The 140,370-nt window shown below is 32.8% G+C and overlaps 1 protein-coding gene across 1 annotated transcript; it reads right to left on the bottom strand.

Moving 5' to 3' along the window:
• Positions 1 to 24,267: 24,267 nt before the first annotated feature.
• On the bottom strand, positions 24,268 to 123,579 carry LOC142334063 (fibroblast growth factor receptor 1-like). Its single transcript, XM_075381731.1, has 12 exons — positions 123,435 to 123,579; positions 121,400 to 121,564; positions 109,673 to 109,719; positions 98,790 to 98,971; positions 92,549 to 92,621; positions 88,130 to 88,295; positions 79,186 to 79,426; positions 70,861 to 70,949; positions 53,863 to 53,965; positions 51,508 to 51,719; positions 47,591 to 47,687; positions 24,268 to 24,491 (listed from the first exon to the last, which is right to left on the bottom strand). The coding sequence occupies exons 1-12, from the start codon at positions 123,577 to 123,579 to the stop codon at positions 24,290 to 24,292; spliced, it is 1,722 nt and encodes a 573-aa protein (XP_075237846.1). The 3' UTR covers positions 24,268 to 24,289.
• Positions 123,580 to 140,370: the final 16,791 nt, after the last annotated feature.

Below are 140,370 nucleotides of genomic sequence, written 5' to 3'. Positions count from 1 at the left end.
TAAGATCAGCAGGCATAGGGGGTTCGATCTTTAACGAAATTCCACAAGAAAAATCTAGTAGGGTCACATCTGGGGAAGAAGTTGGCCATGCAATTGGACCTTCATGACCGATCCACCAACCTGGGAATCGAGTATCAAGAAAATATTGGACTTCTGGGCAGTAATGAGGTGGTGCCCCTGTCTTGCTGATAGATTGGTCATCATCTAACATCGTCTAACTGAGGAATTAGAAGCAAGTCCAGGTAATGATAGAATTTATGGTTGGGTTCTGGAAGAAGAACAGGCCATATAATCTTTGTTTGCTTAGAGCACAAAAAAAACTGACATTAGGGCTATCATGAATGAGCTGCAAAGTTTCATGAGGGTTTCTGCTACCTCATATTTGGCATGTTCACCTTGCCACTGATGTGAAACATTGACTCATCACTAAAATATACATTGTCTAAAAAGTATTGTCTATATTTCTATCATTATTTCCACACAAAACTGCAGCCGAGCAACTTTGTCATCATTTGTAATGTGTTAAATCATAGTTAGTTTATATGGCTTCAGGTACAAACATTTACAAAATATGTGCCAAACAGTTGTTTGTGGAATCAAAACTCAAGTGACACAATCGAGTTGATTTTTTCAAACTACATTGAAAGTTTTCTCCAAGTTATTCCACAGCAGCTTCAGGGACACGTGGGCGTACTGGTGATTTTGTATGTTTAACAGAACAACTTGACTTAACAAAGGTTTGGTGCCAAGAGTTAATTGTATGCCTTTTAAGAGGCTTACTATCATAGTCTCTACAAAAATTAGATACATATGTATCTGAATCGGCCTGCATTTTGATTACCTCTGAACTGGTTCATCATAAATTGTTTGAAAATGGCTCCAAAATTTTTATATATGAGTAATGTTGGCATTAAATTTTGGACAAAATTGAAAAAGGAGAGAGTTAGTTTTCACTATTTTGAATTTTTTATTTTTTTTTATAATAATACTACAAAACTGAGCTTTAGTATAAAATACTAAGTTATTCCAAATTCTAAATCATATTTAGTAAGGATGTATGGAAATTCAACATTATTTTTAAACAGTTTTTCCTCGCATCTCTAAAACTTGTTGATAAAATAAGTTGAAAATTAGCAAAAATATTTTTCCAAAATATATACATATCCCCAGCTTTGATCTGATTTTCATGTATTCTTGAAGACAATTTTTTTAATAACAAACATTTTTAAATAGGTTTGATTTTTATTCGAATGAATGTACCCTTTACTGAAACTAATATTTTACCTTTTCAATAAACAGTATTTCTGGATCCTCAACACTTATAAAATAAGCCCATGAAGGATTTTATAATATTATGAGGGTGAATCAAATTTAAACAGTAATTTTGCTATTCTGCACAGCAAGTAGTTCCGAGCTTGATGGCAGTGAGGGGTAGTTAATGTTTGGTGTGTTACAAAGGGGGAACCAGCTTGGTTAGTAGCTCCTCCACTCAGTTTTTCTTCAGTACAGCTATGAGTGAGCAGGAGGTTCCATCATCTGTTGCACAACGCATAATCATAATGTTTTTAACTAATGAGGGTATAACCCACGGAAATTTTAACTTGTTTAAAGGTACAGTTTGGGGACGTTACACTGCCTCAGAACCAAGTTTATATATGGGCTAGACAATTTAAGGGCAGGCAAGAAAGTGTAGAAAATGAAAGTGATGATCGACGCCCAAGGTCAAGTCTCACAGCTGAAAATATCTGTGCTGTTCGAGAGATTATTGAAGGTAATTACGTGGTTCATTGTTGAAGAAATTGTATCAGAAGTGGGTATCAGCTATAGGGGTGCTCAATCCATCATCACTTGGCTTTAGAAAAATTAGTGCTCAATGGGTTCTGAGGTTGTTGACCAAAAATCATAAACAGGTCAGGTTGGAGATATGTGAGACTTCTGAATTGATTTCGGCAAGAAGGGTAGAATTTTTTGAGGTGCATCATTACATGTAATGAGACATGGGTTCATCATTACAATCCGGAATCAAAATTGGGGAGTAAGGAGTGACAAAGGAAGAATGAGAGCTGCCCAGTGAAGGCTAAAACACATCTGCCAGCCGGAAAAGTTCTTGCAATTATTTTTTTTGATTTAACGAGGGTTTTACGCATTGATTTTCTCCACAATCAATGAACAGTAAATGCGGCTTACTATTGCCTGCTGCTGCAGTCAACAAAAGCTGTCTACCAAAACAAAAGAGGGCGTATGCCCATCAGAGATGTCATCCTTCTCCACTGACAATGCCAGGCACAATTTTGACATGGGATAAATTGGAAAACCCTTGTTACTTGCCAATTTAATAACTCTACTTACTTAATACTACTACTATTATAGTAGTATTTTTAATACTTACTATAATAACAATGTTACTTACAATACTATATATAATATTAAATTTAGTGTAACTTAAATAACATGATGTTATCTATAACTTCTAATAATTTCTTAAACCAAAAATCCCTCAGAAGGCAGAAATGAAATGTCCTCTAACTAGGCTTACCATATTTTTTGGGTCCAACCCAGGACATATTTTTGAAATTACTTAAAAGTCTTAACAGTTTACTGAAACATTAAACTTTACTTATTCAGTTATATTTTTCCCTAAACATAACTTTTTTCAGAAATGATTTATTTGTTTTAATTACATCATAAAATTCATAACAAGAAAGTTCTAAATTAATTTTAACATTTAGCAAATTTTTAATTGTAGATAGTGAAAGTTTATTCCTTTCTGCAGACCAAATGTTTCCCGCAATTAAAAAAACTATCTCAACTGGAGCAGATATACCAGGCAAAGACATCGCAAACTCAACCATTTTAGAAATAATGCAACATGAAATATCAATCTTTTGAAACACCTTAAAAGTTGATTTCCACTTCTCTTCAGTAGTATCGGGTACTTTTTCAGAACTTGAACCACAACCTACAGTTTGGTTTTGAATTACCTAGTTCAACAGTTCATCAAATATGTTATCAATATTTATGGAATTTTTTATAATCTCATTAACAGCTTGTGCCCTCTCTTTAAATCAGACCAGGCAATTTCAGTTTGTAAATTTATCCACTGAAACTTACTAACTTTATCAGAACTTCTCCACAACTCTAAGTATTGGATACTAGCATTATAAAAATTGTATACGCTTGAAAAGAATTTTTGTTCCTGAACAAAATTATTATTTTCTTTTAGAGTGCATAGCAATTCTTTGGCAGAAGATGGTATAAATTTGTGGGTTTTTCTTTCCTGAAGTTGACAAATTAATTTAGAATGTATCTGAAATGCTTCTCTTGCTGTGATAGAATTTAGCTTCCAAATTCAGAACTACATTATTAAATAGCTGTAAAGTATCATATAAAAATGTCAAAAACAGTTCACTTTCTAGATTTTCAAAAGAATCAAATAATAATTTTGGACATTTGTCACAAGATAAGAAGTATGATTTTAGGCCATAAAAAATGGAAAGAATTATTTCTATTGCAGGTAACAAACTAAAGAACCTTGTGCTGCTATGAGATAATACTTTTTTGTAATCTCTTCCCACAAATTCACAGAACTCTTTAAGTTTCGTTACTCTTACTGTATATATGTGAAAATATTTATAAATTTTTATAACAATAATTTTTATGTCCAGGGCTGGAGAATCATATGCAGTTTGTACTAAACTGTTTAGCATCATGTCAGTATTTTGGTTAAGTTGCCAAACGAATACTAAAATAAATAAAAACTTACAAGAAAATTACTGAAATTCAATACTAACAGACCAAAAACGACGACAATGCGATTCCCAAGAAACTTTAGCTGCCTCAGATTGTAAAATCATGAACACCACAAAATTTTCTCGGGCAGCAATCACAATTCGTTAATTACAGCATTTAAACTATGTATGTAAATTACAAATAAAAATGGTCTATTTTAAGTAATCATGAATGAAGAGAATAAAATAATATTACCTCAACTTTTTTTCAACATTTCTTTATCATTTTTTGAAGTTGATAACCTCTTCTTATCTTTTAATGGACCAACTTGAAAAAAGATGTTATGAAATAAAGAAAAAGATCTTTTGATTTTTTGAAGAAAAAAGATATTCATTACGTAATTGCAGTTATAATTAATGCCACTATTTTTTAAAAAATAATTATATTACAAAGAATTGTAATTATTACGCAAAGGTAAAACACCTTAAATAAAAATAAACGGACCACATTTTGATTGGTGGGTTTCAAGTTACTCGGTTATATCCATTTTTTTAACCTTCGGGAGCAACGTTAGGTATAACTTCATACGATGACATGAATGACAATTTTTGTAGCGTGTAAAAATGCCATGCCTGACCGTGATTCGAACCCGGCACCTCTGAATGAAAGGCGAGATGCTACCACTCGCGCCACGGAGGCCGGCACTCTGTTATAACCGATTGCAGGATATGTATACGTGATTTTGACGCTAACTCATTACTTTTGTCATGTAAAAATAATGGAGTTTTGCACTAAGTTTGAAATATACATTAGGTCAAAATATAGAAGAATTAATTGGTGTTTGGCTTTCTATCCTTCAAGTCAGTCATAGTCATTTAACAGATCTATTTGTTGTTCCAAAGAAACAGATTGTAAATGATATTTTTGTAAAAAAAAATTGTATAATAAAACCAACAATAATCTTCCTTAATTACTTCTAATTAAGTAATGACAAATATTTAAAGACATTTTATATGCAATTTCTTTTTATCATGAAGTTCTAAAAACTGTATTATATATATAAAAAAACTAGTGTTCGGTAAACTTTCAAATATATATCAATAGAGATAATTTTAAAAAAATAATTCTTTTCATCTCACAGAATTATTCCAGAAAAATTTCCTTTTTTAAGAACTTTGTTAAAAAGAGTAGAAACATTTAAATGTTATGTAAATATGATTGTAAAAAGAAACACAGATACAAGTTACATAAAAAATATATATCTAAAAAACACCACACAAGTTGTTTGCTAAGTGAAAACTTTCCAAATGATAACAATGATAAGCAACCAAAAATTAAATAATTAATTCACCTAAATACAAAACATTTAATCACAAAATTTAATCGTTAAATAATAAATGTAAACACTTTAACTACTGGTTTCATACACTTCATTCATAAGAACCTGATGAACCCATGAGTGTTTTGATATGTATTTAGTAAACAAATATTTTTTGTTCATCCATTTTTCTCATTAACTTATATTAATTTTTAATGATTGTCAAATTGTCAACAATCAAATTTTTGCTAAAAATTAGTTAATAATATGACATAATAAAATTAGTTGTTTAATATGATGATCATATAAAAGGTATTTTATATTATTAATGATAAAGAACAATTTAGATCCAAAGTAACAGTACAAGGTGAAAAAATAATGATGCTACGATTTTCTGATGATATAGTAATTTTAGCTGAGAGTAAATATATTCAGAAGAAACAATGAATGGCATTCCTGAAGTGCTACGCAAGAATTACTGCGTGAAAATAAGAACAAAATAAAGGTAATGAAATGTAGTAGAAATAATGTAGATGGACCACTGAATATAAAATAGGAAGAGAAAAGATTACAGAGGTAGAAGAATTTTTTTATTTGGGAAGTAGAATTACTAAAGATGGACGAAGAAAGAGCGATATAAAATGCCGAATAGCACAGACGAAATGAGCTTTCAGTCAGAAATATAATTTGCTCACATCAAAAATTAATTTATACGTCGGGAAAACATTTTTGAAAGTATATGTATGAAGCATAGCTTTATATGGAAGTGAAACTTGGACGATCGGAGTACCTTAGAAGAAAATATTAGAAGCTTATGAAATATGGTGCTATGTTAAAAATCAGATGGGTGGATAAAGTGACAAATGAAGAGGTATTGCGGCAAATAGATGAAGAAAGAAGCATTTGGAAAAATATAGTTAAAAGAAGAGACAGACTTATAGGTCAAATATTAAGGCATCCTGGAATAGGTGCTTTAATATTGGAGGGACAGGTAGAAGAGAAAAATTGTGCAGGAAGGCAATGTTTGGAATATGTAAAATGGATTGTTAGGGATGTAGGATGTAGGGGGTGTACCGAAATTAAATGACTAGCACTAGATAGGGAATCTTGGAGAGCTGCATCAAACCAGTTAAATGGCCGAAGACAAAAAACAATTATTATTAATTGTTCCACCTCAAAATTTATGCTGAACTCTTAAATAGATTTAATAAAAAAACCTTAGGATGAAATTTTCTAAAATATTTTCCTGAAAAAATTAATTAAAATTTTATTTTATTGAAATTTTTGGCTGAATACATCCTCAGTAAATTAATTGAAGAAAAAATTTTGAATAGTAGCTGGGATTCTCTTCAAAATGTAAAAATCTTGTTCATAGTACGTAAATGTTTAATTTTATTGTTGCAAATTTCTTTGTTTTATTTAGTATTGTTTGTAATATTTATTTTCTATAATGAGTCCTAAATGACTAAACTGAAAAGAAATATTTTTCATTAAGGGCACCTGGTACCTAGTATTTTTTTTAAAATTAGAATTTTTTTTACATTTTTTACTTATTTCAAATATAATTTTATAAAGTAATAAAATAATCAAAAATAGTTTTTTTAATGCCAAAATTGATTTTTTTGTTAAGCCCTACACATTGAAAAATCCAGTTTGAAGTTTTTTAAAAATTGTTTTTTGTTGACACTGTCTAGTTATTATGAAAAGGAAATTTAGTATTTATATAAGGAAATTTTATAAGGTCATATTCAGAAGCAGATGGGCTTACGATTGCAAAATTTCAGGGGAAACTTGAAGAATGTTTTGTTAGAAAATAGTAAAAAATTTTAGGAAAGGGTCAACTGACATATAAACTTATCAATGAAATTCGAGGCTACTGTGGTGTTGCTATAAGAAAAAATACACATAGTATAAAAGACATGAACTGTGCAATACGGGCTATTTATTTTCATAAAATCTTGACAGATGAGAACCCTTCAGTTGGGCTTTTTCCATGGAATATCATGGACTATCATCGAATAAAAACTGCTGCTGATAAGGAAGCAGAAATAGCTTATTAACATGAAACTAAGAAAAACATAAAATGTACTCAGCCAGAATATAAGGATGATGAGGAAAAAAACCCAGACGATGCAGAATATGGTGCTGGGACACATTGATCTGTAGTAAATAATGTTTTTAATCGTTTTCTGAAAATTGCATGTTTTTTAAATAAAAGACTCGTTATCTCATGAACTACTTTAAGTAGGAAAATTAAACTTTTTACATTGTCTTTGTGTACGTAAGACACAGCTACTGAGTTTTTTTTTTAAGACCTAATGATTAATATTTTCTAAGATACATAACTTTTTGTGCAAAAAATTACCAAAAAAATAGTAAAATTGAATAAAAATTATAAGTAAATAAATGTTTGAAGTAAATATATGAAAAAACTCAATAGCTAAAATAAAGACCTTGCAAAATTTCCCTGCTTTATTCTTATTTTATCCTTAGACAATGGGTCTTAAAGTTAAAAAAAAAAAAAAACATTACCGAGATACAAGCTACCAGGTTTTCTTAACAGAGGATAGCACCTACATCCTAACCCACGGGTCAGTCTAGTGGTGAACACATCTTCTCAAAACAGCTGATTCGGAAGTCGAGAGTTTCAATGTCCTAGTAAAGAAAGTTACTTTCATACGGATTTGAATACTAGATTGTGGAAACCTGTGTTCTTTGGTGGTTGGGATTTAATTAACCACATATCTCAGGAATGGTTGATTGAACTGAGACTGTACAAGACTACACATCAGTTACACTCATACATTTCATCGTCATTCATTCTCTGAAGTAATACCTGAATGATAGATAATTCCCGGAGGCTAAACAGGAAAAAGAAAGAAAAAGCACATACATCCTTTTTTAATTTTTTTTTTCATAAACAGATACAATTCAAATTGTATATACTCTTAAACCAAATTTAAAAAAAAATTTTAACCAACTCAAAAACAGGCAGCCCATAGCTGATACCAGGGTTAGAACAACAATCATGGTATTGCATCGCTTGCATAAGATCGAACTATTCAAGTAGCGCTACTGTCTCATACACCATGTGATACAAAATATTAGTTTTTTTCTTTTTTACGTATGTTGAAATATTAGTTTTACTTCTTTTTTTTTACATAATGTTTTTCTTTCTATTTTTATTCATTAATTGTTAGTGCACTAAAAAAGCAATTACACATGGCCAAGTCGCCAAACTATTATGTATCAATATTCTTTTGTTAAAAGTGTTAGTATCATTTCTTGTTAATAAAGTTATGTTCAATTCATTCAGTGTTTATTCTACAGTCCATTAATCAAATTAAATTTCAATTATCAATACAATACACATGGAATATTGACAAAAGTGATATGAAAATGTTATATTTATTAAATTCAGTTTATTTTGTTATTTAAAGTTTTAAACAATATTTGAAGTTAAAGATAAAATGAAATAACATATTTAATAAATAAATATTTTTGATAGAATAAATTCTATACTTTATTTCCAAAATCATTTTAGAATGTTTGTTGTTGCATAACTAAGAAAAAGATAATCTTTAAATTTCTCCAATTTTTTTTTCAAATGCAAATTGATGAAAAATACATCCATGTTTTTTCTGAAAACTATATTAACAAAACTTTAACTTCATAGACCAAACAACAAAAATATATATATACAGAATATAATCTATAACCATAAATTTCAGTTTCAATGATTTCAATTCAGAGTGAGAGAATCAGTATAAATGGTAATATTTATTTTAAAATGATGCACTGCTCAAATTTTTGAAAAAGAAAAAATATTATGCCTTGTGTAAAAGATACAATAACAAACTTACCTTACATACTCCATTTATCATTGTCAATATTTTGACAATATTCTTCAATTTCTTTCATTTTTAGTAACCCTGTAAATTTAATGTTTCACCCCTCTAGTTACCAATAAGAAAAATAATAGAGGTTTAGAGAAAGGAAGAAGAAAGGAGTTTAGAGGTTTTCAGTGATTTTATTGTAATTAGTGACTTGGTATTCATGTAACATTAAATTAAATTAACGTAACATTACAGAAAGTAAAAATAAATTAAACAATTTTTCGCACTTAAATAGAAATGTTATATTAGTATTAACATAATGTATTACTTCTCTACGTGTGAATTAAGGAAAATACATAAAGAGAGATCTGGATACACTTCATTGGCCTGTAAACAACCAATATGGTCTTAATTTTATGATAAAGCAATAAATTTAATATTATGGAGGTTGATGTAATCTGATTTTGTAGAGGCAGTAAAATAATTGATAGTTAAATGTAATCTTAGGCACCTGGTACGTTGTTTTTTTTTTAATTTTTGCTTATTTCAAATGTTATTTTACACGTATAAAACAACAAAATAAGCAAAAATAATATTTTTAGTGGCAAAACTGATTTTTTTTATTAAGAATCATTCACTGAAACATCCAAAGTTTGAAGTTTTTTTTTATAGATTATTTTTTGTTGGCACTGTCTAGTTATTATGAAAGGGAAATTTTGTCAATTTTAGTAAAATTTGAAATTTTGGTCATATTCTCAAGTGGATGGATTCATGATTGCAAAAAACTATGCAGGGACTTAAATAATGTTTTGTTAAAAGATAGTAAAAAAATTTCAGGAAAGAGTCAACTGAAGATAAATTTATCAATTAAATTCATGGCTACTATGGTGTTGCTATAAGAAAAAATTCATGCAATATAAAAGACATGAAGCGTACAATATGGGATATTTATTTTTATAAAATCTTGATAGATGAAAACCCTCCATATGGGCTTTGTACATGTGAAGCATTTTCATAAGCTAAGTTGTATTATGACCTAACCTAAAAATATAACCTAACTAAAATAAATAAAAAACAGTTTTCACATAAAACATTTATACCTAAACCAACTGCCACAGTAATAAAACCAATTTTCCAAAGGCTTGCTGATATTACTCTTTTAAGAAAATGTTTCCATGGTCTCAAGTAGAACCCCAGTAAATCTTATAACAATGTTTTATGGTCCATAGCACCGAATAGTGTTTTTATTGGTTTGAAAGCTTTAAATTGTTGTGCTTATGATGCTGTCTTAATATACAATGATGGGAATGCAGGATGTGTTAAAGTTATTCAACAGTTTGGAATGGAACCAGATGAAAACATTTTGTGTGTGTTAAAAACAATGGACTATCATTGAATAAAAAGTGCTGATAAGTAAGCAAAAATAGTTTATTTATATGGAACTAAGAAAAATAGAAAAAGTACTCAACTAGATTTATTTAGCACATGGCACTAAAACATAACACCAATTACAGTCAAAATTATAAACGAAGATTTAACAAACTAATATATGGTATCGATTCTGGAGTCGCCATCAGGAAATCTTCAGGATCCCCATCATAAGCTGTCCTAGGGCAAACTTCTGTGATGTGTCTGATAGTTTGATTTTCAACACACTCACAAAGGGGCGTCGATGTTTTATCCCATTTATACAGGAAATCGGCGCACCTACCATGCTGAGTCTGTATTCTGTTTAGCGGTGACCATGTCTTACGTGGCAAATCAAAATCTGGCGGCCTTTGAGTAATACTTGGGATTTGGTTATTCTGCTCTTTGTGGTCCATTCTCGATGCCAAGCGTCAGTTAGGTCAAATCCGTCCTCTGTGGCAGCAAGTGCCATTTTGATAGGTGGCTTTCTAGACCGAAAGCGACCACGATTGGCATCCTCAATGTCCTCATGTATTGGCAGGTTTCGATTGCCTATAATCTTCTTGTACATTCTTATATGAGCATTCATACGGCGCAGGTTCAGGGGTGGTATGTGGCTCAATACCAGGAGCCATTCCACGGGAGTAGACCTGATAACCCTGGCAATCACTCTCATAGTGTAATTAACTCAACAAGAATATAAGGATGATGAGGAAGAAGACACAGAGACAATGCAAGATATGATGCTGGGACACATTGACCTACAGTAAATGATGTTTTTAATTATTTTCCAAAAATTGTATGTTTTTTAAATAAAAGATCCCTTATCTCATGAACCGTTTAAAGTAGGAAAATTAAATTTTCACAGCGTGTTTGTGTATACCAGACACACCTAATGAGTTTTTTAAGATCTAATGATCTATATTTTCTAAGACACATAACTTTTTGTGCAAAAAATGAGCTTTAAAAAATTGGAAAATTGAATGAAAATTCAGTTAGTGAAGTATGTAAAGCTAAAAGAAAGATACTAAAGTAACTACGCACAATTTTCCTGCTGATTTTCTATTGTGTACTGAGATAATGCATCTTAAAGTTAGAAAAAACAAAATTACCAAGATACAAGGTAACGTTAACTTTAAGGTGCTCTTAAAGAAAAATGTATCTGAGGTATTAGGATCAATTTTATATTTTAATTACTAGTAATATCTATTACAAATTCACACAATATCACTAGAAGAATCTCTTACAGAAGCTCTCAAAAAATTATCCCATTACTATGATATATATTATTTTAAAACCAAGATGAGTAAAATTATGATTTGTAGATGCCATCCATGAATTCAGATTTAAAATTAAGTCCTTAATGTAGTTTTTCTACAAGCACAAAGTAGAGGAGTACAACCTACATGAATCCTAACAAATATGCAGCTGCCCTGTTGATTACGAGAAGTTGGAACCATGGCACCACCATAAACAGAATGAAGTCTATGAATGACCTGATTATTTTAGTACTCATCTGAGGAATAAAAAAATAAGAGAAAAGAAGGAAAAGGAGTGTTCTCAAAAAAGGAGTAACTGCTTCTTGTCCAGTTCTACTGTTTACCCAGCATCTGGAGAATAACTTTTCATATTATATCTGGAGATCATTGAATTGTTTAAGAATCGGAGTTCTAAGTTGGAAGAATAGCTTTAAAACATGGAACTTTTTAAATATAGAATTTAGTGTTGAGTAAAAATGTGGAAACATCCAAAGTCTAGTGGATTTTAAACTGGAAATAAAATTGTAGCTACTGTAATCAATAAGTTTTGAAAGAATCAAGTTTACTGGAATACATAAATAAATAAAGTACTGATAGATAACTAGAATTCAAAATAAAGGTTTTTATAAAAAAAAAATTAATCCACAAATAAATCATCTTTAATAGTAGTCAAGAATATTCACAGTAACAATTAATTTACAGTTAATAACAATTTATTTAAATTTAATAATATTACAGATATAAAATTGTTGCTGGTAAAAATAAAAAGAATGAACAAAGATTGTAATTTTATTATTATAATACATAATAAAAATAGAAAATAAATAAATATTACAGACAACGAGTATATGGAATGCTATTAGAACATTTATATAGAATTTGAATCGTACAAACATTTTATATCAAAATTTAAAAACAAATCAATCTGTTTTATAAAACTAAGCATTTGATTTAAATCTATTTTATTTATTTTTTGACAGTTGCTAAAATCATGAACAAAAAAAGATATCAGCAGTATTATTCAATCACTCAGCCAGTTGGAAAATTTACAAAATTTCCATGATAAATAATGTTAAACATTATTTATCTATCGAAATTAGTTTACTTAAATTCTCGTAATAGTTTTTCATTGAATTGCTGAACATTCTCCTTTTTGTTTTTGATTGTATAAAACAATTATTATTTAAAGAAATTTAATTTAATGCTTGATTAATTCATCATAATTTAATTTCATCTGATATCTAGGCTAAATTTTAGGTTATGTTTTGACTATAATAATATTTTAATAGTAGCAAATTTACTGAAATTATATCTGCTCAGAGATGTTTAAAACACATTAATATGGATCATTAGCTCAAATCAATAAAATATTTGAGGTCAATAAAACAGTTTTTTAAAACAATTCCATGATTATTTTAATTTTTATAAAATCAATAAAATTCAAGTTATAAAAGAAATTTAAATTATAATAAGTTTCTTTTATGATGGATGATATTAATTTTGTAGTACATGAAAAATGCTTATCAAGATTCAAACCATGAATCTTCTAGATGAAAGTAAAAAATAATGCAATAAACTTTTATAAAATTAAACCGATAATTTAAAACAAATTTGGCAAAGGAGTGGTTATATTATTTCAGCTCAGAGAAAATGAAGTTATATTTTGAAAACTGGTTTCTTTAAATTCAGTTAAACTCGGTTTAAATTCAGCGGGATTATCAAAGTCAAGAGTTCTAAGGTTTGATTCCTTGTAAAGGCAGTTGCTTTTATATGGATTTGAATACTAGACCATGGATACCGGTGTTCTTTGGTGGTTGTGTTTCAATTGACCACATTGGAAACACAATGGGAAACCACCTGTAAAAACTGCCAGGAAAATTTCAAGGAATTGGAATCGCCAAGAGTCAAACATAACTATGGCTAAAATATTTTTATTTAATGAGTACATTGGAATCTGTTCAACTAGAGAATAATAGGCAACCCCTCATAGACAGCCCTGAGATGAGAATAATAAGTATGTCATGTAAATAATGTGTAATCTTGTACAGATTCAGACCGACCATTCCTGAGACAGTGATTAATTGAACCTCAACCACCAAATTTCACCAATCCACTGTCTAATATTAAAATCCATATAAAAGAAACTAGCTTTTACTAAGATTTGAACATCAGAACTTTCAACTTTGAAAATATATTTTTTTAGTTGTTAAATAACTGAATTCCAACGATAAATTAACCACTAGACTAGTCCAACTAGTATTAAACTATTATTTGAAGAAAATAAATTACGAAATTACTTTAAAAAAATTAATATTTTATTTTGAAATAAAATTATAAGTTACATTATAAAATTAAAAAAACTTCAAGATCAAAAAACTCTGCAAAGTACAGAATTAGAGAATACTAACCTTTACTTTTGTATGTTCAAAATATTTTCGGGCCTAAGCCCAGCTTCAGTGATATTTTTTAATAATTCTTCATCTGTTAACATTTACACATTAAATTTTATCTTTTTACTTTTATTTCGTAAAAATTTAAAAACATTTAAAAAATTCAGAAAAATATTTGTTCAGTCAAGAGAATGAAAACGTATTTGTGCATACTTTTTCATTCTCTTGACTGAAAAAATAATTTGTTCTGAATTTTTAAAATGTTTGTAAATTTTATTAATCACAATTTTTACGAAATAAAAGTAAAAAGATAAAATTTAACGTGTTAATGTAAGATGAAGAATTATTAAAAAATATCACTGAAGATGTATTTAGACCTGAAAATGTTTAGAACATAAAAAAGTAAAGGTAAGAGTGTTCTCTAATTCTGTACTTTGCAGAGGCTGAAACAATATTATATTATATATAGTTATTTAAAGTACAGAGGAAAAAAAATGGAATACAAAAAATTTAATCTAAATAAATTAATATATTACTCTGTTTTTCTGCTGCTGTGAGCTTGTGTATAAACAAAGATATCTCTTTGGCTGTTTTCTCTTTTCCCAGTCTATTTTTATTCTTTAACATTGTTCTCTACTTTACTCTGTATATTTTATTCTGTTATTTCTTGTTGTTTCACTCTGAAATTCTGTCAGTGTTTTTATTTTTGTTCTGAGAAGTCTCCATTGTGCATTTCTTCTTTATTAATTTCTTGTTAAAATAATTTTTTTTAAATTTAACCAATTTATTTTTGTTTTCCTATTTTCAAAAAAGTCAAGGAAAATGTTTGCACTTAATCATTATTCTTTCTGTACATATCATCATAAAATTTTAGTCTTTTTATTTATATTGCGATTTGTAATTTTTCAAATTTTTTTTAAAGTTCTTTGTTTGATCTAAAATGAAATTCAAAATTATTGTTTTACCTTTTTTTTCTTAATTTTTTGTTTCTCATCATCGATCACTATAGGACCACATTTAATTTATAATTCCTGGCTGATTTCTAGCTTGATATTGAATTCTTTCTAAGATATTTGTTTCAAATATTATTTTTATCTGTTGAAAGTTTTTATTCAAATGCAGCCTTATTATGTAAAAAAAAAAAAAACAAAACCAAAAACCTAAGATTTAGTTTTTTGCGCTATTACTTTTTTTTTTTTTAAAAAGCAACCGTTTTACAAATTGTTCACTTGTATTTTTCAAGTAAAATAAACTATTTTACTTGAAAAAGTCTTACGACAAACAAAAATAAAAATTATTCTATTTTATGATACATTGCTGAAGTGAAATGACAAGTTGTAACTCAATGATAAATATCATTGTTTATTTTATATAATGTAAGATTATAGTTATATTAACAATTAGATTAAAAGAAATAATTACATTGAAAATTTAACTGACATTTTTTTTAATAATAAAATTTATTTTCAATTTATCTTAAATTGTTAAACCCTTTTATTGTAACTGTATTGTCCACTTATAACTTGTCCACTTATGTGATTATTGTGTTAAGTTTTAAGTAGTTTATTTAAGCAAAAATTCATGTAATTATTAGGCTTGATTTAGATTTAGAAATTTTTTTCTCCCCATCTACTTATACATTGACGTAATTAACTGTTATATAACAGTACTGTATTTTAAGTTAAGGATTTTGACAAGAGGATTTTATAACAAGTAATAAAATCATTTACGTCATGAAGTAGAGTTATTTATTAGTTATAATAATTTAACTGGATGTGTTTTATTTTATAGCACATCAAATGTAATTGAATATACCCAATTACAACTTGCATTTCAAAGGATAAAATATTGAATGTCCATCTAGTTATTTGGAAAACAGCAAAAAACCCAACCTTAATATCCTCAATCGAAGATGAAATTTAACAGATCACCAATTCTCTTAAAAAGTACAAACCATCAGGAGAGGTCTCAATAACTTTTGAGATATTGAAACGTGCTAATGATAAAATAATAAAAAAATTAATAGAAATTTTACGAAACATATGGAAATATTTCATCTGACTAGAAAACAGCCTAATCAACCATTATACAAAAAAAAACAATAAAACACGTTAGCAATTTATAGGGGGATCCCATTTCTTCCAGTAACATTCAAAATTCTCTTAAAAGCACAATTAAACAGAACAGAAAAACAACTGGATCTACAGCTAGAAGGATATTCAGAAGGCTGTAGAATAAGTTGCTCCTGCACAGAACAGATTCTTAATTTAAAATCCATAATTGTATACCTTAAATTGAAAGCCAAGAACCATGTAGTAACCTTTGTTGACTTTAAAAAAACTGTAAGATTCAACTGATAGACTATTTCAAATTATGGAGGAATTCGGCTGAGATAATAAACATTATCAAATACTTACTCCAAAAAGTTTCAAGGAGAAATTTCAAAACTGTTTGAGATAAAGACAAGTTGAGGTAAGACAAAGTGATAGGGTCTTACTTCTCCTTTTTAATTGTATACTTCCTTTTTTCCTGTTTAGCCGCCGGGAATTACCAATGGGTATTACTTCAGAGGATGAATGAGGATGGTATGAGTGTAAGTGAAGTGTAGTTTCCGGTCGACCATTTCTGAGATGTGTGGTTAATTGAAACTCAACCACCAAAGAACGTCGGACTCCGCGTTGCGAGTTGTAGCGTCTCGGCCTTTCATCTGGTGGTCCCAGGTTCAAATCCCGGTCAGGCATGGCATTTTCATTCATGCTATAAAACCATTCATCTCATCCTTTGAAGCAATACCTAATGGTGGTCCTGAAGGTTAAACAGGAAAAAACCACCAAAGAACACCGGTATCCACAATCAAGTATTCAAATTCGTATAAAAGTAACTGACTAGGACTTGAATGCTGGAACTCTTTACTTCTAAATTTGCTGATTTGTGAAGAAGCGTTCACTACTAGACCAACCGTGTGGGTTTTAATTGTATACTTTTTTTTCCTGTTTAGCCTCCAGTAACTACCGTTTCGATAATACTTCAGAGGATGAATGAGGATGATATGTATGAGTGTGAATGAAGTGTAGTCTTGTACATTCTCAGTTTTCGACCATACCTGAGATGTGTGGTTAATTGAAACCCAACCACCAAAGAACACCGGTATCCACGATCTAGTATTCAAGTCCGTGTAAAAATAGCTGGCTTTACTAGGACTTGAACGCAGGAACTCTTGAATTCCAAATCAGCTGATTTGGGAAGACGCGTTCACCACTAGACCAACCCGGTGGGTTTTTAATTGTATACTGGAAAAAGTTATCGGAGAATAGAGAAAAAAGTGAAAGTACTCAAGATTTGTGACAAAACTCAGATTGAGGTACAAGGAAAATGACTTAGCAATAATAAATAGACTGTGTAGTATTCACAGATGATCTGGCAATCCTATCAGAATTAATAATCAGCAACAAAACAAATAACCTTACTAACAAGCAGAGAAGATAGAACGGTAGATTTTCTTTGAGAACATCAAAAACTAATAATAGATAAATGATAAAAGTAACTAATAAAATAATTGAAGTTAATCTCTTTGAAAAGGAAGCCGTTTGTCAAGAATCAATAAAATGGAACTAGCCTATTTCAATTAAATAAGAATATCAACGAATGCTAAATTAATATGCTAAGCTACAGACAATAATCTAGAAGCTCTATATGTAACTGAATGTCTGACATTTAACAAGAAAGTTCTAATTGATAAACTACAAACAAAAGAATAAAAAGAATACTTAAAAAAGACATATGACTTAGAAAACTAACCTAAATTTTGGATGCTGGAATATTGAAGTTCTTTATAATAAGAGATATGAAATTTTTAGTAGTTTATAGGAATCTAAAATAAAGTTGGTCAAAAGACAAGAGAAGAACCTGTAAGTGTGAAAGAAAATGAATAAATGAATTTAAGTATCTGGGAGTTATGCTAACATCAGAAAGAATAGAGAAAAATACAGAACACACGATCATGAACTGTACATGAAGAGAAAATATCGTATATAATCAGAGAAAGAAGAATCACCGCCTTCTATGGCAACCTACAAAGAAAGAATCCCAATATGCTAGCAAACAGACTATTTACACACTTGAAAAATCTAAATATCAATTATAAGTGGATTAGTTAAACTGAAAGAGATGTGGAAGAACTGAAAATAACGTGAAAAGATATATGTTCACCAATAGGAAAGAAGTTATAAAACATCGCAGATTTTTAGGAAAAATAAAAGTAATGGAATAAAGTATATCTGAACAAAAGAAATAAAGAATATCAATAATACTGAAGGAGATATGGAAGAAAAAAAAACTAAAAGTGAATTAGTTAAAATAGCACAGTTCATAGTGGCTACGACATAAACTTATCATCTAAGTTGGTTATTAAGAATTATAATGTTACAAGTAACATAATTTTCTTTTGATATGTAATAATTATGTTTATTACTGTCATAATTTATTAAAAAATAAGTAACTGTGCCGCTTGACTTAATCAAATTTATTACTAAATGCGAAATTAAAAAAAAAAAAACGTATAATATTTCTTCCAATTGCTCTTACTGCAATCTTCAGTGACTGGTGCTCCTCATCCTAGCATCAGTTGCTATTATTACTAACACTTTTTTTAATTACATAAACTCATATTTAGAATATAGTCAAAATGTGTGTTGCATGTTTTAGTTAACATGGTAAGAATCAAAGTAACAGATATGATTGATTTTGGAGATACTGTCAGAGGACTCTTATGAATTGTACAAGTAACCAAAGGGATAGGTTAGAAATGGGAATAGACTCATCATTAGAGCATACCATTGAAACGAAACAACTTGTATAATATCGGCATATGCACAATAAAAGATAGTCAACTACCACAAAAGATTTGGCAATGAATCTTGCATTAAAGAAGGAAAAGAGAAAGACCAAGAAGGAGATGGCTAGGGTGAGTGCATGAAGCAATTCAGAAGAGACAAATAAATGATAAGGATATTTTTTATAAAGGAAAATCGAGATCGGATTGGAATTATACTGGATAAGTAAGTAAGATGGTACAAAGATGTTATGAAAGAATTAAAAATATTCATTGTATCTTTACTTGAAGTTGTTTTTGAATTTACTGATGTAGACTATTATTTAGTATGTTCAGTTCAGCTTATTTACAAGCAACTATTAGTGTTCTTTGAGTAATTTTTATTATGTTTAAAGGCCAAGTAATAAACATAAAATTTGTTAGCTATTTCTTAGTCTGTGTACTCACATATAAGCATCCTTTTTCAAAACATCTATGTGCAACATTTCTTTATTATATAAGTGCCTCCTTAATTTTGAGTAGAAATTTAAATAGTGCTCCTCTGTTATATATGTCATTGTAAATATTTTTGTCTTTATTAATATTATAAAAAAATTTGTCATTAAATTTGTTGTATATGTATTTTTTCAAATAAAATGTATTGTGTTGAATGTTTCTTTGTTGTTTTCAGGTTATATGGATGTGTAGAGTAGTATGCTTTTAAATGTAGATAAGTATAAGATCGAATAGTTCGAGATGGTTATCTGTCATCGTTGGTTCACTAAGTATTTTGAAAGTCCTCGCTGTTTTGAAATATGTATTTTGAAATGCAGTGTCTTTCCTGTTGCTTGCATGGACATGCACCTGGGGGTAGGGAATGCATGGTTTCGCCTGCAATATGAAGATGCATAAGGCCCTTTTTGGGGTCCTCTCATGAGACGTGGGGCTCATTAGAGGTGTGGTAAATACCACGTCTCTTATGAGTCCCAGCTACCTGGGTGGGACCTTTTGTTCTGCTGAGGTAGTTTGAGGTGAAGGCACTCTCCTGGAACTGAGTTGGATCTAGAGGGAGGGGTAAATGAAGGTGAACAAAAAAATGAAAATCTATACCAAAAACATGTCTACCTAACCCCAAAAAAAGCAATAACATCAACAGTTGTCTGGAGGAGATAGCATCATAGTAATTTGAAGATTGCGGAAAGAATAACTAAAAATATTATAATTTTTTTGAAATGTAGTAAATAAAATTTATTCATTTTGTGTTTTAAAAAGATCACAGTTTAAAAAGAAAAAAAAATTTAATTTGGAATTTTAGTAAACCATATTAAACTTAATTCACATTATTTTGAATTAGAAATAATTTAATTTTTGGGCATTTACAATATTATTCTATTTATTAAGTTGATATAACAAATAAATAAAAATATTTAAAGCATTAAAAATTAATTTTTTAATGTAAGAATGTTAACTTAGTCTACAAAGCATATTAGTAAATTTGATCTCACTTCACAAGTTAAGGCTTTAATTTCAATTCAAATATTTTTTTTTTAATTGATGGATGGCTTATTATATTAACAAAAACCTTGTTTAGTTATCTCCAGAGAAAATCTGGGGCTGTAAAATCCAGTGAACGAGGAGGCAACTTGATTGTAGAGTTCCTTGAAATTATCCATTTGCCAAAAATATCTCTTAAGAACTACATACTAAGTCTGGCAGTGTGTGGAGTGGCTTTTTCTTGTTGGAACTAAATCATTTGATTGTTAGCAACAGCAGGTTACAGAAAGATTTGAATCATATGCTGGTATTTCTCATCAGTTACCATTACAGCATTACTATCAACATCTTAAAAAAAATGTGGCCCGATAATCCTTTGAGTTGTAATACTGCAGCAGCCTGCACATTTAAGTGGATGTAATCTCTCCAGTAAATAACCCTTGGATTTTCAGTGTCCCATATTCAGCATTTTTGTTTGCTGACAAAGCCATTCAGATAAAATCGGCTTCATTGCTCATCATCAAATTATGCATGAAATTTTTATTTTCTTGCACCAATTATTAAAACAGTATGACATGATTTAGGTATTGTTCAAGATCTTCCATTCTTGCAAAAGTTGAATTTTATATGGGAACTGTCTTAACTCCTTTACTGGTATTTACTGCAATGATCTCTGAATAATGTTTAACTGAACATCTTCAAATTAACGTTTCTGGATTCTCCTTAATATTCTCTTGTACTCATTGAATATTTTTCAAATTATTTGGCTTCTTTTGCACCATTCTATATACACAGAATGTGCAACTTAGAAAAGCCCACATCACTCAGTAGTTTATACTAAATGTATATTTTTGTTAAAATGCTACTATTGATTAGAGATGGGTAAAACAATGTGGAAGATGTTGGTACGACTTGGAGTGGGGAGGACTGTTTATTGCCTGCACATTTGAGTCTGTGTAGAGAACAAAGTTGTATAATCATGTGTTGTTGTTTATTAAAATACACTTAACTGTTGAATAATGTGAAATTGTGATGGAAACTTAGTTAAAGAGGAAATCTCTTATTTTATGTCTGCAAATGTTCTGGGAGAAATTTGAAAAAAGTACCAGTAAAAGTGTTATTTAGAAGTTTGTTAAAACATTTTGTGAAACAGATATGTTGTTAGACCAGAAATGTACCTGACACAGGTCAGTTTTAACAACACAAGTCATACAGGACATTAAAGCAGTAGCATATTGTAAAAGCAGTAGCACATGTTGAATATGCTGAAAGGGTTCACTAATGTCAATGGTTCAATAACTTCATTAGAGGCAACATTGGTGTTTTAGATGTAGTGTGATTTTATGTTGATGGACATATTAAAAGTCAGAACTCTGGTAGTTATGGCTTTCTAGGGTACTTAAAATTTGACACATATTTTCTTTATATCTCCCCTACACCCACAAAAAATAGGCTTATGGTGTGTGGTTTCAAGGCAACGAATAGCAGGACCCTTGTTTTTTGAAAAAAATTGTGGATGCACCATCTAACAAGAAATTACTCAACAGTTCATAGCCTTACTGCAAGAGGATGAGCACGAATGCTGGTTTAAACAAGACAAAGCCGCTTGCCATACATCTCATTCTATTTTGGAGATTCTACAGGATTTTTCCACTGAAAGAATCATTTCTAAAGGACTGTGGCCACCACGATCTCCTGATTTGACTACTCCAGACTTCTTTCTGTGGGATTACATAAAACAAAAAATTTCTTTTATGTAATCCCAAAGTGTGTGGTTACTCTTAAAAACAATTTCTAACCACACATTTTGAAAGAATTTAAGACAAACATTATCGATGCTATCCTGAAAATAGACACGATACAGTTAACAAATGTAACCAGGAACATGATCAAACATGTTGACATGGCATAGAAAGTAGATGGAAATAATTTATAACACATTCTGTACATTATTATGTAAGTGTTTACCAGTAAACTATTATTTATAGATTAAACAAGTGATGGGTCCACTTGTATGTTGAACACTACATACTCGTATATATGTCTTTTTTTTATTATTTATTTATCATAAAATAGAAATAATATTTTAGTATCAATTGTTGATGCAATTTCTGAATTGTGGTGCATTATTTAAAATAATATGTTATCCTTCTATTAAAGTTTTTTTAAGGTGTCCCTGATAAGGACTTGGGGGAGTGGCAAGTCTCTTACTGTAAAATATATTCGTTTGAGGTTATGCTAAATTTAATTTTTCTTTGTTTAACTGTTGAAAAGTTATTTAAATACTTCATTAACACACGCACACACATTATAATGACTGAAAATGATGAGATTATTTTCTAAATGTTACAATTAAAATAAACTGAGAATCTTCTTAGTGTTTCATGGTGGAAAATATTTAAATTATTTAAATATACAATTTTATAACCTATATTGATTGAAAACGTTAAAAAAATTATGTATACGTATATTGTTATAAAAATATAAAATGTTTAAAAGAAATAAAAACTCTTATTGGAAAACAAAACAACAAAAAAATTATAGTAATATGGTTATTTATAAAAATATAAGCCAAAAATGCTCACTGACATTTTGGTCCGAAAATCCTTATTTAGTTACTTGTTTAAGTACGAAGTTCGTTAGGAAAGTAAGTTCAACATTTTACAAAAATCGAAAAATGCACATTTATTAACGAAACTTATACGACATATTACACAAGTCTATCGTTATTTTTCTAAGATTCGTTATTCAGTTCCAAGTATTTGGTTATCAACTTTCGTAATCCCGTGTCACAACGTCCCTGCCGCCATCTCCTTTGATCATTCACAAACGGTACATGCTTAGTTCCTTGTCCAACTCCTCGGGGAGGGGCAAGGTAAACAAAACAAAAAAATTAAGCTACGGATCGCTTATCTTGACGAAAAGAGAACTCCCAAGTGGACCCTAACCACCCGGTTAATTCGAACTGCCCATCCTACACGCCATTCGCAACTCGCTGAAGAACTAAATATTTCATGCAGTTCTCCACAATTACCCATTCGGCCCGGCTTTTCCAGTTAACATTTAAATCTAAACTAAATCCGATATTTCCGAGCTGCGTTAGTACCTCTAATCGGCTTTCATAATATCGATAACAGACGTATGAAATATGAAAGACTTCTATGTCATACCAAGGACACAGACTCGAATCAATCAAACAGAAACGAGCCAACCTTTCCCTGAAAGAATCATGAGCTGCGCTTGTGCGGGAAGGTCCAATCGAACGAACACACATAATGTTTGACTGTCCAGTTCAGTTTTTATGTCTACCAATGCAGACTTAAAAAAAAACTTTGAATTCTTTCAATTGTGGGGACAATTTTGACCTTATATTAGCTGAGACACTTCTGGGATTCTTCAGAAATGCCATCATCTGCTCAAACTGATCACTAAATCTTTCACCAAAGGCACGGAGGTAAAAGGCTTGTTTTGATTTCAGAAAATCAGCCGCAACATCTTTTTTTACCCGGATGGAAGTCCCTGCCTGATTTTCTTCATTACCAGAGGAAGCTGACGAATCATTAGTTCTTACCTCAGCGATCTCAACAGCTCTAACCCGTTTCGGCTGTTTCTTAGAATTTCCTTCCGAAATTGTGGCCTGAAGAAATAAAATACTTATGAAGCTCACTGTTTACCTACTAACTCAAGTGAAAGTTTTTTTTTTATTTTTAGCAATGCGAGATATCGGATGACGTGATGACGAGAATGGCCGGGTTCGTAAAACGATATGATTCTGACGTAACCAATCACGTTACTGATCTCATCCAACTAGGCTTGTTCTCTCTTTACTTGGATCTTTTCCTTTCACGCAGGAGTGCCAATTTTGAAAATAAAAATTTCCCTCGGAGCTATAGACACGTTGTAACTTTACTTTCTGAATATATCTCATACTTACTTTTAGAGACAATAATATTAAAAACTAATAAAAACATGTACATCTTAAAAAAAATACAAACATTCAAATAATAATTACAGATGTATATAAACATTAAATAATTAAGTAGAACTTATGTTTTAGTTTCACTTGGTGATGTAATTTTTGGAACTGGCTGTTGTTCGGTAGGTGGTAATATTATATAGTTTTGCAAATCGTCAAAATTAACGTATACTCTTTTATTTGATATAGAAGTATCAAGACATGTTACGAGTTGTTGGAATGTAGGACGTGCATCTGCAGAATGAGACCAACAGTGAATCATTAGGCTGTACCTATAAAACAAATAAAAAATTTCATTATAAATAAAACAAATTTTTAGTTAATAAATCTTCTATTTTATTTGATTTGATGTATTTTTTTTTATTAAACACCCTAGGAGCAACAGGAATCCTCCGTAAGTTAGGCAGAGAACCCTTCCCGGCCTCCTTCATTACCATCCGTTAGGGCCGGGAAGGGTTCCCGGCCTTAACCTTTTTTTTTTTCTTTTTTTTTAAGAGTTGGAATAACCCCATTTACGGGCGCCTGAGCGGTGTCGGGCTCGCTAACAGGTTCCATAAGATGTTATTAAATGCGTATGTGTTCCTGTGCACTACCGACTAAACTTCCACCCACCATTCCTGGTACAGCTGGTATGGATTACTTCTGGAAGGAGGAATACGCTCTCACACACATTCAGACACCACAGTCAACAGACACGGACCGCACACCCATAAAATACCAAACATCAGACTAAATCTCACCACACACTCCGCAACAACCAATCATCACTCAGAAAACATACCTCACGCCGTATACTCCACACATCACATCCAACCACATGAACAAACACCACACAGACAATCAAACACTATAGTATACTTATCTCACGGGTCACCATCGGATGCGGGAGCTGAGTGCCCACGATTTCATTGCACCCAAGCAATCCCCATACGTACAGGGAACCCCCTAGGTTCTCACCCACATACCTGTCCGCCCCCGCACCCTCCGACGACCCCTTCTTCTACTTCTGCGAGACTCCTTCCAGATGTACAGCTCCTCCATGATCTTCCTAGCAAATCTTACTACAGCCGTCCAATTTTCCGCGCTTTCTAACATGATCTGCTGTAGTTTCTCTGAGAGGAACATTTTCTTTTTATCTATAGTGTCCAATATTTTCCTCCTTGCATCCTCTGGATGGGGGAGCCAAAGAAGACGTGATATTCTGTCTCTTCCTCGTCTACACACACCGGACAACTAGCGGACTGATCAAACTTAAACCTAAAAAGGTATTCTCAGACCCCCACCCTTTCATGGCCCGCTAGAAACTGTGTGAGATAGTAATCCAGCGAGTCATGTCCCGACCCTAACCTAACCGGGGTCCAGGCATGCGTTGCACACACCCGTCTACCACTACGCGCCTCTCAAATACCATGAGGGATGATTTGAATGTATTTGTACTCAGTAAATGTATGTTATATATACAGAATGAAAAGGTTTATGCTGAACATTTTTAGTTCTGAAGGCCGAGGAAGAATAGAATGTAAGAGGGGAGAGAAATAGTTCAGAATGATGATACATAGAAATAGGAAAACTGAAAGTAATGAAAACTGATAAGAAATAAGGCTTCATTAATTTACCAACAACAGAAAAATAAAAAAAACCATGATGAAGTTATTTCAGATTTTTGGTTATTTTGATTACTTAGAATGAAAATGTACACGAAAGAAATAAGGAATATAATGTATATTAAGAAGATATTTTTTTGGAAATTTGGAAGAATTATCTTATTTGCTTGAATCTTATCCGCTAATTTTAATATCCAAAAATTCGGGTGCGGCTTAGATTCAAAATATTTTTTTAATTCCAAAAAAGTTTTTATATATTTTTTAAAACGCCTCTTAATTTTTTGTTTTCCAATTCCTTAAGTATTGTACATTGTTACGATTTAAAATTAACATTTAAAAAGCAATTTACAATTGAAAATACGAGACAGAAAATCGTGTGCACTGTATTTTGAGATAAAAAGGGTCTTGCTAGTTGATTTTTTACGCTCTCTCTCTCTCTTTTTCTGTTTTAGCCACCGGAACCACTGTAAGGTATTACTTCAGAGGATGATATGTATGAGTGTAAATGAAATGTAATCTTGTACAGTCTCAGATCGACCGTTCCTGAGATGTGTGGTTAATTGAAACCCAACCACCAAAGAACACCGGTATCCACGATCTAGTACGATTTTTTACCCTGGGATAAAAAATAAGAACTTGAATAAACTTATTCGTGTAATTCAAAACAAAAGGCGCTTAGTACAGCAATCGTGCTGTTTCTCAATACAATTCTCGGCCACACACGATTCATTGTATCAAAGATTTCATCGTGCCTTTTGGCTGGGAACAAATTGATCATCCACCACATAGTACTGACTTCGTGCCCAGTGATTACCACTTGTTACTGCATTTAAATCAACAACACCTCGGCAGTCAGGCCACGACAACCATAAAGTTGTTGAAACAGTTGTTCAGCAATGGTTATCATCTAAGGCGCCTAATTTCTTATATAAAGCTGGAATGCATGAGCTGATCTCACTATACTAAAAGTGATTAATTTATGAGAAAATGATATCCAATTGTAGATTAAGATGAATATAAATCTTTTCAACAAAAAAAAAATTGCTGGTTATTTTATATACTCGTATTAAAACGGTACTTAAAAAAAATGAAAACTGTCAACACAGTTGTAGATAAAATTTTCCCATCACGCAGCTGAAGCCTCGTTCCAGGAATTCCAACTACGGGTTGTTTCTGATGCACGGCTTACCCATATAACTTAATTTAAGATATTTATCATTTTATTAATTGAGAGGAGAGTGGAAGAAGTGTTAGGAGAAGACCAATTTGGTTTCAGGAAAAGTATGGGGACAAGGGAAGCAATTTTAGGTCTCAGATTAATAGTAGAAGGAAGATTAAAGAAAAACAAACCAACATACTTTGCATTTATAGATCTAGAAAAGGCATTCGATAACGTAGACTGGAATAAAATGTTCAGCATTTAAAAAAAAATTAAGGTTCAAATACAGAGATAGAAGAACAATTGCTAACATGTACCGGAACCAAACAGCAACAGTAATAATTTAAGAACATAAGAAAGAAGCCGTAATAAGAAAGGGAGTCCGACAAGGATATTCCCTATCTCCGTTACTTTTTAATCTTTACATGGAACTAGCAGTTAATGATGTTAAAGAACAATTTAGATTCGGAGTAACAGTACAAGGCGAAAAGGTAAGGATGCTACGATTTGCTGAAGATATAGTAATTCTAGCCGAGAGTAAAAAGGATCTAGAAGAAACAGTGAACGGCATAGATGAAGTCCTACGCAAGAACTACCGCATGAAAATAAACAAGAACAAAACCAAAGTAATGAAATGTAGTAGAATTAACAAAGATGGACCACTGAATGTGAAAATAGGAGGAGAAAAGATTATAGAGGTAGAAGAATTTTGTTATTTGGGAAATTGAATTACTAAAGATGGACGAAACAGGAGCGATATAAAATGTCAAATAGCACAGGCGAAACGAGCCTTCAATCAGAAATATAATTTGTTTACATCAAAAATTAATTTAAACGTCAGGAAAAGATTTTTGAAAGTATATGTTTGGAGTGTCGCTTTATATGGAAGTGAAACTTGGACGATCGGAGTATCTGAGAAGAAAAGATTAGAAGTTTTTGAAATATGGTACTATAGGTAAATGTTAAAAATGAGATGGGTGGATAAAGTGATAAATGAGGAGGTATTGCGGCAAATAGATGAAGAAAGAAGCATTTGGAAAAATATAGTTAAAAGAAGAGATAGACTTATAGGCCACATATTAAGGCATCCTGGAATAGTCGCTTTAGTATTGGAAAGACAGGTAGAAGGAAAAAAATGTGTAGGCAGGCCACGTTTGGAATATGTAGAATAAATTGTTAGGGATGTAGGGGGTATACTGAAATGAAACGGCTAGCACTAGATAGGGAATCTTGGAGAGCTACATTAAACCAGTCAAATGACTGAAGACAAAAAAAAAATCATTTTATTTAAATATAATACTTTTTCGTTCATTTAATTGGATGATTCTAAATAAAGCCCACGCGTATACCGTATTTAATTTACACGTGTGTGGCGGTAGTAATGGTTCTAACTAAACTAATATAATTTCACAATTTACATTGAAAAAATATCGCTTGTATGGTCAGCAGACTGTGTAGCCGAGCGGCTTACCGCAACAGGTACCGTGTCAGCGGGGCTATCCATTTCGAAATCCGGCCTGACCGAGTTATTTTTTCTGCTAAAGGAGGACATATTTCATACTAATACGTGTATTTATCAATGTATATAAAGGCATAGAATTAATAAAAGCATATTTTTTTGGGAAAGTATTTTTTTTTTACTTTGTCCCTATTAGTTTACACAGTATAGTACTTTGTTAATGAGCTTCTGAAGTAATTCTAATTGAATAAATTTGAATTTTTAATAAAAAAAAAAAAAATAAATAAACAACAATACACTTATTTATTATATTGTTATGTATCAAGAGATAAATATTTTAAATACATATCAGTACTTATATACATAAATATATTTCAATTAACTCCTTTAAAATTATTATTTCAACCAGTTATTTTATCTTTACACGTTTACATGTCACATTTCATGTCACGTATCTTAACATGAATAACCAATTTTACTTTCCCGTATAGATAGCGTTATAGTAGAGCTATAACACCAGAAGGGAAAATATTGTAATCATTCCAATTTAGGCAAATGCGATTTTCACCGGACCTTGACGTTTTAACATCTAAGAAACCCAAAAAAACTGGATGGAAATTTTCCGAATATGTGTTCGATATCGGCCTCTACATTACCTTATATCTCCAGAACTACTGAACCGATTTTGACCAGACTTGGTCAGATTACTTGTATACATGGGGCATTAATTCCATTAAATTTTCAATTTAAAAGGTCAAGGGGGTGAACGATGTAGAGCAAGGTTTTCCTCAGTATCTTAAGGTTTCGCCTTATTAAGGTCATATTTTTCTTATGTACATTTGTTAACTATTAAAAAATAACAATATTTGCAAGAAAATGTTTTTTTTGTAAAATCTTACTCCCATCCCAAAATATGCTATTGTAGTCGTCTGCTATTTTATGACGTCACATGTGAACGAAATAATTAAATAAATGTGTAATATTTAAAGTGTAAAAAAGTAACTTGGTCTGGCTAAGTCTTGAACTCGATCGGTAAGGTACTTGGTGCGTTAAGCCTAGACACCGGTCTACCGACCGTACAAGAGAAATTAATTCAATGTAAATTGTGAAATTACATAAACAGTTATTTTAAAATATATACTAGCAGCCCTAAAAATGTTCTTTTAACGAGTCGATATTCTGTGAAGTCAGCAGTAGTGGTCGAGACAAGTTGTCATTAACAAGTTTACACTGTTAAAAGAAGTAACGGCTAAGTTATTTTATTTAGGAACAGTTCATAAGTAAACCATTTAAATGGGTAGAATATGAATAAAAAAGACTTGTAATACATTATGTTGATCTCCATGGTAGAGTGGCTTTTCATCCAGAGATTCTACGTTCGAGTCCAGATCAAGGATGGGATTTTTTCACGAGTTAAAAAAAAATAATTTCATTGACATCCATCGGCGGATGCAAACCAGAATAAGTGGAATATAGAGAAGTAAATTGTTATCAGGATTTTTTCCTTCAAGTCAGTTATCAATATTAAACAATTATATTCGTTATACAGAGTGATTCAAAGAAACGGGAAATTAAAAAAATTAATTAACGTTAATGAAAATTTTATTTTAGAAAATAAATTTTATTCCACAACAAAGGTTTCAAGCACGGCTGCGTAACGAGCCGACGTCGCTGTAATCGCAAGACCGTTGTCATCCTCAAAAAAATAAAAGCCTATAACACCGTAAGATGACATAGCACACCACACGGTCACTTTCTGGCTGTGCAACGGACGCTGGTGTAGCTGCGTAGGATTTTCTTGTGCCCAGTATCTGAAATTTCGCTCGATAACAAATCCACTGAGGTGGAAATGCGCTTCGTCTGACATCCACAGTTCGTGAACAAACTCTTCGTTATCGTTTATCTTCTGAAGCATTACATTACAGAATTTTTCTCGCACAACTACATCGTTCGGTTTCAGTTCCTGGACGATCTGCAACTTGTATGGTTAGAATTGCAAGTCCTTCACTAACATTCTTCGAACACTTAAACTATGCGATTGTAAAGATGCTGAGAGGCGACGGATTGACCGATGTGGACTTCGTGTGACAGCATCTTGTAAAGCTTGAACATTCTGTGGTGTACGGACGGTTCGCTCACGGCCTGGAGGTTTCTTTTTCATTGCCGAACCGATTTCCTCAAAATTAGATATCCATGTTTTAATTGCACGTGCCGATGGGACACGGTCGTGCCGTCCCAGATTAAAATGACGACGAAGTTCTCTACGCGCTCCCTCCACACTATCATTGTTTTTGTAAAACGCTTTGATAGCAAATGCACGTTGCGCACCACTCTAAGGATCCATGACAACTAAATGGCAGGTTAGGTTAGAGAGGCTGGCGCCAGTTATCAAATAGTACCAATCGCCCACGGCTACCAACACAACTTTCAAAATTTCCCGTTTCTTTGAACCATCCTGTACTAAGGAAAAAACAGATTTTATATATTTATTAAACTGTATATTATAAAGAGTATACCCTATTTGATATCCATACAAACATAGTAATAAAAACCCCAACAGAATATATACAAACACCAACAAAAGAAGAATTAAAAAGTGCAATTAAACAACTAAAAAAACAACAAATCAAGCGGTGAAGACCAATTGCAGATGAAAAAAACGCAGGAGAAAATGCAATAATAAGTCTACAGGGAGGGATCCAAAAAAAATGGGAAAATAAAGAAATCCCAGAAAAATGGACAATAGCAATAATATGCCCAATCCACAAAAAAGGAGAAAAAACAAACCCGGATAATTATAGAGGGATATCCTTATTAGATTGCACGTATAAAGTATTATCTAGACTAATCTATAACAGAATAAAGACCAACTAGAAAATTAATTAGGGGAATACCAAGGAGGGTTTAGACCCGGAAGAAGCTGCCCGGAACAGATACTAAACCTAAAACTTCGACAAAAACTAAAACTAAATAATCGATTATTACAAATCGAGAGACAAACAACTGGTAATCTTCTTTATAGATTTAAAACAAATACATACATAGGGAATCCCTATTAAAAATAGTAAGGAATTTTGGTTTGCATCCAAAACTAATCAAAATGATTAGCCTAACTTTAAAAAATGCAATGTCAAAGGTTAAATTCAGAGGAGATACATCAGATACTTTTGAAGTAAAAACGGGATTGAGACAGGGAGATGGATTTAACTGTGCACTAGAATATATAATTAGAGAATGGAGAAGATTAAATCCGGAAAGAATAAAAATTGGAACAAAAAGTAAAGAAAACTGTCTGGGTTTCGCAGACGATCTAGCCCTCCTCTCAAAAAACATAAAAGAAGCTAGTACTCAAATAGAAACACTAGAACAACTTGCTGAAAAAAAAAGTTTGAAAATATCATACTATAAAAACTAAAATTACGGTCAGGAATGCACTATACATTAAACAAAGTGGAACTAGTGGAAAAATTTAAATACCTAGGAGGAGATATCATAACACATAACATCAATGAGAAAATAAACTGGCAAGAAAGAACTGAGAAACTTAAAAAATCATTAATAACTACCCAAAACATATACAGAGTGTCACATATAAAACGCAACCCAACCTTATATTGGTAGGTATTGAAATAATAAAAAGGCATGTGTAAATGTAAATGTAATTTTTATTATTACCATCCATTAACTTACATTTAGAGTAAATGTTGGAAGTGGCCGCCATATTCTTGAATACAAGCTTCAATTCTTTTTACAGCGTTTCTTGCAACTTTTTTCAAAGTTTGTGGCTGGATATTTAATACAACATCATGTTGTTCAACATTGCCTTTCAATTGTTCAAGTGTTTGTGTGGTTTGTTGCTGTAGGCTTTTTCTTTGAGGTAACCCCGTAGAAAAAAATCCGCCACAGTCAAATCTGGAGATCTTGGTGGCCACAAGCCTCAACCGACAACACGATTACCAAAGAATTCCTCGACGAAATCAGAAGTTGAACCTGCGTAGTGCGATGTCGCACCGTCATGTTGTAACCGGCAGTCTTCCTCTTCCAAGAGTGCGATGTACTGAAATAAAATATCCTGATATCGTTCTGCATTAATGATGTACTCGAAAAAAATAGGACCGATTATTTTCTTCCGCGATATCGCGCACCACACGCCCGACTTCTGCGGGTGTAATTGTTTTTCGTGATAAACGTGGGGATTTTAGGAGCTCCAAATTCTACTGTTTTGGCTGTTTACTTAACCGTCCAAATGATACCGTTCTTTATCTGTGAAAAATAATGAATCCATAACGTTAATTCCCTCACGCAAAAAATCGACGGAACCGTTGACAATATTGTAGCCGTTTTTCTTTGTCGGGCTCAAGAAGTCGATGAAACGTTTGAATGCGATAAGGTCGTAATCGTAATCGTTTGGTCGCTTGATGAACGGTCGATTTAGACAAATTAATTTCAGCAGACAAACGTCTGATCGATTTATTTGGCGAGTAATCGGTCTTTGATTTCAGTGATTGTATCTGTATTCAACACTGACGCAGATCTTTTGTATTCCTTGTTATTAACAGAATCGGTCTCTCTAAATTTTGCGACTAACCTTAATACTGATGTTTTGTTAGGAGCCGGTTTATCTGGGTACTTATGGCGAAACAAATCTTGCACTGCAACCGCTGATTTCGTACTGAATTACGACTCAACAATGAAAACACGTTCATATAGCGAAAACACCATCTTGTCTATATCAATACACTTAACGTTATGATTGCATTATTGTTATCGGTAGTGTTCTACTGCGTCGCCGCAATGTTCAGATGTTGGACGAGTCCATTTCAGTAACGAGTAGAGGAGTAACCTTGACTTTTTGAAATTTCATGGATGAGTGATTGATGGGTTGCGTTTTATACGGGACATCCTGTATAATAAAAATTCATATCGACAAAAAATAAAATCAGACATTACCAAACAGTAATTCATCTAGAAATACAATACGCCAGCGAGATTCTCTTCGGGCCATACAAAATTGGAGAAAAAGAATCGAAAAGATAGAAAGGAATATAATCAGAAAACGTATAAAGAAGAAAAACATAGTAGAAGGATGGCGGAGGATAATCCCAAATGAAGAAGTATATAAAATAATAACCCCACTAACAAATTTCTTCAAGAAAAAAGAATTTCATTCTTGGGGCAGTTTATTAACAAAAAAGACCAGACTTGCAAACCAAATAAGTAATTTATACTGGGAAAGAACAACAAAACCGAAATAGACAAAGGAAGTCCGAAAAGATATGGAAGAGTTGAGAGAATCTCCAAAGAAGATCTAATCACAAAATCTGGAAAACACGACAAACTAATATGATAAAATTTGAACCTAAACTCAAAAAGAAATCCAACAGGGTGTATTCAGAGGTGGACAGACGCCAAAGATCAGAACGCCTCAAAAATTTGTTGGAAAAAAGAAAACAAACAAGAATAAAACAACTCACACGATTCGAAAAGAAGAAGAACCGATTACGAAATGGACGGCCGAGAAATTGAACGAAAGTTATCCTATGTGATCGTTAAAGCAACAAAAAAAAAAAAAACAGCAAGACTTATTCATGTAATATGACTTTAAGGTTACTTAAATTTAACTTTTGATTTGTGAAGTTATCAATTAGAAGGGAAGTCATTATTATTTTTATATTTTTAATAAAAAAATTTTTCAAATTTAAAGTTTTTTTCTTTTTTTACTTTTAAAACCATAATGGATCACTTTAGTTCATTTTTTTTGGCAAGTTCTTTCTTTTCTTGCTGATTTGTTGTTTTTCAGCTTTTCTTTTTTGCCAGTAATTTCTAAGGGTTTCAGATCTTCTTGTTCAGAGTACACCCGGCTTATTGTTTTCTTGGGTTTTGATAGGAATCTTGTTTCTTTATTTTTTAATTTCTCATAGTTTCCGATTTTCGTTTTTAGGTTTTCACCGGTTATGTCTAATTCCTTCACGTCTTTCTGTACTTCGTATAACCAGTTCGGTCTCCTTTTCTTGTTCCAGAAAAGTTCGATTATCCGTCTGATAAGTCTGGTCTCTTCCGTTCTGAAAATATGTCCTAGAAAGGAAATTCTCTTCTTTATAAATTTATTAGTTATCGGGATGATCGTTTTGTAAATCTCTTCGTTTAGAATACTTCTCCAAATCCCGTCTTGTTTAATGTTTTTCCCGACGCATCGTCGTAGAATCTGTCTTTCAATCTTTTCCAGTTTGTCGGTAAACCTTGTCTGGTACGGTCCAAATATGGTTTCGCATCCGTAAAGTATTTCTGGTCGGATAACTGAGTTATAATGTCTTATTTTTGTGTTTATGGACGTGCATTTTTTGTTACAGATGTTTTGCGTTTTTATTGTGGCTTTGATGAGTTTATTTATTCTTTCATTCCAGTTTGGATTTTCTTGGAGGTTGTGTGTGATGTTTTCCCCCAAATATTTAAAGTTTTCTACTAGTTCTATGTCATTATTGTTTATTTTTACTTTGCTAATACATAGTGGGTCTCTCACCATAATATTGGTTATTTCGTATGAAATTTTTAGACCAATTTCTCCTGCAATCTCTTCCAGTGTTGACAGTTGGTATCTGGCCTCTTCTATATTTTGGGATAGTAGGGCTAAATCGTCCGCAAAGCCTAGGCAATTTACTGAGATACCTTTTCCTATTTTAACGTTGTCTTTATTTAATTTTTTCCAATCCCGTATTATAAATTCAAGGGCACAGTTGAATAAAAGCGGTGACAGTCCATCTCCTTGTCTCAGTCCTGTTTTGATGTCGAATGGATCAGATATTTCTCCCCCGAATTTAACCATGGATTTGGTATCCGTTAATGTTAGTCCGATGATTTTGACTAGTTTTGGGTGAAGCCCTAAACTTCTCAGGATTTTTAGCAGGGATTCTCGATGTACACAATCATATGCTTTCTTGAAATCAATAAAAGTCACTACCAGTTGTTTATTCCTTAGTTTATGATACCTTATAATTAATTGTAAATTTAGAATTTGCTCTGGGCAGCCTTGCCATGGTTTAAATCCCCCTTGGTATTCCCCTAGTTCTTGTTCCAGTTGGTCTTTGATTCTGTTGTAAATTATTCTCGATAGAATTTTGTAAGTGCAATCTAGTAAGGAAATTCCCCTATAGTTGTCAGGGTTGGTTTTATCACCTTTTTTATGTAAAGGGTTGATTATTGCGGTTTTCCATTCTTCTGGAAATTCCTCTTTGTGCCATATTTTTACCATTTCTTTGTGGAGATTTCTGTGTATTTTTTCTGACGCGTTCTTTTTTAATATAGATTTATATTTTTATATCCGTTGTTTTAAATCACTGTCAAATAAATTATTTTATTTGAATGGTATCTCAAGTCACCTTTAAACTGGTTCTTAAGATTTCATAAAAAATGGGAATGACGTTGGTAATTTCAATGGTACTTGAGAAGGATATTAAAGTAAAAAAACAAATTAAGTGCTCTATTAGAGATAACATAAATTATTCAAGTCATAATACAAATACTAAAAATTGTTTTAATATCACCTTTTTACCCTTTTCAATGACAATTTTGATTTTTTTTTTAAATTTATTTTGCATAATAACTATTTTATTTTTACTTTTATAATATATTTTAGTTTTAAGATTGTTTTTTAGTTCCTTTTACGAAATAAAGGAAGTATTTTGATCGTGAAAAATTTCGGTTTTCAGATTTCAACGGAAATATCCATTTTGACCATCCCTGAATCCTTTTTGACTAGTTTCAGCGTGACGTCTTTATCACGGATAACTCAAAAGTGATTAGCCGTAGAATGTTGAAATTATGGATTTTAGGACTGTTGTAACATCTAGTTGTGTGCCTCCGCTTTGGATTATAATTGACTGGACCAAAAGTGTCCAAAAAAGCCAAAAGAGGTTTTTCTTAATTGCGGTAATAATCCCTCATTGAGAGCATTTCAATTTATATCATAAGTGGTTCTTATTTTCATTGGTTCCAAAGTTATATTCAAATAAAAGTTTAATTAATGAAATATTTGGATATTACAAGAAGAAGACATATCTGTTCAAATCCGACTTATCTCCTTTTTTAACTTTTTTTTTTAAATTTAAATATATTGATTTATTAATAATTATTAACTTCTGATTGTAAAAACGGTTTTAGGATAAATAATAATTCAAAAATAACAATAAAAAATCAGATGTTATCAGAAAAATGAAATTTTATGTACTTTTCATTTTAATTCAAAAATATTTACGAGGTTAATGATTATTATTAATAAATTAGTATATTTAAATTTAAAAAAACACATAAAAATTTGTATTGTTACCACATTATTCCTAAATTAATACCCATAAATTAATGGATGGTAATAATAAAAATTACATTTACATTTACACATGCCTTTTTATTATTTCAATACCTACCAATATAAGGTTGGTTTGTGTTTTATGGGACACTCTGTATCTTCTCTAAAACGCAATTCAATAATAACGTTGATAAGCTCTTGTCTTACTCCTGTTTTAATTTTAAACAGCTCTGAGAGTTCTGCCATGAATTTAACTTTGGAGGTGTTTGTTAATGTGGCTTTGATCAACTCTGTAGTTTTACTGTCCAGTCCCAGTTCTGTTAAAATGTTGATTAATTCTTTCTCTGTCTATGGAATCATAGGCCTTCTTAAAATCAATGAAAGTTATGACGTACTTTAAATTTCTGATTCTTTTAATACCCATCATGCTTCTAAGGTTTAGTATTTGTTCTACGCTTGACCTGTCTCCCTCTCTTTTTCCTGTTTAGCCTCCGGTAACTACCGTTAAGATAATTCTTCAGGGGATGAATGAGGATGATCTGTATGAGTGTAGTCTTGTACATTCTCAGTTCGACCATTCCTGAGATGTGTGGTTAATTGAAACCCAACCACCAAAGAACACCGGTATCCACGATCTAGTATTCAAATCCGTGTAAATATATTTGGCTTTACTAGGACTTGAACGTTGGAACTCTCGACTTCCAAATCAGCTGATTTGGGAAGACGCGTTCACCACTAGAACAACCCGGTGGGTAACACACGCAATACTAAATATTTTATGATTCCATTTCATTCTTTCCGATATGTGTGTTCTCTACAGATTAAACAACTACTGAACGGATATATTGACTAGTTTCGGCGTGACGTTAGTACGTACGTATGTATCTCGCATAACTTAAAAACGATTTTAAATTTATACGTATAAAAAAATGTTAATGTTTGTTTGTTCAAAATCTTAAATTTCCGACAGTTCTTTACTGACTGGTTTGAAATTTTGACAGAACGTTGCATTCGGATACGCACGTGTTTTTATAAACCTAATATTTATATACCTAAGACGTCACACCCCTGACACGTAAAAAACATGTTTTTTTTTTTTTTAAATAGCGCTATCTGTTGGATGTAAAAGCAACACACGCTATACTTTCTTTTCCTGTTTAGCCTCCGGTAACTACCGTTTAGATAATTCTTCAGAGGATGATATGTATGAGTGTAAATGAAGTGTAGTCTTGTACATTCTCAGTTCGACCATTCCTGAGATGTGTAGTTAATTGAAACCCAACCACCAAAGAACACCGGTATCCACGAGCTAGTATTCAAATCCGTGTAAATATATCTGGCTTTACTAGGACTTGAACATTGGAACTCTTGACTTTCAAATCAGCTGATTTGGAAAGACGCGTTCACCACTAGACCAACCCGGTGGATTCTACGCTTAAACCCTTCCTAAACCCTCCCTGATATTCATCCAGTTGTGGGTGAAGTGTTGTCTCAGCCCTGTTTAAGAGTGATTTGGAAAAGATTTTATAAGTTAGGGGTACTAACTATTATTAGTTTAAATTAATAATTAAACTAATTATTAATTTAATATTAACAAAGTAAAAAAAAAAAAATAAATAAATAAATTTACACGAGATTTAATTATTTTTATCTCTTACTTACGAATAGTCATACTTTTACTTAAGGTAAGGAAAACTTTAATTGTAAAATGGCGCTGCAACTCAGAAAAGTTTGGGAAGCACTGATTTCAACGATTTAACTTTCTTTAAAGGTTTTTTTAATTCCGATTACAACTTTTACTTTAATTTTCATGTAATTATAGCGTTTAAAAAGTTTAATTCTAATCGAATTTTCTAAGTTTCTGTTTCTATTTAATGAAGTAAATTTGTCTGTTAAAATAATGTATTTAGTTTAAAAAGTATTATAATTAAAAACAAATTTATTAATTCTTAATTAATAAATATATTTTCTTGATTATAAAATTTGACGTCATTAATTATCTATCACAAGATAGATATATATACTTGTATATACATAAAGAAAAATTTAAATGATAAAATTTTAAGAATTAATTTTAATCTCAACAATTATTGACATTTACTTATCAAAACAACTTGTATAAAAGTTATATTTCTATACTTCAAAGAAATTTAAGTGTTTTTGTGAATTCCCATGCATTAGCTACTGATACTTAGAAATTTTTTTTTTCTTAATTTATTAGTGTTAATAAAATAATACCAAAGAAATAAATCATAAATTAATCTATCAATTAATTAATTTTAAATTAGTAAATAATAAATAAAAATTATTTTATTACAAGACACGCGCCAGTAAAACTTTTTTATATATGTGGATTAAGAAAAATAAATAATAAAATTATATACCTAATTTTTAAAATAAAAAAACAGGAAATAAAAACAAGTTAAAAAATAGAAAAAAAACTCGTTAATTTAATTCAAGTATATTATAAAAAATCTGATGTGAACAATGACTTTGTTATACGCGTGTTAAATTACATTTACACATTTTTTTTTTTAAATGAATAGTACATAAAATTATATTTCATTAAAAACTTCTGATATTTTTTCATATTTTTTGTTATTATTGAATTATTATTCATCGTAAAACTTTTTACAATGAGAGGTTAATAATTATTAATAAATCAATATATTTTAATTAAAAAAAAGTTAAAAAAAAATAGAGATGAAGTCGGATTCGAACCAATGTGCCTTAGCCTTATAAAATCCAAATATTTGATTAATTAAATTTTTATTAAAAGATTTAAATGGCAGAAAGGCTCCTGGAATAGACGGAATACCTGTAGAATTACTGCGCAATGCAGGTGAGGAAGCGATTGATAGATTATACAAACTGGTGTGTAATATTTATGAAAAAGGGGAATTTCCGTCAGACTTCAAAAAAAGTGTTATAGTCATGATACCAAAGAAAGCAGGGGCAGATAAATGTGAAGAATACAGAACAATTAGTTTATCTAGAATGCATCAAAAATCTTAACTAGAATTCTATACAGAAGAATTGAGAGGAGAGTGGAAGAAGTGTTAGGAGAAGACCAATTTGGTTTCAGGAAAAGTATAGGGACAAGGGAAGCAATTTTAGGCCTCAGATTAATAGTAGAAGGAAGATTAAAGAAAAACAAACCAACATACTTGGTGTTTATAGACCTAAATAAGACTTTTGATAACGTAGACTGGAATAAAATGTTCAGCATATTAAAAAAATTAGGGTTCAAATACAGAGATAGAAGAACAATTGCTAACATGTACAGGAACCAAACAGCAACAGTAACAATTGAAGAATATAAGAAAGGGAAGAATATAAGAAATATAAGAATAATCGAGGTTTCGATTTTTTAGTGTGCAGTCAAACTGTTTTTTTTCCATTAGATTCTTATGTAAAATGGATAAAATTGTAAAAAAGCTAAGTGAGCCATTTAAATCCAGTGAATAGATTGGTAAAAAGACAACATTGTAAACTGATAGTTATTTTAATTGTGGTTTTACCTCATTAGACGGAAAACCACAGCACGTTGTTTGCTTTCAAGCAGTGGCGATTCGAGTATAGGCACTGTGAAACTGCAGCACCCCCTATTTTTACTTGATATTATCGATAAAATTTAATATAATGATTCCTTTTTTCTTCAATTATTTCTTTATACAGAGTCATTCACGGGAACCGGATGTTTTTGAAGTGGGTTGTACTCGGGCGTTCGTGGTGGGTGGGGCACGGGGCTGGTGTCTGACGTTTCCTTTGTTCATAGCATTTACATTTGAGACGTTGAGATGGAGCCGTGGACGCTAAACCAACGCCTGTACGCGTATGACAGTTTTGTGCGAAATGACGAATCCGTAACTGCTGTTCAGCGAGATTTCCGCTGTCAGTTTAATATCTATCGTAAAGCAAGTGTCCCTTCTCGTAACACAATATTGCGACGGGTAAACAACCTTCGAACAAGCGGTTCAATATTGAAGAAAAAACCAACGGGTCCCCGACGAACTGCTAGCACTCCGGAGAACATCGAACGAATAAGGGAAGCCGTTGTCAGAAGCCCACGCCGCTCTATTCAGAGGCATTCAGCAGCGCTTCAAATGGGCACAAGTACGGTAAGACGAATTCTGCATACAGACCTGCATTTCCATCCTTACAAGATAGCCGTCATGCGGCAGTTAAACGAGCAAGATTTCACGCAGCGATTACAATTTTGTCGACAAACGCTTACCGTTTTTGAAGAAAATGAAAATTTGTTATCGTTAATGAGTGACGAAGCCCGTTTTCATCTGAATGGCTTCGTCAACAAACAGAATTGCCGGTATCGGACAGAAAGAAACCCCCATCGGCTTCACGAGAGACCACTTCGTAGCCCAAAGGTGACGAATGTCTGGTGTGCAATAGGAAAGGTCGGTGTTATTGGACTTTTTTTTTTTTTTTAAGAAAATGACGCTGCCGTAACTGTAACAGCTGATCGTTACATTGCGATGTTGAATACGTTATTCATCCCTGAGTTACGAAACCGGGGAATCGATTTTCAAAATGTGTTATTCCAGCAGGATGGAGCTACAGCGCACAGCGAGGGCAACGATGGCTGTTCTCTGTAACTTGTTTCCGGGACGGATCGTTTCCAGATTCGGCGACATTCCTTGGCCCCCTCGGTCCCCCGACTTGGGTAATTGTGATTTTATTCTGCGGGGGTTTCTGAAATGGCGTGTGTACGGCGATAAACCGCGTACATTGGAGGACCTAAAGATCGCAATTCGTCATCACGTCACCCAGATTGATATAGACATGCTGCAAAGAATTGAGGCCGGTTACCGTGAAAGGCTACAACAATGTATTGCCCAAAATGGACATCACTTGCCGGACATAATTTTTCGTTCGTGAGTAAGTAACAAATGTTTTGATTTAACAAGTGTTTCAGTACCAATAAAACTTTTTTAAAGTAAATATTCAATTTTTTATGATTATTTTAAAAACATCCGGTTCCTGTGAATGACCCTGTACTTATGCAATATATAATTCTTAAGCTTATTATCAGTAACCATTCCCCAATTTATGAAAAAAATGGAACTGTGCGCTTCACAGTTCCAACTGTGTGGTATTTGGTTGTTGCGCATGCATACATAGGATGCTGCACGCAAGGTTGTGAGGGAGAGAGAGAGAGAGAGTGATTGAAAGGGAGCACTGTCGCTTCCGCAGTGTCGACCCTGGCGTGCTCGTGGAAAGTAGTTTTTTTTTTACTCCGCGTGTATATAAAACGTCCCTTGTTCGTTTCCTTTTTCTAGTTTAGTCGGTGGAAGGAATATGAAAGCGATTTAGTTGTTTTTTCAGTAGCGATCAAAATATGGCGGATAACAATGGCTCTTTGATCGTCAAATCTGTCCTAAAACAAGCTGGAAGGGCGAAAGAGAGGGTTATAGAAGATTTACGAAACAAAATTGATAATATAAAAATACTAAAAGAAGCAAATTTCAGATTTAATATTAAAGAAAAAAAAACAACAACGATGATTTCTTCAGAAGAACTCAAAAAAGCAAAATCTGACAGATCTGAAGATGTTTTGGGAAGTAATCAAGAAGAAAAAGAAAAAGATAAGACAAACTGTGACCACTGTGACCTCAAAATCCTAAAAAAAAAAACAAATTATTTTTTTCTCATGAATTGATTTCATTATTGTTTATTTGTAAAGGCTGATTTCCCGATCCCACTTTCGTATCTCGCTGCTCTAGAGTTATGATTCCAGGAAAGGAAAAAAAAAGTTTTTTTTTTTTTTTTTTTGTAAATATAACTCAATTTTTATCACATTTAACTTTCACGTTACATTTAATTTAGCTATTGGCCACGGCTTCTATTATCTGTAATATTCATTCGCATAAGGACTTTGTATGGTATCATTTTACCATTGTTATTTGAATTAATAATTATTTCCGAAGAAGAAGAAGAAATGAAAATAAATTTCATTAAAGATAGGAATATAATTTGAAATGAAGAACAGAAATATATAACTGTATTTTGAATATCGTAGTAAAAAAAATAACTTGCAAGAAACCAATAAAAAACAGTACTTTTTTATTTTTCAATTTTATTCATTCAGAATGACGTGCGTACTTACTTGTCTGTCTCTTCGGGTGGTACATTGGTTGACATTAACTTCGCGAGTTTTCAAAAGATTTTGTCGTATATTAGATATAGAAATTAAATTAAAAAAAAAAAACAAATCGTATGATATTTTGATTTAATATACTAAAATAAAAACGTCTTAATCAACTTTAATCACATATAAACAAGAGATCACATATAAACTGATGTGGACGCCAGATGACTTCCTTGTACGCCTATTAAATTACATATACACATTTTTAAAAGTACATAAAATTTTATTTCATTAATAACTTATGATATTTTTCATAATTTTTTTTTCTATTGTTATTTTTTAATTATTATTTATCTTAAAACTTATTTTACAATCAGAGGTTAATAATTATTAATAAATCAATATGTTCAAATTAAAAAAAAAAAAGGATATGAAGGAGATAGAAGAACAATTGCTAACATGTACAGGCACCAAACAGCAACAGTAACAATTGAAGAACATAAGAAAGAAGCCGTAATAAGAAAGGGAGTCCGACAAGGATGTTCCCTTTCCCCGTTACTTTTTAATCATTACATAAAACTAGCAATTAATGATGTTAAAGAACAATTTAGATTCGGAGTAACAGTACAAGGTGAAAAGATAAAGATGCTACGATTTGCTGATGATATAGTAATTCTAGGCGAGAGTAAAAAGGATTTAGAAGAAACAATGAACGGGATAGATGAAGTCCTGCGCAAGAATTATCGCGTGAAAATAAACAAGAACAAAACAAAAGTAATGAAATGTAGTAGAAATAACAAAGATGGACCACTGAATGTGAAAATAGGAGGAGAAAAGATTATGGAGGTAGAAGAATTTTGTTATTTGGGAAGTAGAATTACTAAAGATGGACGAAGCAGGAGCGATATAAAATGTCGAATAGCACAATCGAAACGAGCTTTCAGTAAGAAATATAATTTGTTTACATCAAAAATTAATTTAAATGTCAGGAAAAGATTTTTGAAAGTGTATGTTTGGAGTGTCGCTTTATATGGAAGTGAAACTTGGACAATCGGAATATCTGAGAAAAAAAGAAGTTTTTGAAATCCGGTGCTATAGGAGAATGTTAAAAATCAGATGGGTGGATAAAGTGACAAATGAAAAGGTATTGCGGCAAATAGATGAAGAAAGAAGCGTTTGGAAAAATATAGCTAAAAGAAGAGACAGACATATAGGCCACATACTAAGGCATCCTGGAATAGTCGCTTTAATATTGGAAGGACAGGTAGAATGATAAAATTGTGTAGGCAGGCCACGTTTGGAATATGTAAAACAAATTGTTAGGGATGTAGGATGTAGAGGGTATACTGAAATGAAACGACTAGCACTAGATAGGGAATCTTGGAGAGCTACATCAAACCAGTCAAATGACTGAAGACAAAAAAAAAGATATATTATGACAAAAAACTAATTTAGTGTACAACTATCAAAAGTCAAAGTTACTTTCTCTGAGATTATTGTTGTTTAATCTATAACAAGCACTTGTGTGAAAAGAAAAAAAAGAATGTATCAAATATACAGAGTGATATTTTAATCCTGTTACGCAATTTTAAATGTAATTTAAGAAAGGGAAATTTAGGAGGAATAAAAAATGTTTTTGTTACTTACAAAAGAGATTTAATAAAAAGCTATTATTTTATTATTAATTGTTAAAGAATATGTTGAAAATGCCCACAACACTGTTAGTTGTGGTAGATTTTAGAGTGAGAGCGGACTGTATGTGTTCATAGGTGATGAATAAAGACAACACCTTGTTGATTACTGAAGGATTGTTTAATTGTACACCGGCTTGGCGGTTTAAAATAATTTTGTAACATAACACTTATAACTTATAACTTAACTTAAAGAGAGCAAACTTAAACTAAATAATACTTTAAGTAATGTTCATCCGAACAAGAATTGAGAGAGTCCATTTGGACACGACCTATAAAATTTCTTTCTTGGTGGGGATGAATTATCATGAAATTTTATTCTAATTTTATTATTAAAGGTAATAAATAAATAAACTTTTTAAAAAAAACCAAAAATAAATGAAGTTCTCAACTTGATGTTTGGTGTGTATAATCTGTACGTGAATATCTGAAAACCAATGTTTAGATTTTTTAAATTCCAAGTTTAAAGGATTAAAATGGAATTAACATTATATTTTACAATTTTTTTTTTAATTTCTTTATAAAAAAAGCGTTTTATTAAGTTTTCAAAGCAAAATTCAGTGTCTTGGCCTTTCGTCAGGAGGTTCTTGATTCAAATCCCGGTCATTTTTCATACACTACGGAATTCCATTTCCGTATGTGGCGAAATCCAGAAAAAAAATATATTACGGTTTGATTTTTTTTATCTAAAAATCAATTATTTTTTAATCATCTGTTGAGGTTAAAAAATTAAGCAACAGAGAAGAATTGTGAATAGTCGAACAAACTGATCAAATAATGATGATTTGAAATTAAAACGTAATTAATTACGAATCTTTGCGTAATTATACACACTATACTTTTTTTCTTTTTAAAATATGTTGATCTCAACACACTTTACTATTAAGATAATTATTTTTAATATAACATAGAAATAAAACGTAATTTACTTATCATAATCTAATTAATCCTTTTTCTACTTACTGATATATTATCGTTAATAAAAATAGTTATAATATTAAAATTAATCTTCTCTTTCTACTACTTAAAGACACGTTTTTGCACGCGTGTTTCAAAATGGGAAATGAAATAAAAAAAAAAAAATCATTATCTTTTAAAAGGAAATTCAAAAATAATCAGTTGAATATACAAAGAGAAATCTATATAAATAAAAATGTAAATGTTCGTTTATTCAAAATCTTAAATTATTGAAAATTCTTCACAGATTGCTTTGAAATTTTGTCACAACGTTGCATTCGAATACGCGCGTGTTTTTTGTATACCTAAGATGTTACACTTGGGAAAAAGTAAAAACGTTTTTTTTGTTTTAAAACAGCGCTATCTGCTGGCTGTAAAAGCAACAAAACAACTATTTTACGATTTCGTTTCAATGTTTCCGATATGTGTGTCCGCGATAAAAAAACTACTGGACCGATTTACGAGCGGGGAAAAAAGGGAGAAAGGGAAAAATCGGGAAAGATAAAAGGGAAAATAGAAAAAAAGGTAAAAACGGGGAAAACGAAACACGGGAAAGCAAAATGGAAAGGAGATAAAATAAAAGGAGAAAGGATAAAGAGAAATGGAAAAGTAAAGGAAAAGAAGGAAGTGGTGGAAATGGGTAAGGGGAAATGGTATAAATGAAACTTGGCAAAGAAAATGTGGAAAAGGGGAAAATGAGAAAGGATAATAAAAGGGCGAAAGGGGGGAAAAAGGTTAAATTTTCTGAGGTTCCTTGATGTTCATTTTGTTAATGTTTTATCAAACTTTCAATTGTGTTCATTTAATCTATATATATATATATATATATATTAAATATAGCAAAGCATTTCCGGGTCTGCTAGTATAAAAATAAATAACCAATTCTAGGAAAGTTTAAAACTTTGTCGTCAGCTTTTTAAATCAATAACAACTCACCGGAAATTTTCTTGTAAAACAATATTGACAAACAGGAAGTACTGTAATGAATACAAACAGTACTTTTAATTCTTAATTGAATATTTTATGAAACTGTTTTGTATAAATTTATAAAATCTAATACAAAAAAAAAAAGAAAAACTAGATTGCGTCATATATACATATGAATATTTTAAAATGTAATCTATTATATAAGAAAATAATTGAAAATTATTATTAGAAGTTAAAATAAAATTGTTAAAGTTTCCTTCAGAGTTATGTTTGTAATAACGACACGAGATAATTTCAATCTATACTAGCAGACCCGGCAATACTTTACTATTGCTAGATTTAAGTATATACGAGGAGTGACAATAAAGTAATGAAACTGATTGTTCTTTGCAAGTTGTGGCAACCCTGCAGCTTGCGTAGGCACACCATCTTTGACCTTGGTCTATAAGCTACGTCTAGTCCAAGCGGCACATTGATGCAACTGCTCAGTCGTGAGTTGTGCTGTAATAAGTGAACACGTGTTTGCGTCTCTCGTCACAGAAATGAAACGGCAAAATATTGCGCAACGGTATGCCATTTCTTTTTGCGTTAAATCAAGTGAAAACGCGACGACAACTTACGGTAAGCTTCAGAAGGCTTTTCGAGAGGAGGTTATGTCAAGAGCTCAAGTTTTTCGGTGGCATAACGTTTTTAGTGAAGGCAGAATGAATGTTGAAGATGAAGACCGCAGTGGACGACCATCAACCTCACGGACAGATGTCAACTTGACCAGGGTGCCTGAAATCGTACGATCTGATCGAAGATTATCCGTGAAAATGATCGCAAAAGAACTCAACATCGATCGAGAAACGGTTCGTCTAATATTAACTGAAGATCTTGGTATGAGAAAGATTTGTGCAAAAGTGGTCCCCAAAAATCTCACATCAGCGAGAAACACGGAAAAATGTGGCAGCCGATCTGTTAGAGCAAACGGAAATCAATTCAGATTTGTTGAGCCGTGCTATCACTGGTGATGAAGGTTGGTTTTTCAATACGATCCCGAGACAAAACGCCAATATCATCAGCAAATCGTAGCATCTATCTATATAATATATCTATCATAAATAAATCTACAGAAAAAAGTTAAGGTTATAAAAAATTAACTGTTTTTTATGTGTTTTACTTACAGTTCATCCGAACAATTTGCAGGTTTTTCTAATCTATTTCCTTGCAATAAATAATTGAGCAATTCATAATCAACGACTGTTGGGTATGGAAATCCACCTGAAAAAATAAAAAAAAAACTTAATAATATTCAGTGTAAGTGCAAATAATTATTATTTTGATAAATAACAAAACGTTAATACTTAAATAAATTTTCTACCTTTGAATATAAAAGAATAAAATTTATCAAATTCCTCCTTCTATCTCGAAAAGATCTTTTTTTTATGAGACTATCACATTCTAAATACCCAGAACACCTTTATGGGGGCAACTCAAATGTTTTAGATGAAAATCACAGTAAAGGACAAACACAAACAAAAGATTTTACATAAAATTAGCAGACTACACAGTTGTAGGACTTGCCAGTGACGCGGCTTTATTCTTACACAGACAATTTAATATAAAATATTTATCATTTTATTTAAATATAATATTTTTTCTTTATTCAATTCAATGATTCTAACTAAAGCGCGCGCGCATGCCATATTTCATTCACGCGGGTGTGGCAGTACTAGCGGTCACTTTAAATACTTTTTTACACCTTAAATATTATTCATTTATTTAATTCTACCGCTTACTTGTGACGTCATAACATAGCAGAAGACTATAGCAAAACCCATACGTTTGGTCTAGTGGTGGACGCGTCTTCCCAAATCAGCTGATTTAGAAGTCGAGAGTTCTACCGTTCAAGTCCTAGTAAAATCAGTTATTTTTACACGGGTTTGAATACAAGATTGTGGATACTGGTGTTCTTTGGTGGTTAGGTTTTAATTAACAACAAATCTCAGGAATGGTAAATCTGAGACTGTAATAGACTACACTTTATTTACATTCATACATATCATCCTCATTCACTCTCTGAAGTAATACCTTACGATTGTTTCAGAGGCTAAACAGAAAAAGTGAGAAATAGGACTACAGTAACTGTACGTCAGTGCTACACAAGCGCTCCTAGTGATGAGGAGGGATATTAATGACGCAGTATACCCACTTAGCCGCTAATCTATTAAGAGAATTTTTTGGGGGTGAGTTTACGATTCTGCAAAACTTTTTTTTGACAAATATTATTATTTTTTAATGTTGCCTAACAAAAATATGACCTTAATATACGAATTCTCGAGATACTGCGGGGTTGTCCTTGCTCTACAGCCTCATCCTTTTGACTTTCTAAATTGAAGGTTTAATAGCATCAGTGCTTCATATTAAGAAGTAATGTGACAAAGTCTGGTGAAATCGGTTCAGTAGTTCTGGAGATATTAGAAGTGAGGCACTGAACACACTCTCTATCTGTATCACACACACACACACACACACACATATATATATATATATATATATATGTATAAAAAGGTGTCCCATATAAAACGCAACCCATCAATCACTCATCCATGAAATGACAAAAGTCAAGCTTACTCCCCTACTCGTCACTGAAATGGACTCGTCCATTATCTGAACATCGCGGCGACGCAGTAGAACACTACCGATAGAAACAACAATGCAATCATAACGTTCAGTGTATTGCTAGAGACAAGATGATGTTTTCGCTAGATGAACGTGTTTTCATTGTTGAGTCGTACTTCAGTACGAAATCAGCGGTTGCAGTGCAAGATTTGTTTCGCCATAAGTACTCAGATAAACCAGCTCCTAACAAAACATCAGTATTAAGGTTAGTCGCAAAATTTAGAGAGACCGGTTCTGTTAATAACAAGGAACACAAAAGATATGCGTCGGTGTTGAATACAGATACAGTCACTGAAATCAAAGACAATTGAAAAATGAATATGAAATTCTAAAATTGATTTAATTTTGTACAATAACTTGGATTAAAGGGATTTTTTTTCCACAATAGTAATTCGACTTCATTATCAGGAAAAATAAATAGCAATTTTGGAAATAGAACCGCATATTATTCTGAATGAAAGATGAAGAAAGAAAAATTCTATCATAGAAAGGTCTTAATGTTTTCTTTTTGAAAAAAAAATTATTTTTATTCTTACAAGAACAATTTCTTTAAGGTTACTGCCTCTTAAGAGGCAGAAGTAACCTTAATTTGTAACTAAATAGTTAATTCATATAAATCGTTTTATAAAATAATATCTTAAAACTAATATCAATTTAACTAATTAAAACTAATACGATTACAATTAATATTCATCATCTGAAGAACGATAGGACTCATCTGAGATGCTGTCAGCTGAAAAACTATCCGTATCTTCTTCAGAGGTTACTCTACTACTTGCTGTAGGCAGTTCAAGCAGTGTTTTTGCTTCTCGATCAAGAGATCTCATCGATTTGCTTGGTGATTCGCGAACACTCTATATTACCGGATCTGAAGAAATCGACAGCCTGCAAAAAATATCTTCCATGTTTTTAGCTCGACTTGTTTTTCGAGCGAAATCCTTTCGATATTTTTTTTATAAATTTGTTGCATGACTCTTGTGCTTCTTCAGTCATCTGTCCTATTGGCAGATGATTATGCCCGTATGGCATGATCAAAAACTGCTTTCCGATATTATTGATTAGAATCGAATTAAGTTGAATTAAATCACAATAAATTTTAAAGTGGAATTTAAACATAACGTACAATGATGGGCGCTTGCTATAAAGTGGAATTCAAAAAGAAATGATTCTTTGACTCGCACAAGTTTTTTTCAAAGCGGGATCTTGTGGGACTTTTGAGTTACTCTAATTGTTATTCGATTAGAAATATAAACGATCGTTTTAATTGTTTAAACATTATATAAATAATGTCACGAGATAAAAATTCCTCCCAAAAACCAATTTAATACTAATTTTTTGTCTTTAGTCAAAAATTTGACTGGTTTGATGCAGCTCTCCAAGATTCCCTATCTAGTGCTAGTCGTTTCATTTCAGTATACATCCTACATCCCTAACAATTTGTTTTACATATTCCAAACGTTGGCCTGCCTACACAATTTTTTTTCTTCTACCTGTCCTTCCAATATTAAAGCGACTATTCCAGGATGCCTTAATATGTGACCTATAAGTCTGTCTCTTCTTTTAACTATATTTTTCCCAATGCTTCTTTCTTCATCTATTTGTCGCAATACCTCTTCATTTGTCACTTTATCCACCCGTCTGATTTTTAACATTCTCCTATAGCACCGCATTTCAAAAGCTTCTAATCTTTTCTTCTCAGATACTCCGATCGTCCAAGTTTCACTTCCATATAAAGCGACACTCCAAACATATACTTTCAAAAATCTTTTCCTGACATTTAAATTAATTTTTGATGTAAACAAATTATATTTCTTACTGAAGGCTCGTTTCGCTTGTGCTATTTGGCATTTTATATCGTTCCTGCTTCGTCCATCTTTAGTAATTCTACTTCCCAAATAACAAAATTCTTCTACTTCCATAATCTTTTCTACTCCTATTTTCACATTTAGTGGTCCATCTTTGTTACTTCTACTACATTTCATTACTAATTTAATACTAATCTTGAATATTCCTTTCACGAAATACCTCGATACACTGACATGCATAAACAGTTTTTCAACGCAATTTAGCAATAAACAATAACAATTTATTTAAACAAATCGCTCAACATTTAACGTTTACGTGCTTACTTCGGACCTTATAGATGCTAATTCCATCAGCTACTGGTACCAACTTAACTACTTATGCCCTAAAAATTCCCAAAATTGATACCTTATTTTAGGGACTTTTAGCCAGCTTTTGGAGGATTGCCACCACTGTGTGGCGGGAGAAATGCCAAGCAAACCAATTCTCGAAAAAAAATTATCTTTCCATTATTTTTATGAAAGATTTGAAAAGAAAAAAGGCACACGATAGAATATTATGAATTGTGAAAAAAGAAAAAAAAAGAAGGATTTATTATTAGATAATATTAACTTACCAAGTGTGCCAATTTCCCACAATACGATTCCAAATGCCCATACATCGCTTTTACTAGAATATAAACTATCTCGCATTGCTTCTATCGATAACCATCTAAGTGGTACTTTTTTATGTTTAGTATTTACATAAATACCAGTTCTTGACAAACCAAAATCTGATATCTTTAACGTTTTATTTTTATCTACTAAAATATTTCTTGCAGCAAGATCTCTGAAAAAAAAAATGAAATAAAATTACAAGATAAATTTTTTCAGAAGTTTATCTATTTTTTTTCCATAAATTTTATTAATACTGGTAAATAATATATACGTATATCAAATCAAAAATTGTTAGATATGTAACTTTATTGATAAATAAAAGAACTGTTCCAGAATTTGCCTGGAAAGATCAAGGGAAACCATTGAAACATTTTTATCAGAACATTATTACAAAATACACATAATTATAAAATAAATAACTGTGATTAATTTAATTATTTCAAATATAAACCACATGAAATAACATTAAAGTAAATATGAAGAGGTAATAAATATAAAAAATAATTCATAATACAGAAAGTACAGAGTGATTTTTTAGTCCTGTTACCCAATTGTTAATGTCTGGTAATTTTTTTCTAATAAAGGGAAATTTTGTTTTGTGACACGAAGTTGGTAGAGGTACTCAACCGGTATAGATACGGCAATGTGAGTTGATTCTTCTTGAGCTGTGCAAACCTTTGTACCGTTTCCGGTCGTGTTACGAACAGAATGTCTTTTACCATAGAACAACGAGTTTTCATTCTTCAACAATATTTTGCTACGAAATCGTACGCGAATGTAAAAGAATCATTTCAAATTAAATTTGTTGGTGTTCCTCCGCCAGAAAAAATGTCAATTTCTAGGTTAGCAAACCAATTTCGAGAGACAGGTAGTGTTTGCAACAGATAACGTAGCGGTCGACCGACTCGCTTGACATATGACGTTTTAGAGAATGTGAAAACAAGATCGCTCAATTCTCCACGGAAAAGTTTACGAAAACTTTCCATGAAAATCGGTTTGTCATATTCGAGTGTTCAGAAAGCTGCTAAAAAATTGAAATTGTATCCGTATAGCGTACGATTAGTCCAAGAGCTTCAGCCTCCGGATTTAAACAAGCGATTGCAACATTGCCGTTGGTTTAGGTCTCTCGTAAATGATAACGGAATCGATTTTTTAAACACAATGTTCTTTAGTGATGAAGCTTGGATACATCTCGACGGTTATGTGAACAGTCAAAACGGTCGAATTTGGGCGGTTGAAAATCCTAACGCTTTACAAGACAAATCTTTGCATCCTGAAAAAATTGGTGTGCGATATCTCGTCATCGTATAGTCGGACCCGTATTCTTCAAACAGACAGTAAATGGTGATGTATGCAGGAGAATATTGTGCGCCAATTTGTGTCCCTCCTGGAATCTCAACAACAGTATTGCTGTTTTCAGGAAAACGACGCTACATGCCACACGTCTAGAGAAACCGTGGATTTTCCGCAAGAGTTCTTTGATGATCGAATAATAAGCAAGGGGTTATGGCCTCCAAGGCCCCCAGACCTCACATCTCATGACTACTTTTTGTGGGGATATATTAAGTCCGAGGCCTTCAAAAACAATCCTCACACTATTGATGAACTTAAAGTCAATATTACAGACTTAATCACGAATATTTCCAATGCAACTCCTTAAAAGGTTTCCATTTTGTGATAATGGAACGTGAAATTGCATTTTCACCGTATACCTCAACAATTTGGCGATGAATTTCACAACAATTATAATTTTTTTCCCACAAAAATGGGACTACTGAACGTACTTCTATGTTGGACGAAGCCTTTAGAGGACACGCCATATTGACAACGACACTACACACGTACTGAATATCGTACAGAATTGCTGCTAGGTAAGCGTAAAACAACACAACCAGTGATACCACCACAAGATATTAATATATCCCTTTCAGTTCAAGAACACGGCAAAGGTGTAACTTATTTTTTCATCCACCTCTCTTATTTAGCCCACCCGGCTGGTATAGTCATTAAATCATCGTCGCAAATCAGTAACATAACAGTTGATTATTGAATTCAAATCCTTATAAAAGTTGGCTGCTTTTATATGGATTTGAATATTATATAGTAGATATCGATGTACTTTGAAGGTTGGGATTCAATTAACCACAAGTCTCAGGAATGGTTGGCCTGGGTCTGTACAAGACTACACCTAATTTACATCATTTCCTCTTATTGGAGACGTGCGGGGGAATTGCTTGTTATTCACTAGTTTAATAGATTGCAATGTACACAATAGAAAATAAATGTAAATATTTTTTTTTATTTTTATTACCTACCTGTGCGTAATATGTTTACTTTCTAAATGTGACATTCCATTAGCTATTTGAAAAGCAAAACTTTGTAGTTCTCGAGGATCTAATACGTATTCTAATTTTGGAACTGTATCAAAACATTTTGATGTTTTTAGGGATGCTGTAAAAGATAAAAAAAAAAATTAGTTAATAGAACAAAGAAAATTACCAGGAATACATATGTATAAATAGTTATTTGTAAACATCTTTATATCAGTATATATTAGTTATAGAAACATACTAATAGAGAAATTAAACCCAAATTTTCTTCGCGATTACTGATGGAAAATGCTGAAAAGCATTATTAAAGAGACTGAATACAGTAGAAAATATTTTTAAAAAAATAAATATTAGGTTAGATTTATATTATAGAGTATATATTTCCTAAAAAAAATCAATTTTTTTTTTTATATTCGTAACTAACTAAAAACTTCTGACCTCCACTCGGTTTTGGGAGTAGATTTAAAATCTATTATGACGTACTTTATAGAATGAATATAACAAAAAAAAATCTGAATTTATACTTCTTGGCGCTTTAGGAGAAACTGATCAGAATGTATTTTCAGCAAGTTACGGAAGTTGCGTGCGCCGATGTAACACACCATAAAGATTTGCGCAATCCCAAGTGGATCAATTTGCATGCACATGCGTATAGTTTCTAATTCAGTCAGTCGTTCAATGCGATTAAATGATTATCACGTGTTATAAACGTTAACAGATATTGATTCGTAATAAATATATATTTTTATACACGGATTTCTGAAGTAGTTTCTTGAACGACAATTGTGATGCCCTTTACAGTTAACGCAGGTTGGAGGGTCTTTACATGGGTCCCCCTCATGTGTTTTCTCTCCACGTATGCATATTTCCTGCGCTTCACATCTAGCTGCTGTGTGTCCGAATCGTTGACACTTAAAACATCTCATCGGCTGCGGAATAAATGCTCGTACATCAAGCCGATGGATGCCAGCTTGTACCTTTTCAGGAAGATTCGGCCTATTAAATGTTAAAACATGCGAGGCCGAAGGAACAACTTCACCATTTCTTCGCATGGTTAGTCTGCGACACTGAGTCACTCCCTGACTCGACATTTCTTGTACAATTTCTTCTTCTGTACAATTAAGAAGATCGCGACAAACAACTCCTCTGGATGAGTTCAGTGTGCTATGCGGTTGAACAGAAACCGCAAATTCACCGATCTTCTTCAACGCCTGGACTTTCTGGCTTTGCACGTCGTTGATAGTTTCGACGTGCAATCCATTAAAAGTCTTTCGAATTTCTTTAACGGGACCACCAGCACAATTTGTAATTTCTCTTGCGAGTAAGAATGGACTAACTTTTTGGAAGTTTCCATTCTCCTTTGTAATAATTAAAAATCCTGGCTTAGGTACACTATAGCCAAATAAGCTTTTACGTAAGTCTTTACTGATTCTATCAGCATCTTTCTTGATTTTGTCATAGTCTTTGCTCTTTTTTCCTCTTCGCTTGTGGCGAATCGGAGGATTCTAAACGAGGGTGTTTTCGTGCACCCTCTGCCACGTTTGATTGTTCAATATTCATGAACGGTTGATCCCTTCTGTAGCAAGGCTAGCCGCCGGGGTACACTCCCACTCCAGGGCTACTAACCTTGGAGGTCCGATCCGGTACTCCGGTGGAACCGGCATATGTCCTGGCAGAGAGCGGATGCGCAGTCTCTGCACTGACTTCAGGCTCCTACTCACCGAAGCTTTCAGAGCTCCCATGCACCGACATACATGGACACCATTGCTACATGCTTGCCATCGCAGGGGGCATGTGGTCAACGGAAAGGTCTCCGTTACACCTGCAATAACATTGACCCTGGCCGCCATATCGCCAGCTGGTATGAGTTTACGACTCTAAGAGTCGTAAACTGACGAGTAGAACTAGAGAATATTTTTGACACAGGAATACCGCATCGTGCATGCGAGTATGGAGGTGATGATCAGATTAGCACAAATCTTGAGAGCGAAACGTAAAGACGTGTTTACATTTTGGAGCCTGAACAACTCTGCAGAAAATGATGGCGTGAACGAAACGAGGGGGAAACCACAGCTAGGCAATGAACAGGAGAGAGTGTGTCTTGGCAACAAGAGTAGTGTCTTAGTGTTAGTATAAGAACGATTAGAGAGAACGTGTTGGAATTCGAGAGACCAAAGACGTAACAAAAATAATACTGAATACGCAAGTTGAAGAAATGACATCAGAGTCGACAAGGAGAAATAAACTTCTAGGAACTATGACAGTATTCAAATTGGTTGAGAATAAAAAAAACACTAAGCCTTAATATATACATTAAGATTAAACAGCAATGAAATAATGCGTGATAGAAATGAGCTAACACCATAACCTTGAATTCATTGGAATGAAAACGACTTTACGCTAAACGGCGTAAACAATAAGGAAAATAAGTTTTTCCACATTACAACAAAAACTGTTTCAAGAATCGAAGAAAAAGGTAGAAAAATTATGCAAAATTTAAGAAAACGATGCAAGTAATAATTGAAGCCTTCATGAATATTAAAAAAAAATCCACCACTAAAAATGTTGTTTGATGAATTTCAATATAAATCTCAAGATGATCCCAAGGGTTCTAATATCGGAAATAAATATTTCTGTAAGGAAATTTGTGCTGACATGGTGCAGTAAGTTGTTGCCAAACCCAAACCTTTTAAAAAAGAAAATCTTTATTTGTGGTACTTCTTTATAATACTTAGATAAAACATCAGTCAATAAATGGTAAAAAACTGTTACAACAGGCTAACGCATAACTATATTAAAAAAAGGACATAATTATCTTTGAAAAATCCTTTGAGAGAACAATTTTCATGTAGTTTTAAAATAACTCATTAGTAATTTTATATTTTATCTTTTTGATACAGGTGAATAATTAGTTTTTAATAATTAAAAAAAAAAAAAATTATCTGCAATTTATTCTTTTAGAACAATAAAAAGATGTATATTTCATAATTGATTTGAATGAGAGAAATCCCAGTGCGTTTTATCAACAACAAAATTTTGTCGAAAAGAGTACAAATTTATTCAAAGCCACCGTCATCATGTTTTTTTATATCAAAAGCATAATTTTGAAACAATGGATTCCATAAATCACTAAAATTAATCAGTACTAGTATAAGAAAGTTTTAAAAACGGTTAAAAAAAGAGTAGGAAAAACAAGAAAACGATATAAAAAAAGTGGTTTCATTTTTCATCAATACAATTTTCATTTCCAAATAGCACTTCCTGTGAAACAATTTTTCATTGACAAACATATAACTATATAGTTATAGGCCGGCATAGCTATACTGTAGATTCTAAGCTGTGTGCCTGCAACGCGGGTGGTGCTGATGATATGCGTTGTCGACGAATGGCTTCGACACGTGGCACTTATATTAGCTCTGAGAAGGGCCGTTTTTGTCGTCGATTGGCTTCGACGATTTGTTGTAATTAATGACCTTATTAGCCCTGAGAAGGGATGTTATCGTCGAATGGCTACGACGGCTAGTAATTTTTTACGTTAGCTCTGAGAAGATGTGTCCGGAAGCTGGTCTCCGGCGAAGTCTCGGGGAGTTGCGGCTCGTCCATTGAAATCCGACCGGGCTTCCCCTCAGCTGTAGTTTGGTTCCCGCTAGAGCGTGGCGCTCAGTAACCCGCCGTGTCGGGTTGGCGTCGATCGTCCTTTGCCGGCGCGGCCGAGGTGGTTCTCCCAGAACGGATCCCTCGCTGGGCCGTTCCTGCTGCTAAGTTCTCCGGCCAGGGCGATTGAAGCGAGGCAAGCTGGAGCGGGAAGGTAGCGACCGTGTCCAGTGGCTCCCTCGGGGGGGGGGGGGGCCTGCCTCTCCAGTGGGGATGTTGCCATCCGCCCGGAGGTTCCACGTTGAGGCGGCCAGGGAACTTCTATCTTCTTCCATCTTCTTCACAGTCTTCTCCAGCTGGTGGTCGACGATGAATTAAAAATTCATTCTCATGCACGTTCTTTTATTTGAGTCTGAGAGTGATGGAGTGCAGAGCCGCTATGGTAGGAGAACTGCGCAGTCATCTGCACGGCGGGAGTGATGCTGTACCAGCGCGTACGTATACTGTGCTCCAGCTCACATCTGAATTGCTACCGTGTTCGTTCGCCGATATTAAATTAGGTATATATATGGTAACAGCCTTTACGTCAATTCCAGAACCACCCTGCGTGAAGGAGTGGGTTTTTAATGGGTCCCACCGCATAGGCGGTGAACCCCATACACTCAATATGTGCGGGCTGCTGGGCGTTTGGTTCACACAAATTTTTCCACTTCCTATTGGAAAGAAAAAAAACAAATACATTGAAAATATCTTCCATGTTCACCAGATTTTGGCATACGCGATTTTTTCTTTTCCATAAAGTGAAATATATAGTAAAAGGAAAATATATTGAATCGGTTGATAACGGAAAGAATGAAAAGAAGAAAGATGTATTAAAATTCCTAACAAAAAAATTAAATATTTCATTTCTTCGATCTGTAAAAAACAAGATTACGTCGGTGTTTTTGTGTAAATAGGGATTATATTATAGAAGATAAACATAAAAATTGTAATTTACAAATATAAATAAAGGTGAGTTAATAAGTATAAATCAATAAAGATAAGAAAAAAAGGATAAGTGGGGGTGATAAAGATTTCTTATCAAAGAATGTTTTCTTTATTCAAAATGTTAAAAAATATTAAAAATATTATTTTCTAGTTTTTTAACAGATAAATTTTTAACATTTATATATATTTATGTTTCATAAAAACGTTCTTAATACATAAAAATACACTGAAATTTTTCGAAATAAAAATATAAATATGTATTAAAATAAATTTGTCGTAAGGTAAAAATATTTGTGTAAGGTAATATTTGTGTTTGTAAAAGTAACATTAATAACATAGATTAAAAAAAAAAATAAGACAAATATTATACAAATATAACATGCTATACATATAAAGCAATATTTTAAAATTCTAAAAAATAACAAAAACATATAAAACAGAACATAAAAATTAAAATAAATTCAGGTTTGGGATGTGATAAGTAGTTCACTACTACACCTACCGGGGAGGTGTACTGGTGAACGCGTCTTCCCAAATCAGCTGATTTGGAAGTCGAGAGCTCCAACGTTCAAGTCCTGATAAAAGCAGTTACTTTTAAACAGATTTGAATACTAGATCGTGGATACCGGTTTTCTTTGGTGGTTGGGTTTCAATTAACCATACCGCTCAGGAATGGTCGACCTGAGACTGTACAATTCAATTACACTCATACATATTATGTATGAGGGAACATAATGTAAGAGAGAGAGAGAGAGAGAGAGAGAGAGAGAGAGAGAGAGAAACAGTGACAGAGAAAGAGAGAGACAGAGGAATATATATATATATATATATATAGAGAGAGAGACAGTGACAGAGAAAGAGAGAGAGAGAGAGACAGAGAGAAAGAGAGAGCGGGAGAGAGAGAGAGACGCTAACAGAGAAAGAGAGAGAGTGAGTGAGTGAGAGAGAGAGAGTGAAAAGATGAAATGATGAAGAGAGAAGGGATAAATAAATATTTATTAATATTACAAAGTTTTGAATATTCAGAAAACATCGTCACAGGTTAGAGTTATAACAGGAAAGGAAACTTGGAAAGGGCAACAGAAAGCAAATAACGTTTATGAAAATACAAGAGGATTATTTATAATTTGTTCATAAATTAATAGAAAGCAATAACAAACAAAGTTTTTAAACTTACATTAAAACTTTCTGTAACAGTTATAAAAAAAAAAAAACATGGAAATAAAGTTACACAATCAATAGGCACTTTCTAATAACAATAAATAAATCTTTATTCCGATTGGTTTATAATAATATGTTATCAGATCACTTCAGGAGTGAATAGAAATTGGTTTCTTGCCATTTCTCCCGCCACCACCCCATTCGGTCGCCCTTAAGCATAAGACCGAATGTCTGTGCAGAAATGGCAACTGAGTCTCAAAAGCTTTAGTAACCAGTATCCTAAATAGCTCCTAGAGCTTACCTAACAGCGTGCGCGGACTAAGCGCGACGCCATACACTATCAACTTACGCGTCCCAACCACTCACTTGTCATATATTTGTTAAAATGGGTAGGCGCACCCTGTAAACTACTAAAAATATATATTTTTTTTTTTTTTTGTCTTCAGTCATTTGACTGGTTTGATGCAGCTCTCCAAGATTCCCTGTCTAGTGCTAGTCGTTTCATTTCAGTATACCCTCTACATCCTACATCCCTAACAATTTGTTTTACATATTCCAAACGTGGCCTGCCTACACAATTTTTCCCTTCTACCTGTCCTTCCAAAATTAAAGCGACTATTCCAGGATGCCTTAGTATGTGGCCTATAAGTCTGTCTCTTCTTTTAACTATATTTTTCCAAATGCTTCTTTCTTCATCTATTTGCCGCAATACCTCCTCATTTGTCACTTTATCCACCCATCTGATTTTTAACATTCTCCTATAGCACCACATTTCAAAAGCTTCTAACCTTTTCTTCTCAGATACTCCGATTGTCCAAGTTTCACTTCCATATAAAGCGACACTCCAAACATACACTTTCAAAAATCTTTTCCTGACATTTAAATTAAAAAAATATATATGACATCCATTATAAAATTTTTTTCGTCTAAGCAGCAATGCCACGCCTAGGTCGCTGAATGCCTGAAAATACCTGTCCATGTTCACCATTTCATAGCGCTTGGAGCCATAATAATTGGTTGGTGATCAGCCATACTCAGAGTTAGCTTCCACGGCCGGTTAAACAAAGCAACCGCATCATGGAACTCCCACACGGTCCGACAATGCGGCTCTTGTCACATTGACTTGCCGCTTGTGAGTGGAAATTTTCCCCTTGACCTCTAAGTTCCAGGGTGGCTCGGTCTCTGAAAAGGACAGGACAGTCAAATATCAGGTGTTCATTTGATTGGACCTCCCCGCAGACGTACAGTTGCCAGGTGGAAACGAAAGAAATATTGGTTTAAATTACATGGTTGGATTGCACTCGGGCTCCCGTTGCCCTTAAAAGGGAGGCATACCATCGACCCAGGTCCTGTATAAACTTGTACAAGGATCTTCCCTTAGTCGTGGTGTTCCATTCCAGCTGCCATGCTTCCATCGCGAGGCTCTGCAGCCTTTTCCTCAGGCGGGAGATAAGCAACTGAACGAAATTTAGATGTGGTGCATTGTGATTATCATTCCGCTCCGGTATTAGCCCGGCTCGAAACCGCATCCCAAATACCTCACCCTCACTGCCTCTTCGCAATCCCCACATGAATGCCCGAACTTTCACTAATAAATCGATTGAGAGAGACTTTTCCATGTTCCACTATGGAATATTTCATCATCAACGCGTTTCAAGAAGTCTTCGGTGATTATCGAGGGCCTCCCCGAACGTTCTTCATCGTGCTCATTAATTCTGTTATTTCTAAACGTAATTTAAATGTCAGGAAAAGATTTTTGAAAGTGTATGTTTGGAGTGTCGCTTTATATGGAAGTGAAACTTGGACAATCGGAGTATCTGAGAAGAAAAGATTAGAAGCTTTTGAAATGTGGTGCTATAGGATAATGTTAAAAATCAGATGGGTGGATAAAGTGACAAGTGAAGAGGTATTGCGGCAAATAGATGAAGAAAGAAGCATTTGGAAAAATATAGTTAAAAGAAGAGACAGACTTATAGGCCACATACTAAGGCATCCTGGAATAGTCGCTTTAATATTGGAAGGACAAGTAGAAGGGAAAAATTGTGTAGGCAGGCCACGTTTGGAATATGTAAAACAAATTGTTAGGGATGTAGGATGTATACTGAAATGAAACGACTAGCACTAGATAGGGAATCTTGGAGAGCTGCATCAAACCAGTCAAATGACTGAAGACAAAAAAAAAAAAATTTCTAACCCTTTCGTGCCATTTTCGATGGTTTCTTTCATTGATTACATTATCACCGTACACAGTTAACTGGATTGAGAGAGCCTTTTTGAGTGGTAGCCTCATGAGTGTATAGATATGCTATTTAATGGATAATCAAAGAAACTACTTTAGTATCTGCTTGGATGAATCAAGGGAAACCATTGTAAAACCTTGATCAAAACAGCAGTAGAAAATACACAATAAATTATAAATTTAAGGCACATAAAAATTATTTAATATACAGAATGTCCTGGGAGGTGTCTGCCAAAATTTAAGGATTGATTCAGGACATCAAAATAAACAAAATTCCAATGAACAAATGTCTTTATAATCATTATCATCGCCAAGTGTTTTACCTGGTGGAAGGTCTCTTACACTATTGCTAACTCATTCCATTTATGTCCCAAGCGTTCACCTTCATACTTTTTTAGTTTCAAGTCTTCACCTCATCTATTAACTTCATCTTTCTTTCTATTTACTTGTCTCCTTTCTTTTTCTACTGACCTTTTCAAGGCAGTTGTCAGAAGATTCTATATCCTCTAACCACATGTCCTAACCAGTTTCCTTTTCTATTTTATATTTCCCCCATAAATGTTCTTTAATCTTCAATCCTGTTCATTACTTCCTCATTTCTCACTTTATCAGTCTATCTTATTTCTTCATTCTTCTCCATATCAACATCTCATAAGCCTCAATCCAGTTCCTACTTCCTTCCTCATCGTCAATGCTTCACTTCCATACAACAAGATACTACATACATAACATTTAGCTAAAAATTCTTCCTAAACTTTAAGTTACCACATAATAGTTTTACCATAAATGAAATATTCCACTTCATTTACTTATCTGTCTGTCATTTTCTATTTTTTACAATAAAATCTAATATTTTAAGAACAGATTGAATGACATATTTCAATTAAATCTAATTAACATGTACCCAATAACATCTTCTATATATATAATATGATTCCTTAACAATACCAAGTGGGAACTGATCATGCATGTTGCGTTTTTATTATTCTGTAGTCGAGTCCTGTTTGGATTATGGTTGCATTGCCTACTCTTCAGCACGTCATACTGTGTTTAAGGTGCTGGATGCTGTACATCATGCTTTTCTTTGTCTTACTACAGGTGTCTTTAGATGAAGCCCGGTCACAAGGATATTTGTTGATTGCGATGAACTATTACTTTGGGATAGATGGGACTAGCTGTTAGCATCTTACTCTAACTATCTTAAACGATAACCAAATCGCTTGGTTTTTAAAGCAGTCCTTGTAAAACCTCATTTAGAGTGGTGTGAAAACCATCCATATTGTTTAGCACTAATGGGTGTTGATGCCCAGCGCCTACTGTAGCTTTTAAATTTTGATGTACCTTCTATTATCCCAACCTATCCGTGTTTATATCCTCTGTGGAGATACAACCCGATAAATTTTAATTATGATCTCACGATATATAATAAAAAAATCAAAAACTCATATCGTCTTTCAGCAAATGTTTTACCAATTTCTATTCAAAACAAACTCAGACACAGTAGTATACACAGATAGATTGAAACAGAATGATATTGTTGGATGCAGTTTTGTTCTAAATGACAGAACCTACATGTTTGGTCTATCTGGAATTAAAAGACCGTTGGCTACACGTAACTTTAGTGGTGGAATTTGTACGTTCATCAGCTGGGATTCCCAGGTGGCTAGAGATCCAGCAGAAACTCACTTGTTTGTTGCAACGGTTCAACTGAGCGATTGCATTATGAAATTCAGTGGCGATAAAATGTCTAGAATACAAATCTTCTAAAGATTGGAGTGCGCTATATGAATTAGAACAAATTAGGATGTGATGGTATTTTAGGTTGATGATATTCAAAGTCTTATTGATGGTGTACAATTTAACGTTGTCATATATTACTACTATCAATTTTATTAATTCTACTAAACAAAATTTTTGATGAAGGTAGCAAGGTGACTGGACTACTGAAGTAGTTAAACTTGGAAGTTACATGATATTGTACTTGGAAGTTAAACATATAAATTCTGTAAAAAAGTAAAATAGGAATAAATATATACTATATTCAGTTATCCCAACTGAAGTTGGTTATTTTCAGTAATCCAACCATAAACCCTGTTGAATGAGAGCCAAGAGGAAGAGTGATAACGGATGACCCTAAAACAGTCTTCTTCTATCACTTCTTATTTTTGGGTTGGCAGTAACTGTATTACAGTTGAATCTAATAGGTGTTCTTTGGTGGTTGGGTTTCAATTAACCACACATCTCAGGAACGGTCGAACTGAGAATGTACAAGACTACATTTCATTTACACTCATACATATCATCCTCATTCATCTTCTGAAGAATTATCAAAACGGTAGTTACCGGAGGCTAAACAGGAAAAAGAAAGTTGAATCTAATAGACACACAACCAACACAAACTTACAATACAACGCATGCAACTCCAATACATCAAGGATACTATGGTATCATGCAGCTCTTTAATTTGGAATAACCGTCGAAAAGGGGTAATTACTTTCTGTTAACGTATAGGGCATACTAATCTTACATACACATGGACACGTAATCAATCGGACCGACGCACATGTTTGTGTTCACAGCGACTAACGATACACACATCCTTGTAGTCTATGTGTGTCATGCAGTATTAAGTTGTAAATTTAGATTAGGTGCTGCAATCCAATATATTCTAGGAAAAAATATAATGATGCTATCGAATATCTTGTTTCTTAAGACCTGCATCTGTATTCAACTATTTAATAATTAAAGAAATAAGTTTATTTTGTAATAGTGTTTTAATTATACTGAATTTCAAATTGATTTCTTCTACAAGTAAAAATAAAAAAAAAGTTCAAATGAACTCCGGAAAAACTTTTTTGTTGTTATAACTTGAAAATAAATTTAGCCTTCTAAAATAAAGTCATTTTGTTCTACGATTTAGCCCTACTATCCCAAAATATAGAAGAGGCCAGATACCAACTGTCAACACTGAAAGAGATTACAGGAATAATCGGTCTAAAAATTTCATACGAAAAAACCAAAATTATGGTGAGAGACCCGCTATGCATAAGCAAAGTAAAAATAAACAATGACATAAAACTAGTAGATTTGACAGTGATTTAAAACAACGGATATAAAAATATAAATCTATATTAAAAAAGAACGCGTCAGAAAAAATACACAGAAATCTCCACAAAGAAATGGTAAAAATATGGCACAAAGAGGAATTTCCAGAAGAATGGAAAACCGCAATAATCAACCCTTTATATAAAAAAGGTGATAAAACCAACCCTGACAACTATAGGGGAATTTCCTTACTAGATTGCACTTACAAAATTCTATCAAGAATAATTTACAACAGAATCAAAGACCAACTGGAACAAGAACTAGGGGAATACCAAGTGGGATTTAGACCGTGGCGAGGCTGCCCAGAACAAATTCTAAATTTACAATTAATTATAAGGTATCATAAACTAAGGAATAAACAACTGGTAGTGACTTTTATTGATTTCAAGAAAGCATATGATTGTGTACATCGAGAATCCCTGAGAAATTTAGGGCTTCACCCAAAACTAGTCAAAATTATCGGACTAACATTAACGGATACCAAATCCAAGGTTAAATTCAGGGCAAAAATATCTGATCCATTCGACATGAAAACAGGACTGAGACAAGGAGATGGACTGTCACCGCTTTTATTCAACTGTGCCCTTGAATTTATAATACGGGATTGGAAAAAATTAAATAAAGAAAACCTTAAAATAGGAAAAGGTATCTAAGTAAAGTGCCTAGGCTTTGCGGACGATTTAGCCCTACTATCCCAAAATATAGAAGAGGCCAGATACCAACTGTCAACACTGGAAGAGATTGCAGGAAAAATTGGTCTAAAAATTTCATACGAAAAAACCAAAATTACGGTGAGAGACCCACTATGCATGAGCAAAGTAAAAATAAACAATAATGACATAGAACTAGTAGAAAACTTTAAATATTTGGGGGAAAACATCACACACAACCTCCAAGAAAATCCAAACTGGAATGAAAGAATAAATAAACTCATCAAAGTCGCAATAAAAACGCAAAACATCTATAACAAAAAATGCATGTCCATAAACACAAAAATAAGACATTATAACTCAGTTATCCGACCAGAAATACTTTACGGATACGAAACCGTATTTGGACCGTACCAGACAAGGTTTACCGACAAACTGGAAAAGAAAGACAGATTCTACGACGATGCATCGGGAAAACATTAAAAACGACGGGATTTGGAGAAGTATTCCAAACGAAGAGATTTACAATCATCCCGATAACTAATAAATTTAGAAAGAAGAGAATTTCCTTTCTAGGACATATTTTCTGAACGGAAGAGACCAGACTTATCAGACGGATAATCGAACTTTTCTGGAACGAGAAAAGCAGACCGAACTGGTTACACGAAGTATAGAAAGACATGGAGGAATTAGATATAACCCGTGAAAACCTAAAAACGAAAACCGGAAACTATGAGAAATTAAAAAAATAGAGAAACAAGATTCCTATCAAAACCCAAGAAAACAATAAGCCGGGTGTACTCTGAACAAGAAAGGGCAAGAAGATCTGAAACCCTTAAAAATTACTGGCAAAAAATAAAAGCTGAAAAACAACAAATCAAGGTGGTTTGACCTTTGTTGGTCTGGTTGGTGATTGAGGATGACGCCATTCACTTGACTGTCGTTTTCTCTCTGGCGTGTAATACGAAATCAATGTTTCATCACCGGTTACAATCGAATTAAGAAACTCATCTTTTTTTTCTATGTAGCGCATCAAAAATTCTAAAGGAGATTCCATTCGGAATTTTTTGTGAAGTTCTGTTAACACGTGCGGGAGCCAACGTGCACAAATCCTTTTTAAGCCTATACGGTCATGAACAATGTGACCGATAACTGCTCTGTAACATCAGGAAAAAGAAGGGCCGGGTTGGAAATTTTTGATCGACGATCATTTCTGATTTTATCATCGACGCGTTTCACGAGTCTTCGGTGATTATCGAGGGCCTCCCCGAACGTTCTTCATCGTGCTCATTAATTCTGTTATTTCTAAACCTTTCATGTCAATTTCGGTGGTATCTTTCATTAATTATATTATCACCGTACACAGCAACCAACTGCCTATGAATTTCAGCCGGCTTGACGTTTTGATGGTTCTATAAACGTATGACCACGAATTTTACAGTCGCTGGCAACATCGATTTTCCCATTCCTTTTATAAAGTAATAACTCACACGTAATCAAAGATACTACAACGAGACAACTTACAAATAACAATGCAGTATGTATATTACTAGCGTGGCCATGAACGACACAGGTTCGCCAATCTTAAGGAGAGAAATCTCCCAGGGGTCTTTACGGTAGAGATATCCCTACCGTATATACGAGTTAATGTGCAGATAAATGTGAAGAATACAGAACAATTAGTTTAACTAGTCGTGCAACAAAAATCTTAACTAGAATTCTGTTCAGAAGAACTGAGAGGAGAGTGGAAGACCGATTTGGTTTCAGGAAAAGTATAGGGACAAAGGAAGCAATTTTAGGTCTCAGATTAATAGTAGAAGGAAGATTAAAGAAAAACAAACCAACATAATTGGCGTTTATAGACCTAGAAAAGGCATTCGATAACGTAGAATGGAATAAAATGTTCAGCATTTTAAAAAAATTAGGGTTCAAATACAGAGATAGAAGAACAATTGCTAACATGTACAGGAACCAAACAGCAACAGTAACAATTGAAGAACATAAGAAAGAAGCCGTAATAAGAAAGGGAGTCCGACAAGGATGTTCCCTATCTCCGTTACTTTTTAATCTTTACATAGAACTAGCAGTTAATGATGTTAAAGATCAATTTAAAACCGGAGTAACAGTACAACGTGAAAAGATAAAGATGCTACGATTTGCTAATGATATAGTAATTCCAGCTTAGAGTAAAAAGGATTTAGAAGAAACAATGAACGGCTTGGATGAAGTCCTACGCAAGAACTATCGCATGAAAATAAACAAGAACTAAACAAAAGTAATGAAATGTAGTAGAAATAACAAAGATGGACCACTGAATGTGAAAATAGGAGGAGAAAAGATTATGGAGGTAGAAGAATTTTGTTATTTGGGAAGTAGAATTACTAAAGATGGACGAAGCAGGAGCGATATCAAATGCCGAATAGCACAAGCTAAACGAGCCTTCAGTAAGAAATATAATTTGTTTACATCAAAAATTAATTTAAATGTCAGGAAAAGATTTTTGAAAGTATATGTTTGGAGTGTCGCTTTATATGGAAGTGAAACTTGGACGATCGGAGTATCTGAGAAGAAAAGATTAGAAGCTTTTGAAATGTGGTGCTATAGGATAATGTTAAAAATCAGATGGGTGGATAAAGTGACAAATGAAGAGGTACTGCGGCAAATAGATGAAGAAAGAAGCATTTGGAAAAATATAGTTAAAAGAAGAGACAGACTTATAGGCCACATATTAAGGCATCCTGGAATAGTCGCTTTAATATTGGAAGGACAGGTAGAAGGAAAAAATTGTGTAGGCAGGCCACGTTTGGAATATGTAAAACAAATTGTTAGGGGTGTAGGATGCAGAGGGTATACTGAAATGAAACGACTAGCACTAGATAGGGAAACTTGGAGAGCTGCATCAATCCAGTCAAATGACTGAAGACAAAAAAAAAAAACATAGAACTAGTAGTTAATGATGTTAAAGAACAATTTAAATCTGGAATAACAGTACAACGTAACGTGAAAAGATAAAGATGCTACGATTTGTTGATGATATAGTAATTCCAGCTTAGAGTAAAAAGGATTTAGAAGAAACAATGTACGGCATGGATAAAGTCATACGCAAGAACTACCACATGAAGATGGTCCACTGAATACAAAAATAGGAAGAGAAAAGATTATGTAGGTAGAAGAATTCTGTTATTCGGGAAGTAGGATTACTAAAGATGAACGAAGCAGGAGCGATATAAAATGCCGAATAGCACAGGCGAAACGAGCCTTCAGTAAGAAATATAAATTGTTTACATCAAAAATTAATTTAAATGTGAGGAAATAATTTTTTAAAGTATATGTATGGAGTGTCGCTTTATAAGGAAGTGAAACTTGGATGTTCGGAGTATCTGAGAAGAAAAGATTAGAAGCTTTTGAAATGCGGTGTTATAGGAGAATGTTAAAAATCAGATGGGTGGATAAAGTGACAAATGAAGAGTTATTGCGGCAAATAGATTAAGAAAGAAGCATTTGGAAAAAATATAGTTAAAAGAAGAGAAGCCACATATTAAGTCATCCTGGAATAGTCGCTTTAATATTAAAGGGACAGATAGAAGGAAAAAATTGTGTTGGCAGGCAACGTTTCGAATATGTAAAACAAATTATTAGGGATGTAGGATGTAGGGGGTATACCGAAATGAAACGACTAGTACTAGATAGAGAGCTGCATCAAACCATTCAAATGACTGAAGGAAAAATATATATATATATATATGCAGAGAGATTCAGGAGGAAAAGGGATTAATTTGGGAACTTGAAATTTGAAATAAGGAATATAGTTCATACAAACATATGTCCGAAAACGCTTTGTTACTGAGTTACGGCTAGAGAAAAATTTTGCACGGATTTTAATTTTATTATCAAAATCTATATAGAATTTAATTATGAATAAACAACCAAATTAATTTCTAATCATACAGTTATTGTTGTCAACCTAATTAATCAAAGGTTAAAATTGATTGTACTAAAAATACTTTTTTTTAATTTTTTCCAAATTCATAACAATGTTCTGTTAAGTTTTCTTTTTAATAATAATATTTGATTTTTATTTTGTTTTTCATAAACTTTATTATATCAATTTTCTAATAATTATATTCTGTACAAATTTTAATAATAAAATTTACGCATTCATCTGTCATTTAAGGAAGTTACTGTATTTCAAACCTAAAAAAACGTGTTTTTCGTCATTGAATTTGTTTGTTTTACGCTAGATTTTATTCTAAGAACGTGAGATACAGTTCTGAGACCCGTTTTATTAGTTTTTTACGATCAATAAACATAAAAAAACCATCAAGTTTACCCCTTATATAATGCCATCAAAATTTCAATATAACCTCATTTCATCGGAAGGAACATAAATCTGGGTCAAAATTTTCGCTAGCCGTGACTAAGGACTAGGAAATCAGATTTTTTACTGAGGGAAATGGAGGACATAGCGGAACATACAGTGTTCAAATACGATTGTTTCTTGCAGCAAAGGGGACGCTACGCCTGATAGAATTCAATATGGTAACTTCAGAGAACATCAAGAGGATTTTGCTTCAGAATGAACGGGCGTGGCTCGCCATGTCAAGAATGTTGGTGTCAATTATCTGTATAAACAGGACGTAAAAGTGCAAGGAAAAATTCCCTATACGCTTGGGGTATTCGTAAAAAAAGCAGATTTTTTCCTGTTTAGCCTCCTAGAATTATCGTTTAAATATTACTTTAGAGGATGATATGTATGAGCGGAAATGGAGTGTAATCTTGTATAGTTTCTGTTCGATCATTTCTGAAATGTATGGTTAATTGAAACCCAACCACCAAAGAACACCGGTATCCACGATCTAATATTCAAATCCGTATAAAAGTAACTGCCTTTATTACGACTTGAACCTTAGAATTCTCGACTTCGAAATCAACTGATTTGCGAAGACGCGTTCACCACTAGACCAACCCGGGGGATTAGGTTTGGCTCAAAGGAGTAGTAGCAGATAAACAAGATTATATCTTTTCCAATGTGTGACATTACACATAAGATATATAAAAACTAATTAAATTTATTTATTCGTTTCTTTCAACTTCTAGCGAACTCTCATTTGAATTTTAAATACATAGTTTGCGTCTTTAACTTACAACAAACAACACTTAACAGTCAACTCACATTTATTAAAAAAAAATATATATATATGCATATATAAAGAAAGTAAGAAGGCATACAAACGAAATTAAGCATACATTCATTTAGTAATGGATTCTCACTGGAAAATAAGCTACTTGTTAACGTCCCATTATCTGGCTCCACGTATGATGATGATTCCGACGACCTATAAATAAAAAAATAAAAAAAAAAATATATAGTTTATAGTTATAATAATAATAATAATTTATAATTTTATATAGTAACAACAGAATTATGCCAACTTACAGTAACTGATGAATGATAAATGAATTTTGTAGCGTGCGAAAAATGCCATGTTTGACCATGATTCATACCCGGGACCTCTAGATGAAAGGCCGAGACGCTACCACTCCACCACGTAGACCGACTGTAATAATTGGCAAAAAAAAATTGAAAACTAAAAACTCCCAATCATAAGAATTGGAATAAAATAAAAAGAAATATCAACGATTGTTTTGCTTTTTCAGATGATATATCGATCTTTGTTGATGACCCAAATAACACAAAAAAAAAAAACAAATTGAAATTTCGGAGGAAATCGAAGAAATAAATAGACTGAAAATTTATAATCAAAAAAAAAAAAAGAAGAATATAATGACAAATTTAAATGAACACCCATGACAAATAGAATCAAAAATCGTGTAGAAATTAAAACAATTAGGCAAAGTAATTTATAAAAATGGTCTAGAAAAAGTGTGTCCAGAAATCCGGTCAAATAAAATGCAAATTTTTTTTTTTCAGTTAATGAAAAGTCTTTACAAAAAAAAGCCAGTTTCTTATAATGTGAAATTAATACGTTACAAAACAATTATAAAATGTAAAAATGTTTACGAAGATTAAATATTCAATAAAAAAAGGATATTTTTAAATAGAAAGAAAAAATAATAATCCTGAAGTGTGAAAAAAAGAAAAATATTTTCACATCATACGAGGAAATTTATAGAAAATTCGAAAAACGTAATCGTAATTAGAGTGGAAGAAGTGTTAGGAGAAGACCAATTTGGTTTCAGAAAAAGTATAGGGACAAGGGAAGCAATTTTACAGCTCAGATTAATAGTGGAAGGAAGATTAAAGAAAAACAAACCAACATAATTGGCATTTATAGACCTAGAAAAGGCATTCGATAACGTAGACTGGAATAAAATGTTCAGCATTTTTAAAAAATTAGGGTTCAAATACAGAGATAGAAGAACAATTACTAACATGTACCGGAACCAAACAGCAACAGTAATAATCAAAGAACATAAGAAAGAAGCCGTAATAAGAAAGGGAGTCCGACAAGGATGTTCCCTATCTCCGTTACTTTTTAATCTTTACATGGAACTAGCAGTTAATGATGTTAAAGAACAATTTAGATTCGGAGTAACAGTACAAGGTGAAAAGATAAAGATGCTACGATTTGCTGATGATATAGTAATTCTTGCCGAGAGTAAAAAGGATTTAGAAGAAACAATGAACGGCATAGATGAAGTCCTACGCAAGAACTATCGCATGAAAATAAAGAAGAACAAAACAAAAGTATTGAAATGTAGTAGAAATAACAAAGATGGACCACTGAATGTGAAATGAAACGACTAGCACTAGATAGGGAATCTTGGAGAGCTGCATCAAACCAGTCAAATGACTAAAGACAAAAAAAAAAATCGTTATTATTTAATAACTGATGTGGACACCACATCACTTCCTTGTACCTCTATTGAATTACATATACACACTTGTTGTTGCATTTCATTTAGATTTATTTTATTTGAAAGTGAGATACGATTTTCTAATTCTTCAAAAAAATGGAGAATTTTTAAATTTACACAATTGCAATGTGGTGGACACCATAACATAAGCATCACATTATTTTATGGTGTCCGTATCAGCATTTTATATTAGTTTATATATTAATTTTATTTTACAGGGTCATTCACGGGAATTGGATGTTTTTAAAAAAATCATAAAAAATTGAATATTTACTTTAAAAAAGTTTTATTGGTAATGAAACACTTGTTAAATCAAAGCATTTGTTACTTACTCATGAACGAAAAATTATGTCCGGCAAGTGATGTCCATTTTGGGCAATACATTGTTGTAGCCTTTCACGGTAACCGGCCTCAATTATTTGCAGCATGTCTACATCAATCTGGGTGACGTGATGACGAATTGCGATCTTTAGGTCCTCCAATGTACGCGGTTTATCGCCGTACACACGCGATTTCAGAAACCCCCACAGAAAAAAATCACAACTACTCAAGTCGGGGGATCGAGGAGCCAAGGAATGTCGCCGAATCTGGAAACGATCCGTCCCGGAAACAAGTTAATGAGAACATTTCCCTTGCTGTGCGATGTAGCTCCATTCTGCTGGAATAACACATTTTGAAAATCGATTCCCCGGTTTCGTAACTCGGGGATGAAAAACGTATTCGACATCGCAATGTAACGATCAGCTGTTACAGTTACGGCAGCGTCATTTTCTTCAAAAAAATATAGTCCAATAACACCGACCTGTCCTATTGCACACCAGACATTCGTCACCTTTGGGCTATGAAGTGGTCTCTCGTGAAGCTGATGTGGGTTTCTTTCTGTCCGATACCGGCAATTCTGTTTGTTGACGAAGCCATTCAGATGAAAATGGGCTTCGTCACTCATTAACGATAACAAATTTTCATTTTCTTCAAAAACGGTAAACATTTGTCGACAAAATTGTAATCGCTGCGTGAAATCTTGCTCGTTTAACTGCTGCACTACGGCTATCTTGTAAGGATGGAAATGCAGGTCTGTATGCAAAATTCATCTTACCGTACTTGTGCTCGTTTGAAGCGCTGCTGAATGCCTCTGAATAGAGTGGCGTGGGCTTCTGACAATTGCTTCCCTTACTCGTTCGATGTTCTCCGGAGTGCTAGCAGTTCGTCCGGGACCCGGTGGTTTTTTCTTCAATATTGAACCGCTTGTTCGAAGGTTGTTTACCCGTCGCAATATTGTGTTACGAGAAGGGACGCTTGCTTTACGATAGATATTAAACTGACAGCGGAAATCTCGCTGAACAACAGTTACGGATTCGTCATTTCGCATAAAACTCATACGCGTACAGGCGTTGGACTAGCGTCCACGGCTCCATCTCAACGTCTAAAATGTAAATGCTATGAACAAAGGAAAAGTCAGACACCAGCCACGTGTCCCTGCCACCACGAACGCCTGAGTACAACCCACTTCAAAAACATCCGGTACCCGTGAATGACCCTGTATTTCGCTCAAGTGGACGTGTGGTGTAAGTGAGAACGCGTCGGATTCGTAACCATGAACACATCGGTTCGAATCCGACTTCATATACAAATATATATTTTTTTAATTTAAATATAATTCTATCTCACTTTCAAATGAAATAAGTTTTAATGAAGTGCACAAAAGAAATTTAATAGGCGTACAAGGAAGTCATATGGTTTTCACATCAGATTTTTTTGTATTATTATTATTTAATTATTGAATTGAAAACTTCTTTAGGCGCGTTATGTCAGAATTTTTTTTGTACATACGAATTTCATGGAACTAACGCAAGATAACGCATATATAAATGGGTTAGTTTTCAGAAAATACAACAGATGACGCTGATGTGAGACAGCGTACTTTAAAATTGTTTAAGTTTTTTTTTTTTTTTAAATTGTTGGTTTTAACTAATTTAGAAATGAAATAACTTTAACAATTAAAAATTAGTTTGAATCGATAAAATATTTCTTTTTAGTAGTAATAATTAATTTTAATTAAATAAATATCTAATTAATAATTTTTAACTCTATTCAAATAATCTCATATCAATCAACGCCATCTCTTACATTTTAAGAGAACTAACCAAGACCAGCATTACGTATATTGTACTTTCTAAAATTCAGCAGATTCAAACATTTTCTTTTATATTTTTAAATTTAACAAATTAATACATAATAAAAATTTCCTTTGTATACATTTAATTCACGTAGAATTGCTCATGTAAAAAAATTATAATAGGTTATAGTATATATAAATTCTGACCGAGGTTTATAATGATTTAAAAATAAATATTTTATTAGGATCAGTTAAGGAGAAAAATGAAGATAAATGTTATAGTTCAATAAACAGCCGCAAAAGAGGTAGTGATGATGAAAATGAAAAATTAACTTATAAAATATTCAAAAAATGTAAACAAGAAGAGAATGACAGTAATAATTAATAAACTGATGAAAAAAGTAGTGATGAAGTAATGGCTAAAAATGAACATTTACGTAACCAGCGGTATAGAGAAAGGCATGACAGAACAGTTTCTCAAAAAACAAAAAAAACAAAAAAATGAACGTTCTAATGAATTAAGAAGATTGCGTGTTCAGTTATATAGAGGAAGGCAAAAGAGCAATTCTTCACAATGAGAAATGTCTGATGAAAAAAAACACACGAAAAAGAATTAACAAAATTACTTGTACAAAAACATAGAGATAAAAAATTCAGACATAACGCGTCTAAAGAAGTTTTCACTTAAAAAATAAATTCTTAAAAATAAAATAATAAATAAAAAATAAAACTTAAAAAATAAAATTTTTTTAAAATTATTTATTGTTAAAACATATTTTACAATAAGAAGTTAATACTTATTAATAAATCAATATATTTAAATTAAAATAAAAAAAGTTAAAAAAAAGGAGATGAAATCTGATTTGAACCGATGTACCTTCCCCTTGTAAGATCCAAATATTACATTAATTAAAATTTTGTTTGACTATAACTCTAGAACCAATGAAAATAAGTACCACTTATGATATATCGTAGAATAGCTCTTAATGAGGGCTTATTACTGCAGTTAAGGAAAAATCTAAAATCCAAATTTATTTAGAGATCTGACTGTACACACATTTTTGGCGCAGTCGATTGCAATCAAAAGGGGAGGTGCACAAATAGATGTTACAACAGGCCTAAATAAAAAATTTGAACATCCAATCGTTGTTGAGTAAACGTAAGTCACGCCGAAAGTAGTTAAAATAGATTCAGGGATGTTCAAAATGGAGGATATTTCCGTTTAAATCTGAAAATCAAAATTTTTCGCGATTATAATATTTCGTTTACTTCGTATAATGAAGTAAATTCGAACAGAACGCAAGAATGGCGGGAGTTTCAATATTTCTCCCTGCAGATCGCAGAGCCTGGACAATGTCCCTTGTTGCTGTATCTTTCTATTATCGGGCGGATTTCATCGGTTATTTAGTGGCGGTTATAAATTTTTAGTTTTATTAAGGAGGGATTTCGTAATTTGCGTTTCTATCCGTATGGACCATCGTGAAATTTATTTACTGGAACTGACCGTGAGAGACTAAGCTTTTGAGCCTAGTAATCCCGGCGTAATTCCCCTTCAGTCCATCCGCTGAAATCCTTTCGGTACCAGCACCTATGGGCTAGCAGGAGTGCCCATAACGGAGCCCTAGTCATTTTAAGTGAGAAATGCGCCCCGTTCTCCGGAGTGAGTCACATATGCTGAGTAAATGAAATTGTGGTCTCTTCGTGGAACGTTGTGGGATGTTGTCTAGCTTTTTATAGTTTTAACAAAATTTAATTACGAAAATGGTCACTTGCGCGGCCGGAATTTTCGCGCGGTTTCCATGTATAGGTTATGCGATATAGAGGCTCCAAGGCCGGGTTTGTCATTTTTTTAACTGTCGTACAATCTCTTCACGGTGGTTTGTCTAATACGGTATGAGGCCGTTTTCTTATACCCTTGGAGTAGGCTCATCTCGGCAGATGTCCTGAAGATGGCAGTGTTCGGACACGGCCGCTCTCCCGAACAATCTGCGTGCCTGCGCCGCTCCCACCTCGGATACGGTGTGTAGTCCCGCATCGTAGCGAAGAGTGACTTTTCTGACGAACCGCGGTGTTCCAAATATCGTCCGCAACGCTATGTTTTGGACGGCTTCTAATTTATTTTGATGCGTGGAGTTCAACAAAGATCCCCATGCCGGGTAAACATATGTTAGAATTGGCAGGACGTATAGCCGAAAAATGAGCAATTTGGTCGCCAGTGGATATGGGCTGGCACTGTTCAGTACTGGGTATAGTGAGGCACTCACGGCCTTTACCCTTTGGGTCACATGTTCTCCTAAGGTAAGCCGTTTATCCAGGACTACTCCCAGGTACTTAACTATTTTCCCAAAGGGGATTTTCTCTCCTGAGAATTTCAGCTGCCTGGCTGGAGCACATGTCTTGTATGCCAAGAAGTAAATATGGATAATATTTTTTTACGATCATTTAAAGAGAATCAATCAAGAAAAAGTATCGACTTAAAATTGATAATTTTAAAAGTAAAAGCTTGTCTTCTAGAAGATAGAAAATGATCTCTTAGAAATTGGAATAAAAAATTTTAAAGAAGATAATTTTCAAGAAATAACTATATGAATTTAAAAGATTTAAAGTGGATCTAGACGGAAGAGGTAACAACAACACAAGAATCACAAAAGAATACAGAGAAAGGTTAAGAAGACTGTTCTGTGAGAGATGGCAGAAGATTAAAGCCTCAAAGGGAAAATCACTTTTTCAATATACATGCCCATACACGAGTATACGGGAAAAGATAGACTGTGAATTATATTTAATTCTACCACGTTGCTTCTCGTTTGTGCTTCTATACGTATATACATTGAAATGTTTGTTTATTGTATGTCAAAAGTGTTTGTTTATATGAAATATTTCAATACATACTCATAATAATAAAAGAAAAAAAAATAATTGTTTAAATTCAGTGTAAATGTAACATATAATAGAGAGTATCCCATATAAAACGCAACCCATCAATCACTCATCCATGAAATTACAAAAATCAAGCTTACTCCCCTACTCGTTTCTGAAATGGACTCGTCCAACATCTGAACATCACGGCGACGCAGTAGAACACTACCGATAGTAACAACAATGCAATCATAACGTTCAGTGTATTGCTAGAGAGACAAGATGGTGTTTTCGCTAGATGAACGCGTTTTCATTGTCGAGTCGTACTTCAGTACGAAATCAGCGGTTGCAGTGCAAGATTTGTTTCGCCATAAGTACCCAGATAAACCAGCTCCTAACAAAACATCAGTATTAAGGTCAGTCGCAAAATTTAGAGAGACCGGTTCTGTTAATAACAAGGAACTCAAAAGATCTGCGTCAGTGTTGAATACAGATACAGTCACTGAAATCAAAGACCGATTACTCGCCTCGCCAAATAAATCGATCAGACGTTTGTCTGCTGAAATTAATTTGTCTAAATCAACTGTTCATCGGGCGACCAAACAATTACAATTACGACCTTATCGCATTCAAACGGTTCATCGACTTCTTGTGCCCGACAAAGAAAAACGGCTACAATATTGTCACTGGTTCCGTCGATGTTTGCGCGAGGGAATTAATGTTATGGATTCGTTATTTTTCACAGATGAAGCACGGTTTCATTTGGATGGCTACGTAAACAGTCAAAACAGTAGAATTACACGAAAAACAATTACATCCGCAGAAGTCGGGCGTATGGTGCGCGATATCGCGGAAGAAAATAATCGGATCTATTTTTTTCGAGTACTCCATTAATGCAGAACGATATCGGGATATTTTATTTCGGTTCATTGCACTCTTGTAAGAGGAAGACAGATACTGCCGGCTACAACATGACGGTGCGACATCGCACTACGCAGGTTCAACTTCTGATTTCGTCGAGGAATTCTTTGGTAATCGTGTTATGGGTCGAGGCTTGTGGCCACCAAGATCTCCAAATTTGACTGCGGCGGATTTTTTTCTACGGGGTTACCTCAAAGAAAAAGCCTACAGCAACAAACCGCGAACACTTGAACGATTGAAAGTCAATATTGAACAAACTGTATTAAATATCCAGCCATAAACTTTGAAAAAAGTTGCAAGAAACGCTGTAAAAAGAATTGAAGCTTGTATTCAAGAAGATGGCGGCCACTTCCAACATTTACTCTAAATGTAAGGTAATGGATGGTAATAATAAAAATTACATTTACATTTACACATGCCTTTTTATTATTTCAATACCTACCAATATAAGGTTGGGTTGCGTTTTATATGGGACATTCTGTATTTGTGAAGAATACTGGATAAAAAAGTGAGTACATCAAAAGTGTAATATAAACAAAAACACAACTTCACTGCTTCAAACTACTTTCTTATTGTCAAGGTCTAATATACATATATACACTTAAATTTAGCAATATCGTAGCATTACCGTGTCTGCTAGTTAAAAATATATTAAATTGGTCTTACGTCCAAGTAAAATAAAGAAGACTGATATTTTATATTTCTTCCTATTTTCATAGTTATATAAATTAATTGCAAGTTTTAATTTTTTTTTATTTTATATAAATAATACTTGTTAAAATAAATAAATAAATTACCTCGAAGATGAACTAATATTTGTTTTTGATGATACACTAGGCAAAGGTCGTTTAACTTGATGTCGTAACTGTCGCAAATATTGCAATAAATCACCGCAAGGTATGTATTCCATTAACATGCAATACGGTTGTGAGATCGTGCAACAGCCTATAATATTAACAATATTTGGATGTCTACCCACTTTTTTCATCATTGCTATTTCGGCTTGAAATTCCTCTAATTCGTCTGGTGTTGCTTTATCTGTAAATACAAAACAAATATACAAACAAAATATAAGATAAAATAGTATTAAAAATTACACTTCACAGTGATATAATTCAAATTACTAATTAAAGTTTACTAATTCAAATTAAACTAATTACTAATTCAAATTTCATATAACTGTTACGTTCAATATATATGTCTCATGTTTCATGATACTTATGAATTAGTAAATAAAAGTCGTTACTTCTCTTCGTGTTCAGAAGTGGAAAGAGAAATGAGCATTGGTAAAATAGACGGAGCATACAGGAAAGTTAAGGAAACTTTTGGGGTACATAAATTAAAATCTAATAATGTGTTAAACAAAGATGGTACACCAATATATAATACGAAAGTTAAAGTCGATAGATGGGTGGAATATATTGAAGAGTTATACGGAGGAAATGAATTAGAAAATAGTGTTATACAGGAAGAAGAGGAAGTTGAGGAGGATGAAATGGGAGAAACAATACTGAGATCTGAATTTAAGAGAGCATTAAAAGATTTAAATGGCAGAAAGGCTCCTGGAATAGACAGAATACCTGTAGAATTACTGCACAGTGCAGGTGAGGAAGCGATTGATAGATTATACAAACTGGTGTGTAATATTTATTAAAAAGGGGAATTTCCGTCAGACTTCAAAAAAAGTGTTATAGTAATGATACCAAAGAAAGTAGGGGCAGATAAATGTGAAGAATACAGAACAATTAGTTTAACTAGTCATGCATCAAAAGTCTTAACTAGAATTCTATACAGAAGAATTGAGAGGAGAGTGGGGGAAGTGTTAGGAGAAAACCAATTTGGTTTCAGGAAAAGTATAGGGACAAGGGAAGCAATTTTAGGCCTCAGATTAATAGTAGAAGGAAGATTAAAGAAAAACAAACCAACATACTTGGCGTTTATAGACCTAGAAAAGGCATTCCATAACGTAGACTGGAATAAAATGTTCAGCATTTTAAAAAAATTACGGTTCAAATACAGAGATAGAAGAACAATTGCTAACATGTACAGGAACCAAACAGCAACAGTAACAATTGAAGAACATAAGAAAGAAGCCGTAATAAGAAAGGGAGTCCGACAAGGATGTTCCCTATCTCTGTTACTTTTTAATCTTTACATGGAACTAGCCGTTAATGATGTTAAAGAACAATTTAGATTCGGAGTAACAGTACAAGGTGAAAAGATAAAGATGCTACGATTTGCCGATGATATAGTAATTCTAGCCGAGAGTAAAAAGGATTTAGAAGAAACAATGAACGGCATAGATGAAGTCCTACGCAAGAACTATCGCATGCAAATAAACAAGAACAAAACAAAAGTAATGAAATGTAGTAGAAATAACAAAGATGGACTACTGAATGTGAAGATAGGAGGAGAAAAGATTATGGAGGTAGAAGAATTTTGTTATTTGGGAAGTAGAATTACTAAAGATGGACGAAGCAGGAGCGATATAAAATGCCGAATAGCACAAGCTAAACGAGCCTTCAGTAAGAAATATAATTTGTTTACATCAAAAATTAATTTAAATGTCAGGAAAAGATTTTTGAAAGTGTAGTTTGGAGTGTCGCTTTATATGGAAGTGAAACTTGGACGATCGGAGTATCTGAGAAGAAAAGATTAGAAGTTTTTAAATGCGGTGCTATAGGAGAATGTTAAAAATCAGATGAGTGGATAAAGTGACAAATGAAGAGGTATTGCGGCAAATAGATGAAGAAAGAAGGATTTGGAAAAATATAGTTAAAAGAAGAGACAGACTTATAGGCCACATACTAAGGCATCCTGGAATAGTCGCTTTAATATTGGAAGGACAGGTAGAAGGGAAAGATTGTGTAGGCAGGCCACGTTTGGAATATGTAAAACAAATTGTTGGGGATCTATGATAGTGAGGGTATACTGAAATGAAATGACTAGCACTAGATAGGGTATCTTGGAGAGCTGTATCAAACTAGTCTAATGACTGAAGACAAAAAAAAAACTTCTTTTCGATCATAAGCGAGAAGTACGCATTTTCCCCGCGTAAATTATAAACTAAAATCAAAATCACCTAAAAATTACAACAAAAATGAACATGAAAAAGGTTCAAAGAAATTAATTTTACTGCCGACAAAACTTAAACACGCAACCGGCCAAACGGTGAAAAATAATTTCCTCCAATACACTCCGGCTTGACAAATAAAATTTGTATGAAAATGTATGAATTCAAAATATATGTTTTCGCACGTGGGTGCCAGCAGAATGTGCTGAATCCAAAAACAAATTACTTTCTTCACATCTGCAAGAGGTTATCTAATAAAGTTTCATTATAAAAAATTTATTCTGATAACTTCATAAATAATTTTTATTTCTCTTAAACTACATACCTTATATAGTACTTCTCTATATAATTTCCACATGAAATAAAACATTTATCGTAACGATACATCAGCTTCAATATACCCTCGTCGTATTCTTCTGCCACCAGTCCCTTTAGCTACTGATTAATAGCTTTTATAAGTTCATCGTGAATCGCTTGACGCTCAAAAATCCTTCAATTTTCAAAAAAAAATGGTAATCAGAAGGTGCTAAGTCCGGACTATATGGTGGGTGATCGTAAATTTCCCATCCAAATGTTCTCAATAAATCACGTGTCGGACTCGCAACATGTGGACGTCCATTATCGTGCAGCAGGACATCGCCGTCGGTCAGCCGTCCACTTCGCTGATTTTGAATGGCGACTTACGTAGATTTTGCAGTAGGCTTCTCCATTTATAGTCGTTCCATGTGGCATCAAATCAATCAGCAATATGCCTAACCGTTCCCAAAAGATTATGAACATCAATTAGCACCCAAATGGTTGTGGCTTGACCTTTGTAGAACTGGTTTGTGATTGGAGATGACACCGTTTTCGGACGTTTCTTTCATTCATTATATTATCACGTACACAGCAATCAACTGTGTATGAATTTCAGCCGGCTTAACATTTTTATGGTTCATTTTATAACGTAATAACTCATACGTAATCAAATATACTACAACGCGACAACTTACAGACAACAACGCAGTGTATTCATTACTAGTGTGGCCATGAACCACACAGGTTCGCCAACATTAAGGAAAGAAATTTCCCAGTAGTCTTTATTTTAAAAATATCCCTGATAAATTACGGCAAGAATCAAATGCAAAAAACAAGATTTTTCCATCTTGCTCCAGCCAAGTGTGAATGAGTATATACAGTAATATTTTAAGATATATGAACTTCTAAAGCTGTCTGCAGTATCGGAAACTGGAGACATGTAAACTTTGATAGATCGCTCAAACTTGTGCGCTAGCACAGCTGTAAAGTATAAACTTATGAAGACTAAAATATTAAAAAAAACTTTTTAAAAACTAATCTTAAATTAAATGCACTAAAAAATAGAAAATAAAAAAAGGAATTAATATATCACTCTTACGCGCTAAAAGTAAAAAATAATTTTAGACGATATTTCAGAATGGATTTGACAGCAAGCTTTGATAGTGTTATGTAAGATTATGTGAAATTCATACCTACAACGTAAAAATTTGATGTTTTTGCTAGTTTTTTCATATGCGTGATGAATGGCCTAAAGAGTGGGGTGCTTATCTCATATCTTTGAATCCCACTCTTTAGGCGATTCATCACGCATAAGAAAAAATTTGTAAAAACATGAAATATTTAATTTGAAGTTATGATAAAACCGATAAAGAGTACCCATAACCGATGATATAGATGTGGAAATGAGAGGTATAGGATTTTACAAAAAATTAATTTAGAACAGAAAGGAATATAATTGGAATAGTGTAAAGGACTTGCATAAGAGTAGATAAATATTAGATAGTTACAATATAATATAATTGATTTTTAGTAACGAATTAGATTATTGAAAAGAAATGGGTGAGCGGGTGGTTTATTTTTTATTAAATTTCTGTTATAAAAACTTATCGTTCATATTTATTACAACTAAAAAAAGGTAAATTAATTATATATACAAAAAAAAAACATTCTTTCCTAGCATTGTTATCTCTGATTTGAAATTTAATTAACGGCAAAAAATATGTATCCAGTCTCTTTTTTCATTATTATTTAGAAAATCCCAATAATTAAGTTACAACATATTTACCCAAAAAACAAGCTCGTTTTTACGAAGTATGTGTTCAGTTTTGATTAAAATATCCTTTATAAGAATATAGATTAAAATCGTATTTCACTAACTCGTTAAGGGTAATAATTATATTTAAATTAGTGTGAAAAAACTAAAAAGAAGGAATTAAAAATATCCAATTATTTTTGCTAATAATTGAACTAAATTTCATCATGCTGCTTACCGGACTAAAGCGATATACAGAATGTCCCATATAAAACGCAACCCAATCTTATATTGGTAGGTATTGAAATAATAAAAAGGCATGTGTAAATGTAAATGTAATTTTTATTATTACCATCCATTACCTTACATTTAGAGTAAATGTTGGAAGTGGCTGCAATATTCTTGAATACTAGCATCAATTCTTTTTACAGCGTTTCTTGCAACTTTTTTCAAACTTTGTGGCTGGATATTTAACACAGCTTGTTCAATATCGACATTCAATCGTTCAAGTGTTCCTTGTTTGTTGCGATAGGCTTTTTCTTTGAGGTAACCCCGTAGAAAAAAATCCACCGCAGTCAAATCTGGAGATCTTGGTGGCCACAAGCCTCGACCGATAACACGATTACCAAAGAATTCCTTGACGAAATCAGAAGTTGAACCCGCGTAGTGCGATGTCGCACCGTCATGTTGTAGCCGGCAGTATCTGTCTTCCTTTTCCAAGAGTGCGATGAACCGAAATAAAATATCCTGATATCGTTCTGCATTAATGGTGTACTCGAAAAAAATAGGACCGATTATTTTCTTCCGCGATATCGCGCACCACACACCCAACTTCTGCGGGTGTAATTGTTTTTCGTGATAAACGTGGGGATTTTCAGCGCTCCAAATTCTACTGTTTTGGCTGTTTACGTAGCCATCCGAATGAAACCGTGCTTCATCTGTGAAAAATAACGAATCCATAACATTAATTCCCTCACGCAGAAATCGACGGTCTTTTTCGGTTTTTCTTTGTCGGGCCCAAGAACTCGATGAACCGTTTGAATGCGATAAGGTCGTAATTGTAATCGTTTGGTCGCCCGATGAACAGTCGATTTAGACAAATTAATTTAAGCAGACAAACGTCTGATCGATTTATTTGGCGAGGCGAGTAATTGGTCTTTGATTTCAGTGACTGTATCTGTATTCAATACTGACGCAGATCTTTTGTGTTCCTTGTTATTAACAGAACCGGTCTCTCTAAATTTTGCAACTGACCTTAATACTGATGTTTTGTTAGGAGCCGGTTTATCTGGGTACTTATGGCGAAACAAATCTTGCATTGCCACCGCTGATTTCGTACTGAAGTACGACTCGACAATGAAAACATGTTCATCTAGCGAAAACACCATCTTGTCTCTCTAGCAATACACTGAACGTTATGATTGCATTGTTGTTACTATCGGTAGTGTTCTACTGCGTCGCCGCGATGTTCAGATGTTGGACGAGTCCATTTCAGTAACGAGTAGGGGAGTAAGCTTGACTTTTGAAATTTCATGGATGAGTGATTGATGGGTTGCGTTTTATACGGTACACGATATAAAACAACAAAATGACTTTTTTTTTAATCGGTTAAAAAATAGACGAGTTATGGCAGAAAATTGATTTTGTAATTTTTTGTCTGTTTTCATGTCCTCCACTTTACGTTAAATTCGATTAAATATTGTTTTTATTTATTGTTAATTCTAGTATTGTATTTTTGTTGAATTTTTGAACCTTTCTCGACCTTTCTCGATCTATCTACCTCTCTAAAACGATCTCTCTTAAAAAGACTGGAGACTTGTGTAATTTCTAATGGTGGACACTTTGAACATCTCTGATTTAACTATTGTTAACTGTTTACTTACACCTCATGTTATTGTTTTTATTTATTGTTAATTCTAGTATTGTAAATTATTATCAAATTAAGTAATAATTTTTTTCATAATAATAAATCTATAATTAAAATAATAAAACAATTACTTGTGATATTCTTACGTTAATTATTGTAGAACATTAGCTGTACTTTTTTTTTTAATAAACAGTTGACCGTTGTTAAAAGTTATAAGAGATGTTCAAAGTGTCCACCATTAGAAATTACACAAGTCTCCAATCTTTTGAAGAGAGATAATTTTAACTGTTTAACCTACCGGGTTGGTTTAGTGGTGAACGCGTCTCCCCAAATCAGCTGATTTGGAAGTCAAGAATTCCAGCGTTCAAGACCTAGTAAAGTCAGTTATTTTTACACGGATTTGAATATTAGATCGTGGATATTCTGTCGATATTAGATCGTGGATATTAGATCGTGTTCTTTGGTGGTTGGGTTTCAATTAACCACACATCTTAGGAATGGTCGAACTGAGAATGTACAAGACTACATTTCATTTACACTCATACATATCATCCTCATTCATCCTGTGAAGTTATTATATGAACGGTAGTTACCGGAGGTTGAACAGCAAAAAAAAATCTTAACTGTTTAAAAATTTCGGAAGTATTCCTATTCCATTTTGGATTCTTTGTTGAAGATCTTCAATGCTGAATTAAAAAAAACCAATAATATTTTTCAAATGGCCCCATAGGTAGAAGTGAAGAGGATTTAAGTCAGGTGATTAGGCAGGCGAGGGAGTTGGTCTTCTGTGGCCAACAATTTTTCATTGAAAGTTTCATGCACGAAATCTGATACCGACTGACTGAAATGTGCTGGAACTCCATCGTGGTGTAATCACATATTTTCTCTTAATTATAGAGATAGATCTTCCAAAATATGTGGAAAATTTTCGGTCAAATGAGCAACATAATTTTCTCCATTTAAATGATTTGGTAGAATGACAGGACACAAAAGATAATCATTAAAATTTTCTGCCAATATGTTCAGGGAAAATCTTTATTGATGGCTACTTTGGAAGGTATCATAAAGATTCTTGTAGCTCCAGATACGCTGGTTGTGATATTTTTGAACATCATTCCTGTTGAAGGAATCTTAATTTTTACATTGTTAATTAACATGATCAACAATAATAGTCGCTGTGTAAAATTATTCAAATGAAAATATAATATCAATTGTTTTATTATTATTTAATATTAAATCTTATTGTGAGAAAATGATTATTTAATTTGATACTAATTTACAATACTAGAATTAGAAGCGTCTTGGTAATACAATTTTAAAATCAGAAAACAAATCAGGATTTAAATACCTTTGCAAATTACAAAATGACGGCCATGTTTATTTTTCAATTTGTTATATTTCCCTAAATATTATTTTTATCAAAATTTTATGTTATTTATTAAAATATTAAGCCTTTTATTTTGAACAAAATGAAATATTATTTTTTTAAATCGATAAACAAATGGTCGAGTTATGGGAGAAAATTAATGTTGTAATTTTGTGTCATAATTATTAGGTCAATTATTGTGAAAAAATGATTAATTAATATGATACTAATTAACAATAAATAAAAACAATTAATATTTAATCTAATTGAACGTAAAGTGGAGGACGTGAAAACAAGACACACAATTACATCATCAATTTTCTGCCGTAACTCGGCTATTTGTTAACCGATTTTAAAAAGTAAAATATTATTTTTTTCAAAATGAAAGGCTTAATTATTTTGTCAAATAACATAAATTTTTATAAAATTAATATTTACGGAGATATAAAAGATTGAAAAATAAACATGACCGTAATTTTGTAATTTGCGAAGGTATTTAATTTCTGATTTTTTGCTAATGTTTAAACTTTATCACTAAAAGGTTTACCAAATATTAATGTGATTCGTTTACCCGAACTTGAGAGGTAAAATTTTATATAAAAATAATAAAATGATGGACAGGGGGAAAACGAAATAGAAATCGTCATTTTTTGTTTAGTTTTACAAGTAGAATCCGAAAAAGTATAGCCAGCCCACCATTTTAGAAACACTCTGTATATTTAAATAACAATAACGATATAATATTCAATATAACAATATAATAATTAAAACAAAGCTTTCAATTGAAAAATTACACTTACATTAATGTGAACGATGAATTTGATGTGCTTTTTGCAAAATTTTCTGTGGACCATCTACCGCCCCTTCCGAAGGTCTCCAGCGCCCACAAGGGGGCGTTATCGTCCAACTTGAGAACGAATGATTTACAGCTATGATTTCAGAAAAATAAAATTAATGTTAACTTTTGGTTATTCTTGCATTTATATCTAGTACGAAGTTAGCTGTCGTTAGATTTCGGGCAAATCCAAATCAGTTGAGAGTTCCAGCATTCAAGTCCTATTAAAATCAGTTGTTTTTTAACACGAATTTGAATACTAGATCGTTGATACCGGTGTTCTTTGGTGGTTAGGTTTCAATTAACCACACATCTCAGGAATGGTAGAAATGAGAATCTACAAGACTAAACTTCATTTACACCCATACATTTCATCCTCTGAAGTAATACCTGAACGGTAGGTAATTCCTGGAGGTTAAACAGGAAAAAGAAAGATGATTTCAGGCAAATCTACCTGTTAACTAAATTTTCATACTCCAGTATTCCTCAAAAAGATACCATTACATTTTGAGACTATTTAATAATAACAAAATATAATTTATCTACGTACATTTTAATTTTTTTACTGCAACCGTTGTAAATCCAGGTAAATTTCCAATCGCTTCAGCTTGAGCAAGAAATACTCTACCAAATGCACCTTTTCCTATTTCTTTACCAAGAATTATTCTTGAATAACTTATTTCAAAATTATCAGCTTCCCCTTTCGCCTTTGCATCCTGAAAATGAAAAATAGTTTAATATTAAAAATAATATAAATTAAACAAAATTATTATAACTTTTTTTTTTAAATTTCGGTTTTCAGATTTCGACAGAAATATCGATTTTGACCATCCCTGAATCCATTTTGGCTAGTTTCGGCATGACGTCTGTGTTTACATATGTATCTCGCACGTAACTCAATAACGATTAGCCGTAGAATGTTGAAATTTTGGATTTAGGACTGTTATAACATCTAGTAGATCTTCTCCCCTTTTGATTGCATTCAAATGGATCAAAAGTGTCCAAAAATGCCCCAAAAGATTTGGATTTTGGATTTTTTTTAACTGCAGTAATAAGCCCTTATTCAGAGCTTTTCAACGATATATCACAAGTGATACTTATTTTCATTAGTTCCAGAGTTGTAGCCAAAAGAAATTTTAATTAATGAAATATTTGGATCTTACAAGAGGAAGACATATTGGTTCGAATTCAACTTCATCTCCTTTTTTTTTAATTTAAATTTATTGATTTATTAATAATTATTAACCTCAGATTGAAACAAAAAATAAATTACGATAAATAATTCAATAATAACAATTAAAAAAAAAATTAAAAAATATCAAAAATTTCACTTTAAAAAAATTTTACATACTTTTCGTTAAAAAAAAAAGTGTTTATGTAATTTAATAGGAGTACAACGAAGTCATGTGGTGTATTTATCAGATTTTTTAACAAAGGATAATACACATATATTATTTAGGGAAATGGTTTGAAAGGTTTTAGAAATAACAGACTTAATGTGCACGATGAACGTTCGGGAAGGCCCTCGATAATCACCGAAGACTTGTTGAAACGCGTCGATGATGAAATCAGAGAAGACCGTCGCTCAACGATTTCTCATCTGACCTTGGCGATAACCATGGATTTCGTATTACACGCCAGAGAGAAAATGGCATTCAATTGAATGGCGTCGTGCTTAATCATCAATTAGACTAACAAAGGTCAAACCATAGCTATTTGGATACAAACTGATGACCACAGACTTTTGGAATCGGTTTGGCATACTGCCTAATCGACTTCATGCCACGTGGAACGACTATGAATACAGAAACCTACTGCGAAACTCTCTCTACATAAGTTACGGCGCGCCATTCAAAATCGGCGAGGTGAGCGGCTGATCAACGGCGTCGTCCTTCTGCACGCAAATGCACGTTCACGTGTTGCGGGTCCGACACGTGATTTACTGAGAAAATTTGGATGGGAAATTTACGATAATCCACTGTATATTCTGGACTTAGCTCCTTCTGATTACCGTTTGTTTGGGAAATCGAAATAATTTTTGAGTGGTAAGCAATTCGCGGGTGATGATGAACTTAAAAATGCTGTTATCAGTGGCTAAATGCACTGGCGGTAGAAGAATACGACTAGGGTATATTGAAGCTGGTGTATCGCTACGATAAATATCTTAATTCATGTGGCGATTATATATATATTTTTTTTGTGATTTGACTGGTTTGATGCACCTTTCCAAGATTCCCTATCTAGTGCTAGTCGTTTAATTTCTGTATACCCCGTACATTCTACAACCCTAACATTTTTTTAAATATTTTCCAAACGTTGCCTGCTGCACAATTTTTTCCTTCTACCTGTCCCTCCAATATAAAAGCGACTATTCCAGGATGCCTTAATATGTGGCCTACAAGTATGTCTCCTTTTTTAACTACATATTTTCAAATGCATCTTTCTTCATCGATTTGCCATAATACCTCTTCATTCGTCATTTTATCCACCCATCTGATTTTTAAAATTCTCCTATAGTACCGCATTTCAAAAGTTTCTAATCTTTTCTTCTCAGGTACTCCGACCGTCCAAGTTTCACTTCCATATAAAGCTACGCTCTAAACATATACTTTCAAAAATATTTTCCTAAAGTTTAAATTAATTTTTGATGTAAACAAATTATATTTCTGACTGAAGGCTCGTTTTGCCTGTGCTATTCGGTATTTTATATCGCTCCTGTTTCGTCCATCTTTAGTAATTCTACATCCCACTTCTATAATATTTTCTCTTCCTATTTTTACATTCAGTGGTGCAACTTCGTTATTTCTACTACATTGAGTGTGTGTGTGTGTGTGTGTGTGTGTTGGAGAAGGGAGTGGGAATGTGTGGGTGAGTGAATGGGAATTGACGAGAGAGGGAGAGGTTGTGTGAGAGGAAAGAGACTGATTGAGTGTAAGAGGGATATTTAGTTTCCAGAAGACAGAAAAATCCCTTTGTTTCTTTTAGATTTCCTTTAAAAGGTTTTTATTTATCATTGTCAAACAATCCGCAGCGTTCCCGCATCTGTACCCGCATTGGCAGATACTTTAGAAAGAAAGGACACCTTCGTTTTTATAGATTTTATACGTTTTTGTATTTATACATTTTTTCTTTAATTAAACTGTTGTATAAAGGTGTCATCGTGACCCCAGGGGGAAGATACCCTCCATGTAATCCTTTCGGAAACCACGCCACCCCTCCCTTACCAATCCTTTATAGGCTTTACCTGTGTCAACTGAATCTGTATCTCTATTCTATGGGTTCTTCTTTAGCTGTACGTAATTCCTTTCTCTCATTATCTTTGACAACGTACTAACCTTTTTTTTTTTTACTTCTTATTATTTCTTTTATATTTATTTTTTGAAAGATATTTCTTCTCAAAATATACCCGATTTGTGATATTTTCCAATTATTAATATTTTTCAATAGACATTTGTTAAAAATAAATTGTTTTTTCTTTCTTTTTTTCAGTTTAATAAAAATCATTAAATTACACTGTACAATTCTTCTTTGATCATTTCATCATATTCAAAAAAATATATAAAAATTGTATATAAAAATTATTTTTTAAAAAGCCCTCTAAAAAGTAAAATATAAGAATTAAATCAAATTGTGAATTTAAATATATATATATATATATATATATATATATATATATATATATATATTAACAAATATAAAAATGCGCTGAAAAGTAAAAAAATAAATTATATAAACATCTAATAAATAACCAATAAATAAATGTAATAATTATTAAATTTAAAAATTAAAAATAATGAAAATATTTAGTTAAATAAAAGCGTGGCGCAGTTTTTATCATTTATTTAAAACAACACAACATTTATTTTTACAACAATTAACCTTCATTTTCATTTTCAATTAAGACGCGAGGAGGCGGAAAGGTCTGCTGGACCTCTCCAGTTGAGACTGACTAGCTACAAGTAACAATCTGAGAAAATGCACCCACTCGCTTTCTTTGTACGTGTTCTCACATAGTTGAAGTTCATCTTCGAATTCTGCTTGTAATCTAAGCCAAACTGAACGCATTCTTTCCGCTAAAAGTTTCATTTTAATTAATTATGAATTTTTATTTAACGAATTCATAATTACGATTACAGTTATAATGATAATTAATAATTTTTCAGATTACCGTCAAAATGTAATAACTTTGTGCAAGATTTCTAAATTTAATTTTTATTTTTAATCTTATTAACCCTTAAAGGTCATCTCGGTGTTAATTTGAACATCAAAGAATTAAAACTTGAGTTATTTTATTACAGATAATTAAAGTATGTACATATACTAAACAACCTCATTAAACCAAAAATATATTTTAAAATACCGCAAATGTCTATAAATACTTATTCGAAAAGATTGTTATAAAAAATGTGCCACGCTTTTATTTAACTAAATATTTTCATTACTTTTAATTTTAAAATTTAATAATTATTACAATTTATTTATTAGATATTTATATAATTTATTTTTTTACTTTTTAGAGGGGTTTTCTAATTTGTTTCCTTTTTTTTATTAATTAAATAAAAGCTTTTTTAAAAAATAATTTTTTTTATGTAATCAAATATATTTTTGTGATTTTTTTTAGTATTTTTTTTTTTTAAGATAAAAAAAAAGTAAAAATATTTATTTTTACACATCGAAGTTACATACGTGTACCAAATTTCAATAATTTTCATACGATAGTTCATGAGAAATGAAAATTTTCAAGTAAATGCATGCATTTAGCGTAGAGGTAGCGCGTAGGAGCGTAGGGGTGGATCATATCAAATTCCGACACCGTAGTATTGTATTGTCATCGAAGTTACATACGTGTACAAAATTTAATTGATTTTCATACGATAGATCAAAAGATATATTAGCAGTTGCAAGATTTGATTATTCCTAAAGCGAGTTAAATAAAAGCTTAAAAAAAAGAATTATTTATATAATTTACCTCAATTTCCTTTTCAACGTAAAGAATATTTCTTTCTTGCAATGAAGGAAGAATCATCCTTGAAGTACTTGTCCTGTAAATAAAATAAAAATAACATTTTCAAATATGACTTAGGTAAATTAGACTAGTTGTAAAAATACTATAACTTCAATTTTTCGGTTATGAGTTTTGTTCCATGGTAGATTACTATATTTATTTTCACTAGTCATTTAATTTGATTTTTATTTTTAAAATTATTCTGATCTCTTAATTTTGTTCTCCTTTATAAAAAGTTTAATAATAATTTACCGTAGAATTTAGATATTTTTTTCATTACAACTTTTAAAATTCAATGGTAATATTTGTAATAAAAGATATATACATAATTATTTATATCAAATAAATAATATTATATATATAAAAATCTCCGGACTGGAGTCCGGAAAAAGAGCCCACCAAAGTAGCAACGTGAAAGGCAGCCACCGAAGAAGTAGATGAAGATCTTCTCCTTTATCCATACCTTAAAAAATTTCAATACTTACAATTAATTAAATTAAATCAGCAGTATTAGGAGAAGACCAATTTGGTTTCAGGAAAAGTATAGGGACAAGGGAAGCAATTTTAGGCTTCAGATTAATAGTAGAAGGAAGATTAAAGAAAAACAAACCAACATACTTGGCGTTTATAGACCTAGAAAAGGCATTCGACAACGTAGACTGGAATAAAATGTTCAGCATTTTAAAAAAATTAGTGTTCAAATACAGAGATAGAAGAACAATTGCTAACATGTACAGGAACCAAACAGCAACAGTAACAATTGAAGAACATAAGAAAGAAGCCGTAATAAGAAAGGGAGTCCGACAAGGATGTTCCCTGTCCCCGTTACTTTTTAATCTTTGTAACCAATCATAAGGTGAATATAATCTTACCATTATCGACGCAAAATTCCAACCAATCGTATTCTTCGGTTTCTAACCAATCATAAGGTGAAAGTATTCTTATCATTATCAGGCACAAAATTCCAACAAATCGTATTCTTCGCTTTCTAACCAACTATCGCATGAAAACAAATAACAACAAAACAAAAGTAATGAAATGTAGTAGAAATAACAAAGATGGAAATTAAAGAAAAACAAACCAACATACTTGGCGTTTATAGACCTAGAAAAGGCATTCGATAACGTAGACTGGAATAAAATGTTCAGCATTTAAAAAAAATTACGGTTCAAATACAGAGATAGAAGAACAATTGCTAACAAGTACAGGAACCAAACAGCAACAGTAACAATTGAAGAACATAAGAAAGAAGCCGTAATAAGAAAGGGAGTCCGACAAGGATGTTCCCAATCTCCGTTACTTTTTAATCTTTACATGGAACTAGCAGTTAATGATGTTAAAGAACAATTTAGATTCGGAGTAACAGTACAAGGTGAAAAGATAAAGATGCTACGATTTGCTGATGATATAGTAATTCTAGCCGAGTGTAAAAAGGATTTAGAAGAAACAATGAACGGCTTAGATGAAGTCCTACGCAAGAACTATCGCGTGAAAATAAACAAGAACTAAACAAAAGTAATGAAATGTAGTAGAAATAACAAAGATGGACCACTGAATGTGAAAATAGGAGGAGAAAAGATTATGGAGGTAGAAGAATTTTATTATTTGGGAAGTAGAATTACTAAAGATGGACGAAGCAGGAGCGATATAAAATGCCGAATAGCACAAGCGAAACGAGCCTTCAGTAAGAAATATAATTTGTTTACATCAAAAATTAATTTAAATGTAAGGAAAAGATTTTTGAAAGTATATGTTTGGAGCGTCGCTTTATATGGAAGTGAAACTTGGATAATCGGATTATCTGAGAAGAAAAGATTAGAAGCTTTTGAAATGTGGTGCTATAGGAGAATGTTAAAAATCAGATGGGTGGATAAAGTGACAAATAAAGAGATGTTGCGGCAAATAGATGAAGAAAGAAGCATTTGTAAAAATATAGTTAAAAGAAGAGATAGACTTATAGACCACATATTTAAGGCGTCTTGGAATAGTCGCTTTAATATTGGAGGGACAAGTGTAAGGAAAAAATTATGCAGGCAGGAAACGTTTAACCCACCGGGTTGGTCTAGTGGTTAACGCGTTTTCCCAAATCAGCTGATTTGGAAGTCGAGAGTTACAGCGTTCAAGTCCTAGTAAAGCCAGATATTTTTACATGGATTTGAATACTAGATCGTGGATACCGGTGTTCTTTGGTGGTTGGGTTTCAAATAACCACACAACTCAGGAATGGTCGAACTGAGAATCTACAAGACTACACTCATACATATCATCCTCATTCATCCTCTGAAGAATTATCTAAACGGTAGTTACCGGAGGCTAAACAGGAAAAAGAAAGAAAGAAAGGCAGGAAACGTTTGGAATATGTAAAACAAATTGTTAGGGATGTAGGATGTATACCGAAATGAAACGACTAGCACTAGATAGGGAATCTTGGAGATCTGCATCAAACCAGTCAAATGACCGAAGACAAAAAAAAAAAAAAATCAGCAATTGCGACTCCCTCCGAAGAAGAGGGAGCATTGCTCCCTCCAAAAACTAGGGTTCCGTTGTGGCGTATTCCTGGTAGTCAATGAAGCGCTAGCACCGACAGGACTTCAGTGGACGGTCTGAAGGGAAATTACGCCGGGAGCACAGATTTTAAAAGACTAGTCTCCCGCGGTCGGACCCAGAAATGGGTTTGAGAATGCTGGTCCATACGGATATGGAATGCTATTCACAAATCCGTCGATTAATATAACAAAAAAAAATTTATAACCGACCCTAAAAATAAACCATTGAAACACGCCCTATTACACAAACGTACAGCAGCAAGGGACACTGTACAGGCTCTGAGATTCGAAGGGAGAATTTGTGACAGTCCCGCCACTTTTGCATGCCATTCCATTACATATAAATCTCTTATATAAACGAAAATGTCCTGACTGATTCACTAACTCATAATCAACGTAGAACCTAAAATATGATAGGTAGAGACTTGAAATTTCCAGGGTACCTTCTTATCTTTAAATAGGCGTGCACTAAGAAAGGCTATTGAGAAATTTTGATTTTAAGGGGTTCAAATCGATAAAAAAACTAAATTTCGTGTTAATAACGCTATTTGTGGACGTAAAAGCAACATACGCTATACTAAATATTTTACGATTCCATTGCATTGTTTTCGATAAGTGTGTCCGCTATAGACTAAAAAACTACTGGACCGATTTATGTGCAGGGAACAAGGGACAAAGGAAGAAATCGGCAAAGCGAAATAGGGAAAAATCGAAAAAAAAATGAAAACAAGGGAAAGGAAAAGATAAAAAAGAAAGGAGGAAAGAGGAAGGGTGAAAGGGAAATGGGGGAATAGAAATCGAAAAAGGAAAATAAAGGAAAGAGAAAGGGGATAAGGAAAGGAAAACGGGAAAAGGAAAGGGAAACGGGAGAAGGAAATGGATGAGAGAAAACGGGAAGGGAGAGCGAAGCAAGCCATGACCCTCTGATTGTAACGGGAAGCGCAAGTAACCACAGAGCACGAGGGAAGCCGCGATGGGGATGCTGGATTTGGGATTGTAATAATAAATATTTTGTTTATCTTTATTGAACTATTTTAATTCGTTCATAAAATGGATTGGTCTAACAAATATTGTTCAATTTTTTATCTTCCTTTATTTAAGTTTTGGGCAACAATTAATTCTTTATCGTACATTTCTACAGTATTTTTCATAAAAATTTTTATTTATTGTTTTATCAGGATTTATTAATGAAAATCTAAATATAATATTGTTGTTATTTATTAAAAAATAAATTTTCTATTAAAAAATCATTGCGAATGAAGCTACATCTATATTGTGGGAGAAGTCACGACGGGGTACACTTATAATAAAAAATAATATTTAAAATATTATTATTTATAACAACGTTCTCTGTATAGCGGAATATCATATGCTGCTTATACTGGTAATCAAACGAACCAATATTGTTTTTATAAAACTATTTTTTAATTAAATAATTGTTTTATAATTACTAATTAAATTATAATAGTTTTTTTTTTTTTATATAAAGTTTTATAAAATTATTAATTGTTTATGAACAACTGATTTTAAAATCTTGTTTAATAATAAAAATAAATAAATTAAAAATGAAACTTCTCACAACTTATTTTGTAGAACCAAGCTGTTGTCAGTAGATAACAAATTTAAATGGTATGAAAAATGCCATGCTTGGCTGGGATAAGAAATTAGAATATGTTATTTGTTAATATTTGTGGTGGAGCGAAAGCTTTTTCGGTCTTTCATCTGGGAAGTTCCGGGTTCGCATTCCAGTCAGGCATGGCATTTTTCATACGCTACTAAATTTCTTTTGTAAACTTCTAATTCGTCAATCAAAACGAAAAAATGTTTTATCATAATTTATAAAAAACAATCTTTGCAATTGGAAGGAAGTATTGTTGAAAAAGCTATTGTAATGGATAATCACGTCATCAGGAAATATGTATAAGAGGAAAAGGAAAAGATGTAAAAGGGAAAAAAGAGAGAAAGGGAGAAATAAAAGGAAGAAATCGTGGAAAAGGTAAAGCGAAAAAGGGAGCAGGGAAATCAGAAACAATGGGGAAAGGGTAAAGAGGTAAAGATAAAGTTTGTAGAGTTCCGTAATGTTAATCTTTTTACTGTTTTATCAAACTTTCAATTGTGTTCTTTAATATACAGAGTGATTCAAAGAAACGGGAAATTTTGAAAGTTGTGTTGGTAGCCGTGGGCGATTGGTACCACTTGATAAGTGGCGCCAGCCTCTCTAACCTAACCTGCCATTTAGTTGTCGTGGATCCTTGGAGTGGTGCGCAACGTGCATTTGCTATCAAAGCGTTTTTTTACCGCTTTGCTATCAAAGCGAATTTCGCCGTCATTTTAATCTGGGACGGTACGACCGTGTTCCATCAGCACGTGCAATTAAAACACGGATATCTAATTTTGAGGAAACCGGTTCGGCAATGAAAAAGAAACCTCCAGGCCGTGAGCGAACCGTCCGTACACCACAGAATGTTCAAGCTTTACAAAATGCTGTCACACGAAGTCCACATCGGTCAATCCGTCGTCTCTCAGCATCTTTAAAATCGCATAGTTCAAGTGTTCGAAGAATGTTAGTCAAGGACTTGCAATTCCATCCGTACAAGTTGCAGATCGTCAAGGAATTGAAACCGAACGATGCAGTTGTGCGAGAACAATTCTGTAATGTAACGCTTCAGAAGATAAACGATAACGAAGAGTTTGTTCACGAACTGTGGATGTCAGACGAAGCGCATTTCCACCTCGGTGGATTTGTTAACGAGCAAAATTTCAGATACTGGGAACAAGAAAATCCTACGCAGCTACACCAGCGTCCGTTGCACAGCCAGAAAGTGACCGTGTGGTGTGCTATGACATCTTACGGTGTTTTAGGCCCTTATTTTTTTGAGGACGGCAACGGTCTTGCGATTACAGTGACGTCGGCTCGTTACGTAGCCGTGCTTGAAACCTTTGTTGTGGAACAACAAAAGAGATTTCCACCGATTCTTAACACAACCTGGTTTCAACAAGACGGAGCAACGTCACATACTGCACGAATATCGATGGAAGCTGTACGCCGATTGATTGGACAACGTGTTATTTCACGAAACGGTGACATTAGATGGCCTCCCAGATCGCCTGATCTCTCAGCTTGCGATTACTTTTTGTGGGGTCACCTTAAAAGCAAAGTGTTCCACAGTAGACCTGCTACAACGGAAGAACTGAAGGCAAAGATCCGAGAAGCAATTCCCGAAATTCCAGTCGAGATGTTACGTCAAACTGTGAACGATTTAACGAAGAGACTTCGTGAGTGTTTACGTAGAAGAGGAGGTCACCTGGAAGATGTCATCTTTAAATAATAAACTAAAATGTATGTATCCTAAAATAGCAACATTTGTACAATTCATGAAATAAAATTCATTTTCTAAAAAAAATTTTTCATTAACGTTATTTAATTTTTTTAATTTCCCGTTTCTTTGAATCATTCTGTATTTCCATCTCATGTAAAAATGAATTGAATAATAAAAAATATGTTTTATTATATAATTAATTGTAATGGTTCACTTAAGAAACTAATAAATACTACAAAAAATTTAGTGATTTCTAATAAAATATAAAATACTTAGTAAAATCTTATTTAATAAAGTAATAAATGAATATTTATATATAAAAAAAAATAAATAACATACCCGTAGACTGATAGAGATTTATAAGTCGGGCGAAAATTTGTAACATGTCGAACCCGTCCAGATAATTCACCATGATAACGCCGATTGTTTAATCCAAATAATGATTTTTTCCATGCTAAAATTCCGGCCGTACATATTACTCCAACACAAGCCATTGTTGGTAAAACTGTTAACCATATAACCTGAAAAATATTTAATTAATTTTTATTTGAAATAGGTATTTACTTTAATAATTTTAAAAAATATACAGAGTTATCATAAAAGAATGGTGCGGTTTTGAACATGGTTTAAATTAAAACAGAATTACTTACAGTTTATGTTTTTTATTTTTCGAATTTGTCGTCTCAAACATTTTTTTACATACTTAATAAATTTCAATATGTGCGCCCTTAGTCGCTCGACAAATGTCCAAACGATACTCAACTTCTCTCCAAACATTAGTTAACATTTCTTCGTTAATGGTTGTCATTAATCCTGTTTTTTAAGCGGTTTAGGTCGCGAATTTTTTGTGTATAAACAACGCTTTTGATGTACCCCCACAAGAAAAAAATCGCAAGATATCAGGTCTGGACTCCTTGGAGGCCAAAGTACGGGTCCTTGCCGGCCTATCCATCGATCTCCAAATTTTTCGTTCAAAGCGTCCATGACCGACGCATTGAAGTGCGGAGGAACACCATCTTGTTGGAAATAAAGTTGATGAATGTTTTCGAGTTCATCCGGCTGAGGAAAGCAATATTCGGTTAACATGTCAAGATACGCGACTCCATTAATTGTTTTTTCAGCAAAGAAGAAAGGCCCTATTACACGATTTTTCATCGCACCACACCAAACATTAACTTTAGGCGAATCGCGTTGTTTCTCAATAATCGCGTGTGGGTTTTCAGAACCCCATATTCGTGAATTGTGTCTGTTAACGCATCCATTCGCATGGAATGTAGCGTTGTCTGTAAAAATCATATCGTCTAAAAATGATTTGTTTTCACTTATTCTGTCCGACATTTCAACAGCGAAATTGTAACGTTTTACACCATCATCGAGTTTCAATTCTTGCAGTATCTGGATTTTATAAACGTGTAATTTAAGTTTTTTACGTAAAACTTTGTGAACTGTTGATTTTGGAATACCTAATTCGACGCTTCGACGGGGGATGGACTTCCCAGGACTTCTAATTGCCGATCGTCTAATTAGTTCAACCGTTTCGTCCGGTACACAACCGGTCTGCCGGTTGATTTCTGTTTCTTAACCGATCCGGTTTCTTCGAATCGTTTGAACCGACGTGTTATGTTATTTTTGTGCGGCGGATCTCTTCCGAATTCACGTCGAAACGCACGTTGAACTAAAATTACGGATTTTAATTCGGCCATCAGTAAAACACACTTTGCTTTGTCTTTATACGAGAACATAGTAACTCGCTAAACTCACCGCAACAACAATACAAGAACTGACGTTGTGGTTACAACTGCTGATAAACAAACTTTTGGATTGGAGACTTTCAGGGATACTAATATAACATCTATAAATTTACCTACAATCTTCCTATGAATTACTGAAAACGCACCATTCTTTTATGATAACCCTATATATTATTTTTAGAAATAATTCTCATTTTGGTGATGTTAGTTGATGGGGAATGTAGAGGGTATACCGAAATTAAACGACTGACACTAGATAGGGAATCTTGGAGAGCTGCATCAAACCAGTCAAATGAGTGAAGACAAAAAAACCACCAGATACATTCAGAATAAAAAATTAAGAAAAATAATTAACTTATATAATTTTTACAGTTCATGTTTTTCTAAATAGTTTCCTTCTGTTAACCCATCTGGTTGATTTAGTGGTGAACTCGTCTTCCCAAATCAGCTGATTTGGAAATCGGGAGTTCCAAATGTTTATAAAAATTAAATTAATTCCAAGTATTTAATAAAAATTAATATTACCAATATTTTTGTTAATTAAAGTCACAATATTGAACATTTTACGAGCAGAATTTTATGGTAAACTGGCACATTGCAACATACACGATCTCGGAACAAAAATCCAAAAACATCTACTTCAATGTAGGAATATAAATACTAACCCATCGGGTTGGTCTAGTTTTGAACGCGTCTTCCTAAATCAGCTGATTTGGAAATCGAGTGTTCCAGCGTCCTAATAAAGTCAGTTATTTTTACACGGATTTGAATACTAGATCGTGGATACCGGTGTTCTTTGGTGGTTCGGTTTCAATTAACCACACATCTTAGAAATGGTTGAACTGAGACTGTACAAGACTAAACTTCATTTACACTCATACATATCATCCTCTGAAGTATTATCTGAAAAGTAATTACTGGTGGCTAAACAGGAAAAAGAAAGAAAAAGGAATATAAATGCTAATTTTTCCAAAATAGAATGATGGTGAAGTAATTAATAATTGCAATAACTCATGTCTAAGTTTAAAACGCCTGATATTTAACATTGCACGTAACAGTGATATAAAAATATTACAGACAGAAAATTCATTATTAATTTTAAAACCTATTACAGATTATCTCTGCTTCCGATATCTGATGAACGGAGTTCATTTCTGTACAGCTTACCCAAAACGACTTCTCATGAAGATATAATGGGATTTTTTAATTGCTTCAACACTCTTCAGGCCAGCGAATCAAATATGTTCATGTTCAAAATTACCTCAGGGTATTTCTCGATGAGAATATTCAATTCAAAGACCATTTAAAACATGTCTCAAAGCAGGCGTGTAGTCCCTTCACAGTGTTGAATATTTCAGGCAAGTATTTATTTCATCTGCTGGTGTCGATCTAGAAATGACAGGTAATGTTTGCCTAAAATCTCCTGCGAACAATATCAAAGCATTCCCGAACGGTTGAACGTTTCCATGCAAATCTCGTAACGATCGATCAAGAGGTTTAACCGATTTTTTATGTGCCATCGTGCATTCATCCCAAACAATGAGTTTACATTTTTGTAATACTTTTCCCATACAGGATGCTTTGGAAATATTAAACGTGGAAGTCTCGATGATTTGCATGTTTAATGGCAACTTCAGAGCTGAATGCGCATTCCGTCCACGTGGTAGCAATGTCGCAGCTATTCCAGACGAAGAATGCTTTGGAAATAAACGTGGTAGTCTCGATGATTTGCATGTTTAATGGTAACTTAAGAGCTGAATGCGCATTCCTTCCACGTGGTAGCAATGTCGCAGCTATTCCAGACGAAGCAAGAGCTAAGGCTATGTCATTTTTTGATCGAATCGTTGCTAGAATCAATCTAATGAGAAATGTTATCCCAGTTCCTCCTGGCGCATCCAAGAAGAAGGTCCCCCCAACTCCGTCATTTATCATTTGCATTATGCGATCATAAATGCCTTTCTGTTCACACGTTAATTTGAGAATGTTTGATCGGACATATGACTGAAGATCACCAATGTTGTAACTCTGTTCACGGCGTAAATCCACATCAAATGAAGCGATCGCAGCTTGGGTGGGTGCTGGCATTCAAAATTGACTAAGAACTTTATTTGCATTAGCTAAGCACTTGTCTTCAGTATTTATCAATGCTTCGTTGTAAATTCAGACAAAAGTGAATATTTAACCTAACACAGGATTTTTTGGTCATTATGTAGGGATATTATTTTCTGTGTATTTGGTTATTTCGACTTTTATTGTTTGCATAATCTTAAGTCTATCTGAGCTATAAGAAAGTTGGGTGTTTTAATTTATTTATTGTAAGTCATCCATCTTGGTGGCTTTTCTTTTTGTTTTGGTGTTTTTTTAAAAAAATGAAATACAGATGTTTTATCTGTTAAATATAATTCAAAGAAATTTGGTTGTTGTGTTTAACAGCGGCCATCTTGCATTGATCTGATTGATTTTCCTTTGTTTACATTTTCAAATTAAAAATGTTTTTTTTTTGCCTTCAGTCATTTGACTGGTTTGACGCAGCTCTCCAAGATTCCCTATCTAGTGCTAGTCGTTTCATTTTAGTATACCCTCTACATCCTACATCCCTAACAATTTTTTTTACATATTCCAAACGTGGCCTGCCTACACAATTTTTTCCTTCTACCAGTCCCTCCAATATTAAAGCGACTATTCCAGGATGCCTTAGTATGTGGCCCATAAGTCTGTCTCTTCTTTTAACTATATGTTTCCAAATGCTTTTTTCTTCATCTATTTACCGCAATAACTCTTCATTTGTCACTTTATCCTGCCATCTGATTTTTAACATTTTCTTATAGCACCACATTTCAAAAGCTTCTAATTTTTTCTTCGCAGATACTCCGATCGTCCAAGTTTCACTTCCATATAAAGCGACACTCCAAACATACACTCTCAAAAATCTTTTCCTGACATTTTAATTAATTTTTGATGTAAACAAATTATATTTCTTACTGAAGGCTCGTTTAGCTTGTGCTATTCGGCATTTTATATCGCTCCTGCTTCGTCCATCTTTAGTAATTCTACTTCCCAAATAACAAAATTCTTCTACCTCCATAATCTTTTCTCCTCCTATTTTCACATTCAGCGGTCCATCTTTGTTATTTCTTCTACATTTCATTACTTTTGTTTTCTTCTTGTTTATTTTCATGCGATAGTTCTTGCGTAGGACTTCATCTATGCCGTTCATTGTTTCTTCTAAATCCCTTTTACTCTCGGCTAGAATTACTATATCATCAGCAAATCGTAACATCTTTATCTTTTCACCTTGTACTGTTACTCCGAATCTAAATTGTTCTTTAACATCATTAACTGCTAGTTCCATGTAAAGATTAAAAAGTAACGGAGATAGGGAACATCCTTGTCGGACTCCCTTTCTTATTACGGCTTCTTTCTTATGATCTTCAATTATTACTGTTGCTGTTTGGTTCCTGTACATGTTAGCAATTGTTCTTTTATCTCTGTATTTGAACCCTAATTTTTTAAAATGCTGAACATTTTATTCCAGTCTACGTTATCGAATGCCTTTTCTAGGTCTATAAACGCCAAGTAGGTTGGTTTGTTTTTCTTTAATCTTCCTTCTACTATTAATCTGAGACCTAAAATTGCTTCCCTTGTCCCTATACTTTCCCTGAAACCAAATTGGTCTTCTCCTAATACTTCCTCTACTCTCCTCTCAATTCTTCTGTATAGAATTCTAGTTAAGATTTTTGATGCACGACTAGTTAAACTAATTGTTCTGTATTCTTCACATTTATCTGCCCCTGCTTTCTTTGGTATCATGACTATAACACGTTTTTTGAAGTCTGACGGAAATTCCCCTTTTTCATAAATATTACACACCAGTTTGTATAATCTATCAATCGCCTCCTCCCCTGCACTGCGCAGTAATTCTACAGGTATTCCGTCTATTCCAGGAGCCTTTCTGCCATTTAAATCTTTTAATGCTCTCTTAAATTCAGATCTCAGTATTGTTTTTCCCATTTCATCCTCCTCAACTTTTTCTTCTTCCTCTATTAAAAATTTACAAATTAAATATATATGAAAACAATCTTTGATGCGGGTTATATATCGTGCTAAAATTTAAGCTCAATCGGTGCAGAACATTTTGAGTTTTTGAAGCGTACACAAACGAACTTAACATTTTTATATATATAGATTATGATTTAAAAAATAAAAAAAACAATTTTAATTTTACAAGAGAGTGTTTTATGGTGTTGTACTACGCACCTACTGAAGGAAGATTTAATAATGTACAGATCTCTTAATCTTAAGTGTTCTTAGCATTTTATCAAGTAATTTGGATTGTTATTTTTAAATACGGAAAGATAAATATTCGTTAACTTTAACAAGATAATAATAACAACTTGCAAAATCAAATATTTAGCGCACAAAAAACGGGAATTAATTATTCAGACGAATTTCTAGAAATGATGATAAAAGAAAAATACTAAACACAGTTTTATTAATTTAAATAAGTGCTTTTGTTACAGTATAATTTTTATTTACTCAATTTATTTAACAATCAATAAAGAAATTCTTCAAATATTTCTCTTTAGGTAGATTTCATAAGAAAGTTACCTATTGTAATCGGTACCATGGTTCTACTTCCGGAAAATTTAGACATATCTTTGCGTTTTACATGCCTCAGACGTCAAATCTAACGTCAGTTCAAAGATTTATATAGAATTTATCTAAAATGGTGGGCTGCCTATATTTTGTCGGATTCACTTGTAAAACTAAACAAAAAATATCCTTAGGAAAAATGGCAATTTTTTTCTTCGTTCTTCCACAGTCCATCATTTTGTTATTTTTATATAAAAATGTATATCTCATGTTCGGGTAGAGAAATCACATTAATATTTGGTAAACCTTTTAGTGATAAAGTTTAAACATTAGCAAAAAATCAGAAATTAAATACCTTTGCAAATTACAAAATGGCGGCCATGTTTATATTTCAATCTGTTATATATCCATTAATATTAGTTTTATCAAAATGTATGTTATTTGACAAAATAATTAACCCTTTCATTTTGAAAAAATATATTTTACTTTTTAAAATCGGTTAACAAATAGCCGAGTTACGGCATAAAATTGATGATGTAATTTTGTGTCTTGTTTTCATGTCCTCCACTTTACGTTCAATTCGATTAAATATTAATTGTTTTTATTTATTGTTAATTCTAGTATTGTTAATTAGTATCATATTAATTAATCATTTTTTCACAATAATTGACCTAATAATTATGACACAAAATTACAACATCAATTTTCTACCATAAATCGATTATTTATTAACCGATTTAAAAAAATAAAATGTCACTTTTTTCAAAATAAAAGGTTTAATATTTTAATAAATAACATAAAATTTTTGTAAAACTAATATTTACGGAGATATAACAAATTGAAAAATAAACATGGCCGTCATTTTGTAATTTGCAAAGGTATTTAAATCCTGATTTGTTTTCTGATTTTAAAATTTTATTACCAACACCGCTTATCAAATATTAATGTGATTAGTCAATCTGAACTCGAGATATAAATTTTTATATAAAAATAACAAAATGATGGACTGTGGAAGAACGAAGAAAAAAATTGCCATTTTTCCTAAGGATATTTTTTGTTTAGTTTTACAAGTGAATCCGACAAAATATAGGCAGCCTACCATTTTACAAACATTCTCTCTCTCTCTCACTCTCACTTTCTCACTTTCTCACCCACTCACTCACTCTCTCTCTCTCTCTCTCTCTCTCTCTCTCTCTGTCTCTCTCTCTCTCTCTCTCTCTGTCTCTCTCTCTCTGTGTGTGTTGTGTGTGCGCCTGTGTGTGTGTGTGTGTGTGTGTGTGTGTGTGTGTGTGTGTGTGTGTGTGTGTGTATGTATGTATGTGTGTGTGTGTGTGTGTGTGTGCGTGTGTGTGTGTGTGTGTGTGTGTGTGTGTGTGTGTGTGTGTGTGTGTGTGTGTGTGTGTGTGTGTGTGTGTGTGTGTGTGTGTATAAATCCAATGTATGTTTAAATAAATTTAAAACCTTTGAAAATAAAATTATACTTTATGTAAAATTGCTACTAGCACGCTCTTTAATTTTAAAGAGCGAGCTAGTGGCAATTTAATTAGTGTGGCTCTTTAATTTTAAAGAGCGTGCTCAACGTTTGTCAAGGTTTTTTTTTGTAAGTCGTGTATTTTTAATTTTATCTCTTGTTAGATGTTTCAAAACAAGCAATCTAAAAAAAAAACAAAACATTTTTCGTGAAGGTAAAAAAAAAATTGAATAGAAGTAAAAACTCGAATTATAAATCGTACCAAAATTATTCCATATAACAGCACATAAATTTTTATTTACATGATAAACATGTCATATGTGTAAATAAATATTGGACCGAGAATCATGAAAGAGAAATATATAAAACTAAAAAAGAAATTTGTTCTTTTAACTGTGAAATATTCTTGATTTAAAAAAAAAATTACTACTGTAAAATTATTCAGATAATATGAACAAATGTTGATACGAAATGTAAAAACGTATTCATCCTAATAGTAGTGATATTTGCAATAATTGACATTATTTATGTTTTATCGAAATATTGATATATATGTGCAAAAATTATTTATTTATTGTCAAATTTGACAAAATTTACTTTAGACGTAATTAAACTAACCAAATTTTAAGATGAAATCAAATAATTCGGAATTTTTAAAAATTAAATGTTAAAAAAAAACATCGCGTTATAATAAATTAAGTAAATAATTTAGATTCGCGTAAACGAATACTTTTTTTTTGTCTTCAGTCATTTGACTGGTTTGATGCAGCTCTCCAATATTCCCTATCTAGTGCTAGTCGTTTCATTTCAGTATACCCTCTACATCCTACATCCCTAACAATTTGTTTTACGTATTCCAAACGTGGCCTGCCTACACAATTTTTTCCTTCTACCTGTCCTTCCAATATTAAAGCGACTATTCCAGGATGCCTTAGTATGTGGCCTATAAGTCTGTCTCTTATTTTAACTATATTTTTCCAAATGCTTCTTTCTTCATCTATTTGCCGCAATACCTCTTCATTTGTCACTTTATCGACCCATATGATTTTTAACATTCTCCTATATCACCACATTTCAAAACCTTGTAATCTTTTCTTCTCAGATACTCCGATCGTCCAAGTTTCACTTCCATATAAAGCGACACTCCAAACACATACTTTCAAAAATCTTTTCCTGAAATTTAAATTAATTTTTGATGTAAACAAATTATATTTCTTACTGAAGGCTCGTTTAGCTTGTGCTATTCGGCATTTTATATGGTTCCTGCTTCGTCCATCTTTAGTAATTCTACTTCCCAAATAACAAAATTCTTCTACCTCCATAATCTTTTCTCATCCTATTTTCACATTCAGTAGTCCATCTTTGTTATTTCTACTACATTTCATTACTTTTATTTTGTTCTTGTTAGCAATTGTTCTTCTATCTCTGTATTTGAACCCTAATTTTTTTTTAAATGCTGAACATTTTATTCCAGTCTACGTTATCGAATGCCTTTTCTAGGTCTATAAACGCCAAGTATGTCGGTTTGTTTTTCTTTAATCTTCCTTATACTATTAATCTGAGGCCTAAAATTGCTTCCCTTGTCCCTATATTTTTCCTGAAACCAAATTGGTCTTCTCCTAACACTTCCCCCACTCTCCTCTCAATTCTTCTGTATAGAATTCTAGTTAAGATTTTTGATGCATGACTAGTTAAACTAATTGTTCTGTATTCTTCACATTTATCTGCCCCTGCTTTCTTTGGTATCATGACTATAACACTTTTTTTGAAGTCTGACGGAAATTCCCCTTTTTCATAAATATTACACACCAGTATGTATAATCTATCAATCGCTTCCTCACATGCACTGCGCAGTAATTCTACAGGTATTCCGTCTATTCCAGGAGCCTTTCTGCCATTTAAATATTTTTTAATGCTCTCTTAAATTCAGATCTCAGTATTGTTTCTCCCATTTCATCCTCCTCAACTTCCTCTTCTTCCTCTGTAACACCATTTTCTAATTCATTTCCTCCGTATAACTCTTCAATATATTCCACCCATCTATCGAGTTTACCTTTCGTATTATATATTGGTGTACCATCTTTGTTTAACAGAATACCTCTTTAAACGAATACAATGTGTTTAAAAACAAATTTATCAATCGGTTTTAGGTGTCACCGAATGGCTTCAAGGTGACGTGGCACTTAAAAACCTTATGGTGGCTCTGAAAAGGGTCTTTTTGTTATCGATTGGCTTCGACAGCTCGTTGTAATTGCTAACGTAATGGTAGAACCCACAGAAATGCCGTTGTCGTCGAATAGCTTCGACGGTTCGTATTTCACAACCTTGTGGTGGCCCTGAAAAGGGCCGTTTTTTGTGTTAGCTCTGTGAAGAGCAGTTGTGTCTGGAAGCTGGTCTTCGTCGTGGAGTTGCGGCTCGTCGATTGAAGTCCGACCGGGCTTTCCCTCAGCGACAGTTGGGTCCCCACTACAGTGTGGCAATGGTGGCCTCTAGAGCCCCGCAGTGTCGGGTAGCGCGTTGTCGAGGCGGTTCTCCCCGAGTGATTCCACGCTGGGACAGCTCCTGCTGCTGAGTCCACATTGTGAGTACATGGGTGTACGGGTCCCTGAAACAAAGCAGCAATCGTCGCCAAGTTCACCGCGGCCATAAAAAGCACGCCATGTTCGCAGCAACGTGAAGTCCATGATGATTGTTTTTTTCGATATCAAAGGCATTATCCGTAATGAATTTTGTTCCTCTTGGTCAAACTGTCAATGGGATGTTCTATTGTAAAGTTTTGAAGCGGTTACGTGAAAGCATTAGACGCAAACGTTCAGATCTGTGGGGTAACAACAGCTGGGTTCTGCATCATGACAACGCGCCCGTGCACACATCGCTAGCCGTTCGGAATTTCCTGGCTTCCAAAAAGACGGTAGTGATTCCCCACCCATACTATTCGCCTGACCTTACCCCGTGCGATTTTTTTCTGTTTCCGAAAATAAAATTTTAATTGAAAGGCCATCGTTTTAACACAATTGACGAGATTCAGAAAGAAACGCAGAACGTGCTTCGAACACTTACATCTGCAAACTTCCAGGGATGCACGGAATCATGGGAAAAACGCTGGGATCACTGCATCAATGCCCAAGGGGATTACTTTGAAGGAGACAGTGAAAATTATAACTTATGGTAAGCTATTTTATTTTTATGATAAAATTCCTCGAATTTTTGGGTTACACCTCGTATGTCATCTTCTGAAGTAATACCGAAACGATAACTTCCGGAGGCTAAACAAAAAAAAAAAAGAAAGAAGCCGTGCATTAATAAAAATGGCACGTGACAGGAATGACCTAAATTTTTGTTTATTAGTTTAGTTTTAATTATAACAAGCAGACTATGTAATTATACTTATTTAAATATAAACTTACCTCGCTTCTTGATAATTGTATACTATTTTCATCTTGTATATGGTCTACTGTAACAGAAAATATATTGATATTAATTAAAGCTTTATATTTTACACCCACGCGTGCGCTCGTGGGTATAAAAGCTATTTTAAAGGGTAAATTCATAGTTACCTTTACAATGTAATAAAATACTATCTTATTCTTATTTTATTTGTAATATTATTCTAAAGCAATTCAATATACGTTTCCTGAATCAATAAAGTTAATTGTTTTATGAAATGCAGATTATATATATATATATTATATCATCATTAAATATATACTTTATATTCAATTCGAACATTTGTTAGGATAAAATATACTATTACTTAAAAGAATAAAAGGTTTACTATTTTCCTTAAGTGCTTTTCCTACATCTGCATTTAATATTTAAAAATACTTATCTTAAAAGAAAAGATGTTATAAAGATTTTACTGAATTTTATATCGTTAATGAGAAGTAAACAAAGTAGCATTAAAAAAAAAAAATATTCTATTTTCATAGTGTTTGCTTTTAACCTTTAAAAGTTATTTTCTTTATAAGGAATTATGATAATTTTTTTTAATAAAATTTAATATTTAAAAAACAAGTTTGCAAGTTATTTATTGTCAACACTTTTTTTTTTGTCTTCAATAATTTGACTAGTTTGATGTAGCTCTCCAAGATTCCCTATCAAGTCCCAGTCATTTCATTTCGGTATATCCGTGCATCCCACTTCTCTAATAATTTGTTTTACATATTCCAAACGTTGCCAAAGGAGTGTTCTTTAATTCTAACGGGTCTGAACAAATCTGGTACAATAAAGACCACTAAAATTATATACAAAATGTTTTTTATTAATCAATATTTTTAATTGACCTGAAAATGTTTTATGTAAAAAGAAAGTTTATTTAAAAAAAAAAACTGTCTAGTTTTCTATAAAAAGTTATTCTATAAACAGATTTGATTTGTTTTTTTTTTGTCTTCAGTCATTTGACTGGTTTGATGCAGCTCTCCAAGATTCCCTATCTAGTGCTAGTCGTTTCATTTCAATATACCCTCTACATTCTACATCCCTAACAATTTGTTTTACATATTCCAAACGTGGCCTGCCTACAAATTTTTTTCCTTCTACCTGTCCTTCCAATATTAAAGCGACTATTCTAGGATGCCTTAGTATGTGGCCTATAAGTCTGTCTCTTCTTTTAACTATATTTCTCCAAACGCTTCTTTCTTCATCTATTTGCCGCAATACCTCTTTATTTGTCACTTTATCCACCCATCTGATTTTTAACATTCTCCTATAGCACCACATTTCAAAAGCTTCTAATCTTTTCTTCTCAGATACTCCGATCGTCCAAGTTTCACTTCCGTATAAAGCGACACTCCAAACATACACTTTCAAAAATCTTTTCCTGACATTTAAATTCATTTTTGATGTAAACAAATTATATTTCTTACTGAAGGCTCGTTTCGTTACCTTTTGCTATTCGGATTTGATTTGATTTAGTTTTACGTAAATTATTTTTTCTTTTCAAACATCATGATCATGGATAATTGAATTTAAACAAATTTATTCAGGTTATTTTTACAAATAATTTAAATGTATTAAAGTCCGGCAAAACTTTCATTTATAACTTTCTGTATTAAACCTTTAAATACGTCATAGAATATTCAAATAGAAAATACATTATTACTATTATTATTATTATTATTATTATTATTATTATTATTATTATTAGTTAAAATAAAACAACAAATCATTTATAAAACTGAAAGAGATTTAAGAAAAATAATTTCTACAGATTATATGTAGGTGTTTTAGAAATATTTCACAAAAGGTTAGAGAGTACAATCAACAAATGCAACATTGTTTATCTCACATAAAAGCCGATCTGATGTTATATAATTTCGCTTATGATGGAACTTTTTAATTAAATTCGAGCTTAAATAAAAACCTACTTAATAATAATATTGAAAGAAGACTTATAAAATATGAAACCGGATACCATTTTAATCACGTATCTCTTGAGTCCAAAAGCTTTAATAATTATCTCGTACACAGGAATAATTTGACCATCTGCATATTTCATAATCCGTTTTTGAAAAATATAATAAAAAAAATTACAAAAATATATTTGATTACATATAAAAAATTTTTTAAAAAAGTTTTTATTTAACTAATATTAATAAAAAAAGGAAAAAAATTAGAAAAACCCTCTAAAAAGTAAAAAATAAGAATTAAATCAAATTGAGAATTTTAAACAAAAAAATTATAATATATTAACAAATATAAAAATGCACTGAAAAGTAAAAAGTAAATTATATAAATATCTAATAAATAAATGTAATAATTATTGAACCAAAGACCAATTTGGTTTCAGGAAAAGTATAGGGACAAGGGAAGCAATTTTAGGCCTCAGATTAATAATAGAAGGAAGATTAAAGAAAAACAAACCAACATACTTGGCGTTTATAGACCTAGAAAAGGCATTCGATAACGTAAACTGTAATAAAAGGTTCAGAATTTAAAAAAAATTAAGGTTCAAATACAGAGATAAAAGAACAATTGCTAACATGTACAGTAACCAAACAGCAACAGTAACAATTGAAGAACATAAGAAAGAAGCCGTAATAAGACAAGGATGTTCCCTATCTCCGTTACTTTTTAATCTTTACATGGATCTAGCAGTTAATGATGTTAAAGAACAATTTAGATTCGGAGTAACAGTACAAGGTTAAAAGTTAAAGATGCTACGATTTGCTGATGATATAGTAATTCTAGCCGAGAGTAAAAAAGATTTAGAAGAAACAATGAACGACGTAGATGAAGTCCTACGCAAGAACTATCGCATGAAAATAAACAAGAACAAAACAAAAGTTATGAAATGTAGTAGAAATAACAAAGATGGACCACTGAATGTGAAAATAGGAGGAGAAAAGATTATGGAGGTAGAAGAATTTTGTTATTTGGGAAGTAGAATTACTAAAGATGGACGAAGCAGGAGCGATATAAAATGCCGAATAGCACAAGCTAAACGAGCCTTCAGTAAGAAATATAATTTGTTTACATCAAAAATTAATTTAAATGTCAGGAAAAGATTTTTGAAAGTGTATGTTTGGAGTGTCGCTTTACATGGAAGTGAAACTTGGACAATCGGAGTATCTGAGAAGAAAAGGTTAGAAGCTTTTGAAACGTGTTGCTATAGGAGAATGTTAAAAATCAGATGGGTGGATAAAGTGACAAATGAAAAGGTATTGCGGGAAATAGATGAAGAAAGAAGCATTTGGAAAAACATAGTTAAAAGAGGAGACAGACTTATAGGCCACATACTAAGGCATCCTGGAATAGTCGCTTTAATATGGAAGGACAGGTAGAAGGAAAAAATTGTGTAGGCAGGCCACGTTTGGAATATGTAAAACAAATTGTTAGGGATGTAGGATGTAGAGGGTATACTGAAATGAAACGACTAGCACTAGATAGGGAATATTGGAGAGCTGCATCAAACCAGTCAAATGACTGAAGACAAAAAAAAAAAATTAGTAAATTTTAAAATTAAAATTAAAGAAAATATTTAGTTAAATAAAAGGTGGCGCAGTTTTTATAATTTATTTAAAACAACACAACATTTATTTTTACAACAATTAATCTTTATTTTCATTTTCAATAACGATGCGAGGAGGTGGAAAGGTCTGCTGGAACCTCTCCAGTTGAGACTGACTAGCTACAAGTAACAATCTGAGAAAATACACCCACTAGCTTTCTTTGTACGTGTTCTCACATAGTTGAAGTTCATCTTCGAATTCTGTTTGTAATCTAAGCGAAATTGAACGCACTCTTTCCGCTAAAAGTTTCATTTTAATTAATTATGAATTTTTATTTAATGAATTCATAATTACAATTATAATTATAATAATTTTTCAGATTACCGTCAAAATGTAATAACTTTGTACAAGATTTCTAAATTTAATTTTTATTTTTAATCTTATTAACCCTTAAAGGTCATCTCGGTGCAAATTTGAACCATCAAAGAATTAAAACTTGAGTTATTTTATTACAGATAAATAAAGTATATACATATACTAAACAACCTCATTAAACAAAAGATATATTTTAAAATACAGCAAATGTCTATATAAATAATTATTCGAAAAGATTGTTATAAAAACTGCGCCACGCTTTTATTTAACTAAATATTTTTATTACTTTTAATTTTAAAATTTAATAGTTATTACATTTATTTATTAGATATTTTGTATAATTTACTTTTTACTTTTCATTGCATTTTTATATTTGTTAATATATTATATTTTTTTGTTTAAAATTCTCAATTTGATTTAATTCTTATTTTTTACTTTTTACAGGGTTTTTTCTAATTTGTTTCCTTTTTTTATTAATATTAGTTAAATAAAAACGTTTTTAAAAAATAATTTTTAATATGTAATCAAATATATTTTTGTATTTTTTTTTTTTTGGTATTTGTATTTTTTTTAGACTAAAAAAAAAGTAAAAATATTTATTTTTACACATCGAAGTTACATAAGTGTACCAAATTTCAATCTTTTTCATACGATAGTTGATGAGAAATGAAAATTTTCAACTAAATGCATGAATTTAGCGTAGGGGTAGCCCGTGGGAGCGTAGGGGTGGGTCATATAAAAAATTCCGATACCGTAGTGCTGTATTGTTATAGAAGTTACATACTTGTACCAAATTTAATTGATTTTCATACAATAGATCAAAAGATACGGCAATTGAAAGATTTGATTATTCCTAAATCGAGTTAAATAAAAACTTTTAATAACTATTCTAATTTTATTCCCAGTTACTAAGACCGATCGATTGAAAACTTCAGTAGCAAACAATTCATATAATACTACCACTACCACTGTACCAAATTTCAGTTTTCTACGGTGTTCAGACCAAAACAATACTGGAAGTTAAATAACAGCCAATACTGTAACTCCTTCTTTGATTCAAATATATAGGCATCAATGTTATATAAGTAGAAATATTTGAGTCAAACTTTAAGTTATAATTTTAAGGAAAGTCGTCGGAGATATTTATGAAATACAAGTAACAGTATTTACACATACGCGCGCGCACGCATATTATGTGATGTAAGTGAGAACGTGTCGGATCTGTAACCATGCACACAACGGTTCGAATCCGATTAGCATATTTTATTTTTAACTTTTTTAAAAATTAAAATATATTGATTTATTAATAAATTATTAACCTTTGTAAAAATCTATAAATTATAAATGAAAAGTAAATTACTAAAAGGTTTTTTGATAAAAAAGTTTTGATTTTAGAGACCTCCTTAATCTGTGGTAAAAATTTTATTTATAAAGATGTGATAAAAAATTTATTTAAAGAGAATTAAAAAATAAAGTATAACTTTGACAGTATTAAAAAAAAACTGTTTCGCATTTTGGGTTCAGAATATAAGTGCCAGAGCTATTTTAATTTTAATAGTACTTAAATTGGTAAAGATAAAGCAAAAAAAATTTCGCTACTAATACGAGCAATTATAAGAATTAAGCTAAAAAAAAAAACAAAAACTGTTTTTTTTTTTTTTTTACTTCTTTCTACGAAATAAAGAAAGTATTTGTGATCGCGAAAAATTTCGGTTTTCAGATTTAACCCAAATTTTGATCACCCTAAATCCATTTCTGACTAGTTTCAGCGTGACGTCTGTACGTACGAATGTATCTCGCATAACTCAAAGCCGTAGGATGTTGAAATTTTGGATTTAGGACTGTTGTAATATCTAGTTATACAACTCCCCCTTTTGATTGCAATCGCCTGAAAAAAGTGTCAAAGAAGCCCACAATCCAAAAAAAAAAAAAAATGGATTTTGAGTGTTTTTTATGAGGGCAGTAAATAAGACCTCATTAAGAGCTTTTCAACGATATACATACGTGGTACTTATTTTCATTGGTTCCAGAGTTGTAGCCAAATAAAATTTTAATTAATGAAATATATTGATCTTACAAAGGAAAGCAAATTGATTCGAATCATACTTCATCTCCTTTTAATTTAATTTAAATATATTGATTTATTAATAATTATTAACCTCTGATTGTAAAAAAAATTTCGATAAATAATTATTCAATAATAAGAATAAAAAAATGAAAAATTTTTTAAATTCAGAAGTTATGCTGTTAATGAAATAAAATTATATGTACAAGGTCCGGCATATAAATCTGACGATTTTGTAGTAATTGTTATGTTGGCACCACTGCTAATGAGAAGGCGGGAGTGTTGTACATCGACAGATCTATTCATACTATTTCAGTAGCCAGTATTTCGTGCTCGGGTGAACGACGAGCGTTTGTGATTGAAGCCTATTTTAAAAATAATGACTCGGTTATTGTAACACAGCGTTTATTTCGCAGACATTTCAATTTAAATCGACACGCGTCTGTTTCTAGTAGGAATACGATATTGTTGCGGGTGAAGAATTTTAGGAACACAACGTCTTCTTTAAAAATGAAACCGGGTTGTGAGAATGCCTGAAAACATTAACGCTGTAATTACGCGGTCTCCACGACGTTCATCTGCGAGATATACTGCTGCGCTAGCCATTTCTGATCGAAGTGTACGACCAATTCTTCACGCCAACCTGAAATTCCATCCGTATAAAATGATGTTAGTGCAGCAACTTAATGCAAATTATTGGGCGTCTCGCAAAGCAGCTTGCGAGATCATCCCCGAAAATGTCCACCGAGATGCCATTATTCTTTTAAGTGACAAAGCGCATTTTCATCTGTCAGGATATGTGAATAAACAAAATTATCGTTATTGGGCTTCGCATCATAATCCACGGAAAATTCTTTAAAAACCACTTCACAGTCGATATGTTACAGTGCGGTGTGCGGTTTCAAAGTTCGGCATAATTGGCCGGTACTTTTTTGAGAAGTTAAATCGCAGTGTAACAGTAACATCTCATCGATACATAAATATGCTGAATGAATTTTTGCTACTAAAATTGAATGACTTTCAAGGACATGAAATTTGGTTTCAACAGGATGGTGCCACCGCCCACACGGCGAGAATCGCAATGGATGTTCTGCGAGAAACCTTTCCTGGACGTTTGATTTCCCGATTTGGCGACATTCCTTGGCCAACCCGTTCACCTGATCTGGCTGTTTGTGATTTTTTTCTGTGGGGGTATCTCAAACATAAAGTCTTCAGTAGTCGACAGCAGTCAATTGCAGAACTCAAGGAGGCCATTCAACGAGAAACTGAAGTGGTTCTACAAGTGATGATTGAGCGAGCGATGTCAAATTTTAGAATGAGGTTAAGTGAATGTGTCAGGAGTAATGGAAAACGTTTGGACGACATAATATTCAAATAAAAAAAAAATCTATGTAAGTAATTCACTATAAATTGCAAAAATTGATCTTAATTTGATATATTCATGGTTTTAATAGTACGAAACACAGTTTAATTATTATCCCTCAAAAATTGTAAGGTTTATATATCGGACTCTTTACTTTTCATTTTAAAAGAATGTGTATATGTAATTTAATAGGTGTTCAAGGAAGTTATGTGGTGTACACATCAGTTTTTTAGAGGTATGGAATAAACCCATCGGGTTGGTCTAGTGGTTAACGCGTCTTCTCAAATCAACTAATTTGGAAAGTCGAGAGTTACAGCGTTCAAGTCCTAGTAAAGCCAGTTATTTTTACACGGACATGAATACTAGATCGTGGATACCGGTGTTCTTTGGTGGTTGGGTTTTAATAATTAACCACACATCTCAGGAATGGTCGAACTGAGAATCTACAAGACTACACTTCATTTACACTCATACATATCATCCTCATTCATCCTCTGAAGAATTATCTAAACGGTAGTTACCGGAGGCTAAACAGGAAAAAAGAAAGGGAAAAGAGAGAGGTATGGAATAAATCCAATAAATATTTTTTTTTAAATTTCATATATAGGTCAACCTTAACATTTTTACTTAAATAAAATGCTCTATGTATCTAACATACATTCCTTTTAATAATGGCTAAAATATGAAAAAATACATTTTTAAATAACCTTTCTGCATTTGGATCAATAATATTTTTTTAAAATCAATTGTATACAATTTTTGATTATATGTATAAACTTTAAAAAAAAAATTATTCAAAAATATTTAAAGCGAAGGGGAGTAAAAGTAAAATAACAAAAAAATATAAATTCCAATTTTAAGAGGTGGGGTTTTGTGGAAAATTTTTTTTTTATTCATAAAAGTATTGTAACAATTTTTTCTAAATAAAATTTTCTCTAAAATTCCTTAGAAAAAATCGAAATCGGTGTTTTGGTTTCAAAATCGAATTAAAAAAAAAAAAAAAATTAATACGATCGTACATTAAAAAAATTTGAGCCAAATTTCATGAGCCAATTTTCATCAGTCAATCCTGAAATATAAGGAAAAAAGCAGTATGATACACATAGTGTATACTTAGGCCACATAGTAAGGCATCCTGGAATAGTCGCTTTAATATTGGAGGGATATGTAGAAGGGAAAAATTGTGAAGGCAGGCCACGTTTAGAATATGTAAAACAAATTGTTAGGGATGTAGGATGTAGAGGGTATACTGAAATGAAACGACTAGCACTAGATAGGGAATCTTGGAGAGCTGCATCAAACCAGTCAAATGACTGAAGACAAAAAAAAAGTGTATACTTCTATCTTTTTGATCTAGATGAATTAATTGGACCATAGAACATAACAATTTGCAAAAACACCCGATTCACCATTTCTTACATAGTCACCAAACGTTCCTCTTTAGCTGTATGAAGCTATATTCTCTGGGAAAGTAAAATAAAAACAAAAAAAAAACAATTGACTTTTCTTATCTCATTCTGAGAGTGTTAAAATAATTTTGATTAAGATCTTTTGGATTATTTTAGTACAGTCAATTTGTATTTTTATTTGAAAATTCTTACCTACCGATTGATGTTTATCCAATATGTATGGGGTGATGAGGGAAGCTTAACTCCAGATTTTTAACATCCCCCTCCAATAGATTTTTTAAAAACTCAAAAAGTTTTTTAAATGCGTTTTTCTCTGAATCTATGCATTTTAAAGAAAAGTTTTTCAAACAAAAAATGTATAGGACATTCTTTTCTACAATTAATGTTTTTGAAGTTACGCCGTATAATTTGAAATTGAAATACTAGGTGGTGCTGAAGTTGTAAAAAACGTGTTTTTTCGGTTTTTTCACCGGAAAAAATTGTTTGTCGTCTGTATTGCATTTGAAAAAGTTGTTAATCTTAAAAAAACAGACAACTTTTATTTATACAATTTTCTTATACGACTTACCGTTTTGGTTTGGAGCTGTAATTTGTGAAATTGTGAAAATATTGTGAATTGGGCACGTGTTCGAAACCGGTCTACTCGTTTACAACGTTTTTTACAACTTCAGCGCCATAGTAGTCTGTTCAAAATACCCCTGTCTTTTTTTCTACTGATCAGATCGAGGATTTCAATAACTTTAAACCTTTTCCGGACAACGCGGACCATTTTACTAAAACTTGCGCGTAAATCGGTCCAGTAGTTTTTTAGTCAATAGCAGACACAAATACGAACATTGCCTTTTATAAATATATTATTACCACATATATGCCCAATTTAATATCGGCGGCCGAAACGGTATAGCAACTCAGATGCGAACGGGCGCACAGTATACGGACGCGCTGATACAACATCAATTCCACCGCGCAGTTCTCCCAGTTTAGCGGCGCTGCAGCCCCACTATTCTCAGGCTCCAATAAAAAAGCGTGCATAAGAGTGAATTTGAAATTCATCGTCGACCATCACCTGGAGAATACCAAGAAGAAGAAGAAGATGGAAGACGACAGAAGTTCCCCGGTTGGCTCAACGTGGGACCTCTTGGCTGATATCCCCCTCCCCCAGCGCAGGAAGCCTGGTTGGACCGCTGGACGCGGACGCTACCTTCCCGTTCCAGCTCGTCGGGCTTCAATCGCCCTGACCGTCGGTTTCAGCAGCAAGGAGCCGGCCCAGCGTGGAATCGCTCGGGGAGATACGCCTTCGCCACGCCAGCGAAGGACGATCGACGCCGACCCAACACTGCGGGGCTCTGGGGGCCATTACTGCTACGCTGTAGTGGGGACCCAACTGCTACTGAGGGAAAGCCCTCCGGAGATCAGCTTCCGGACCCAACAGCTCTTCTCAGAGCTAACTCAAAAAACGGCCCTTTTCAGGGCCACCACATGAATTACGTGCCGTCGAAGCCATTCGGCGACAATATATATATATATATATATATATATATATATTTTGTCTTCAGTCGTTTGACTGGTTTGATGCAGCTCTCCAAGATTCTCTATCTAGTGCTAGTCGTTTCATTTCAGTATACCCTCTACATCCTACATCCTAAACAATTTGTTTTACATATTCCAAACGTGGCCTGCCTACACAATTTTTCCCTTCTCCCTGTCCTTCCAATATTAAAGCTGCTATTCCAGGATGCCTTAGTATGTGGCCTATAAGTCTGTCTCTTTTTTTAACTATATTTTTCCAAATGATTCTTTCTTCATCTATTTGCCGCAATACCTCTTCATTTGTCACTTTATCCACCCATCTGATTTTTAACATTCATTTCATATATATATATATATATATAGAAGAAGAACGTCTGTTTGTGTATTTGTTTGCGTCGTAAATATCTCGAAACCGTAAAAACCGGGTATAATTTTTGCAAAACTTTTCATTTTCACGTAACTAATATATATTCTAAATATGAGCCAAGTCGATCGATAAGTTTCATTTTTCTAAATATCTCAACCTCAGTGCCACCTAGCGGGTCCATTTTTTGCAGAAGTATTTCTTTCCATGTAAGTAACACATTCTGAATATGAGCCAAATCGAACCTTAAATAAAATCTTTTGAATATCTCGACAGCAGTGCCACCTAGCTAATATAAACTAATTCAAAAACTTTGGCGGACGTGCGCACAACTCAGCAAAGTTCATCAAAATCGGATGAATGGTATAATAACGCATACGGGACAAATAATTAAACATTCATTTTTATATATATAATTTTGTATTTTGTGATGCTGCTCTGCTCAAGGTTTTTATTATAATTTTCCTTCATCCATCCAAGGAAATGCTTGGAGTAGTTCCTATTTTTATTTGTGGAGTAGCCATTCTGGCTGCCGTCATATCTACACATTCCTGAGTTTGATCTACTACTACTACTACTACTACTACTACACACACACACACACACACACACACACACACACAAAATACCCATTCCTGAGTTTGAGCTACCCACACACACACACACATATATATATATATATATATAGTATTATTCTGAACCAATCAGAATAAAGGATTCATTTTGTTTAATTAGTTAATTACGTATGCTTTGAAATCATTGGTTGAAATAAATTTTTATTCAAATATTAAATAAAAAATTATAATCGCCGACCTTCATGGCTGAGTAGGTAACATCTCGGCAATTCGTATGAAGGTCCCGGGTTCGAATTCCGGGTCAGGTATGGTAACTTTTGATACGCTACCAATTTCCATCGGGTTAGTGAACATAGCTATTGATGCCCTCTCTTTCATAACAAAAAAAATAAAATTCTATAATAAATTAAAAATATATTTCAAGCAATATTTTTTAAATATTTTTATTTATATTTTTTTTTTTTTTACTTTTACAAAATTATTTATTAATCATTCATCTTTACTGTTTTTTTCTTTATCATCTTCGTAACTAACAAATCCTAATAATTCTTTTGCATTTTTATCAACTCTTCTTTTAATTTCTGAAACCGGTTCTTGTGAATCGAAAAATATTTCAGGTTCATCTGTTGGTATAGTTCTAAGCCAATCAATTTCTTCAGTTGTTATTTCTAATAAATTTATTTCAGTTGTTATATTTCGTAAAAATGTTTTATTTATTATATTTTTAGATTCCATTTTATTTAATTTTTGATAATGTTTATTACTATTAATTGTTTCATTGTTTTTCATAAAAACCTGAAAATTCACAAATTAAAATCAATTTCTATAACTTTTCAACCGTTAAATATGAAAAAATTAAATAAAGAAAAATCTTCTTACCTGGAAAAGATAAATTTTTTGTATGAGATCGCCTTACATGGAAAAAAAAATACTTTTAAATAAAACGGGCAGAGTTATGACATATCATTTTAAAGAGAATTAATAAACATATTTTTGACTTAAAAAAAATATATATTAAAAACTACAGAGTGTTCGGAAGATTGCTGTGCATTACATTTATAGAAGTGTTTGATGAAAGTTATTTAAATAATACTTTGTCTTATATTTCATTATTTTATAGAAATGAATATTACAATAAAAATATGTTGAAAACTATCTCTTCCAGCAACAATACAAGGTACTTTTCATTTCCATCAAACGTTTTGCAAGTTTTTCACCTGGAAATAACTTAAAATAGTAGGAAATCGGTATTAACAATAACCAGGTTAGAGAAATTACCAGATAGCCCGATATAACCATTTATATTTACTTTTTAATTTTTACTTTTAAGGCCGCAAAGGATCACTTTAGTCAGAATAATTCAAGTCTTTTTTCCGATCTTTTGACCTTTAAGTTCTTAGCTTTTACTTTCTTCCAATATTTAGTCATTCTTAATGATCTTGCTTTACGATCCTCTTCTGAATAAACCCTTTTTGTATAATTTTAATTTTTCGGATTAATTAAGTAAATCTTCCTAAGTCAAATTTAATTCTTGCATGTCTTCTTTAATTTCTTTGATCCATAATGGCGGATTTTTTAAAGACCAAAATCAATCGATAATTCTCTTAGTAATCCTATCCTGCGGTAATCTTAACAAGTGTGCGCAGAAAGAAATTCGTTTCTTTTTCATAGTATCAATTAACATTTATATTTATTTATTTTATAAATGTAATCTTTTTTTTGTTTTCAGTCATTTGATTGGTTTGATAGAGTTCTCCAAGATTTCCTTTTTTTGTTTTACGTCGGAGGAGGGAAAATCTGCAACTATACGCCCAGCAGCCCGTACTACTGGATGTGTGGGGTTTCTTACCGAAGCAGAAACCCACTAAAAACCCCTCCCCTCAAACAGCATGGAGATGGGATCGCATAATCATCCCCACGAGTGCCTCGGGTTCTACTTATGTCGTCCTCAAGCAGCGGCTTCAAGAGTCCCCCGAGGGCACCCAGCAGCGACGATCCTGTAGGACTGCCGTTACCCAACCCAGAGGGTTTACACTCCTCTCGGACTAAACACCACCCTACCTTGGTTCCTCTTCTTCCATTTTCTTGGCAGTATTTCCTGGAACCAGCGAGAACAAAGACTCCAACCGTTATTGGAGCTAAGCATAATACTCATAATTTCCTCCGAAGAGATCTCTCCCCCAAACGGACTATTCGGAACCCATCTTGGGCACCGTAGGAAGGTATGCTCTGCATCGTCTTCAAGACCACAATACAGGCACCCCGGGGACGCCCTTCTCCCTCTTTTATATAAGTATGCGTTGAACGATACGTGGCCAGACAGCCACTGGACCGACCAAAAATCTCACCATACTTCCTAGAGATCCATTTCTCAATACAAGGTATCAGCCTGAAAGTCTAAGAGCCCGTAACAGGACTACTCTATCTCTCCTGTCAACGGTCCATTAGAGCGACCCTAGCCATAGACCTATCCGTACCCTGGTACCTTTCAAATCTCTCCTCTGCGAGGAGATCCACCGGTGGCATCCCAGCTATAACCAGTACTGCTTCTAGTGAGATAGTACGGTACGTCTGAGCCACCCTCAGTGCCAATCTTCGGCATATCCTGTTGACCCACATCTAATTCCTTAAGATGTCTAGAGACCGACTCCATAGATTTCCTATCTAGTTCCAGTCTTTTCATTTCCGTATACCCCCTACATTCTCCATAACTAAAAATTTGTTTTACATATTCCAAACGTTACCTGCCTGCACAATTTTTTCCTTCTACCTGTCCCTCCAATATTAAAGCGACTATTCCAGGATGCCTTAATATGTGTCCTATAAGTCTCTCTCTTCTTTTAACAATATTTTTCCAAATGCTTCTTTCTTCATTTATTTACCGCAACACCTCTTCATTTATCACTTTATCCACCCATCTGATTTTTAACATTTTTTTATAGCATCCCATTTCAAAAGATTCTAATCTTTTCTTCTCAGGTTCTCCGATCGTCCAACATTCGATATATTCAAATTACTAATAGATTTTGTGTGTTGATATGTTTGAAGCTTAATAACTTTTAACTGAATAAACCGTTTTTGATAACATTTGGCACAAAAACTTTCGTAGATAGGGCAATTTTTTGATTAAAATTTTGGGGTTAATATCTTCAGGGGGTGAGGGAAGATAATATTTTTTTAGGATCAATTTTCTAAAATTTTTGAAACATAACCCCATTTTATATTAAGCTAAGTATATTCTTGCTTGCTTATATTACCATTTAAAAATGATCTGATGTGGACACCACATGACTTCTTTGTAAGACTATTAAATTGTATACACAATTTTTTTTTAATGAAAAACATAAAATTTTATTTCATTAAAACCTCATTATATATATTTTTTTTTTGTGTTATTATTTAATTATTATTTAACGTATTTTTTTTTACTCAGAGTTTAATTATTATTAATAAATCAATATATTTAAATTAAAAAAAAAAGGAGATGAAGTCTGATTCGAACCGACTTGACTTCCCCTTGTAAGATCCAAGTATTTCATTAATTAAAATTTCATTTGTCTATAACTCGAACGAATGAAAATAAGTATCACTTATGATCGATGAAAAGTTCTCAATAAGGGCTTGTTACTGAACTTTAGAAAAAGTTCAAAATCCAAATTGTTTTGAATTTTGGGCTTTTTTGGACACTTTTGGTTCAGTCAATTGCAGTGAAAAGTAGAGATGTACAAATAGATGTTACAACAGTCCTAAATCCAAAATTTCAACATCCTACGGATAATCGTTTTTGAGTTATACGAGATACATACATACATACGTACAGACGTCACAACGAAACTAGTAAAAATGGATTCAGTCATGGTCAAAATGGATATTTCTGTTGAAATCCGAAATTTTTCGCAATCACAATAATTTCTTTACTTCTTACAAGGAGGCAAAAATAATTTACCCCGAAATTCTTCCCTTTCAAAAAAATTGAAAAAAGGTATCTATTTATTTATTGCATATTTTTTAAACATAATTTTTTTTATGTCTTCCTGGGTATTGTAATAGTGTAAGTGACCCAAAACACATACATTGAGGGAAATATTGTGGGTGGGGGAACAGATCGAAGTTTTGATATATAGAATTTTTGGTTTATTCTCATGTATCATTATTTTTTCCTTATATAACAAATAATTAACCAATGCCAGGAAAGTATTACAATTTTGTTGTCACCTTTTTTTAAAATTTGTATTTAATACTTTTATTTATATATATATATATCTTTACTTTTACCTTTATACACACACGTGCGCGCGCGCGTGCACACACACACACATATATATATATATATATATATATATATATTATATAAAAGAGAATGTCATGACTGATTCACTGACTCATAATCAACGTACAACCAAAACTATTATAGGTAGAGACTTGAAATTTTCAGGGTACCTTCGTATCTTTAAATAAGCGTGCACTAAGAAAGGATTTTGCGAAATTTTGATTTTAAGGGGTTCAAATCGATAAAAAACTAAATTTCCTGTTAACAGCGCTATCTGTTGGACGTAAAAGCAACACACGCTATAATATATATTTTACGATCCCATTGAAATGTTTCCGATATGTGTGTTCACTGTAGACTAAAAAACTACTGGACCGATTTACGCACGGGGAAGAAGGGAAAAATCGAAAAGGTAAAAGGGAAGAAGGTAAAAAGGGAAGAAATGGAAAATGGAAAAGAAGAGGAAAACGGGAAAAAGAAACGGAAAGGGAAAAGATAAAAAATAAAAGAGGAAGGGGAAAAGGAAGTAAGGGAAAGAGAAACGGGAAAAGGTTAGGGAAACGGGAGAAAATGGGAATGGAGAAGAAAACGAACCATGACCCTCTGATCGTGACGGGAAACGCAAGTAACCATAGAGCACGGGCTAAGCGGCGATGGGGATGCTAGATTTGGGATTGTAATAAATTTTTGTTTATCTTTATTGGACTTTTATATTGAACTATTTTAATTCGTTCATAAAATTGATTGGTGTAACAAATATTGTTCAATTTTTTTATCTTTCTTTATTTAATTTTTGGGCAACAATTCATTGTTTGTCGTATATTCCTTCAGCATTTTTCACAAAAACTTTTATTTACCGTTTTATCAGGATTTAATGAAAATCTAAATATAATATTGTTGTTATTTATAAAAAAATAAGTTTGCTATTAAAAAAGCATTGTGAGTGAAGCTACATCATATTGTGGGCGAAGTTGCCACGGGGTACGCTAATATATACATATATATATATATATATATATATATATATATATATATATATGTATATATGAACTACTAATTTTTTAATACTTTAATTTATTTAAGTTTGTTTTCCTTTTTATTGGATAAAATTAAAAATAACTTTAAATATGTATTATATATATATATATATATATATATATATATATAAAACTCTACCCATCATGTGAACAGCCATTGTTTGGAAAATTAAACTACTGATATTAATATTGAGTGAGATATACCATAAAAAAATATTGGTCTAGTTATCATGTGAACATACTATACTGTATCTAATAACGTCAGATTCATATAAAAGAAATGTACTTCACAAAACCGTTGGCCTTATTTCTTAGGACTGAAATTTTCTTTAAGCTCATAATATTTGGAAACTTTATAAAAACTGCTCTATTCCTATTGTTTTATCTCACATTTACGTTGAAATAGAATGTAATAACAAAGATTTTGTAGGATATAAATCATGAAACGAATTTTATTAAAAAAGTTTAACAAAAATGATTAAAATTATAGTAGTTAAAAAATAAAATAAAAAGCAAAATCATATATATATATATATATTTTTCTTTTTAATGATAAATTCATTATATAAACTTGAAAGCTTGACCGGAATTTGAAACTTGGGATCTCCAGATGAAAAACCAAGACATTACCACTCCGCCACGGAGATCAACATTTATTAATGTAAAAGAAATTATTTTATAAATATTTTACGTTTATAAATACCAATATAAAAAAATATTTTATCATAATGTTGTATGTTTAGTTTCTATACTCCTGACGGTAAATTTATCCCTATAATAATTCCGCGTTTTTATTGCCCGATAATAAAATTAATCCAAGATTTACCAACGTCATATAGAAAGTTCTCGAACTGAAGCAGTGATGGGGCAAGTATGACTAAATGACAATATACTGTGATCTCGGTTTTCCGAGATCACAGTATAAAATCTCGGTTTTCCGATTTCGACGGAAATATATATTTTCAACATCTCTGAATCCAGTTTAACAAGTTTCGTGGTGACGTCTGTACGTATGTATCTTGCATAACTCAAAAACGATTAACCGTAGAATTTTGAAATTTTGGATTTAGGACGTTGTAACATCTAGTTGTGCACCTCCCCTTATATTGCAAACGACTGGACGAAAAGTGTCCAAAAAAGCCCAAAATCCAAATATGTTTGGATTTTGGGCTTTTTCTTAAGTGTAGTAATAAGCTCTAATCAAGAGCTTTTCAACGATATATCAAGTGATACTTATTTTCATTTTCGTCAGAAACGTCACTCTTCGCTACAATGCGGGACTACACACCGTATCCGACGTGGAGGTGGCGCAGGCACGCAGACTGTTCGGGAGAGCAGCCGTATCCGAACTCGGCCATCTCCGGGACATCTGCCGAGAGGACCGTACTCCACAGGGTATAAGAAAACGGCCTCATGCCGTATTAAACGAACCATCGTAAACAGGCGGTACGAGAGTCAAAAAATGACAAACCAGGCTTAGGAGCATCTATATTGCGTAACATATAAATGGAAACCACATGAAAATTCCGGTCGCGAAAGTGACCGTGTTCGCAATTAAATTTTGTCAAAACTATAAAAAGCTAGACACCACCCCCACACCGTCCCACAAAGAGACCACAATTTCATTTAGTCAGGATATGCAACTCCCTCCGGAGAACGGGGCGCATTTCTCCCTTCAAATAACTAGGGCTCCGTTAGAGGCACTCCTGCTAGCCCATAGGTGCTGGTACCGAAAGGACTTCAGCGGATGGACTGAACGAGAATGACGCCGGGATTACTAGGCTCAAAAGCTTAGTCTCTCACGATCAGAACCAGTAGATATATTTCATGCTGGTCCATACGGATAGGAAGGCAAATTACCAAATCCGTCTATAAATAAAACCGCCACTAAATAACCGATGAAACCCGTCCGAGAGTAGAAATATACAGCAGCAAAGGACATTGTCCAGGCTCTGCGATCTGCAGGGAGAAATATAGAAACTCAAGCCATGTTTTCGTTCCGTTCCGTTATTTTTATTGCTTCCAGAGTTATATCCAAATAAAATTTTAATTAATGAAATATTTGGATCTTACAAGGGGGAAAACACGTCGGTTCGAATCAAGCATTCATCTTCTTTTAACTTTTTTTTTTTAATTTAAATATATTTTTTTATTAATAATTATTACCTTCTGATTACAAAAAAAAAATTACAATAAATAATAATTCAATAATAGCAATAAAAAAAATATGAAAAAATCAGATTTTACTAGTGAAATAAAATTTTATGTGTTTTTAATTTTAATTCAAACATATTTACAGAGGTTAATAATTATTAATAAATCAATATATTTAAGGTAAAATATATATATGTATATGAAGTCGGATTCGAACCGATGTGTCCATGGTTACAGATCCAACTAGGTCTCACTTGCACCACATAACATCTTCAGCAACATGAAACAAAATTAATATATAAACTTATATAAAATACTGATAAGGGCACCACACAAAAATTTGTTGCAATGTGGTGTCTACACACAATGCAATTGTGTAATTATCCACTTTATTAAAGAATTGGAGGATGGTATCACACTTTCAAAAGAAATAATTTTAAATGAAGTGCAGTTAAAAATGTGTATATGTAATTTAATAAAAGTGGTGCCCACATCAGAATTTATTTGTAAAGAAATGATCTTAATGTTTCACTACTTGATCAAGTAAAGGAAACAGGATTTGACATTTTTTTAGAATGGATAAAAATGAAGTTCAAGTTATTAAAAATTTAGTATGTCTGAAGAGGTTTAATCCAGACGGAAATACAAAAACTGTTAGATTCTGCTTTAAAGTATTCTTCACCTTTGTACGGTAAAACTTTGTGCTGCTGAATTTAATCTTTTTTCTTTTACTTTTCCATCTAACGCTATAGCAGAACTGTAGCTCTAGAAGAAAAAGTATTATAATCGGTCTAATTTGGGCATATGCGACTTTCACTGGATCTTGACATTCTCACACCTAACGGACCCAAAAAACCGAATGGAAATTATCCAGATGTATATATGTATGTGAGACACCAAACACATACACACGTGTGTATACGAGGTGTATGAGAAAAGTAATGAGATTGGTAACACTGCGAGCGATCTGGCAACGCTGTGTCTACCGGTCTGTGCTAGACCGGTTTGTTAATCCCTTCCACATGCTCAGTACGAGTTTCAACTCCTTTCAGCCAACACATTATTTTTGACAGCCCGATCAGTGAAGTTGTGTGCTACAAAAATGGAGCATCGGAATTTAGAGCGACGTTGTGCAATCAAGTTTTGTGTTAAACTTGGGGAATCCGCGAGTGTGACCATTGAAAAGTTGAAACAGGCCTACGGGGAACATTGCTTGTCAAGAGCACAAGTTTTCCACCGGCACAAATCATTTTTGAAAGGCTGAGAACAGGTTGAAGATCAACCTCTCTCAGGGAGACCTTCGACTTCAAAATCTGACGAAAACGTTGAGCGTTTGAGGCTTCTTGTGAGATCAGACCATCTTTTAACAATGAGGATGATGAGTGAACGGTTATACTTAAACACTTTCACCGTACATCAAATTTTGACAGACGATTTGAACATGCGAAAGGTTTGTGCGAAATCGGTGCCGAAAAACCTCACGACGGAACAGAAGGACAGTCGAAGAAACGTGTACGCTGATCTTATTGAGAGAATTGACAACGACCAAGAATTCTTCAATCGTGTGATGACAGGTGATGAATCCTGGATATTTGAGTACGATCCTGAAACAAAGCGGCAAAGCGAAGAGTGGCACACTCCGTCATCTTCTCGACCGAAAAATTGTCGAATGAGCAAATCAAAGATCAAAAACCGTGCCGATTTGCTTTTTTGACAGTAGGGGTATCGTGCATAAAGAATTTGTTCCTCCAGAACAAACTGTCATCCAAGTGTTTTACAAAGGTGTCCTTGAAAGGCTTAAAAAAAGAGTGATTCCCGTAGACCAGACATTGCAGACAAGTGGATGCTTCATCGTGACAATGCCCCGTGTCATACGGCCATTTTCATCACGGAATTGACTTCATTGACCTACGGTTGAGGAACCTATGGTTCCTCAACCCCCCTATTCACCTGATTTGAGTCCTTGTGACTTTTCCTTTTCCCGAAATTGAAACGCGTCTTAAAAGGACGTCATTTTGGAACTCTGGAGAACATTCAAAAGAATGTGACCGACCAATTAAAAGCCCTACAAGTTGAAGCCTTCCAGGAGTGGGAACAACGACCCCGCCGGTGTATAACTGCCCAAGGGAACTACTTTGAAGGGGATAATTGTTGTTTGAAAAAAATAAAAACATTGGTAAGTAAAAAGTTTCATTAATTTTCTCACAAACCTTGTATGTTTGGTGTCACACTATAAATCACTTTATATATCCAGAAATACTTAACCGATTTCGACCAAACTTGGTCAGAATATTTCTATATATGGTGTATTGATGTCATTAAATTTTTAACTTAAAAAATCAACGGGGTGAGGCTGTACAGATTTCGCCTAATTAAGCACATTTTTTAACAATTAAAAAATAACACTGCAAAATATTTTCCAAAATTGGAACCCCAACGGGTATAAATAGATATCTACTTCGACTAATTTTTGACAATTTTGTTCAAGATTGGTCTGTGATATGAAAAGTAAGAGACATGAGCAGCGGTAACGGTGCTTGCGCCGTTCCAGCTTTGCGACGCCCCGAAACAGTTTCGCTCGCTCGGCACCGGATATCGTAGTATCTGTGCGTGGCCTATAACCTTCCCTTACCAACTATGTGCATAATTTATATTTCCGACTGGCTTTTGCGCGGGCTAAGGCTGAGATATTGAATTTTTATACTTTTTTACACGTTTACTTAAAATTTTTTACACATAAATATCGTTCAAAATACATTTATTATTTTTTTTTTGTCTTCAGTCATTTGACTGGTTTGGTTAAAGCGACTATTCCAGGATGCCTTAGTATGTGGCTTATAAGTCTGTCTCTTCTTTTAACTATATTTTTCCAAATGCTTCTTTCTTCATCTATTTGCCGCAATACCTCTTCATTTGTCACTTTATCCACCCATCTGATTTTTAACATTCTCCTATAGCACCACATTTCAAAAGCTTCTAATCTTTTCTTCTCAGATACTCCGATCGTCCAAGTTTCACTTCCATATAAAGCGACGCTCCAAACATACACTTTCAAAAATCTTTTTCTAACATTTAAATTAATTTTTGATGTAAACAAATTATATTTCTTACTGAAGGCTCGTTTAGCTTGTGCTATTCAGCATTTTATGTCGCTCCTGCTTCGTTCCTCTTTAGTAATTCTACTTCCCAAATAACAAAATTATTACTTAAATCGATTTATCTCGATAAATTCTAAACAAAAACGCACGAATTATCGTGATATCACGTCTAAATCGTGAGCTACACTGACTGGAAATGTGCGAGAGCGCCAGTTTTTGGCCGATCGGCACTATGTACTCCCTCTCCGCCAACTCGCTCACCAGTGATACGAATTCAAAGTGGTTTAGGTGAGCTGACCATGTAAATTATAAAATGACACCGCGTTTACGTCTCTGAGACTAATAATTAAGGAGTTATTAAGATAGGACTATATAGAACTTTTCGTTATGCTACAAATTTCTGTTCTGGTACCCCCGTATGTTTCGGTGTGATTTTAAAGATATTTCACGTTAAAAGGTTACAGGAAGAAACATTTATAGGTATAAAAAAGTATCAAAAGTTAATATTGAAATAATTTTTTTTCTTTTGAAAAAAAATTTATACATGTAATTTAATAGGCGTTCACGGAAGTCATGTGGTGTCCACATCATATATTTTCCTTCTCATTTAAAATGAAGAGTCCTGTTGGAATTATAAAAATGTCAAATCATTAAAAAAAATACTAATTACAATTTTTTACGTATTATATATTTCATACTACAATTTTTGGATTACACAAAAATTTTTTTGATTGATTTATTTTGATCTAAGTCTATCTAAATCTATTACACCATGAAAAATGTTATCTTTTAAATCATCAACTTTTCTAACATCGTTATCCTTTTCATTTCCTTTATAATTTTCCTGTTTCGTATTATTATATATTCCAGTAATATCCTCAGGATAAATATTTCTATCCTGTAAATAATCAATTTATTTATTAATAGGAAAATATTATATTAACAAAAATTAAAAAAAAAAAAATTAAAATTAAATTATGTTTTTATCTGGCTTTACCTTTAATCTTGGAATTGTTTGTCAGAATTGATATTTTCTTTTTTAATTATATAATATTATTTTTTTGTTGCTAAAAAAAAAACATAGTACTTAGTTATAGACCATAACAGAAAAAAATAATTAAATCGTCCATTTCCGTAGTGCAGTAGTAGTGTCTAGAACTCTTATCCGACGTTCCCGGGTTCGAATCCCGGTCAGGCATGAGATACGCTAAAAAATTCCATTCCTATATCCCACGTACAAGTTTCAAATTTACGGGGCGAAATCAACAAGCAAAAAAAAAAAAAAACAAAAAAACAATGATATTGCTTTACCCAAACCATATTACTTGACATACTCATATGGGTCAAGTATTATTTTTTATTTTTTTTTTTGTCTTCAGTCATTTCACTGGTTTGATGCAGCTCTCCAAGATTCCCTATCTAGTGCTAGTCATTTCATTTCAGTATACCCTCTACATCCTACATCCCTAACAATTTGTTTTACATATTCCAAACGTGGCCTGCCTACACAATTTTTTCCTTCTACCTGACCTTCCAATATTAAAGCGACTATTCCAGGATGCCTTAGTATGTGGCCTATAAGTCTGTCTCCTCTTTTAACTATGTTTTTCCAAATGCTTCTTTCTTCATCTATTTGCCGCAATACCTTTTCATTTGTCACTTTATCCACCCATCTGATTTTTAACATTCTCCTATAGCAACACGTTTCAAAACCTTCTAACCTTTTCTTCTCAGATACTCCGATTGTCCAAGTTTCACTTCCATGTAAAGCGACACTCCAAACATACACTTTCAAAAATCTTTTCATTTAAATTAATTTTTGATGTAAACAAATTATATTTCTTACTGAAGGATCGTTTAGGTTGTGCTATTCGGCATTTTATATCTCTCCTGCTTCGTCCATCTTTAGTAATTCTACTTCCCAAATAACAAAATTCTTCTACCTGCATAATCTTTTCTCCTCCTATTTTCACATTCAGCGGTCCATCTTTGTTATTTCTACTACATTTCATTACTTTTGTTTTGTTCTTGTTTATTTTCATGTTATAGTTCTTGCGTAGGACTTCATCTATGCCGTTCATTGTTTCTTCTAAATCCTTTTTACTCTCGGCTAGAATTACTATATCATCGGCAAATCATAGCATCTTTATCTTTTCACCTTGTACTGTTACTCCGAATCTAAATTTTTCTTTAACATCATTAACTGCTAGTTCCATGTAAAGATTAAAAAGTAACGGAGATAGGGAACATCCTTGTCGGACTCCCTTTCTTATTACGGCTTCTTTCTTATGTTCTTCAATTGTTACTGTTGCTGTTTGGTTCCTGTACATGTTAGCAATTGTTCTTCTATCTCTGTATTTGAACCCTAATTTTTTTAAAATGCTGAACATTTTATTCCAGTCTACGTTATCGAATGCCTTTTCTAGGTCTATAAACGCCAAGTATGTCGGTTTGTTTTTCTTTAATCTTCCTTCTACTATTAATCTGAGGCCTAAAATTGCTTCCCTTGTCCCTATACTTTTCCTGAAACCAAATTGGTCTTCTAACACTTTCTCCACTCTCCTCTCAATTCTTCTGTATAGAAGAAGTATTATAAAAAAATTGTGTTATCAAACTGTTTACTTTAAAGTAATCCCCAAATTGTATAATAACAAGATAAGGAAAAATAAAACAAAAATTAAAACAGTTTAAAATATCTTTGAGAAAGTAGAAATGCAAATGAAAAGTTTGTTATACTTTCCTGCTATTGGTTATTAAGTAAATTTCATAAGAAAGCTATCTACTGTTGTAATAGATACCACGATTCGATTTTCGGAAAATTTTGATATATCTACGCGTTTCACATCCACCCAGACCGCAAAACTACTGTCAGTTCAAAATTTTATATATATTTCACTTTCTTGTGAACACGATAACTGCCGTAATTTTGCGCCAATCACTTTCAAATTGATACATAAAATATAACGACCCAAAATCTCGGTCGAGTTCATTAATGGGAAAAATCAGACCATGGTGGTAGAAATGGGGGGCTTTTTTAAAAAAAAAACAAAATGTCGCTATAACTTTCTTATTTAGTAAAATATCGAATTCTTTTAAAGTTCCTACTATTCTTTAGATAAGGACTTAAAACTTATATATAAATAAAGTTTTTTTATAATACCAACCATTGGCACGAAGGTGGAAAAACATTGGGTTTCAGAAACAAAAGAATTATACCTCCCTTAATAGGCACAGTATTTCATCGGTTTAAAGTGGTCTTTAGTCTTTTAAACATTACCTAAAACGTTTGTCTGAAACAATTTTTGATATGACCAACCTTTACGGGAAGGGATGACCAAAATTTTGGTGGAATTGTAAGAAGACAGGGCTTGTGGTATGCTAAACATGTGAAACTATTTTCATGTGCAACCATTGTCGTATTAAGTAAATTTAAAGTTTTACTCTTTGATTTTCTGATAATTAATTTCCAAGTTTCCTTTAAGTCTTCAATTATATTTGAAAATTCATTAAAATTTTAATTTTTTTCGTTTTATATTGAATTTTTTAAATTGAATTTATCAAAAATAATAGTACTGATGGCGCGGGACCAAGGGCATACGCAAGGCGTGCCTGGAACCAAGTAGCTCATGACTGGGAAGAGCAGCCTCCCCGCCAAGCGGTACTTTGGCCGTCCTGAACAGGTTTGGTTTGGTTTGCTTGGCATTTCTCCTGCCACCACCCCATTCGGTCGCCCTAAAGCATAAGACCAAATGTCTGTGCCACAAACGGTTACAAAGCCTCGAAACAGTTTAGCGACCAGTGTCCTAACTAGCTCCTAAAGCTAACCTTTCTTTTTCCTGTTTAGCCTCCGGTAACTACCGTTTAGATAATTCTTCAGAGGATGAATGAGGATGATATGTATGAGTGTAAATGAAGTGTTGTAGTCTTGTACATTCTCAGTTCGACAATTCCTGAGATGTATGGTTAATTGAAACCCAACCACCAAAGAACACCGGTATCCACGATCTAGTATTCAAATCCGTGTAAAAATAACTGGCTTTACTAGGACTTGAACGCTGTAACTCTCGACTTTCCAAATCAGCTGATTTGGGAAGACGCGTTAACCACTAGACTAACCCGGTGGGTTCCTAAAGCTCACCTAAAAGCGTGGTACCATACACCTCTCGCTTGCGTGTCCCACTGCCCACTTGTCATATATCACTAAAATGAGTAGGCGCACCCTGTCAACTACTAAAACATATATGACTATCAATAATTAATTTATCTCGTCAAAGACAGCAATTCGCTGGCACGCCTAGGCTGCTGAATGCCAACAAGTAGCTTTCCACCATTAAAGCGCTTGGAACCTTAATCTGGCCGGTAGCCAGCCATATCTCTCGGTTAGCTTCCTATAGCATCGCGGTAGGAGTCTTTCTCCTTAGACAACCTACTGATGTCGGATGAACAAAGCAACTGCATCAAGGAACTTTCACGCCGTCCGACAATGCGGCTCAAGCCACATTGACTCGCCGCTTGTGAGTGGCCAATTTTCCTTTGACAAGTTCCAGGGTGACCTGAGTCTTGGCCCCCCCCCCCCCCCCAAGACTTGGGCAATCGAACATCATGTGTTTGTTCGTTTGGAACTTTCCCGCAAACGCACAGCTCATCAGCTGCCAGGTGAAACTTAAACAAATATCGGTTTAAATTTACATGGTTGGAGAGCACTAGGCCTCTCATTGCCCTTAAAAATGAACTCCAGGCATACCATCCCCCAGATCCTGTATAAATCTATACAAGGATCTTCCCTTAATCATGGCGTGCCATTCTTGTTGCCTTGCTTCCATCGCGATGCTGTAAAGCCTCCTCCGAAGGCGGGAGATGGGCAACTGTTCGAAATTTAGAACCGGTGTATCGCGATCACCGTTCCGCTCCGGTACACGCCCAGCTCGAAACCGCATCCCAAATACCTCGGCCTCCATGTCTCTTTGCAATTTCCAGATGGCCGCCCAAACTGTCACCACTAAATCGATACAGTGGCTGCCTCGTAGGAGATTGTTTTAAAAAGACCAGATTGTTTTAAGACTCTGCACTGGGCACTCCTTAAATTTTGAATAAGTGCTCGATTTCTTTCCAACCTATGCGCCCAAACAGACGCCGTGTAAGAGGTCATACTTTCGAATAATCCTCCTAAACTTGTGTATCATAGAGTCGGCGTCTGCCACTACTTGCCTAATTTGGTTGTAAACAGCATCTTCTCATCAAACAAAACACCTAGGTACTTATGAACTCGAACTTGACTGATTACACACTCTTTATATTTAATACGTACTGAACAGGTGGTCAAATAACTCTTATGAAGGGGGGTGACCCCGATGAGTTACGACCTACGGGAATAATTATAGGGTGGAGTCAACTGCCACGTCATCCTAGGGCGGCTGATGTGCTGCTTAACGACGGTTCTGGTTGCCCAGGGATGCTTAAAAAAAATAATAAATAAAAAGGAGGTATTCGTAATGTAGAGCCTTTCTCTTCCATTTATTATATTTGACTTTTATTTCTTTTTAATTTTAAGATCGGAGCCCTTTTCCACCCGTAAGTATTTTTTGATGTTTTGTGATTAAATATTTTGTAAACTTTAGTGGTTTTAAAGGGTCCTTTACACATTTACATATGATGACTCTGATGGTGATATAAACCTCTTTTAATAATGTGACGAGGGCTAATGATTTTAGAAGTCGATACCCGGATAACACACAAAAAAAAAAGAAAAAGAGGTTTTTGGAAGAGGAAAGAAAATTTATGCGTACATCATTTATAAAATTTATTCGTGTACATAAACGGACAATGAATGGTAGACATTTCCATATAATTTACCAAACTCGTATGTATTTTACAAGAGACGTGCTTGTAATTTTTCTCTTTGAAATGACAGATAATATTACATCTGTACGTCTTTTTGTTTACTAGGCAGTCTCTATTTTTTATTAAATTTAAGAAAATGAAAATAAATATTTACATTATAACTCAATTAACTTTTCTTTAAAAAAAAAAAAAGAGAGAGAAGACGAGAATATTGGAAAGTTGGTACCACGCTACGACAAATCGGAGTGGCGACTACGTACAGAAATAACATAACTATGTAAGTACTTGTTACAAATAAAAGATTTTTATTTTCACTGTGGTTTTAATTTCGTGACCGTTCGGATCTTGAAAAAAATAACCATCGTAGTTATTAATAAATCAATATATTTAAATTAAAAAAAAAACAAAAAGGAAATAAAGTCGGATTTGAACCGATGTTCCTGCCCCTTGTAAGATCCACATATTTCAGTAATTAAAATGTTATTTAGCTATAACTCTGGAACCAATTAAAATAAATACTACTTACGATATATCGTTGAAAACTTCTCAATAAAGGTGAAATTTTATTACTGCAGTTAAGAAAAACTCCAAAATCAATTTTTTTTTTTTATTTTAGGCTTTTTTGAACACTTTTGGTACAGTCGATTGTAATCAAAAGGGGGTGGTGGTGTATAACTTGATGTTACAACAGTCCTAAATCTAAAATTTCAATATCCTACGGCTAATCGTTTTTGAGTTATGCCAGATAATGTAAAAGAACCCCTTTTTTTGCCGTACTCTAAACATAAATTTCTAATATTTAATATTTATTTCCCTATTTGGGAAGTAGAATTACTAAAGATGGACGAAGCAGGAGCGATATAAAATGCCGAATAGCACAAGCTAAACGAGCCTTCAGTAAGAAATATAATTTTTTTACATCAAAAATTAATTTAAATGTCAGGAAAAGATTTTTGAAAGTATATGTTTGGAGTGTCGCTTTATATGGAAGTGAAACTTGCACGATCGGAGTATCTGAGAAGAAAAGATTAGAAGCTTTTGAAATGCGGTGCTATAGGAGAATGTTAAAAATCAGACGGGTGGATAAAGTGACAAATGAAGAGGTATTGCGGCAAATAGATGAAGAAAGAAGCATTTGGAAAAATATAGTTAAAAGAAGAGACAGACTTATAGGCCACATATTAAGGCATCCTGGAATAGTCGCTTTAATATTAGAAGGACAGGTAGAAGGAAAAAATTGTGTAGGCAGGCCACGTTTGGAATATGTAAAACAAATTGTTAGGGATGTAGGATGTAGAGGGTATACTGAAATGAAACGACTAGCAGTAGATAGGGACTGGCATAGATGAAGTCCTACGCAAGAACTACCGCATGAAAATAAACAAGAACAAAACAAAAGTAATGAAATGTAGTAGAAATAACAAAGATGGACCACTGAATGTGAAATGAAACGACTAGCACTAGATAGGGAATCTTGGAGAGCTGCATCAAACCAGTCAAATGACTGAAGACAAAAAAAAAAAAGAAGCGATATACATACGTATAGACGTAACACCGAAACTAGTCAAAATTGATTCAGGGATGGTCAAAATGGATATTTCCGTTAAAATCTGAAAACCGAAATTTTTCGCGATCACAATATTACATTTAATTCGCACAAGGAAGTAAAAAAAAGTTAAAAAAAAAGAAGATGAAATTTGAAGATCGAAATTTTTCGCGATCACAATAGTTAACTTTTTTCGTACAAGGAAGTAAAAAGCTATCCTGTAAAATGTAACAGAACCCCTTTTTTTTTGCTTTACTCTAAACATAAATTTCTAATATTTAATTTAAATCTTATTAGATATCTAAAATATTAAATATAAATGCTTTTCAAAATTTATGAATTTATAAATTACACCTATTAAAATAATTCTTTCATTACAATTACGAGAAGAAAAGATCAAATAATTAAATATCTTTGGTATTTTTCCATCACAATGGCTTTTATAAAAAAAAAATATATATATATACTCAATTTTATAATAGATTTATAGAATTATATTATAAATTTCTGATGAAAATTAATGATTTTCATTATCGAAAAATTAAAAATCTACAAAATTCTATGACGTGTAGATTTAATAATGAAAATACGGACCTAATATTTTACCGATATAACAATGCTAATTAGTTAACAATGTAAGGAATGTTATATAATTAATTATAACATTGATGGAAATTCAGTGTATATTTGGCGCAGAATTAACAGGAAGGATCGATCGATCGCATTACCAGATTATCGAGGTGCATGCATAATAAATGAGGTTACAGAAAGCCGGATTATTAATTAAAACCGAATTATAATTACAATTACGTAAATTCTGAAACAGATCCTTATTCCAAACGATCGAAATTATGTGGAAAGTTCAGTTATATAGGACAGTAGAAAATATTGTATGTCATAAGATGGAAAGTTGCTTTGTTGAATTCAAGTGGTGTTGTCATATCGGAAAAAACATTCTTTTCTTCAAAATTATAAAAGAAAGGTTCTATGAAAGGCTCTATTAGAAGAAAGGCTCTATATTGAAGTGAATATCAGATTACTTAATGTAAATAGTAAAACCTTATTGCCCTATCATGTTTATGTTTTGTTTGCCTGTCATGTTTATCATCATTGAAAGAAGATGAAAGTATGTGTTTAAGTGTAAAAAATTATTATTAAATTCACCAAATTACCTTTAAACTTCCTTTGTTATTTACAGATTTAAAAAAATATCTGGGCCTTTTATTGAATTATTTTATTCAAATTCTTACATAATAGAAAAACAAACCAACATACTTGGCATTTATAGACCTAGAAAAGGCATTCGATAACGTAGACTGGAATAAAATGTTCAGCATCTTAAAAAAATTAGAGTTCAAATACAGAGGTAGAAGAACGATTGCTAACATTTACAGGAACTAAACAGCAACAGTAATAATTGAAGAACATAAGAAAAACCATAATAAGAAAGGGAGTCCGACAAGGATGTTCCCTATCTCTGTTACTTTTTAATCTTTACATGGAACTAGCAGTTAATGATGTTAAAGAA

The sequence above is a fragment of the Lycorma delicatula genome, chromosome 13 (genome assembly GCF_047948215.1).
Source record: "Lycorma delicatula isolate Av1 chromosome 13, ASM4794821v1, whole genome shotgun sequence".
NCBI lineage: Eukaryota > Metazoa > Arthropoda > Insecta > Hemiptera > Fulgoridae > Lycorma > Lycorma delicatula.
The sequence above is the reverse complement of the archived record's forward strand: the minus strand, read 5'-3'. Positions and strand labels throughout refer to the sequence as shown.

Coding starts and splice junctions, on each gene's coding strand:
- LOC142334063 (XM_075381731.1), bottom strand. CDS start 123,579: ATGAAAAGACTGGAACTAGATAGGAAATCTATGGAGTCGGTCTCTAGA. Junction 109,720..121,399: donor AGATGATAAAGAAAAAAACA/GTAAAGATGAAT, acceptor TTTCTGTTACAG/TAGACCATATACAAGATGAA. Junction 88,296..92,548: donor ACGTTGAAAAGGAAATTGAG/GTAAATTATATA, acceptor TTTCATTTTCAG/GATGCAAAGGCGAAAGGGGA.